General features: G+C 38.8%; 3 protein-coding genes across 3 annotated transcripts; all 3 read right to left on the reverse strand.

Moving 5' to 3' along the window:
- Positions 1–1,026: 1,026 nt before the first annotated feature.
- Positions 1,027–19,521, reverse strand: LOC120478408 (patched domain-containing protein 3). Its single transcript, XM_039670285.2, has 4 exons — positions 18,797–19,521; positions 6,303–6,430; positions 6,079–6,224; positions 1,027–5,679 (listed from the first exon to the last, which is right to left on the reverse strand). The coding sequence occupies exons 1-4, from the start codon at positions 19,481–19,483 to the stop codon at positions 4,076–4,078; spliced, it is 2,565 nt and encodes an 854-aa protein (XP_039526219.2). The 5' UTR covers positions 19,484–19,521; the 3' UTR covers positions 1,027–4,075.
- Positions 19,522–27,776: 8,255 nt separating this feature from the next.
- On the reverse strand, positions 27,777–52,668 carry ldlrad3 (low density lipoprotein receptor class A domain containing 3). Its single transcript, XM_039670274.2, has 6 exons — positions 52,487–52,668; positions 42,940–43,086; positions 34,133–34,258; positions 32,431–32,565; positions 31,010–31,331; positions 27,777–29,080 (listed from the first exon to the last, which is right to left on the reverse strand). Exons 1-6 carry the CDS (start codon positions 52,542–52,544, stop codon positions 28,969–28,971), a joined length of 900 nt encoding a protein of 299 aa, XP_039526208.2. The 5' UTR covers positions 52,545–52,668; the 3' UTR covers positions 27,777–28,968.
- A 4,538-nt stretch (positions 52,669–57,206) lies between these two features.
- trim44 (TRIM family member 44) lies at positions 57,207–69,164 on the reverse strand. The gene is made up of 6 exons (XM_039670256.2): positions 68,744–69,164; positions 65,421–65,919; positions 64,448–64,525; positions 63,892–64,206; positions 62,917–62,936; positions 57,207–58,355 (listed from the first exon to the last, which is right to left on the reverse strand). Exons 2-6 carry the CDS (start codon positions 65,865–65,867, stop codon positions 58,274–58,276), a joined length of 942 nt encoding a protein of 313 aa, XP_039526190.2. The 5' UTR covers positions 65,868–65,919; positions 68,744–69,164; the 3' UTR covers positions 57,207–58,273.
- Between the last annotated feature and the right edge of the window lie 52,952 nt (positions 69,165–122,116).

Consider the following 122,116-nt stretch of genomic DNA (forward strand, 5'->3'; position numbering starts at 1 on the left):
GTTTTTACAGTGTACTTTCCATACATATTGTGCTAAAAGCCGTGTTTTATCTGCTTTTACGGCTTCATGTGTCCTAAGGATTTCAACTTCCAACTTTCAATTTCATCCTGCCCGTGGTCCTTACTTTAATTTCTTTCCTCTTTCTTTAGCACTCTAAGAATGGCACTCAAGAGGCTTTGGAGTCACCCTAACACTTCAAAATCAATAACAATTTTTGTCCCTTATATGTTTAAAAATTCTTTAAATAACACCCCTCTATTCATATTACCTAACGGATCACCTCTTTCTAAGTCCTTGTTCAGGACTCATTTAACTACTGTCATCAAAAGCTGCAGTCTATCCCCCTCTCTCTATACCGGCCAATCCATCAGAATTGGGGCCGGTTCTATAGCAGCTGAAAGAGGAATCTCTTCGTCATCTATTAACCAACGCCAACGTGACACTAAGGTCAACAACCCATAGAACTCCACTGACTACAATTATTTCTCACATTGTGGATTATAGGCATTGCATCACACTCAAATAAACTTTTGGATTGTAAAACTCATATCATCTTCATCATTACTTCAATGACTGTAAAGTCGGGACATTCAAACGATAAGTTTAAGTCAATCTCATTGACTCATTTAACAGACAAGAACCACTGAGATTGCTTTCCAACTTGTTTAAAGACTTGATGTTATAAGCAGTGGTGGGGAAAATAAAACAGGGACAGTACAGTACATATATTATATACATGTTGAAATGTTGAACCACTCACAGAATTTTTTTTATGTTTCTTAACACCTTAAAAACATAAGGGCAGAACCATCCAAAGGTTCTGCCCTTATGTTTTTGAAGTTTGCTTCACCGATGTGAAGGGGGAGGAGAATTGATACGTTCGTCATATTTAGTCAATAAAACTCTTCCGCAAAGGATACACCCGTGTGTGTCCTCGCTTATGACTCCTCCAGAAAACTCCTCACTCCCCGATTGTTGCGTCCTCACGGTGCAATTCGAGAATTGAGACGTCTTTCAAGATGGCCGAGCTCGATCGGTTTCCGGCAACAAAGTACATTTACTTCAGTGTTTTTAGGGAGAAATTGTGCTTTAAGACTTCATCAAACACATTCCACACTCGGACTCGTAACAGGAAGATTTAAGAAGCATTGGAGGAAGTGGCCATGGACTTACAGTACTATCAAGTGAAACTAAATCTGCAAATGCATCATATCGTTTGCCAGCGATGAAGATCTTTATTAGTTGAACATCTTCGTATGTTGTCTGTGATTCAGGTAATACATTTTACAACCAAACAGATTATTATGCCACGATAGCACTACTACACAGTATGAAATTACCAGTTTTTTGGACATATAGCCTTAATTTATAGATTAAATAAGATAACATTGTTCACAGTTTATGAAATGAACACTCACCATCCCGCGGTAGTTTGTGTGTGTTGCGCAGTGGCGTGGGAACTCATCTGGGAAATTAATTCCTTTGGCTGCTTTGCACACAGTTAACCAGTTTAAACACACTTAAAAAATACATTTGATTACATTTTTGGAAGAAGATTCGTCGATTTGCATTTAATCGTTGTTTGTGTTCAGATTTTCAGTAGCGGTCATGAGCGCGAGCACGTCTGTAGAGTTTTAACTCTTTCTTCTGTGTGGAGGCTGCTGATTCCTTGACAGTAAGTATATACAGTAGTGTATACCAGGGTTTCCGTTGTCCGGTAATTACCGGACATTGGCCGGGAAAAAAATCAAATGTCCGACAAAATTAAATCTCTCCAGTCAAATTGTCCGATGAAAATTGCCTAATAATCCCGCCCCCTACCACAATCTGAATTAGAGAAAAAGCCTAAAATGTATTAAGCAAAAATACACCATCATTTGGCTATGTTATAAAGGAACAGGCTCTACCATTTGAATGTTATTAAAGACGGCACATGGCACACACTTAAAATCCGGAGCAAATGGATCAATTGGTTAATAACGCTCCACGTTATTAACTCGCGCTCGTGTACATCTTATGCCGCTCTGTCACACCGCCAGTTCAACCTCGTAATCAATAATAAAATCACTGTTCCCGGCGCTGCGTCACAGAATGTTCATAAAGCGCTCCCCATTCAGCGCTCAACGCAGTTTGCTTCGCGCTCCACTCAAATGCCCCCCCGCATGTAAAAATCTGCATGTATTTTTATCTCACTTTTAGGTTAGACAGCCTTATCTTGCAAAGAACTAAAGTCAAGACCAACAAAAACATTTTCCAAACAGAAATGTTTCATTTCAAATTACAAATTAGGACTAGCAAGAACAGGAATGTAGCATAGGTACACAAAACGTCCTGTAAAATTAAACGAATAAATGGGCCTAATAATATGAATAAAAATTATATAAACAAAAATGCACATAAAAGTTTTAAAAGTAAATTATAGGCCAGAATTTTGATAAACTTTTCCCCAACGCACATGATAAAAATGTAAATGGGCTTATAACCAGTGTACACACAAACTGCTGTAAAATTAAACGAATAAATGGGCCTAATAATAACTAAAATAAAAATATATACAAAAATGTAAAAAAAAAAATATATATATAAGCCTACATAAATGTTTAAAATTAGGCTAATTAATTATTAGGCCAGATTTTGATAAGCCTAACTGATTTTTGCGCAGCGCGCAATATTAAAATTTAAATTGGCTTATATCATCTGTACACAAAAAAAAAAAAAATGTAAAATTAAACAAATCAATGGGCCTATTTATATAAATAAAAATCACCACATCAAGGTGTTAAATTAAATACATTTCGGTAAATTAACTATTAGGCCACCAGACGCCGATATCTAACTGAATTTTTGCGCAGAGAGCACGTGGATGACAATTTAAATTGTCTCAAACTTTTAAAAAAAAGACAACAAAAAAAAGAAAGAATTGCTTTCCTTATCTAACCTACAGTTCTTGTGAGTTCACCTTCAAGAACACGAGTTTGGACAATGTCTGAGGCTTCAGACACATGCGGTGGTTTCTTGAAAGCAGGCCACGGCGGAGAAAACCCTTTCTGCGCTCGCAGACTCGCTCGGGGACGTGGAGTTTTCTCTTGGTGTGAGCGGAGCGGAGCGGGAAATAAGCCGACGCTCCGTCCTTTTAAAAATGTCGCTCTAGTCTGCACTCTGTCCAAGATCCGCTCACATGCTCTGCTGCGAATCAGCGAAAGTCCTCATATGCAATTTCAACTAAATGATAATCTATCCAGAGTGGACCAAGCTCGCCAAGTTAGCCAGTGTAGTCCCTGTCTCGAGTGTTCCTGCAGAGCCAGAGAGAGGGTTCTCACTGCAGAATCGGATCAAGATGAAAGTAGCGAAGTCGCCTTGCAAAGAACAAGGTTACGCGGCTTATGTGCATTGCAAGTTGTGGAGAGACACTGCGAAGTTTTGATTTTAAGTCGGCAGCTGCACATTTCAGCACTGCAAAACAGCGTAAAAGTAGCTTAAAATTACGCGAGACAATGTTATAGGTCTAGTCGTTTGTTTGTTCCAATTAATTTGACAAGGAATTTCACGGTGGCCAATTTAAATGTTACCAGCTAAATGAGACGCTACTAAGGGTGTATATAATTAAGGTTGCTTTAGTAAAAACTATATTCAGATATTGTATGTGGGGAAGGGGGATTGGTTTGTTAAACTAATGTGAAACCATAGCAAAAACAATTGGCGTTGATTGACGCCAATCGGACGTTCATGTTTTCATGGTTTCCGTCTATTTGAAAGTTATGCTAATAAACATGTTGCATTCTATACGGCCTGATTATGTCATTTTTTAAGTTACATGCCTGACTCCAGTTTTCCTCTTGACTAATTAAGAGGCGATATTTGACCGGCATATCATCAAAATGTCCGGTAAACTAAACCTCTGCCGGTCACTTTGACCGGCGCCATTTTTTTCTAGCGGAAACTCTGGTGTATACATAAGAATGATTATTATTTCAGGGTTTTCTGGCATGGTCAAATCAGAGTGCCATACAGCGCTAAGCTCCTACAAAAAGGTAAAAGTGAATCCATCTATTTTCTAAATCACTTGACACAGTGCCTATGGACAGTCAGGATCAGCACACCATACATTCTGAATCACGACTGCTATTACCGGCTGTTTGCTTGTGGGCTCTGGAAGATTTTGTTTGTTTTTACTACAAGTGCCGAGGAAAGTTAGGAACACCGGTATGAATACGATGCCATGGACGGCCCCAAACAGAATGACTAAGAACATGATTTTGAAGAAGGTCCTGAAGATGTAGCTTTTAGCAGCCGAGAGCACCACCACACCTGCGATAGTGGACACGGCACCCTGAACGATCGGATAGCCCAGTTTATTGATGGCATCCATGGCTTTCTCATTGGCTGAGGACTTTTCACTTGACACAAAAGCATAGGATATGTGAGCAGAGAAGTCGACAGAAAACCCGATACAAATAATAAGAATAATCATAGACACGGCGTCTAAACTAACATCCCATAATGCCATGAAACCGGCCACTCCCACAATGACAGACGCGATGGCAAAAGTCACCCAGAGAGAGCAAAGAGGGTTTGGGATCAACAGGAGTGAAATGACTAACATTGCACATGTAGAAACCACTATATTCTGGATTGTATTACTGACGATGACGGCATATTGGTCGAAATAGATGAATGCGGGGTGGTACACTATCAGATCAACGACACATTTTTCTGCGGTTTCCCTAAATGCATCCAGCATGTTCTTCTCATCGATTGCCATGCGGATGTTCACAGTCTGAATGAACATACGTGACGCGTGGATTTGATTGTTAGTAAAATTAACATCTTCACTAAAACCTGACTGATTAAGAAATGCGGTTAAATGGCTTTTGAATTGCATTTCATTGTCTAAATTTAAACTTGCCTTTTGTCCAAACTGCATGTATTCACTCAGCCAAGAAATAGGTGGAAAGCCTGAATCTGCCACTGTCAGATTTAGAAAATCTTCCAAACACAAGTCAAGACTTTTGCGAGCAGATGAGTTCCAGTACTGAAAGTCTTCATCCTTTATAACTAACATGACATTGGGACCAAAGTCAGAGAAGAATTCATCTTCTTTGTCATAGTAACTACCAACGTATGAGGCGTCTGTTGCTAAATTTTTCACATCTAAACCTTCCTGTAATTGTAAGCATCCATAGATACTGACTGCCAAATACCCGGCATAGATTAGACACACGGGTCCCTTAACCCACGGCCTTGTTAAGAAAGGGCCATAATATTTCATAAAGAATGAATTCATTGGCATTTCAAATTCCTTACGTGTGTTTTCATCATAAGCCCCACCAACACAACAGCCTCCACCATCACCAGTGGCTTCTGGGACTTTCATGCAGGTCAGCCAGTGTCTGTTGCCTTTCTCTCTCCCACCATTCAGTGCGAGACAGGCGCCAAAGAAGGTGATGTTGAAGACGTAGCAGAACAGAAGAGCTGTGCTGGTGTACATGCAGAAGGACTGAACTGAGCGGAAGGGCGTCATGAGACCGATGTAGAAAGCCAGCACGTCTGTCAGCGTGGTGATAGTGATGGACACGCCGGCCTCTTTATATGTTTCTGCTAAACGAAGATCAACGGCTTTATGAACTTCCGTCGTCTGCCAGCAGGAGATCAAAATGAACATGTCATCAACACCAACACCTGGAGGAAAGCAGACGGTGAGCCTCTGAACATCAGCTGTGAGACACCCAGATAGCAAACTGACATTGAATCAACGTGGAAATATGACATCGAAACAACGTTGATCTGACATTGTTTTGCTCATCGAATTAACGTTGAACCAACGTCAGACGCGTCATTCTTTCAAAACTAACGGAAAATCAACTTGAAATCAACGCATTGTTTCAACGTTATGAAAGCAAACCAATTTTCGATTTTCATTTAGCTTTGAAGAATGCCGCGTCTGACGTTGGTTCAACGTTAATTCGATGAGCAAAATCAACGTTGTTTCAATGTCATGAGAGACGTCGTTTCCACGTTGATTCAATGTCAGTTTGCTGTCTGGGACACCTACTAAGTGATGAAACAAATGGCATTTACCCAGAACCAGAAAGGGCGCAGTTTGCACGGTCATGGCAAACGGCATCCCACAGAACAGCAGCAGACCAAAGCTGGCCAACACGGCCAACCCTGCGGAGACCACACCGAACACGGCCATCCACACCTTCGTCCTGACACAGTCCAACCTGAGGAAAGAGACAAGGGATGCATTACATAGCTAGGCATAGAAATGTGCAAATGTAATTTTTAAATCTTTATAATACCTTAAACAAGACAGAATTGAAATGGTAATGACCAACACATATGTAATAGAGAAGAGGGGGATGACCGAGTCTGAATTGGTCTCCAACTCATTCTGTCTTGATATTGATGTAAAGTAAGACATATGGACCTGTAGAAATGAAACACAAAACACTGTTCAGTATAGTTACTCGAAACACGAATGTGTTGCACAGTGAAGAAATAATTATGACAAATTATGACCAAGCAATTGTATCCTGATCATTAAATATTTTGTTATTTGTGCTCTCAATTCGCCTGTAATTAGTCATTTGGTTACTGTATAGTGAAACAATTATAAAGGGCTGCCAGTGACATGCTGTTGTACACCTAAACGTTAAGCTTTTACCTGGCCGATTTAAACTTACCTTGTTATTGTAATGCATTGTTGCAGACTATTGTTCAAAAGTTTGGGGTTTGTAAGATTTTTAAATCCTTTTGCATTCATTTGATAAAAAAAATACAGTAATAACTTATTATTAAAATTTAACATAGGCTATCTTTTTTTTCTATGTGATAGTAACCTTGCATTTAGTCCTGAGATCAGAGCTGAGTTTTAAGCATCATTACTCCAGTCTTCAGTGTCACATGGTCCTTCACAAATCATTCTAAAATGCTGGATAAATGATTGTGGTGAAAAAAGTTTAATATTTTTGTGGAAACAATGATACATTTTATGCAGAATTATTTCATGAACAAAGTTGAAAAACCAGCATTTATATTAAATCTATTTTTTAACAGTCCAAAACATTTCGGTTACCTAATGTAACCTCAGTTCTCGCTAGAAGAGGGATCGAGTATTGCGTAAGTTAGCTTACACTACGGGAAAGGTTCATCTTTTTGAGATATTGAAGCCAAAAGATTATCCTTCATTTTGTATTCATTGTCAGCGCAGTGCAGCAGCTAGCAGACGTAGAGCAGGCTGTCTAGCGTTCTCATAGGCTGCCCTGCGGCAACTGCACAGCCTACCACTGAGCCCGCCATGACGTCACGTCCAATGAAGGGCGCTCCCGCCTTCACAGCGTCATAACCCGCCAGAATGGGCGTGGCTTAGCATATATAAGCAGGACTCGGAGGCTGTTTCTCTGGATTTCATCTCTTCAGCAAAGCTCTACACATTGCTGGATTTAGAGAGAAGCCACCGCCGTCAAGAAAGTGACAAGAAAGTGACTGGAAAGTAAGAAAGTGACGAGAAAGAAACTGGTTTTCACGACTGAAGCGAAAATCACTCGTGGTGCGAGCACGGCAGGTTACACAATACTTGTTCCCTCCTCTATGGAAAACGTCTCGGTTACGGATGTAACCCTCGTTCCCTGAGTAGGGAACGGAGACGTTACGTCAGAAGTGACGGAGAATGGGGGTTTCGCATGAAAGCCAATCCTCTTCGAGTATTTAACAACGAGCCAATGGCATGCAATGCCTTGGGGCTGCGGAAATGTGCATAGCGTACTCCGCCCTACTCCGTGAGTATAAAAGGAGGAAGTGAACGCAACCGCAGTATGTCTTCGCTGAGGAGCCAAGACTGAACTAGGCGTCTACCCAGCGGTACAGCAGAAGTGGCAGGGAGACGTAACGTCTCCGTTCCCTACTCAGGGAACGAGGGTTACATCCGTAACCGAGACGTTCCCTTTCGTAGTCACTTCGAGTTACGTCAGAAGTGACGGAGAATGGGGGTCTGTGCCATCACGCCATCTTCAAGCTGTCTTCCAGTGCCCTGCGAAAGTCTGGACCCCTGAACCTTACCCTTTCTTTTTTTTTTCCCCGGGATCCTACTTTGACACAGGATTACCAAGGTACACTGGGAAACATATCCCGGGAGGGACATGCTACCAGATGCCTACCGAAGGAGGACTTACAAATACACATATGGCCGTATAGGACGCATATGGAGATCACTGGAGCACCAACCGCAGGTGGCTACTAGAATTTAACTCCAGGGGTGGCAGATGGCTTGCCAAGGGAAGACACATGCTCATAGAGGCTTACAGTGGATAATACACATGAGACAGTTACCGTCGGGAACCGTGCACATGGAGGCACCTAGCCGGCATCCAGAGCAATAGCAGTGGTGCCCGCATCGTCGGTGCTGGAGGACTCAAGGCTTCAATGGAAGACACTGAGGAGATATCGCACTTATCCAGTCCAGGGAGAGGAATGGCGAGCAAGCGAAGACACCTAAGCGGGTCCAGTACCGGCGGAAACGAGTACGTGAGAGGACACCGGCTCAATTCACAGATTGTAGAATCTTGCGAAGGTGTTGGGTGTCGCCCAGCCTGCAGCTCTGCAGATGTCTGTTAGCGAGGCGCCGTGCGCTAAAGCCCAAGAGGAGGCCACACTCCGAGTGGAATGGGCCGTCACACCAAGGGGGCACGGACGGCCTTGCTGCTGGTAAGACAAAGCGATGGCGTCTACAATCCAGTGAGACAGCCGTTGCTTTGAGAGAGCCCTTCCCTTCTGGCTCCCCCATGACAGACAAAGAGCTGGTCTGAGGTCCTGAAACACCGCGTTCTGTCTACGTAGGTGCGGAGAGCACGTACTGGACAGAGCAGTGCCAAGGCTGGGTCTGCCTCCTCCAGGGGCAGCGCTTGCAGGTTCACCACCTGGTCCCGGAAGGGAGTGGTGGGAACCTTGGGCACGTAACCGGGCCGGGGTCTCAGGATCACGTGAGAGTAAGCCGGCCCGAACTCTAGGCACGCTTCGTTAACGGAGAATGCGTGCAGGTCCCCCACCCTCTTGATGGAGGCAAATGCAACCAGGAGTGCTGTCTTCATGGACAGAAACTTTAACTCTATCGATTGCAAAGGCTCAAAGGGATGCCTCTGCAGAGCATTTAAAACTACCTAGAGGTCCCAAGAGGGTACGAGGGGAGGACGAGGCGGATGTAGCCTCCTCGCTCCCCTCAGGAACCTGATGACCAGGTCGTGATTCCCTAAGGACTTTCCTTCTACTGCTTCATGAGAGGCGGCAATGGCCGCGACGTAAACCTTAAGGGTGGAGGGCGACAGCCTGCGCTCCAACCCCTCTTGCAGAAAGGAAAGCACGACACTGATCGGACATCTCCGGGTGTCTTCTTCGCGAGAAGAGCACCAGCTGACGAAGAGGTTCCACTTCAACGCGTAGAGGTGTCTCGTGGACGACGCTCTAGCGGAAGTGATGGTTGCCGCCACCGCAGGTGGCAGCGAACTCAAACCTGCCTCGTCCCGTCCAGGAGCCACACGTGCAGTCTCCAGAGCTCGGGACGAGGGTGCCACAGAGTGCCCCGTCTCTGAGTGAGTAGATCTTGTCTCAGAGGAATAGGCCAAGGAGGTGCTGTCGCGAGGAGCAAGAGTTCGGAGAACCACGTCTTGGTGGGCCAATAAGGGGCTACCAACAAGACCTGCTCCTCGTCCTCCTTGATCTTGCACAACACCCGTGCAAGAAGGCTCACTGGGGGAAACGCATACTTGCGTGGGCCCCGCGGCCAGCTGTGCGCCAGTGCATCTGTGCCGAGCGTACCGTCGGTCAGGGAATAAAACTGGGCGCAGTGGGACGAGTCCCGGGAGGCGAACAGGTCTATCTGTGCCACCCCGAACTGGTCCCAAATCAGCTGGACCGTCTGGGGATGGAGTCGCCATTCGCCGGAGATAGGGCGGACCCGTGACAGCTCGTCGGCTGCCAGGTTCCGGTATCCTGGAATGTACACTGCACGAAGGGACCTCAGGTGCTTCTGACTCCATAACAAGAGGTGGTGGGTGAGCTGCGACAACCGGCGTGAGCGTAGACCCCCCTGGTGGTTGATGTACGCTACTGCAGTCGTGTTGTCTGAGCGGACAAGTACGTGTTGACCCCTGAGCAACGCTCGAAAGCGGTGCAGGGCCAGATGTACTGCCAGCAGCTCGAGGCAATTGATGTGCATGAGGTGCTGGGGTCCTGTCCAGGAACCGGCGGCTGCATGCCCATTGCACATGGCACCCCAACCCGTGGTGGATGCATCCGTGGAGACAACGAGATGCCTGGAAACTCGCTGAAGGGGGACACCGGCCCGCAAAAAGCTGAGGTTCGACCACGGGAAGAAGGTTAGGCGGCACGCTGGAGTCACTGGAACTCGGAGCGAGCCGCGATGCCATGCCCACCTCGGGACTAGATCGCGAAGCCACAGCTGAAGCGGTCTCATATGAAGCAAACCGAGCGGCGTTGCCGCGGCTGCGGATGCCATATGCCCCAGGAGCCTCTGAAACAGTTTCAGTGGAACCGCACTCTTGCCCTCGAACTGTCGAAGACAAGTCAGCAGTGAGTGCGCGCGCTCGCTCGTGAGCTGCGCGGACATGGCGACCGAGTCTATCTCCATGCCGAGAAAAGAGATCCTCTGCACGGGGCAAAGTTTGCTCTTTTCCCGGTTGACCCGAAGGCCCAGACGGGCTAGGTGCCGGAGCACCAAGTCTCTGTGTTCGCAAAGCTGAGCTCGAGAGTGTGCTAGTATCAGCCAGTCGTCGAGATAGTTCAGGATGCGAACCCCGTGTTCGCGAAGGGGAACAAGGGCTGCCTCGACGATCTTCGTGAAGACGCGAGGGGACAGAGTTAACCCGAATGGGAGAACCGTGTACTGATATGCCTGGCCCTCGAAATCAAACCGAAGAAACGGTCTGTGTCGAGGCAAAATGGAGACATGAAAGTACGCGTCCTTCAGGTCGATCGCTGCAAACCAATCCTGAGGCCGAATGCATTCGAAAATGCGTTTGGCTGTGAGCATTTTGAACGGTAGTCGATGCAGAGTACGGTTCAAAATGCGCAGATCCAGGATCGGTCGTAACCCACCGGTCTTCTTGGGGACAATGAAGTAGGGGCTGTAAAACCCGGACCTCATCTCGGCTGGAGGGACCGTCTCGATTGCACCCTTCGCCAGCAGGGTGGCAATCTCCGCTCTCATGACCGGGGCATTGCCACCGACCATAGTGGAGCGAACTCCCCTGAAACGGGGAGTAGACCGTGCGAACTGAATCGCGTAGCCAAATCTGATCATTCTGATGACCCAGCGGGACAGCCCGGGAAGCTCTAGCCAAGCTTCCAGGAAGTGAACCAGCGGGGTCATGTGAACCACAGACGTCCCCCCGGAGGGGCAGCGAGGCGGGTCGACTGGCATGCGCGCAGGAGTTACCCTGCCCGGATGCACAGTGGAGGCCCGCTCCCCGACAGAAGAGACCAGGGAAGGACCAGCGTTCCACGGGGGTCTGTTCTGCCGGGGGTCTGGCGATAGAGGGGGAGGGGAGTGGCGTAGTCGAGGGACGACACACGCTCGCCTCCGCACCCTCAGAGACAGAGAGGAATGAGTGGGCTGACGCACTGGAACGTCGAGCGCACTCATTCCAGTCTGTGTGCTCAGTGATGATGTCAAGTCTTTCTTTAACAAACTCTGGGTGCTGCCCACCCGTGGGTGAGCAGCGGGTAGCTGAGAACAAAAGATTCTCCCCCGGCCCTCCACCGGGGGAAGGAGGGGGCCTGCTACCGCCTCCCGGGAAAAACTCGACTTCATCACTGAGCAGCCCCCGTCAGGAACATCGCTTAGCCTGGCGTTTAGCGGGGCATGCGGCCTGAGGGGGCTGTGACGCCTGCCTACGGCCTCCTCCGCGCCGCGGCCCGGGTGAAGGCTGCTGCTGGGGCCGCGTGGGAGGGAGGGGAGCCGCAGGGGGGCGTCCTCGGCGGCGAGCAGAGGAAGGCGTCTGTACCGACGGCTGGGTGGAGGCAGCAGCTGGCCGTCGGGGCAGAATATGTTTGATCGCCTCCGTCTGCTTCTGGGCAGTCGAGAACTGCTGGGCGAAGTCCTCGACTGCACCGCCGAAAAGGCCAACCTGAGATAACGGGGCGTCGAGCAGACGAGTCCGCTCGGCATCCCGTGTATCTGCGAGGTTCAGCCAGAGATGGCGCTCCTGGACCACACTAGTGGCCATCACCTGACCAACGGAGCGAGCCGCCACCTTCGTTGCCCGGAGAGCAAGGTCTGTGGCCGCTCGCAGTTCGTTGAAAGCCGATTGGTCAGTCCCGCCCTCGTGCATATCTCTGAGCAACTTGGCTTGGAAAACCTGCAAGGTGCTCATCGCATGCAAAGCGGTGGCCGCCTGTCCCGCCGCTCTATAGGAACGCGCCGCCATAGCAGACGAGAACCTACAGGCTTTGGATGGGTGCTTAGGAGGACCACGGGAGGAGGCGCTCTGTGGACACAGCTGCATCGCAACAGAGCGCTCCACCGGGGGCATCCCAGCGTACCCACAGGCGGCCCCACCATCGAGGGGGAGGAAAGGCGGGGGAGATCAGAGCGCGCTCTCGAGAGGACAAAGGAGCCTTCCAAGAGCGCGTCAGCTCCGCATGCAGCTCGGGGAAAAAAGGTATTGGGGTTGGCTGTGGCCTTGCGGCGGCAGCCTTGCCCAAAAACCAATTATCCATCCGTGAAAGATCGGGGCAGGGCGGAGGGTTTCACTCTAACCCGATACTCACGGCGGCCCGAGAAAGCATGGCCGTCAACTCGGGATCAGACACGGGCAACGCTGGCACTCCCGAGGGAGGCAACGCAGCCGCATCCTCATCTCCCGAAGAATCAAGCCCGCCTTGTGATGCCGCGATCGACATCGCATCATCATCTGGAGCGCCGAACGAAACAGACGGTACCTGCGAAGAGGTAGACGGCTGAATCGAAGCGGCGCTCGCTGGCTCTAACACTGGGGCGGGGGGTGTGGCCCGAGGAATCGTCGGGGCTTTATTCCACACCGTCACCGTCAAATCACCCTGTCCGCGGGTCGACGAGCTTCTCGTGGAAGAAGCTGATCGAGTAGCGGGGACGGGGACTCTCACTTTAGTCAGATCATTGAGTCTAGATCTCAGTGTAGAGATGGTCATGTTCCCACAGAAGGAACATGAGTCATCCACGAACGCTGCTGCTGCATGCTGAATGCCCAGGCATACAGAGCAGCGATCGTGACCATCAGAAGATGACATGAATCGACCGCACCCAGAAGAACACGGGCGAGACATCTTTAAAAAGACGTGCCACGTGCAGCTCTTTCAATGAGAGGAAATTCACTCTTTCAGCGCTGAGGCGACCAGGGAGAAGCGCAAAGTCTGGCAGACCACTGCTCAGATCGCAGGCGATGCAGAATCTCGCTGGATACCGCCGTCACACCAACACTGAAGAGGACGCTCGTCTCGAAGAGTCTTGAACAGTGAGAATGGCTTTAGGAGTGAAGAGTTCTCTTGGCTCCGAAGCGAAAACTTACTGCGGTTGCGTTCACTTCCTCCTTTTATACTCACGGAGTAGGGCGGAGTACGCTATGCAAATTTCCGCAGCCCCAAGGCATTGCATGCCATTGGCTCGTTGTTAAATACTCGAAGAGGATTGGCTTTCATGCGAAACCCCCATTCTCCGTCACTTCTGACGTAACTCGAAGTGACTACGAAAGGGAACTGAGGTTACGTACTGCGTAAGTTAGCTTATGCTATGCTTTCAGGTGACCAGGCATGTGCGCAGCTCTCAGCGAGCGCAGGTGATGCTGAGACCACGCGAGGAGGTGCTCTGTCAGATTACGGAGATTCCTGGACAGTTCACGTAGGACACCTCTGACATGTTGTCCGAGCGGACTAGGTCATGGTGGTCCTGAATAAACGGGAGTAAGCGCTTCAGTGCGTTCTCGACCGCTAACAGTTTTTTGTGAAGGAGCTTCTCCTGGTCTGACCACTGGTCAAAGACCGGTCTGTCCTCGAAGAAAGTGCCCCAACCTGAGTTGGACGCGTCTGTCGAGATGACTTTTCAATATAAAAAAGCTCCCATCATCGCACCCGTCGGCCACTAACCAAGTGTGAGTCACTCTGATTCGTTCGCAGCCAGAGGCCCAAGCTCAGCGAGACGCTCAAGCGTTCAGCCAGCGTTGAAGCGGGCGCATGAAACGTGAAGCGTGAGCTTACTAATAAGTGTTATTTAGTAAGCATGAGCGCTCGTGAGCGGGCACGGGACTTACAGTTATATGTGAAGCCGCGATCGCTTGGAATGGGCGGTGTCAGACACACACTAATTATTCATTATATACAAAGGTTTATGAAACTCACAACTAACATCCCAAATGAAGCGAACACCAGGGCTGAAACAATGTCATGTTACAGGGCTGAGAAGGAGATTTACGACCACATTCCTGTGCCACATACGAGAGACAGAGAGACAATGGGAAGACAGAATTTTTTTTTACTTTGCTGCATTAATCATAGACTAACTGATCTATAAATGAACATGCAACATAGCATTTTGTAAATGATTTACCGTCTTGTGTACGATTATGTATATACTATGGTGTGTATTTTATTATACAACCAGCTAACAGTCAATATAACCTCACCTGTACCATGCCTCCTGCCTTTAATCCTCATTTAATGACTCACACTTTGATGTACACCACCTTCTGTTAGAATGCAATGTCAATGGTTTGTGTCTATTTGAGCATAAATGAACAGTCTAAGCACGCTGGGGACAAAGACCATAAATCAACTAAGAGCCACTTTCCCTCTCAGACATCTTCCCTTTTCTTAATTGTCAGCCAACCCTTAGGGGTTTGATCTTTCTCAGGCTTTATTAGAGACAGTCCACACGTGACCTCCCTCTTGGTAGTTCCCCCTCCATCCAGTCGCAAACACTGTTTCTGGTGATACTGGGGAACCCCCTCCCCCTTCCATGGGGGCCCAGAGGGCTCCCAGCAGGCCTCGCATACAACCAGATACGGCCTCATGGAGGAGAGAGAAGACTCTCTTACAAAGAACCAAGGACATTCTCAGGAGTTTGGAACCAGCACGCAAACCAACATAGACTCCAATCACCCACTCTTCTGACTCCCTCACTTCTCCTGGGTGCTCGCGTGGCCTCAACAGCCCCCAGGGCCCCAGGCCAAACTAGCCATGGAGAAAGATGACTTTCTAACAACTTCCATGTGCCACTGCCGGAACCCTCAACGACGTCAATTTTCCACAACAATTTTTCCCACTACAAATGCAAGTATTCAATTCAAGGAAATGTGATGTGAAAATGAAATGCTGTTGATTTTTCTCATAGTTAGATGGATCTTGTCCATCGCTACATCATCCCATCTCTCACTCCTTTTTCCTACACATGTACTTTCTGTCTTTATGTATGTTTATTTAATGTTTGTTTAGTTTATTCATGTTTATGATTTAGTTCATTAAACTTGGGCACTGTATGTATTTGGTTGCTTGCAAGCAATGTCATTTTTACGATTCTGGTCTGGCTACTTGCTCAAAGTGCTGGACATGCTAAGAAATAATTACTCTTCCGTGGCCATGGAAGATACCCTTTTCTTAGAATAAATTAATAATCAAAAGAGTTTGATATAATTTTTTTTTGATATAAGCCTTAATGGCCGCGTGACAGAGCGGGCAGAAAGTAGGCGTGGGCATGGACTCATTTTCTTACGTTTAACACTCGAGCAGCTGTTTTATGCTTTACGGGAGTGAGCTCTGTAGGTGACACGGGAAGTGTTGTGGTTGTGTGTAGGGGTGAACACTCTCTAAATCCAGCAATGTGTAGAGCTTTGCTGAAGAGATGAAAACCAGAGAAACAGCCTCCGAGTCCTGCTTATTTATGCTAAGCCACGCCCATTCTGGCGGGTTATGACGCTGTGAAGGCGGGAGCGCCCTTCATTGGACGTGACGTCACGTCGGGCTCAGTGGTAGGCTGTGCAGTTGCCGCAGGGCAGCCTATGAGAACGCTAGACAGCCTGCTCTACGTCTGCTAGCTGCTGCACTGCGCTGACAATGAATACAAAATGAAGGATAATCTTTTGGCTTCAATATATTTAGAAAAGACAAATCTTTCCCGTAGTGTAAGCTAACTTACACAATACGAGAGAATCTCTCGAAAGAGAACCCAAAGACTGTCACTTTTGATCAATTTAATGCATCGATGCTGAAAAAAAAAGAAAAGTTAATTTCATTAAAAAAATTCTTACTGACATCAACATTTTGGAGCATGTGTACACTTGTAGTTTGTTTATTGTGAAATAACTCTGTCATCTACTAAGAGTTGTTCTTCGTTTGCCAAACGCACCGTGAGGCTGTGAGCGAACTTAGCGAAGGATCAGCAGCGAACACTCTGTTATTTATTGGTTTTCTCTTGTATTCAGATGACTAGGAGAAATAGTGCTATCCCACACAATTATTCGCTAACATTTGCTTAATTTTCCACTTATTTTACACACTGAATTTCATGCCAAATGAATAAAGTTACTGGTAAAAAATAAATAAATAAATAAAAAACGTTTGGTTAGATATTATTTATGTAATTCGATCCTTTTCGATACATCATCAGAATCAAATGTAGGGGAGCGCAGGGCACAACGTAATGCAGGGTTAAATGTAACAGACTTTTACATAGTTAGTCAGGGTCAAACCGGTTGTGTTTCCTCTTTTTTTCTCTCCCTGCCAGAAGACAGAGTCGCGCTGATTTGAGGAAATTTCGTGAAGATATGGACAAAGAGTGTTTTAACACAATGCAAGTATTTTTTTCATCATAGGTTATTTTCTGAGTTGTGTGTGTACGTCACCAAAACTAACTTAATATGACCTTAATCACTGTCTTGTTTGCTAAAAGACAGCAACATGTCAGCAACGGTTAGCTAGGCTTGAAATGCATCACACAGCAGGGTTAACCAAGCTGCCACGTGTACAACAATAATGAACTGAACACAGGGAGCCACAGAACTTTTCAGGTTTGAGTATTTATTTATATATTTAACTTTGTTGAACTCTCACAAACAATGTTGGAATTTGAAATGTTTAAAATTTAGTTTACTATGCATTTATCAGATTTTAAGCTCATTATTAGTACTGTTATTATTAGTAATAATAAAAATTTTACATGCAGCTGCCACACACAAACCTAATTCAATTGCAATTACAATATTTGATGATTTTATTTATTTATTTATTGCAAAACTGTGCAGCCCTTTCAACTATCATTACCCATGATATTGATCCATAATAGAGGGATGATTGGATGAGGGATGAATGTATGGATGTGCATTTATACAGAAGCACAAACAATATCTAACTATAAATAAAATAGTACTGAATTAAGTGTTACAACTAACTCCTCTGTCTGTTACAATTAACCGCGCATATGAAACATCGGTAACACTTTATTTTACGACTCGCAAACAACTGTGTAAGTACACCAAAATTACGCTGTACGTTTCTGTAATTATAGAGTACTTTTGTGTAAGTGTAAGGGAACAATATGTTAAGTTTGGGGTAAAAAGGGGGTAACAAGCACCACTTTAATTTACAGCCCGCAGGAGTTACACTTACCCTGTAACTACACAGAACAACGGGGGTAACAAACGCTACTTACTATGTAGCAATACGAAACAACACTATTTGCACTGTAATTACAGAGAAAGGTACAAAGAAAATAAAACAACAACAAAAAAGTTTTAATTACACACTATTTGCCCTGACATTTAAGTGTCATTGCAATCCAATGGCATAAGGTAAGTACTAATTACCACATGGTACGGTCTAAATTAAAATCATAGCACAATCAAATTATTTTGACTTTTCTAGTAATCTAGTAAGAAAAGCCAATGAATTAAATTTTTATCATAGCATATATATATATATATATATATATATATATATATATATATATATATATATATATATACATGTGTGTGTGTGTGTGTGTGTGTGTGTGTGTGTTTAATTTTCAACCCACAGATGTCAAAATTACCCTCAACATATTTTGCCAGAAATGTGATACATTTTATAAATGACAGACATACAATTTTTTGCCTGGAATATATTAACAGAATAGGTACCTGTTATTTTTTTAACTAATTAAATAATTTTCTTGTATATCTGCTTGTTACCCCTTTATTACCCCAAACTTAACATATTGTTCCCTTATACCTACACTGAAGTACATTATAATTACAGAAACGTACAGCGTAATTTCAGTGTACTTACAAAGTTATTTGCAGGGTGTATATCTGTTTGTTACCCCTTTATTACCCCAAACTTAACATATTGTTCCCTTATAATTACACGGAAGTACACTATAATTACAGAAACGTACACCGTAGTTTCGGTGCAATTACACAGTTGTTTGCGGGTCGTAAAATAAAGTGTTACCGAAACATCTGCTCTTCTGTCACTTTCAGTGCAACTGTAAGAAAATGGAAGAAAAAAAAACTGTAATTGTTCCTTTGTAGAAGAGATGTGTATGTTGCTTATGTAAAAAAAAGTGATTCTAAATTAATTGTTTGTTTGTTTTTTTAATAATTAAAAAAATATATATTATTAATAATAATAATTTTGGCCAAAACCAAAATGTGTTGGGTTATGCCTCGCTCTCCCCTACTACAGGATCGATCTGCCCACCTCTATACACAATAGTCATCAGGTATCTGTATACATGTAGATATAACTCATAACTCAACATATTTGTTTTACTTACCGTTGTCTGTTCTGTAGAGTTTGAGAGGAGTTTCAGAAAGCCATCAAGCCAGTCAACGGTTTCCTTTGTCTTCTTCTCGTCTAAGAAATAAAAAAGTCTGATCGCTTTGGCTTGGGTGATCTTTGAGCTATTCAGCTTTACACCACCAATACTTGTTCCCAAAAACATGTCATTGTTCCCTGGGTATGTCATGTTTAAAGAAACTATTTCAGTAGCATTGTTATTTATAATGTCTAAAATTGTGTTTGATATGCATCTTCCCTTTGTTTTGGCACAGAGGTTTTCAAAAGTGTTTCCTGCCATCATACTTTTCACTTGTCTGTCTAGCTCTATAATGTCATTAAAAGCTGCTTCAGTTAATATATTTCCTCTGTGCAAGTCTGTGATGATCAAAGACGCATAAGAGCCTTCAGATGTAAGCCGCAGCTGAGAAAACTCTTCTGATTGTGGAAAATGTTCGACCACAAATGCCCTCTCCAACTTGGCAGGTCCATTGACAGGCGTAAACTGGTCTTCAATATCATTTGCTTCCCTCTCATGAAGAAAGATGAAACCAGCTCCCAGGACAGTAGAAACATATAAAGGCAATAAAATAAACACACATGGATGTCTACCAACAACATGACCAAGCTTTTCAAAGGCCAGAGACAGAGGCCTTTCGATGCAGTCTGTTTTACACTTCGCCATCCTCCGTTCACAGTCCCAGAAACATCCAACTTCTACAATGACTCATGTCGTCAATGTACTTATAGGCTGAGCTGAACACTAAAAACTCATTTGTTACTTTTTCACAAAATAAAGTTACTCATTAACAAACTTCCTTATTGTCACCTGCCCTCTTCATCACTGCCGGAAGCTATTGGGCCATTTTCAATATTCAGGGACTGTAAACTAGGATGTGGAAAAACAATTAAACTCTAGTCTTAAGGAAATAATTGAGTACAACACCCCGGGAATCCCCCGTCCAGGAAAATATTTGATAGAACTCAAAACCTGCGTTAGCTAATGTAGATTCACTTCTACAATAGAGGGCAAAAGATGTGGGTCCAGAATAAAAATACAAACACTTTATTTTATGATAAAAAATTATGTCAAGAGAATAGAGCTCTACTCTGTTTAAACCGCCATATTGGCAGGCAAGGCGGTCAGGGACCGGGAAGTGAATGAATGACGGCAGCTTTAGTTTTAAAGTCCCCGTGAAATCAAAATTGAACCTATTTACTTTGTTAGCGCATATTACTAGTCTTGTGGTGAACAATTAATCCGTGCAAGTAAAAATATATTTAAAAAATGTTTTACCTTAGTAATCTTTAATCAAAATCTGAAAAGTTACTTCCGGTCTGGAACGGTTTCTTTTTCTGATGACGTAGGTTTCACAGTTTGGGTGGGGAAACGCGCAACCACTCCCCTCAAACCGTTAGTTTGCTATGAGCGAAAGATGGAGAGGAGGAGCGCTAGAGTCAAACCCTGCCCTCTGTTCAATATTCCGCTTCACTTGGAAATACGTCACAGCACTGGAGAAAAATCGTTTGCAACTTCCGCTTCACGGGGACTTTAAGGCAACAGAGTTCACAGCACACTTTAATTCAAAAATACATATAATCCATGTATAATCTATGTAGAACTATAATACCCCCGGGGTGCTTTTCATGTGTGACTTGATAGAGGAACTGATAGTTTTCCTGAAAGTAGGTTAATAGGAGGAAGAAGAGTCAGCCTCCAGAACATACAATATTTTTATTTATTTTATTTTTCGTGCGTTTATGAGGGGAAAAAAATGTAACGGACATGACGGTTCTCCATTATAGACCGATGTGAAAGTGACTTTAAAACTTTCACAGACAGAAAGCACCAGGGCGTAGAATTTAGTAGGGACGCTAGGGACGTGTCCCTACCAATATCCAGTGACACTGATATATCCCTAGCAATAATTTCGATCAAACCTTCAAATGTATTTATAAATTGATTAGGCCTAGGCAAAAACGATTCTCAACGGCCACGAATGTCTTTTTCTACATATTGAGGACTCGCGGTGCTACGTCAATTCTTTCTTGGCGAGCGCTCAGCGCAGCAGGCGTCGATACACACTCGCATTTAGGAGTCGGAACGTGACGGAATTCACTTGCACAGTCGGGCCAGCGTTGCATCGTAACGTATGATCGTAACTAACATTCATCATTTTCACAAAGTTTTACCAGTTTAAACATCCAAGCAATGTTAACCCTTTATGACCTGCCATAGAACAGTTCCACCAGAGTATATCTTGTGCTGTCATTCTTTAGAGCATTTTCATATGCCATACATCAAAATAATCCTTACTTTCTCTACTTGAAGGCTATGTTTGAACCTCAACATCAACCTCAAACTTGTCAATGAGAAAAATGTGCATAAAACAGTTTAAAACTATACAGAATTGATTTGAACTGTTTACATCAATTAGTTTTTAAGATACACTCATTTAAAAAAGGGGAGTAAAATGCCATATGTAAAATATTCAATTACATTTGTGGTCAAACAGATAACATTTTGCTTTTGAATATTGATTGAACATTGAATTGGTTAGAATAGAAATTAAATAGATCCTGTAAGAACAATTAATAATAACATAAATATAAAATAAATAAATAAAGGCGATGAGCAGAAGGAACTCGGTGCGTCCGTGTACTTTCATTTTGACACGTGTGTGTGTGTGTGTGTGTGAATGTGCTTGTATTTGCGAGTGTATAAACGAGAAAGAAATGATAGAATGAAGCAATGGTAAAAAGACAATAATGATAAGAAGGAACATATAGCAGATGGGAGTCAAGTGCGAGTCAAACCTATTATATATTCAGTCAAACGCATGGCCAAAAGACGCTGCTTCTGACGTCACTACATGCGACACAAGCTGGGGTCATAGTGCACAGGAAGTGATGTCGTGATCAGTCCATGGATCCGTCATCGGAAGACGCAACTATCAATTGCAGATCTACAGATCATGTGTGCAAAGACGTGCAATGCATTTTTGTGATTTTTTTGAGAAACGCATTTTGTACAGACTCATTAGAGGGTGAAAACAATGCAACATGCGCATGTTGGAGGCTTGATCTGACCATTTTACATCTTTGGTTTTGTATGCAAAAAGAATGATTGAGCTAGCCACTTGGTTTCAGTTTTTATTGAGAATGAGGAGTTGACGTCATTTTACAGTGCCCCTCCCATCTCCGTCATGTTGGTAGGTTTCCCACGGCAAGACAGTATTGATTACGTGTGTTTTTAGCTCGGTAGTAGAGGAGTTTCTCGCAATACCGCACTGTTTTACCATGCCTGGAAGTCACTGCTGCGGTAAGAACTCCTCCAGTAACTCACGCGATACATATGGAAAACATAGGAACAATGGAATTAAGTTTTTGGGGTTACCGAAATGGACACAGCAGGGAGAGTCTGACCTGACGAGGAGACGCCGGATTGCTGGGTTTGCTGATGCCTTTAGTATACAATTTTCACTGTTTGATGTGCCTTAACGAACATATGCAAAAGTGTTGTTTGAGTGCCTTGTTCATTACTTTTTTATTTCATTGAAATAAATGTTTGAAACAACTTGATATGGCTTAACAATATTTATTGAGAACTGAAATATATAGGCTATTTGGACAACATACGTTTCATGGACAACATAAGTAATAATAATAAAATAATAATACTGTTATTAGTGCAAAAGAACAAATATATTGATGCTGCTTCTCCAAATACAGCTGTTTTGCACTTCATGTGAGTTTGTTCTTGTAAGGTCCCTTTTCTTTCGCCTTATCTTTTAGCATTGCTTTACTCTCTTCCTTTTTTTCTCGTATTCTTAGATCCGTCTCTGTCCTGCCAAAATAATAAATGCGCGAAAATTAAAGAGCTCTGGAACGTTTAGTCGCGTCTATGGGTTCTAAAGGCATTGCCCCTGGTAACCGATAGCGTCTCCTACCATCATGGCCGACCGGCTCAGACCCCGCCCAAATGGCACGTGACTCCTCATTCTTAATAGGCTGTTTAACAGACACACGCAAACCAGAGCGCCGACGCTCCCGTCGGTCTTAAAGGGTTAATTAACCACTAGTAAACTTGTCCACTGTTCTTTTTTTTATAAATATAGTCAAGTCAAGTCACATTTATTTATATAGCGCTTTTCACAATACAGATTGTATCAAAGCAGCTTCACACTGATAACATGAAAGTAGTACAACACAGGATCAACAACATTGCTAAACACTAAATAACCCCAACTGAGCAAGCTCAAAGCAAGCCAAAAGCAAGGCGACAGGATTTGTATTACATCTATATTCATTATAGTTGAATCGAGAATCAAATCAGGAAACGAAATCGAAAATTGAACCGAGAATCGAAATCGAATCGATCTGAGAGCTTTCGAATCGAAATCGAATTGAAATTAAACATGTGAATCGATACCCAGCCCAAAAATTGTTGTCCCCGTCCCTACCAATTTTTTTAAAATCAAACCTACAAAAAAAAAAAAAAAATCGTTAAAGAAAACGTTTATGGAAAGTGTGTGAAACATGGAAAGTTTTATGGGATAATGATAATATCTTTACTGACACTATTGTACAATTATTCTTTTATATCTTTATGGTGGGATTAAATGGGTTAATCAACAGTTTAAACGTTCCCCGAAGTTATTTTGAAATTTTATGGCTTAAATTTGAAATAGACTTTAAATCATTCAACCGCTATATCACAGCCGCTCTGGCGCTCTCCTGATTTGCCTGCCAAAATGGCGGAGTTTAGATTGTGTGACGTCAGCTGCCGGAGCTCTATAGAACTTAAAAAAACAAAACAAATATATATATATATATATATATATATATATGAAGAGTTCAGATGCAAAAGCCTCTAAGTGCCATTTGAAATTTTCTTCTAGAATGATCATTTTTATCAAGCTTGTATATTTCAGTTCAGTGATTTCACTTAAATGGCAATGATAATTACCTATTAATTGTTATTTAAGTGAAATTACTGAACTGAAATATACAAGCTTGATAAAAATGATCATTCTAGAAGAAAATTTCAAATGGCACTTAGAGGCTTTTGCATCTGAACTCTTCATATATCTTACCTATTATTAACTCCGTCTCACCTCGTGGGTATTTAAGGAGGACGCTGGCAGCAAAACAGACATGTTTCTTCGCTGAGGAGCCAAGACTGAGGTCCGGCGGTCCAGCACAGCGGAAAGTGGAAATGAAGACGGAACAACATCCGTAACCGAGACGTTCCCTTTTGTTGTCACTCCGAGTTCCGTCGGATGAAGACGAATGGGTATACTAGTAGTCTAAAAGTCTAATACTATTCTAGTAGTCTAATAGTCTAATACTAGTAGTGCAAATCTGAGATCCCGGTCGTAATTAGCTTAGGAATACTAAGGTACACTGGGGAGCATGTACCAGAGTTTAGAGGAAATATGCAATTATTGGCAAATTACAGTGGAAATACACATGTGGGGGATGCTCAGGGGAGGGCCGGCAATAGACACTGGCACCAACGTCAGGGGTGCTGGAGGAACTCAGGGCTTATATGAGGCTCACCTGAGGAAATATCGCGCGCATCCAGTCCGTAGAGTGGAATGGTGAACAAGCAAAGACACCTGAGCGTGTCCGGTACTAGCTGGTTGAAGCGAATACATGAGAGGACACAGGCTACACTCGGAGATTATCGAATCTGGCGAATGTGATGGGTGTCGCCCAGCCTGCAGCTCTGCAGATGTGTGTTAGCGAGGCGCCATGCGCTAGAGCCCAAGAGGACGCCATGCTCCGGGTGAAGTGGGCAGTCACACCAAGGGGGCATGGTTGACCTTGCTGCTGGTATGCCAAAGCAATGGCGTCCACTACCCAGTGAGACAACCTCTGCTTGGAGAGAGCCTTTCCCTTTGTTGTGCCCCGTTCTGCCCTATATCTCAGTAATTTCTACATTTTTCTATTTGAATTAAAAAAAAAAATCTTTATTCAATTTAAAACTTGTTCTTTCACATCTAAATATTGTCATACAAACAATGTTCATATTGAAGGCTATGCAAACAAACATAGTGAATGTAACTGTGTAGCATTAAGCAAAAAGGGGTCAAATCACATAGGCCTAACATTGTAACTTTACAATATAAAAACAAAAATGATCCTTTTTAAAACAGAAGTTAAATTCACAAAACTAATAATGAAAATGAATAAAAACAAAAGCACAGACTGATTATTAGGCTTTTGATTAGGCTACCCTACAATAGCCTAGTCACTGTACTGCTATCATAAGAAACACACTTAGCCTACCTGAAGGTTTGAATTTCTACATATGGCACATTTATGTTCACCAACTGCAAATATTCAACAATAAATATTTTAACAAAATGTATTTTTTTAGTCAGAATTATTGCGCTCCGTCTGCTGGGTGCGGCGCTCGTTCATAGTTTGTGCTTGAGAAGGCTCGTCCACTCCTGACAGCAAAATGGACTTTCTAACATTTACAGATAACCTTACAAGTTAAGGTTAGAGAATGCATACAGTAGCAGTGCCTGCAGTGGACACCTGTGAGAACCAAGAAGGGGCGGTACTCCACAGAACGTGACTCGATGCTGATTGGACTATATATCCAGAGGCAGAGGAGTCCAGGGGTGCGTTTCCCGAAAGCATCGTTAGCCAACTGTGGTCGCAAGTTCCGTCGTTATCTGCATAGTTCAAAGAGTCGGTGTTTCCCGAAACCATCGTTCCAACGAACATTCGGAAACAGCATCGCAAAGTTGTGTGGTTTGAACGACGGCTCTCGGCCTGTGGTTAGTGGGATCGTTTCTATATTGCAGCACATTTGGACGTAATAAATCCTTATCTTGAGCAAAATAAGCAAACTGACATTCAGTACAACCGCTGCCTTTTATTTAGAATACATACAAATGGAATTTACGTCTTTTAGTTTGTCCAAAGATTTAAAAGTACCGTGTTTGAAGAGAGCGCGTGTGCGAATGTGCTCTACTATGTAAGAACGAGCCAAATATTGAGTCTGGTAATAAAGCAAAACAACTGAGAACGATTAGAAATAGTCCTCAGATGACATGTCTGTAATTTATATTAACAAATCTAGCGTTAATTGGATCTCAGTTTCATTCGCATTGTACTACGGTAGTGAAGCAGCGAGCAACATCATTGTATGGGAAACACACCCCTGGGCGTACAACGACGTAGTTCGCTGATTCACCACCATAGTACGATGGGTCGTTGGAAAAATCAACTAGCTAGTCACGACTGTTTCCCGAAACCCACTGTCGCAAAGCATCGTTCAACCACGTTGGTTTCACGCGTGGTGGAGTAATAACTACTTTTAATGAAACTGTTTGAGATCCAGTTACCGATGTCCACCTGTTCTTCTATAAAGCTTAGGTTTTGTTGGGGTGGTATAAGCGTGCTCCTGGTTACCTGGTTCTTGATTCTGGTCTTTGTTTTTCTATTTTGATCTTGGTATTTATTAAAATCTGGTTCTGTCTGTCACAGAAATCGTGTTGATTTTCGTTTTGTTCTATATTTATATATATATATATATATTAGGGGTGGCACGGTTCACGAAACCGACGGTTCGGTTTGTATCACGGTTTTAGTGTCACAGTTTTCGGTTCTGTACGGTTCTTGTTATTTTTTTTCTTTTAATCTTTAACACTCCAGAAATGTACTTCAGCATGTGATATATAGCTTAATTATCCACACTTTAGGATACAGTATAAAAAAAATTATATTCATGCAATCATGCACAAACTGAATTTGACTCTTTGACTTTAAGCACATTTTGGGACTATCTCAGAGGAAAGCTAGGTGAGATTTAGATACAGCAAGAGAGAAGAAATTGACATGCTTTTCATTTATTTTGAAAAAAAAGGAGAATGTGTATCACTATCTCTACAAGAACTTGAGCATTTTTATCACGCAAATCGTATTTACACAAAGAAATTAACTTGCATTTATCAACTGACAACTTTTGTAGCTCTTACAAAAATTCTATCTTTTAAAAGAAAAAAAGAGGAACTACACTGTCTTTTATGAATAAGTTAATATACATGAATACCTCATTGCCTATAATTAGGCTATAGAAATAGCAAAGGCCATAAACATAAAGTGAAACATAAGTTCAACCTCAACACAAAAAACAGTATAAACAATGCTTCTATTCCCAAAAAGTGAGGGTACCTTTTTTCACTTGAAATTAAAGTGCAGGATTTCGAAACATATGACTGGAGCTCTTATCTAAACATAAAGTGCCACTGTAACGTTATATTAAAATATCATGACATGAAATCCAAAATGTTCCCACACACCAGACTTATACCATAGACTTATAGGACGCTCGCGCTTCCTCCAACTCCCTCATCTCTCCCACTTGCCATTTCTCCGCGTGCCGTGACCTGCAGCGCTCCATACTCCACTTTTACTGGATTGTTTACTAACTTGAACCGGCATACAGAGCGATCGGTAATGACATCAAATACCGCGAAAGTGAGTGACGGAGCCGTCGTTCCCGCTCTAGTTTGATGTTATTCACCGGTCGCTCTGTGCAGCGCCGGTCCAAGTTGAACAAGCTTATGTCGTGCGAAAAGAAAACAAACATGCGGGCACGAGGCTACATTGCGCATGCGGCGAACCGTGAGACGCACACGCTCCGAACCGAGACGAGCGAACCGAACGGTTCGGGTGTTTTTTCATGTACCGTGCCACCCCTAATAGCTATATATATATATAAATAAATCTTTCGAAATGATCAGACCAATCCGATTGTGTCCTCCTTCATTTGCCACGGCTTAGATCCGGTCATGACACCGCGAATTCAGAAATCCTTCTTTAGTCACAAACTGTTTTTTATAGTAGGGAAGCGAGTGATTTCATGTGTGTGTGATGAGCAGGAGAATTATTCAGAGATGGGAAATCCACCTTTGTTGACCGCAGAAAAAGGTTCATCATGCCATTCTGTTGTGCCACATGTTAACAACTTATTTTTATTAAGATATGATAATCAGGATGTTTAGAAAGAGCTGCAGGTTCACTGGAAATCTGTCAGGATCTGAGACAGAAGAGAGCAGTCATCACATACTGTATAACAACTGTTCCCAGTGCTGTATGTTAAGAGCGTAACGCACAATCCCTGAAGTGCATGTTCATTAACATAAAGAAGGCCCTTTTCACAAAAACTACTCAATTTACATCAGACTCACAGGGAATGCAAACACTGAACTCTATGTACACGGGCAAATATTAAATAGTATAACAGCTGTCCTCACACTTGATGTAAACCTCACAGGAATGAGTGAGAGTCTCTTAGCATTACTCTGGTCTTTGCAGTAAAAAGCTGGCTGAGTAGCTTATTTGACTGCCAATGTCAGTGGTTATGAGAAGAGTAATGCAGTTCATTGGCCACCAGATGGTGTGCTTTGTGAATCCTGCAAACACGGCTGTCATCAGCGCTGGTCTGAACCATAGACAGTATAAGAAATGGACAGAGCGATGTCACTGGACCTCCATTGAGACGATTGAAGCCCGTTTTTGGTGATTTTTTAGCACTTCCGTCCCTGACGCGCGGACTCAAACAGAGCTTGACGGCGTAGATGTGACGTGAGCGACCCGTCTGTCTTCTAGTGCTGTGGCATGAGCAATCTGAATCATTCCCTTCTGAATCTCGCAGAGACGGAGAGTGTGAATAGGAGCTGTCCGTGAGCTAGGAGCAGGAGACACTTCTGCTAGGTATTCTGATTAATTATTTTGTCATTTTGCCTCCATGTTTCCCCGATTGCGCGCGAGCTTCTCCTCCTGTACATTCGGTAATCTCTCTACTGGGCGACAGAGAGTCGCGTGGTTATGACGCAATCGTTAGCCTACTTTCACTAAAACTGCTTCTACGGGGCCATAACATAAGCTACAAGGTAATGGAGCCTTTTATACATTGTCGTGTTTCTTAAGAAAGAAATAAAGGACAAATGGGGGTCTTCAAACGCCTCAGATGTAAAGTTATTCGCTGTCAAAGTGACGCCAAAATGAATGGGAGTCAATGGGAATGCTAACGCAAGTGAAGTTCTGCTACAAGATGGCGGCTCCCGCGAGGCTTCATCTTCCGGTGGATGGATATCCCCCTTGGTCTGAACACTCGGCACAGATCCCCGTCCCCGTCCTCTGGGTTTACTGAGTCCAGGTTAGAGACGCGTCTGCTGATTCATAGACCGGGGGTTCTCTCTCAGGCTCAGGCTCTGGAGGGTAAGGAGGAGGTGGGAGGTCAAACCATGACGGCCGGCTGGAGAGAGAAATAAAGACAGAGTGTTGAGCTTAAGAACAGGAGGTGGATGATTAAGGTCGAAGTCAAAGTTTATAACAGGTTGGGCTTCCCACTGATGCCGCAGTCACCGCGAAGATTCTGCTAGACAGGTAAAGTTTGTCATGCTATTGGAGAAATCCATTTAAAATCACTGCTAGTAAAAGTTAACGTAAGCTATGATTAGCGATGCTAGCCCTGGCACAAGTCATGCCCCGCGTAGACACGGTAAACGTAATAGGCGTTCCCTCTCGGGAGCAAATAGAGTGTTGCATGTGCATTTATTTAAAAATTGGAGAGGGCGAGTCTTCTCTAAAATTCGGAAAGATCCACCTTTAATGTGGGGTCAACATAGTGTAGATCAGGGGTCCCCAACTGGTGGACCGGGGTCCAGGTCCGGACCCCAATACCTTTTTATCTGGACCTCTAAACATTTTTGTTAAAAAGTTTCAGAAAAAAAAAAGAAAAAAAAAGAATTTTTACCAAAAGTAATTTTTGAACAGGCGAGCGCGCGGGCAGCTATGTCTGTGTCAGGTCCAAGAAGCAGGGGTCTGGAGAGATCACAAACTTTGGCTTGTACACACATTACTATGATATTGCAATCATTGCAATCATCAAACCAATTCGTACGAATTCGACGCATGATTAAAAAGTGGCTAATTCGTACTAATTCGTACGACCTCACTCGTACTAATTCGTACAATTTGTCTAAACCCACGTGATGGTTAGGTTTAGGGGCGGAGTAAGGGGTAGGTCATTCGTACGAATTCATACGAATTGGCCAATTCGTAAAATATGTACGATTTAGCAAAATCGTATTAATTCGTACGAGTGAGGTCGTATGAATTGTTACGAATTAGCCACTTTTTAATCATTTGTCGAATTCGTACGACTTGGTCGTGAGATTGGGTTGGATATTCGTGAATTGATTATTATGGCTTTGTCAAAAATTTGAAAAGTGGAATCTTTCGAGATCTTTCGAGATGAGTGGACTGAAGTGTACGCGTTCATTTTTGCCGTCATCGAGCTCTACGAGGCCCGTGTGTCTTATTTGTTCAGAGTCTGTTGCTGTTGTTATAAGTGGAAACATCAAGCGGCATTTCGAGACAAGACACACAACTTTCAATGAAAATTATCCACCAATAAAAATTATGCTTCCTGTTGCTGTTATTGATGTTGAAAGGTTTGACATTTGAATATTTGCACTAAAATTAAATAATACTTAAATGAATTTCAACAAAATCAGTTGAATACATTTAAAGATAAAGATTTTATTGTCAAAGATTTTGTCAATTTGTTTACAATTTAATAAAATAAAAGAACTGATTGTGCCGGGTGATTTTGCATGTCTGGACCCTCGTTTACTGGGCTCATCGGTTTAGTGGACCTCTTGCCAATTTAGTTGGGGACCCCTGGTGTAGATCAAATATATTATAAAATATTCCAAATATCCTGAAACTTGCATTTTCCAGGCATCACGTTTCAGTGGTTTCAGCCTATTTTTGCAATGTTCCACGGTGTGTCTGAAACGTTCAGGTATTATCGTAGCGGTTTCGTGTGCGCGTGAACGTATAACAAAGTACCTCACGTGGGAAACACAAACGCGTGTAACTAACGTAAATCAAGTAAGCTAGTGCGCATCCGGAGGCCACGAAGCGTTGGCGATATAACACATTAGTGGATTAGTCTGATATTCAATGTTGCCTATTCTAGTATGTGGCATTTAATTGTGGCCATCAGCTGATGTTGTGTTATCCTGTGATTAGTTATAGAAAGGCTATAACACTTTCTCACATAGCGCATACAGACACAGTTGGTCATTGGCCATTAAAAATCCCAATCGGTCAGCCACTGGTCGAATAACAGTTGAAAGCTCGCCATATTTAATTTGTAGTATTGATATTAGCATACCCGACGTCCAGCACAGCCTGCGAGTATGTTGGAGGACAGTCTACGGCAGCTCTGGGATACGGTGAAGGAGAGAGCAGCTGGAGACGGTGGACTGGCGGGGACGGACACTGGGGTGAAAGGTCACGGCCTCCTCTGTCCACTATGACGAGCCGGGACAGCAGGAGGGGTCGGTGTGTCAGCAGGACACTTCTCTTCCTCTGATGGTGGAGGGCGAGGGCCAGCAGGGCCACCACCAGCACAAAGATCACGGCGCTGCCCATCACGGCGTACGCGACACTGGGGTAATAGTGCAGGCGATAGTCCAGGGTCACAGCGTCGTATTCTAGGACGAATCAGGGGTCAGTTTAGATTATTTCAAAGTAGGGCTGTCAAACGATTAATCGCATCCAAAATAAAAGTTTGTGTTTACATGTATATGTGGGTGCACTGTGTATAATTATTTTGTATGTATATATATATAAATACACACACATGCTTGTATTTTAAAGAAAAAAATATTATTTATATATCAAATATTTATATTTATATTTAATATAAATTATATATAAATCTATAAACAGTATATACATGAAAATATTTCTTAGATATATACAAGCATGTGTGTGTATTTATTATATATATAAAATAATTATACACAGTACACCCACATATATTATGTAAACACAAACTTTTATTTTGGATCCGATTAATCGCGGTTAATCGTTTGATTGCCCTATTTTAAATATTATTTTACATTTTACAAATAAATAAATAAACTGGAACATACAATCAAACATACACAATCATACCATAGATATACACCCTGATCTAACAGATTACTGTGTTAATCAGTTGTTGTGTTTTTTTATATATATATTTGTGTATATTTCTTTAAAAAAAGGTAAAACTTTACAATAACATGGTATGAATAATCATGAGTTCATTGTGCAAGTAACTATTAATTCAGGAATGATTGTTCATGCCCTGTTATTGTAAAGTGTTCCTATGAGAAGTCTACATTTGCACAGTTTAACCTTTCTCTAATTACTGTAATTATTAAATTATTCATTCAGTGAACACATGACTTTTGGCAGACACTTGCATTCACATCAACTTAAAACATCGAAGTATTGCAGCGGTTCGTGTGTTCCCTGACCTATGACCCTGGGTTACAGTCAGGAACATCTACGCTAATGAAGATTTTACACTGGAATAATGGACACAACCAAACAAACTCATTAAAGAGAGAGAGGGTACTTTAGCCACAAAGCTAATTTCAAACATTTAAGCTTTAAAGCTCATTGAAAGATTCAGCATGGAGATGTGTTTGTGTCGTGTGTGTTTGTGTCGTGTGTGTGTGTGTGGTGTGTGTTTGTGTCGTGTGTGTTTGTGTACTGCAGATGTGTTTGTGTCGTGTGTGTGTGTGTTTGTGTGGTGTGTACCTGCTGTTGTAAGGCAGTTCTCTTCATCGCTGTTATCTTGACAGTTATCCTGTCCATTGCAGAGGAAACTGCGATCCACACAGCGGCCGTTGCGACAGTGGAAGCGAGCGGATGAACACACCAGAGGGTTAGCAGCTGTGGGACAGATGCACAGATTACCTTACTGAGTATTTCATACTTTTGTACATGCTCTCTTTCCTCTAGTATAATACAAAATATTTTATTGATTTTAATATTATATTGAATTTTACTTTGAATATATTTCTTAACCAAACAGTTGTTTAATAAGCAGAAGGTGAAGTAATCCTACTAACCTCACCCAAATCTAATTGAACATCCTTCCAATAAAGTGAGTAATAACTGAAGAATAACCCGTTAAACCGACCCACATAGCATAAAATTATTACACAATAATACATCATTAAAAAAATCATTAACAGCTCTTAATGAAGTAATATACAGGCCTAAACTAATCATTTAACCCTCAGGTGCTCTTCGTTTCGGAGTCACGCTTGTTTTCTTCCTGGTCAAAAGTGATCGGACACCTAAAAATGAAACTTTCTCCATCCCAGTAAAACCAATGCAATTTATTTTTGTTCTATAATATTTATTCTTTTTAATTTAGTATTTTGAGACAATTTGATGTAATTTATTAATATTTATGCAATATTTATGGTTTATTTTTGCCATGGAAAAATATATATATATTTCTATATATATATTATTTTTTTCAAAAAAATATTAACACAGTATTTTAGTTTAATATAGAGTCTAGGCCTTTAGAAAAAAAATATTTTTTGAAGAAAATTAGCACCATCTGGTTACAGTATAGAGAATAAGCGTAGAATCATGGTGTAACCACTAGATGGCATGTACAGCTCTCTATGGAGAGGCATGTGAATTCCTCAGCTGTTTATGAACACATTTTTTTTTTTTGTTGTTGGTGGATTTGTGTATATAGTTGAAACAATCTCAAAAACTATTTCTTATATAAAAAAATTGACAAAAAACAAAAATTCACAATTTTTTTTCTTTTTTTTACAATTTCCCATTCATTTCCTATGGGGGTCATTTTTGACCAAAGACCACAAGTGTGACTATTTTTTTTAAGACCACTTAGCATGCTCAGATCATGACTTTAATGTTTTGTGTGTTCACATACATAATGCCATAAAAGTCACTAAGTTTTGTAACATCGCGATGAAGCTGTGATTTTTAAAAATTCAAAACATACTTTTTGTAATGAAAATGTATTGGTGTGTATGTGTATAAAAGTGTGTTTGTATGTGTGTGTTGGTGGGTGTGTCTGTTTTGCACTCTAGATGTTGTAGAGTGTCACCCCTTTCCTGCGGTGTACTTTTTTTGTTTAGAATTGTGGCCGATTTGTAGATTGTACATACAAAAATTCAGAGAATTTTTTTTTTGTCAATTTCCCATTCATTTCCTATGGGTCAGTCATTTTTGACAGAAGAGCAAAAGTGTGACTGATTTTTTTTACGACCACTTAAATTGCTCGAATCATGACCTCAATTTTTTTCTTTGTTCACATACCCAATGCCATAAAAGTCACCAGGTTTCGTAACATTGCGATGAAGCTGTAATTTTTTAAATTTCAAAACAGAAAATTCTTCGAGCACCTGAGGGTTAAAGTGGTCTCGTTCCTTTACTCAAACCCAAGGTTGGCGGATCATTGGACACTCACTGCAGTTGTCTTCATCGCTGCCGTCAGGACAGTCCCTGAAGCCGTTACACTGGAAGCGGCCAATAATGCAGTGGACCCCGTTTGCACAAGCAAAGAATGTGGGCGCACACTTTGACTTCATCTTCACTGTGAGGAGGCGAGAGAGAGACATAATGTGATCTTGGTATTTGGCTGAGCAGTCATTTGGGTGACACACTATTGTATTAAGAGTTCTTCTAATCCACAAAATAAAGGCCCACAGACAGAACATGTGTCACAAACAATAGATACAACAGTATCTACCTTAATGTTATGAAGCTACGAGAATATATTTTGTAAAAGAAAAGAAAAATAACAACTTAATTCAACAATTTCTTCTTTTCCATGTCTTTTCCTTTGGCTTCACAGCAATACCACAACGCAAGCGTGTGCAGGTAATGCGCTCTGCCATCCGGGTTCTACGTCAGCGACCCCACACGCATGCGTCACGGTTCTCGTGAATGTGTCGAAGACTGACACAGGAGAGAAGAAATTGTTGGTATTGAAAAAGTTGGTATTTTTTCTTTGCACGCAAAAGGTATTCTTGTAACTTCATAAAATTCAGATTAAATCACCGTAGTCACATGGACTATTTTAACGATGCCTTTACTACCTTTCTGGGCCTTGAACGTGGTCAGTCTGTGGAGGGTCAGAAAGCTCTTGGATTTCATCATAAATATCTTAATTTTTGTTTCGAAGATGAACAAAGGTCTTACAGGTTTGGAACAAACACGAGGAAGAGTAATTAGTGACAGAATTTGCATGTTTTGGTGTTTTTGACCTTTGATTATATAAAACATGATCAAAAGAGTGATTTCCATTTAATGAGAGTAGAAGTTAAACTTCATGCTGATTTGTACCAAGATAAGCACAAACTAAGACGTAGCTTTACCAGGGTTTCCCCAGGTTTTTTTAAGACCACTTTAATGAAAATTAAGACCTACATCGCACCCATTATGTAGCCGTAAAACACCAGATCAAATCCCAATAATGACTATTACTGATGAATGTTTTAATTAAAAATACATTTATTATAAATACAATTCATAATGTCATTATCATTTATAATTATATATATTTTTTGTAAATTTGAAAAGGGTAGACTATTTAGTCAAGAGCAGTGAGTAATTTATTTGTCCTTGACAATTGGTATTTGGTTAACATGAAAACACAGTAGCAGGTTTATTAAAGTGCTGCCCCTTTAAGACCGAACGCACGGCCCTATTTGAACATGCTAGCTGCCTTCACTTGAGATGTAACTGACTTTTATTTACTAGGATACTCACCAAGACGGCTGTTTTTACATAATTTTGTCTGAATTTGTCCGTACAAGCGCAAGAGAATTTTCAGCAACGTTATTCACGCGCTGAGGCGCTGGTTTGCGCAGGCGCGCGCTTTGGATGTTTGCGTTCATGGAACTTCTTGACCTGCACACGTCCAGGAATAATGTAGGGAACCACTTGTTATACATAAATCATTTACTTACATATTATACGACTTAGTTTTCATCCAAATAACGTGCTGAGAGAACGATCAGGATTCAACAGAAGTGCTCGCGCGATCTCTCTCCCCCTCTCTCAGCAGTTAACGTTAATAATAAGCTAGATGATTCGTTTTAATTTTCTTTGCCATTGACATCCGACTGAACTACAAACATTCCACGGATGTCTGTTTGAAGGGATGTGCTCGACCAGCTCGCGCGTCTGTGCTGCTGCGTGCTCAATCCACTGCGCGTTTCAGTGCTCGCGCACCACAGCTAAGTTATGTTACTATACTGCGTTTAATATTCCACTAATAAGACACATTTACTTCATAGGCAGCCTTATTTTTTTGGGAAGAAAATGGAAACTCGTATATTAAGGCGTTGATGAAAAATTTACTACCAAGTCAAATTGCATTGCATTTCCAACATGACATCATGACTTTTGCGTAAACATACACGGCACTTTCGAGTCAGGTGGCGTGTTATCTCTACGCATTTTGAGCTATCCGCATGTATCCGCGTGTATGTCTACGCCATTAACATCCGCGTCATTCCGCGTGTCTGAACACGCAGTCAAATCTCCAGTCATAAATGCCATTAACCCCAGTGACGGTTACGTTTAGGGATGGGGTTGAGGTAAGTCATATATTTATATATACGCCTAACGTTAAGTCAACGGCGTTCATAAACACGTTGAAAGGCGATTATGCGTCTTGATAGCACGCAAAAATGGAAATACGAATTGGCGTGTCATACACGCGCTACTTCATGACATCAGTCTGGCATTTCCTACCTTTTCCTACCTTCCAAGGACCGTAATTTTGGTAGCCTAGATTCTATTTACTCCCGTGCGGAAACCCTGTTATAATATAGTATAATGAAATTAAGACCTTCGTTAAAAAAATTAAGACTTGGACAACAGAATTTAAGACTTTTTAAGGCCTTAATTTAGAAACATGAAATTTAAGACCTTTTTAAGACATTTAAGACCCCGCGGTTACCCTGAATACAAAAACTACATAAAGCACACTGACTCACGACCGCTCTCACTGATCACTAGGGGTGTAAATCGGACAGTTAATCACGATACGATACGATATCGATTCTCTCAGCCAGCGATACGATATTTGCCGATACCTCAAAAAATTCTACGATACGATACGACTTTGTTGCTGTCAGGCACCTTCTGCAATGTCACATGATTATGGCTCCAGTATGGATTAAAAACAAAGTACATCAGAGTATCCAGCGATCATAAAGATTACAACGATGCATTTGGGTATAAGTTCAATAAATATTATTCTTGTCAATATAAATATGATGTAAACCTATGAGAATATATGAATATTTCTCCAAATCTGCACATTGTTGAACTAAAAGCCCTGAGGGACGTTGTTTTGTCAAGCGTTGTCATGATGACACCACAGGAGGTTTTTTTTCCGAATGGGAGCGGCTGACTTACATGCAATACAGAGAGCTTTTCACTCACCACTAACTTGCCGTTTTAGCAAGATTCCTTGAAAAAGTTTCAACTTTTATTTTCCTTTTACAGCCCGAAGAAGATATCATGGGTTCATCAAGTGTGCTGAAATCCATCCTCGATCACTTTTAGTCAGCTTTGACGAAACTCCTCTCAGCTAGCGCGTCTTTTCAAAGCGACAAGCAGCCTTGTCACCTGACCTGAATACTGCGCACTGATTTGCTAAAACAGACTTTTCGGGGCTTGTCGTTTCTGCTGTAAAACAAACTTGCGATGCCTTAACAGCGGAAAATACCAGCTTTTGTGACAAAGGGTTCAGTCAATCTTGTCAGGCGTCTATTTCAGCGGAGAAAAGTTATGTCAAAATAAAGGTACCGTATATCGATATTTTGTGTGTGGTATCGATGCATCGTATCGTTAGACTTTTGATCGATGCATCGATCCATATCGATGTATTGTTACACCCCTACTGATCACCAGCCGACTCTGCGCCGAGCTAAGACTGAGATTCCCTGACGTGACGTAAAACGACGCGATGTTGCCAAAAAAAGCTGTTTTTACGAGCAGTCCAAGAGGCTCACTTTATCTACTAAATTAGTGCCCTTATGTATATCAAAACATTTTAAATCCAGCATTAACTTTTCATTTGGTATTTTCATACAATGTTAGATTTTTTTACCTGCAATATGCTCTTTAAGGGTAAAGTGAAATGCACTTCATTATAACCCATTGTGCCTATGGGTAAGCCAGTTTTCTAATATTCTTCTCTTGTTTATTTTCTTTTTACAGATGAACAAACTGATTAAGAAACACTCCTTCTGCTTGATAAAAAAATCACTTGAAGCATTGATACCAAAGATAGGCCGACATCTGAAATGTAAAAAGCACCTGAGAGAGCTGCTGGTTGTGAGTTCAGAAATGCACATTAAAGATGGGATGCATCTGCTTTAGGTGCAAACTGCTGTTGGGGCCAATGTTCATTTTAGCTTTCTCACCCGAGGGAAATGTATAATGTACCCAGTTCATCAAGTTATTTTGAGTGTGGCCAAGCCGGGTGGGTGTCACGGTATTCATTGCAGTAGATCGTTTCAGCGACAGCACCATGTAGAGGCTGAGACAGAAGAATCCAGCCAGTCAACACACTTCCCACAGACATGGACACTGAGGTCTGAAGGCATATTCTCACAGGCAGCCTTTGGAGGAGGAGGAGGGTAACGCTGTGGATGACATGAGTTGAGCTGAACTTTATTGTGACATGAGATGAGTTAGAGCAGAAAACTATCACAGAGTGGCCTTGCTTCTATAAAACCATATCTACTGTCAACTTGTAGTTCAGCAAACATCTAGTCTGGTCTATGATATTGTTGGTGCTTTACAAAGACGATCAATGGATTGGCCAAAGTGAGACTCCTGAAGGCCAACAGCTGAATCAGCAAGATTAACCTTTTCAATGCCTGGATATTGAACACAAGCAGATGAGATACTTTGCTCCAGCTGGGTACCTAGTTCAGCCTCGCCCCGGTGTGTCTTATACACCCAACAACGAGACTCACAGACAGGGACTGTAAAACAGGATACTTTCCAAAGGATTCTTTGACGTCCACTACTGAGGGATGATGGAGAAGATAATGGAGTGAGAAAAGAAGCTCAGTGACTCAAACAGTCTGGATGACACTGCTGTTTTCCCCACTGAGCCCTCTGTTCCTCTTCTGTTGTATAATGATGACTGTGAAATGGTTAATCCAAGAGGCTCCAGAAGCTCAATCTACAAGTGGGGATTCATCTATTTCACTCTTAAATGTCTTCCTCCAGAGTGCCTTTCAAGTCTGGACTCTGACTTTCTTTTGGCAGTGTATAGACACTGTCCTGAAGTCAGTTGTTGATGATATCAATGACTTGGAAACAAATGGAAGTAGACACGGTTCACGTCAAAGGCACATTAAAGGTTTGGGCTGCCCAAATTTGTGGAGATGATTTGGGTCTAAATTCAATCCTTGGCTATACAGAGAGCTTCTCTGGGAACAGTGTTTGTCGCTGGTGTCGTGTGAAGAAACAGCTTTAATGGAAGATCCTTCACTGCTTAGGAATAAGGATGGCAGATTCAGATCTGGTCTAAAAAGAGAGAAAACCTGAAACACTTCCATGTGACAGAAAATGTAGCACCAAATCTCATACATGATATCCTGAAGGAAAAGGTGCATGTGAAATTAAATTGGTATAAGGCTCTCTCATCTCCAAGAAGGTATTAACCTTAGACCAGGCGAATTACCGGATCACAAGTTGCAATCATGGCATTTGTGACAGTGCCAACAAGCCATCCACAATCCGACCTCAAGATCTAGAAGTGCCTGACGGTTCGATGGAAGAGAACATATCATGATAGAAGATCTCATTCCAGAGGGAAACCAGCATTGCTGCTTTTGTTGACCTGTATGGAAAATATATTTTTTCTCCAGCCTTTAACAGAAGATGCAGTTTTATTTCTCAGACCTCTCCTTGATGAGGACCACAGCCTTTTCCTAGAACTCATTCCTGATAGACGTCTAAAGCTAAAACATAATTTCATGCTGCATTATCAGAGACTGGGCCCTCTGGTGCACTACTGGTCCATGCACTTCGCGGCCAAGCATGGTTTTTTAAAAAGGCTTGCCCACGTCACATTCAACTTCAGAAATCTTTGCAAAACAATGGCCTTCAGGCATCACATGTTGCTGTGTTTCAGAAAGAACAAAGAACGTGTTCCTGGTTGCACTACTCCACTTGCTTCCATTGAGGGATTGATCAAGTCTGCCCCAGCTCTCCATCATTTACTGAAGTGTACTTACCCTCTCGGGACAGAATGTCGTCCATGAAGTGTCTCTCTACTGTCATTGACTCCACTGATGATTACCATCCTCTCCATGAAGTGAGGTCAGACAAGGAAGGGGACAGCAACCACCAAGCATCCACGTGCTACCGGTTGTTTTAAATTCACAATTTTGTGTTTTACCTTGCTTTGTGAAAGTATATGTTGAATATATTACTAATACTACACTACAAAAATGAAGCTAGCATTAAAGCACTATTATATGTAGAATAAATGTCCATCTGAAAAATGTCATAATGTAGTTTTATATTTGTTACAAGCAATCAAACCACATGTAGGTAACCATTTTTCCATACACTATTATAGGAACCACGACCAGAGCAGACCCAAAGTTCCTTACTCAAAGTCCTGAAAGGCTCTTTTAAGTGTCTGGTCTGAAACAGAGTTTGATTACAAACAAGCTGTTTTATAGATGCCTTTCCATGGTTGAAACAGTGATTGAGCAATTACACGATACGGATTTCAGTAAATCAAACTATATTTTTCACCTTCCGATGTAAATTCATAGATCTGAAGCCTGTGTGCACCACCCCAAAGCTGTTATTCTAGATGTGCTCGTCGTTGTACTGTTCTTCGAAACCTCAGGGAGGAAATAGGAGTAACTGTCCTTTAAACGAACAGGAAGTAGTGGCGAGAAGTAGTAATGCACCCAAAGCTCTGTCGTCCGTGCTGCAAACTCAGAAGTCATTGAACAGTGTTAGTGTTGCTTTCTAGTGTTTCTAGTTTTTGTGCTTTAAGTGTAAAGTAACATTTTCTTGATGTAAAAGTAATTTTAACAACATTTGTAATAAGAAGAAAGCTTTAACATAGTTTTGATATTAACTCTTTTGGTTCAAAATTGCTCATGCATCTTTGAAAGAGGAACCGCACACAAAGTTAGACAAAATGGCGCACACACCGCCACGTGAAATTGCCACATATGCCCCTGTTCATGCACAAAGGTCAAAGGTGTTTGTGGCCTCCGCTGTCACTGTGGCGGTAGAAACAACAAATAATCTTCTGCTTTGTGTGTTGTGCATTTTTACCTATACAAGGGCATTTTGTTCTAATATTAAATGTATGCATCTTTAATGTCAAATTATTACATTAAATCAATAAATCCAGGTAGAATAAGCTCCCACTTTTAAATATTGAAATATTAATTTTTAATTTAAATATTTTAAATGATTTATAATGAATTATGTCATTTAGTCTGCAAACTTTGGATGGACACTGCAGCGGTCATATAACATCACACTCTGCGGCACCATTTTAAAAAACATAATTCAACATATAATACATCCAAATATATGCAGTTATCTTCACTTCACTGCAATCAATTTCAAGTTTGAGTCCTTATTATTCATCTAAGAGCTTGCACAGTATTGATCACATTTGCAATTGCGCTGATGTTAGGGAAAAACAGCACTCTTGTTCATTTGATACTGCTTAACTCTATCATATCGAGATATAAGACATTGTAGAGGGGTATTTCTGCCACATATATTGAATTCTGGGGTCATTCTAGGCAAAAGCATTCAAGGCTTCAAGGGTTTACAGGAGTGGTTTACAGGAGTGTTCTAGCCAAATTCCCTCCATTGACCGTTACCAATCATGGCGGTAGAGGAGAGATCCCCTGATATGATTGTAAAATGCTTTGGGTGTACAGCAGTACATATGAAAGCACTATATAAATGCCTCATTCATTCATTCATACATCATGAAGTGAAAGCTAGCACTAAACAAGCTGATCAAGGTCTTCAGGATTACAGGTGAGATTGATCAAGGTTGGGGCTAATCTCTGCTGGACAGTGCAGGGCCTCTCGGAGTTCAGCAAACACTGTTGCTGAGTATTTTCTCCTTCAACTGCAGTGAACCAAAGAATCGCTGGTGTTTCTGACGTCACACACTGCCTTGTAACCAATCAGACCAACGTGTGATCGTCAACAACAGCAATGTTAATAATTCGGAAGCAAATTCAATGGGTTTCTTCACTGGATCTCCCAGGGCTGTGTAGTCACGGCTGAACTATTTTTGGTCCGAACTGATATACGGCCCATGAATCCACAAATGAGTAGCAAAGTTTCATTACGCTTTCATTTCATTTCATTTGATGTCAGGCAACGCTGTGGTCACACTAGCGCAACCTCGAACAAGGTTTTAGTCGCACCGGCAGGAAAAACGGTCGAAGTCTCGAGGGCTAGAATCCCACTGATCCGGTAAATCCGGCAACATGAATAACTGTGTGGTTAAAAATGCTTATGAAGTCTTGGAAGCTGAAGCTCGCAATATGGTTACATTTCCCACACATGACTGAGGTGTTTGGCCAATCACAACACACTGGGTCAGCCGGCCAATCAGAGCACTCTGAACTTTTCAGAAGGATGGAGTTTTGTAGAAAGCGTGTTTCAGACCGACTGGGAAAAGAGGAGCTGCAATAATGTACAGTATGTGGAAAATGTGTTTTTTGAACTTTAAAGCATGTTAATCTATTCTAGTACACCCAATCAAACTAAACATTAAAAATATGTGAGCAGATTTTGCAGGAAACCAATTCCTCACGTCAGGATGTTTACATACAGTCGTTCCTTGCATTGCTTCTTCTTCACTTGGTGCCACATATGAAAAAAGCCTATCTATTATCACACTATACAGAGCAAAGCTCTCTTAACAACATAAATATCACATTAATATTCAAACTTAAGTTTCTAATACATGGATTTATTTGCATTATATAATATTTGCCACAAATACAAACTGAAATTAGCATTTGCTTTGACACATATTTCAGAAGACTACTTGATTGTAATGTTAACTCTGCTACATCAGTTCATTCTTACAGCTAATGGAAATCTTTATCACAATTACTTATACACATCTCCCTTTGAGCTAACTGGTGCATAATCAATGATTTTGTGAGCCAAGACAGGCATAAATATTCATAATTGTGCATCTCCGTGTACAGTGAACGCGAGACTTACGGCAACCCTTCTCGTCACTCTTGTCGACGCAGTCTGGAAAGCCGTCACACTGCCAAACTCCAGGAACGCATTCGCCATCCCCGCACATAAAGTTTCCAGGAATGTTGCACTCCGTCGTAAAGTTATTTCCAGGAAGAAGCTGGCAATCTGAAGAAAAGAGACGACTGTATTTACAATCTTTATATTGAAGATTAAATGACTGGTGAGATTGAATTAAAATAGATGGCAGACACAGGCATCAGTTGTGTAATGCTAAATGAATGCAGTGTGCTGTAGCATAGTGGCAGGGTTCTCAAGTTTGAGCAAAAGCTTGGAGTGAGATCACACGCGGTTAGGGGAGGAGCCATAATGAAGCCCCGCCCCGCCCCACCCATCCCTTCCCCCAATTTTACCCATTGTTCATAATTAACCAGAACAAATTAAAATTATAACAATTAGTAAATCTGATAAATGACAGAGCAATTCATCACATCAAAAACTCTTTAATGCAGTATTACAAATATAGCTAACCAAAAATATAACAAATTGCTCCAAACAGTTTCAAACAAATCTTTAAAAATTGCATTTTGATTTTTGAATGCGTCTTCTAGACGAATGATTTATTGTGTGGTGGGACATTGAGAACAAATGGACAGATTAGAGTGCACCACCTCTTCCACTGTCTCCTCCTCTAATCTGGCAACCTTTTTAGGGGGCTTACCCTTTGGTGCCCAAAATGACAAAATATCTTTCTGCTTTTTTCCTGACATCTTTGAAAAATACAAATGCAACATTATGACAATGATTAAATATTACCCAAAGCAATCTGCTGTAATACATCCTTAATGTAACTAGAAAGACTATTAATATATTACAGTATAATATAATTTAAAATAAAATCAGTAAATCTTCATTCCTTTCCATACCCACTAACATTTCTCTTAGTTTCAGATAACGTAAGATAGCCAAACTGAGCCTGGTTGCAAAGTAGTTGTAGAGTTTTTGACTGCATCAATAATAATGTACGATGGGCTACATATTAAATGTTCTAGCCCAAAAATGTTAGACGAGCTTCTTCCAACTTACCTTCTTCTCCATCACGACACATGTGTTCGCGCGATGTTGTTGGTTACCTAGGATACCGAGGATGTTCCGTCCATTTCCGTGTGTTCGCGCTACTGAATGACATGTCATGTATAGATCAGTGGTGCACGCAGCGCGCATATATGTTGCCTAGTAATGAACGCAATCTGGCGGAGATACGCGCTGGCGGCAGGAAACTTCACTTTGTTTGCCTGCGCCTCGTATACAACGTTAGAAAGCTTTCAGCCAGGACAACTTGGTTGGCATTGCCTTTTCAGCGTGAGAAATACACAGTGTGGCGTGTGAGCGTGTGAACCGGTCGAAATGCGTGTGTCTCACGGCCAATGCGTGAGACTTGAGAACCCTGTAGTGGTGTGTGCAAAACGAAACAACCAAACGAACCACAAAGGTAAACTTATCACATGGGTCTTGCTTCTCTTAAAGGCCCAAAGGGAAGCAGGCAGCATGTGTCGTCGATGTAAGTCATACACAAATATTATTCACTTCAGTGATCTATTTATGTATTTCAGGTTGTTGTAATCTCATGGTACAGAAAAGGGTGAAGTGTTTAAATTTGAGGCGTTCTCTCTGATTCACTGTCTGGAACGGTATCGCTCTGTTCTGGGCTAGCTTGGATAAGAGCAGGGAGAGCAGTGATAGGGAACAGAACCAACATCAATGTATTGCAGGTCTCATTAATGTTAATATTTTAATGTACAACACAATTTGAGAAATAGGGGAATCAGAATGGCCAACCCTGCCAGCTGGGGAGGGAGGAGGGTAATGAGCCCTTGAGAAACGCCACATAATGCTGAGGAGCATGCAGGAGCAGATGTGCATGCCTGTTGGCTATCGTCTTGTGGTTAACCTTCATCCGTGCAAGATGTCTTCAACAATCTTTACTCTAAATATGAAGATGGCTTCCCGTCTTGAATGGTGTTCCTTCTCTGATGCGTCAGATGACCAATTTAACTGTTCCCCAGCAACAGGTGGAGATTTCCTCTTAATTTGGAAATACGTCATGATGATGTTGTGGTATCTTCCGCAGACTTAGAAACCAAGAAAATACAGGAAGGTTGTTGTTTTTTTTTTCACCAAATACCCCCAACACAACTGATGCTGATACAATGGTTAATACATCTTGATGTTAGCGGCTTATGTTGAGCACTACAGATCCAATCTAATGGGTGAAGCATCACTCCAACCTGGGAGCAAAATCTGATACAACAAGCATGTTGTATAAGCACAGACTAGCACTAAGGGTGTATTCACACCTGCCTTGTTTGGTTCGATTGAATCGAACTCTAGTTCGTTTGCCCCCTTGGTGCGGACCTTTTGGGCAGGTGTGAATACAGCAATCGAACTCGGGTGCAGTTCATAAAGCATTTGCAGTTCACCACCTTTTGGTGGTGGTTGACGAGTTTCCCCCTTAAAGCGAGTGCCGAGAAAAATTCTATATATAAATGTAATGAATTATTATTATTATTAATGTAAGGATAGTTAAAATACAAGGATGATGATGCGTTAATTTACGTTAAACTGGACAAACTTAATCGCAAGCGTTAACATTGACAGCACTTGTTAGTACACAATAAGAATCTCATTATTTGAATGAGTGAACAGCCCCTCTCTATGAATAAAAACTTTATACCTTCTCCGTCTTCTGTGCAGTGCCACTTGTAACGCAAAGTTGAGATGTTGCCCAGAGATAAAAAAAAACAAAAAAAAAAAAACAGAAGGTGGTCGAATGAAAAGAGTTGTGGTATTTCCCCGCGTTTATAGAGCCACTCAAACGTTACACTCGTCGTCTTCTCAAAATCCGAATTACAACTTCGTAGATGACATTGTATCATATGATACTCATTAGTTTCTTCATATTGCGTTTGTACAGAATTAACACAAAATTAGTAAAAGAACAAATATTGCAGTATGAAATATATGGAAATATCTCCATGCTGAGCCTTTTTTGCACTTCCTGATTTCCCTTGAGAATCCTTGTCCAATGAATGGACGACCTTAGCACACGTGTGGTTTGGTTTACAAATTTTGGTTCACTTGCAAAAAGAGCAGTGTGAAAGCGAACCGTACCAAAAAAAAAAAAAAAAAATTTATTTGGTCCGGACCAAAGCAAGTGAACTATCAGACTTTCCTGGTGTGAATACACCCTAAAACTAGCGTAGTCCAGTCGGGGAAGCACACACCCTGTAGCTCTGAGTCAGATGCAGTGTGCTTCCTCATTCATGAACATGATTTCTGCTCACCTCCTACTGACTCCACACTCGACTCCCATGATTCCACACTCCTTCACGGGATCCTCAAGCTATGACAGGACTCGAGTCAAGTCCCAAATTTGATGACTTGCGACTCGACTTTGGCAACAATGACTCGTGACTTTACTCGGGCTTGACCCCTGTGATTGGAAAGACTTGACCTACCTTCCAAAAGCACAGATCAGAGTTGCAATAATCACTGTAGTTTAGTACTGTCTCATTGACGCATGATCACACAGCGCTGATCACACACGTTCGGCACTGAGCCGGAGAGCGCTTGATAAAGTCAGTTGCTGTTGTCATTTATCAAGTACTAGCAAACCATTTATAATCTGAGACAGAAAAGAAACACACTGATGTAGGAAGCGAAAATAATCGGCTAAACCGTTCAAATATAATTTTAAAACGTTTTTTTTTTTTTCCTTAACAAACGCACATTTTAGCCTATAGGTCACTATAAAATCTTCTGCCTGTTCACCACATGACACTTCTTGGGGCTACGTGCCTGTCACTTACAAAACGTAAATCCATCCATTCAAACTAATTTATACTAATTGGCGATCATCCGGGAGCCGTTATCAATATGCGGGAGACTACCCGGACGTCTGCCGATAGCGAGGAGATTAATGAAGATGCCGAAGACAAAACGCTGCAAGGTTTGGCTGCATTTCACGTGTAAGAGTACGTGTCAGAACGATTGTCTGAAGCCCATATAAAATCACGATTCGCACCGCCTTGATGCTCACGTCGTCATATATTATATTGGCGCGCGCATCATCTGCTCCTCAGATTACTCTGCCTAAAAAAGAAGCTTGTCAGCAGCGCGAGATATTGGCAGCGAACGCAGCGTCTCGTTCCCTATTCAAAGAACATGGTTTACACAGAGACGTTCTCTTTCATATGTTTACTCAAACCTGCGTAGCTAAGACGCAGTGGGAACGAAATATCATACTGGCTAAGAGCTTAACTAGTAAATGACCAGATAACTTACATGACTAGTTCAAGCAGACAAAACATGGGAACCTTTAGCCATGTCTCTAGGAGTGACGGCGTAGCTACACCGTGGAGTTGACGCAGAAGCATGATGAGGCCACATGAGTAACGCACATTGCCAATATGATCGCATAAGCCGAGCACGAGCATTTTACTGAAAATGACTAGAAGCAACACGGATAAAACAAGTTTGTTGCCAAGAACCTTATAGCTTTAAAGGGCACCTATTATGCCCCCTTTTTACAAGATGTAATATTGGTCTCGGGTGTCCCCAGAATGTATTTGTGAAGTTTCAGCTCAAAATAGCCCACAGTTAATTTATTATACCCATTTGAAAATGTCATTTTGGGGCCTGTTTAAAAATGAGCTGTTTTGGTGTATACCACCTTAAATGCAAATGAGCTGCATATCCCCGCCCTGCCTTTGGATGAGGGCGTCACTTGATACCTGTGGCAGTCACTCTAAGCAGACGGGCTGAGAGAGTGTGAGACCCACTGTTTTGTCTGTCATTCAGCCGTACATGTTTGAATGGGAATATATAAATAGTCTCTGATCAGACCCAGATGACGAAGAGACTCCGGCAGAATAAACACAAATGAGAATGGACCAGGACGTCTCGGTATGGTTATTTGATACATTTATGCACTTATAGAGTTGTAATCGCATCCCCTTTGCAATTATGGATGTGCAACACACACACACAGACACACAAACACTAACGCTGGCGCAATTTTTTTAAACTACATACACATACTGTGATAAAGTTTGCTACGTACAAGCGAAATTACATTTATGCGAGGGACCTGTGGCGTCATGTTTACTTGTCATACACAGACTGATCTCATGAAGTAGCGCGTGTATGACACGCCAATTCGTATTTCCATTTTTGGCGTGCTATCAAGAAGCATAATCGCCTTTCAGCGTGTTTATGAACGCCGTTGACTTAACGTTATACACTCACCGGCCACTTTATTAGGTACACCTGTCCAACTGCTCGTTAACACTTAATTTTTAAGCAGCCAATCACATGGCGGCAACTCAGTGCATTTAGGCATGTAGACATGGTCAAGACAATCTCCTGCAGTTCAAACCGAGCATCAGTAAGGGGAAGAAAGGTGATTTGAGTGACTTTGAACGTGGCATGATTGTTGGTGCCAGAAGGGCTGGTCTGAGTATTTCAGAAACTGCTAATCTACTGGGATTTTCACGCACAACCATCTCTAGGGTTTACAGAGAATGGTCCGAAAAAGAAAAAACATCCAGTGAGCGGCAGTTCTGTGGGCGGAAATGCCTTGTTGATGCCAGAGGTCAGAGGAGAATGGCCAGACTGGTTCGAGCTGATAGAAGGGCAACAGTGACTCAAATAACCACCCGTTACAACCAAGGTGGGCAGAAGAGCATCTCTGAACGCACAGTACGTCGAACTTTGAGGCAGATGGGCTACAGCAGCAGAAGACCACACCGGGTGCCACTCCTTTCAGCTAAGAACAGGAAACTAAGGCTACAATTTGCACAAGCTCATCGAAATTGGACAATAGAAGATTGGAAAAACGTTGCCTGGTCTGATGAGTCTCGATTTCTGCTGCGACATTCGGATGGTAGGGTCAGAATTTGGCGTCTACAACATGAAAGCATGGATCCATCCTGCCTTGTATCAACGGTTCAGGCTGGTGGTGGTGGTGTCATGGTGTGGGGAATATTTTCTTGGCACTCTTTGGGCCCCTTGGTACCAATTGAGCATCGTTGCAACGCCACAGCCTACCTGAGTATTGTTGCTGACCATGTCCATCCCTTTATGACCACAATTTACCCAACTTCTGATGGCTACTTTCAGCAGGATAATGTGCCATGTCATAAAGCTGGAATCATCTCAGACTGGTTTCTTGAACATGACAATGAGTTCGCTGTACTCAAATGGCCTCCACAGTCACCAGATCTCAATCCAATAGAGCATCTTTGGGATGTGGTGGAACGGGAGATTCGCATCATGGATGTGCAGCTGACAAATCTGCGGCAACTGTGTGATGCCATCATGTCAATATGGACCAAACTCCCTGAGGAATGCTTCCAGCACCTTGTTGAATCTATGCCACGAAGAATTGAGGCAGTTCTGAAGGCAAAAGGGGGTCCAACCCGTTACTAGCATGGGGTACCTAATAAAGTGGCCGGTGAGTGTATAAATATATGACTTACCTCAACCCCGTCCCTAAACCTAACCGTCACTGGGGTTAATGGCATTAATGACTGGAGATTTGACGGCGTGTACAGACACGCGGAATGACGCGGACGTTAATGGCGTAGACATATACGCATACACGCGGATAGCTCAAAATGCGTAGAGATAACACGCCACCTGACTCGAAAGTGGCGTATATGTTTACGCAAAAGTCATGATGTCATGTTGTCATACAGATGCTTCTGTGGCCAATGTAAGGAGATGGCTAACTTACAGAACAACAACATATATGCAGTTTATAATACAATATCTTTACAAATATATATATTTATAAACGTGTGGTTACACAATATACAAACAAGGTTTAAATTTTATACACAGCCATCCTACGACGACAACAACTTTAGACGCATTTGTTGTTGAATTGGCTGACATCGACTGAAAAGAAAAAGCCACAACAACAGGATTAACGTTCATTGTTTTTGTTTTCAATAAAAAACATTTGCACAAAGCAAGTCGGTCCACTTTTCTATGTTGATAAGAGCATTAAAATTAGAAAAAATAATGGGACAAAAAGAAGTCAATGGACATTTAGAATAGATAAAAATATGCGATTAATTGTGATTAATCGCGAGTTAGCTATGACATTAATGCGATTAATCGCGATTAAATATTTTAATCGTTTGACAGCACTACTTTAGACCCAAGAAACGGCCTGGACAGAAATCTTTCAGTCAAACGGCTCTGCATAAATTGTTCAATTTCATGTCACCAACTCTGGCCAATTAACCGCGGAAGGTTTCACATTTTGCCACAACAACTGACATATGGTCCAGCAGAGCATCCGAGCCATCGCTCTCCTTGGTCATCGACGACACTCACTCGGACACTGCAAACATCCCCCATCCCAGATGAGCACACCGTGACATCATCGGCCAAGCTCTGAGAGATGCGCTGATGTCCTGGACAGGACCGACAGCAGGACTACAGATTCAGTGGAAGAGGCGTTTTACAGGGGTCATGAACTGCATGATTTAACTGTATCATGTTTCCTGAGGCGCACGCTGTAATGCTACTAGTATTATTACAACAAATACTGTCATAATTTAGAGCGGGCCATTTTCTACCATGACTTTATCTCTCTGATTTACGCGCTGATTAAAGGGGCGTGTCTCTTTAACACTTAAAGCAAATGCCAACTGCTATTTGCGAACATGCACACAAGGTATTACATGTGTAAGGTTTTTTACTTCATTTGAAATGTTTAACTATTAAAGATGCCGAGATTAACTAATTCTATAGAGTGTGGATTATAGCGTTTGATTATCCAGTTATACATTCGTCCCAAAGCCACATGACTTTTTTTGAAGTGCATCAAGGAATTCGGCAAATCTGTTTCCATTGTAGTTTATGCGATGTAGTAGTTTATCCAACTCAAACAAGTGCGTATGTTTTTTATGCACATTTTTAGAATTTATATGCATCCTGGCATTTCCATCCAGCAGTTATTCATGCAATATCCCGAAGTGCACATAAAAATAGGTGGATGAAACAGTTAATTTGAGGACCAAATGGATTTATGAGGTTTAGTCACATTGGTTAAATATTTGTAAAACCCATAGACAGAAATAAAGGGTTAACAATACAATGATTTAGGGGGGGGGGGGGGGGATGACGAAATATGTAAATACAATGTTTCTGACCAATATTTAAAATTGCGTTCATTTAGATAATTGTCTTACTGAGTTTTAGCATTAGAGTGAAATAATACAAAGAATAATATATTCTCCTCAATGTAATTGTCATAAGCATATGCCTATGCATAGAAACGGCACTGTGTACATGTATTTTTATGCATTTCTGTAATTTTATTTGCATTATTTACTTGCCCAGGGACTGCAGAAGGAAATTAAAAAAAAAGGAAATCTGCAGCAAAGCATCTCTTGTGAGATAATACTTATATGCATAGTCTCTGACAAATAAATGTGAAATAATTATAATAATTCCTCATACTTTATTGATTTAAAATCCATTTGGTTCATCTGAGTTATCTCAGTGGGCTTTAAAAGTCCTGCCACTTCCTGCTGATCGATTAATGAAATGTAACTGATACTGCATATCAGACGCATGTGAAGTGTGTTTAAGTGTGTTGTGAATTGAGAAATCATGCATGTAAAAGGTAATGTTTGCATATAAAGAGCCAGATCGGGTTGGAAAGCTTGCTTGTCTCAGAAATCTCTTTCATGCTACGGCCGTCCAGCTAAACACACAGCAACTTTGAGAAGAAAAGAGTACAAAGCCAAAATATTTTAAACATAAAACTGATCTAGATCTGTCAGACCATTAAAAGACTTCTGCCCCAATAAAACCATTCTAATTCATGTTGCTCGAGTTTAGGCACAAGAAGCTGGTGATGTTTGCACCTTAGCCCATTTAACCCAAATGCTGTTATGAAAATCTAAAAAAAGAAAATCTACTCTTGATTAGCCTAAATAGTCAGAAGGCTATTGTTTATCTGGCCAATGGTGTTCATCAGGTGACCTTCAGCAGACACAGACACACACTCGACACACACTAGATCTCATTACTGTTTTGAACATTATTCCCGCTACGTCATGATCGTGTGATGTTGATGAGTATGGTAGGATTGTCAATAAAGATATCCATAATGCCTATTTCATACAAATGAACACTAAAACGGTTTTATTTATAAATGTTTTAGCTGCAGCACGAGCTCATTACTCTGCGCATACCAACTCTTCCGTACACCCAGTAAATCACAAACTCTCTCTGGTTCACATAACGAACCGTTTTAAAGGAAAACAAGTCCCCGGGAGCGAGCAGCGCGTGCACATTCATGCCGGCTTCACTAACCCGTTACTTAAAGTTACAAAAGTTATAAGCTTCCACATAAAGTGCGTTTGTAGAAGAAATGCAACAGCTGCGATGACTGAGCACTGCTCAAACACTACAACAACTGCTGTAATGGCGCTACCGGAGGACACTCAGAGAAACAATGGATGAAGCCTGACGTGTAGCGACTCACCGACTGATCCCGAACCCGAGCCCGAGCCCGAACCGAGCAGAAAGTACCAAACCCACATCGTTCCCTGACGGACCGGCCCGCAGCGGGGCAGCAGCTCGCTGGATCTACCGCGCAAAGCCTTCAGTGTGTGTCCGTGTGTGTTTGTGGTCGGGACAGCCCTGAATCACTGTGGAGGAGGAGGAGGAGGAGGAGGAGGAGGACATGCTGGAGTCGAGCAGCAGAAAGGCGGAGACATGGCCGAGGAGGACCTCTACAAGCCGGACAAACTCATATACAGACATCAAACATCTACAGTATTATACTGACTTTTCTCTTTAAAAAAACATTACTGTGGACTCTAAAAGAAATATTAGAGAGATTCACACTTTATATTAGGTGCTTTCACTACTAGCATAGCCTAAAGAAAATAAATAAATAAATAAATAAGTTAAATGTACTTATTGTGTTGACGTAAATCAGGGTCTGCTGTTGAGGAGGATACGGTAATATTAGCACAGGTTTAGGACTCTCTTCTTCCTTCATTAATGAATAACTACACAGAAACAAATGAGTAACGCACTATTAACATTCTAGCCGCTATTAACTAACAAGAAACTCATGAAATTAGTAAGTAATAGCGCTCAGTTGATTATGGTAGTTCGTTCATGATTAACTAATCAGTTACTATACTTTTTCATACCTCACTGCATGAAAACTAAGAACTACATGCAGGTTCATAATTAATATAATACATAATATAAGGTAATGCTAACCCATTTGTAATGACTGACTCAAGTGTTGCTACATCCACTGACATGATCACATATTGTCTTCTGTTCTGTACACAGGGCTGACATGATTGTGAAATTGGTCTGACAATTAATTGTCTATTTTAGGGCTCAGTCATACGTTTTGTGTGTTTCTTTCATTGTAAAAAAATTGTCACAATTTGTTGTGATTAAATTAATAACTAAACTTGCACTATAAAACCACAGTTAACACCTTTAAATATAGAAGTAGTTGATACAAACACTCTCTCTCTCACACACACACACACACACACACACACACGCATAGAACTAAACTGAACAGTGAACTGAATTGAGCTGAATAATGCACTATTGTCTTCTGTAGAGCTGCGTCACAGCTTACATTTAATTTGTAACATTTGTTGAATCTGCTTGTTGTGAAGCTGCTTTGAATCAATCTGTATTGCATGGGCTATAGAAATACATGAGATTTGACTCAAATAATATCCATCTGCAGAGCTGCACGTCACATAATTAGAAAAATGACATGGAGTGAGGCTAGATAGATAAAAATTGTATTAAAAAAGATCACAAGGTGGCGCTATAACAAGCAAATTTATTTATTTATTTATTTTTTGCTAATAACCTTGCATATGCTAGACTTAACATTAACAACTGAGTAGTTGGAACTCATCGAATTGTAATGTAACACTCACTCATCTTCTATAGAGCCGATAGGAGTCATTTGGGGCAGCTGAGTTTGCACCTCTACTCCATGAAATAATTTTATTTATATAACAGCATCATTAAGGGTAATGGCAGCAGAAACGTGCTCTGTGGGGGCTCCGCTGGGCATTACTGGTGTAGCACCACCCCAGCACAGTACGTACAGTACGTCCAGTTGCACCGTAAACCAACTCAATCTCTTCCATCTCAGATAGGGGTATTACTTTATTTTATTTTTTTTATATTGATTGCATTTACTGAATGAGCACTGTGCCACTGTTCGTCCGACTGTACTATACACTGTATTTTATTTTTTATTATTATGATTTTTTTATTCTAAACTGTTTTAATTATTCTGACTTCTTTTGATTATTTTAATTTCTTTCATGTAAAGCACTTTGAATTGCCACTGTGTATGAAATGTGCTATATAAATAAACTTGCCTTGCCTTGCCTAACACATTTCATACACAATGCCACAGCTTTGATACCAATTTATGCAACAGCTTTGCCGTCACGCTGCACGCATTATGTCTATGTTCGGAAGCACCTGATGCGAGCTGATGTTCTCCATAATGAAGTTGACCAAGACATTCCACAGATCGCGCCTCAGTCACCAGCATCTGGTCTCGGTAATGAAAGTGGCCATAGCAAAGGACATTAACCCTAGAATAGATTGTTTCTAAGAAAATATGCAGTGTCTGCTAAGAGTAAAAAGAAAGAAAGAGCCTAATTTGCTTGGGTTTGTATGTGTCTTCAAGTTGTCTTTTAAAGGTAAGAGCTATTGAAAATTCACTTTTACATGGTGTTTGAACATAAATGTGTGTTGACAGTGTGTGAGCAAAACCATCCTAGAATGATAAAAATCCACCCAGTGTTTTTTTTTTTTTCAATCTCAATAAATCATCTGCACTGTCTCAGAACGAGCTGTTCTGAGATTCAGCGCTTTGTGACGTAGAATTGAGCGAGGGGTTTGATTGACAGTGTGGTTGTGGCATAGACCCCGCCCTCGGTGATCTGTATACACCATCCTCCACTGTTTAAACGACAGCCGGTAATGTCTCCTAGAATCATAAGTGTTCTGTTGTGGGATGGGATGTAATAATGACATACGTAGTAGTTTTCACTTATTTCCGACATCAGAGTCACTGCAAACACAGTGGCCCTCATTTATCAAAAGTGCGTACACCAAATTTCCAGCGTACACCTTGCGTACACCCAAAACCATGGTGACTTTGAGATTTATCAATATGGACGTTGGCGTACGGCACGCTCAAATCCTACACCAGCTCAGGAGGTGGTGTACGCAAGTTTAGCATATGAGCATATGCAGCTCATTTGCATTTAAGGTGGTATACACCAAAACAGCTCATTTTTAAACAGGCCCCAAAATGACATTTTCAAATGGTTATAATAAAGCGAGTGGTGCAGTCACCATCTTCCGGAGAGCTTGTTTCTTCATCCCTGGGTAGCCCGTCTCAGGGCCACTTGTGCTTGCGCTCGCCACCTGGCCTGGAAACAACTGAAAGGGGTTGGGCGGTCTGCCTGTGGCAGGCTTCAAGCTGAGGCCTGGGTGGAGGCGGCGGCAGGGGGAGTCCCCAGGCGACAAGTAGGCGGAGGATCTACCACCGGCGGACGGGTGGAGGCAGAAGTGGCCCGCCGGGGCAGGATGTCTTCTCTGTCGGCTTCTGGGCGGTGGAATATTGTTGAGCAAAGTTCTCCACCACAGAGCCCAACCTGGGAAATCCTCCCTTATGTCGGCCAGATTGAGCAAGAGATGGCGCTCCTGGACCACTAAGGTGGACATCGCCAGACCAAATGCGCGAGCAGCATCCTAAGAGCCCCGGAGGGCTCACACACTCAAGCTCACACACTCACGGTCTGGACTACCCTTGGGAGGAGACGGCTTGCCCACAGGCTCTGTAAAACTTGCCCATGTCATCTCCAGAGTCCAGCTGGTCTTCCGATGCAGCGTTCGACATCCTGTCCTCATGAGGAGCCCCGAACGAAACGACTGGTCGGTCCACTACAGAGGGACCAGCTTGTTCGATCAGAAGCACCACCAGCTGCGGCGTGACAGGGGGAGTGAGGGGCCACGGTGACTGGTTACCGGGTAGGGAAGTCCTCACAGTAATTCCCAGATCACCCATCCCACACGGCACAGTAGATCTCTTATGGGGTTGACCAGATGGGACGCTTAAGGGGGGAATAGGAATGGGGAATCCACCCTGACGAATGTTTGCGAGTCTTGACCTCAACGCCGAGATAGTCATGGTCCCACAGTGAGAACATGAACTATCCACAAAAGCTACTTCAGCGCGCTGAATGCCCAAGCACGTGATGCAGCAACTGTGACCATCAGCTGGGGCGAGGGAACGACCAGATTCAGAAACGCATGGGTGGAAATACATTTTGAAAAAGACGCAGACACACCCATCTTGCTAGTTCAGGAAATGTACTCCGTCTAGTGCCGGAGCACACAGTGGAAGGGCTGCAGCAACACTGACAGGAGACGGTGCCGCCGGTTACAGTGAAGGCTCTAACCAGCCTTCAAACAAACACAGCTCAAACGCTGTAAAAACACCAGCACCAGAGGAGACTTTCAGAAGAAGCACCGACACACTTGCTCATTGAAAACACTCAACGCTCTTCAGAGACATCGGCACCGATTGGCTCCGAATCGGAAGACAAATGGTGTGTGCATCCGCTTCAGTATTTATACCCTCGCTGCGGGGCGTGGATACAAATCTCGCACGCCAATGAGCATTGGCTCATTTTACCAATACTCATGTGATTCTAATCAGTACTGTACGTCCGACTCACGTTGAATGTGACCGAACTGGAAGGGACCTGAATCTTTCCACACTGCTTTTCTGAGTTTAACTCACATTCATGAACTCCATAAGTGTGAAATAGTTCAAATCACTTGTTAGCCAAACAGAGGTCACTGTAATACAGAGGTCACTGTGTTCCTAATATCAAAGACCATATGGGGGTTACGTAATCAGATTACTTCTTTTCAATTAACACATAACTTTCAATTAATTTACAACAAAATATGAGTTACTTTAACAAATAAGTAACACAAGTGTAACACAAATAAGTATTGACTGACAGCGCTCTCTTCCCCATGTTGAGAATCGTAAGTGCAGAGATGCATTAAATACTTTATATGCAATTCATTTCACTTTAACTAATGTCTTTGCTGCTGATCTTCGATGACCCAAATCAACAAAACGAATAAACAAAAATGACTTTAGATACACATCACACTTGAGTAAGTTTTATTGTTACCATGCTAAAGAGTAAGAGTGTTAAACTTTCTTCTCCTGCGTCCTGTTCTTCTGTGGTCCAGATTGGCAGAACGGCTGAGATGTTTGAGCGGCAGGGCTGTACAGCGGTGAATTTGTGTTTCCTTCAGTCTTATTCATTTTCCTTTTGATGTGAACGGGCCTTTACATTTGCTGCCAAAAATATAACTCTTTTTCTTACTAAAAACAAGCAAGCCAAAGTAAGAAAAGGTAATACAAAAGTGCATTCCTTTCCATAAAAGCATGAAAAAAAAAGTAACTAAAACTTTTAGGAAGTAAAGACAGTGTTCAGGAATTCATTACTTATAAATGTAACCTTCCCCAACACTGACCATTATCAAATATATAACCTCATGTTTTCCCAAACCAAAGCATTGTATAGTTATCAAAGAAAAACCTAAATATATATTTAAAACTGGTGAGGAAAATGTACACAAGGCTGATTCCAGACCCAACATACTAATATCCAAACACAAGAAATGGTTTTCCAGCAGGTTACGATCAGGGTTGAAATATATTTGGTATACTGGGAATCAGTGACCCAGGTAAATGTGCATTTCATTCTGATAAAGAAAAGGTAGCCAACAAATGGACTAAAACTAAAAGCATCAAACAATGAACAGCTAGACCAAATTTATAATCCTCTACGTTTAAAGTCAAATCTAAGTATAGCATGATGATGTGAAGGTAAGAGACCGGATTTCATTAATCAAACCAGTGTGGAATCTGAATAATTATAAATAAAAGGTTTTACAGCATTCTATCAAAGGAGTTTTTTTCTTTAAAAAAAATCAAATGACAAAATACAATATGTCTTGTAAAATGTTGTTTCCACTTTCTTCCTGCATTTCCATTTTTCAGACTTTAAAAAGAAAGTGGTTCAAGACAAAACTATTTTGAAATAAGTGGTTAAAACTAAAGAAATATGATCAGCACAGTTACATTCAGTGATAGTCATAGCTTAGCTTTTTATCCGGATAAGTTTGGAATGAAGGGAGAAAGCAAAAGATTTAGCCATTAGTTTTAGGGTGTATGTCCAATATATGGGTCTCCTCTCTCTTCATCTCCAGAAGGATCTTCCACATCCCTCCTATGATTGGCTGCTCTGTAAGAGGAAGATTAATGAATTATACATTTACATTCAAACATTTGCAAAATACAGAAACCTGCACAGGAATTTAAAACTTGGAGGTCAAAAATTCCCAATTAAATATACAGAAGTAATAGTGACACAGGGCACTGTTTTACATCCACGCTTTTACCAGATGCACACTTTTATAATCTAGATGTTGATTTCTGGGTGCCACATCCCTGCATGAAGCCGCTATCATACAAGTCAGGGATTCATGTGGAGAACCAGGACTGACTTATCGGATTGTCGATCCTGTGGACTCTGATGAGATAATAGTATGCAGTCTTATACACTGCCTGTGTCTCCTCTGTTGCCAAGACTGAGAGACTAAAATTTGGGACCTCAGTATTTCTAAAAGCCTCCATCCGGTCCCATCCACATCCACTGTAACCGTCGTCACTCCCTCCTCAGTTAGTATGCAACCAAATAATGTTCAGCTATTGGTATGTTGTCAACAAACCACGGCTATTTACAATCAGCATCAATGACCAGTTTATTATTTAAAATAGAAATGTATAAGAGGGCGGCGGGACCTGATGGTCTTCCCATAGATATATATAAAAATTGTAAAGATAAATTAGTAAGAGCTATATTAGACATGCTAGTAGAAGCCTTTGAGGAGAATAAACTTCCTGTGTCTTTGAATGAAGCTTATTGCCTAAACCAGGAAAACCCAACAAAAAATGTGAAAACTTTCGACCTATAAGTTTACTCAATTCGGACACTAAAATCCTGAGCAAAATACTGGCAAGAAGATTAGAAACTGTAGCGGCTTACGTCATAGGGATGGATCAGAACGGTTTTATGATAAATAGACAAGGATGTCATAATGTAAGAAGAGTGCTAAATATCCTGCATCAACAAAAAGGGGAAAAAGATACTGCATTACTAGCACTAGATGCAGAAAAGGCATTCGACAGGGTGGAATGGGATTTTCTGTTTGATGTTCTAATTCGGTTTGGATTTGGTGAAAAATACTGCAAATGGGTTAAATTGTTGTACCAGAATCCTTCGACAGAGGTCTTGACTAATAATTGTATATCAAAATCATTTAATATTTCTAGGGGATGTAGACAGGGATCGCCTCTTTCACCTCTCCTCTTTCTGATGGCTATTGAACCCTTGGCAATTGCTATCAGAAAAGAAAGGGATATAAAAGGTATAGAAATGTTTGGCAGTGAACATAAAATAGCGCTATTTGCTGACGACGTTATATTATTTTTCAAGAATTTAGATTCAACCATTCCGGCTTTAATTCAAATCATAGAGACATTTGGGGAAATCTCAGGGTATCGGATCAATAATTCAAAATCTTCAGTTATGTTGCTCAATGAAGAAGAAAGGAAAAGTTCTATCAGTAAGGTAGATATGTTTAATAATGTGGAAATATTTACATATTTGGGAATTACAATTACTCCAAAACTGGAAGATATAGTAACAAAAAATGATAATTCAATTTTTGAGAATACAGTGACGCTGGTCAGGGGCGGACTGGGACCAAAAAGTGGCCCTGGACTTTCTGGCCCACAGCAGCCCACCAACTGAAGCAAACATTTGCAAATAGAAAAAAAAAACACCTGCAAATTAAAAAAACATCATCATCAGTTTCACAACACGTGTGCTCCAAATACAGAAACGTGCTGCAAATAACACAGACCACAACGGAAATGTTTCCAGGTAAACCAAATAGGCCTAAGTGACGAAGCGCTAAAATATGTGTGCCTCAACTTTAAAACTTTGGACCCTACATTACCTAATATTTCTTATAAAACTTTTCTGTATGAAAAATTTAAACATAACAGGAAAAATTTTTACAGTGTAATGGATTAAATATAAATACCTTTCCTTCATTTTCTTCTTCTCTATCTTTATTTATTTAGTTAAGTTTTCAGCTCATTGTTCTTTTCTCATTTGTATTCTGATGACATATTGTTAATACATTTTGAATATTGTATACAAGTTGTATGTCATAAAAATGTAATCTCTGTACGTTTTGCAAAAATAAATAAATAAATACATAAAGTAGAATTTTAAGCTGTAAGTGTTAGTCACTTATTTGGTTCCCCTGGAAAGATTTCCATTGTGGTCTGTGTTAATTGCGCGTTTCTGTATTTGGGTGGTGTTGTGAGTATTTGGTGCACACGTGTGTTGTGAAATTGATGAAGATGTTTTCTTGCAGGTGTTTGCAGAATATTTTGAACACCACTTATAGCATAAAAATATAACACAATACAAAACTATATGCTATTTAAACATTTATTTTAAATAACACAACACTAGTCAGGGGGAGCTAACTTTCGCCTTCAGAGCGTACCTGTTGAACTGCTACTCTTCGCGCCAAATGTATAATCTGTTCATTTCACACATAAATTTCACAGCTACCTCTAGCTAACAGTTGGCTGTAGTTCTCTCGGTGTTCAAATGGAGCTTTTTTTCCCGCGACACATGTGACGACGCGAGGGAGTCGGCTTCCATCTGCGCGCCGCGGCTGTCTGTGTTGTGTTTTTCCAGGACGCAACGGAGCAGACCAAACTAATTATCAGGGAGGGACAGTCACATTCATTCACACGAAACGCACACCTTGTCGGCCGCGCGATCGATTCCCTTCTCCATTTGCGTAGAAATTAAATGTAATATTATGATTTCCGTCATTGTTTATATATTTTTGATACTTGATATTTGTACCGGGCCGGCCCACATTGGCCAGCGGCCCACCGGGAAAAGTCCCGGTGCTCCAGATGGCCAGTCCGCCCCTGACGCTGGTTGAAAGATGGGCTTCTTTAGCGTTGTCTTTAATAGGAAGAATTAATATTTTAAAAATGAATATTTTACCTAAATTTTTGTACCTATTTCAGAATATTCCGATCACACCTCCAAGTAATCTGTTTCCTAGACTTAAAAAGTAAATTATTAAATTCATATGGAACAATAGAAGATCCAGAATAAGATTATCTCTTTTATATTTACCATTTGGTAGGGAGGGGCTTCAATGCCCTAATTTTAAAGATTATTATACTGCTGCCCAGTTAAGATCTATTATGTTTTTCTTCTCAACATCTAATGAACAACCCGTATGGGTAGAAATGGAAAAAAAAACTCTATTCCGAATAAAATACCCTTGGAATCATATTTATATGATTTAGATTGTAAAATTCTACAGAAAATGAAGGGCAATGTTACGAATCCAATGGTTTTAAATATGGTGAGGGTATGGCATGAGACGCAGAGATATTTGATTATCTCCTATACAAGTGAGATATCTCGCTACTGTCCAATATGGGGAAATCCTAAGTTTAGTCCCGGAAAAGTAGATGTAGGCTTTAAGACGTGGGCAGAAAAAGGTATTAAAAGTATAAAAGATTTATATAAGGAAGATAATCTTATGTCATTTCAAGAATTGATTAATTCATTTGATATACCTAAAAGTCATTTTTTTAGGTACTTACAGATAAGAAGTTTCATTTTATCATTTCAAAAAAGTTCTGGAAGTATACCACCATTATCAGTTTTGGAAAGAGTAGTCACCAAAAATTGTTATGATAAAGGTCGGATTTCACTTCTGTATAATATGTTGGTAGAGGGCTCCCCTGAGTCTTCTAGCTCTCGTTTAGGAGCATGGAGTAAAGATCTTAGCGAGGAGATCACACTAGATGAATGGAGTGAGATTTGTCAAGATGCTCAAGTACAAACAGTTAATACTAGATTAAAGTTGCTGCAATATAAGTGGCTTATGCGTGTATACATAACTCCAGTATTATCAAACAAATTTAATGAAAATATACCAGATATATGTTCCAAGTGTAAGGTTTGTAAAGGTACCTATTTCCATTGTATATGGGAATGTGAAAAAATATCGAAAGTGCATAGTATGATTGGTAAAATTATAAATGTGAGTCTTCCTTTTGGACCAAGGATTTTTCTACTGCATTTGTATCCTAAGCTTAAGTCAAAGGAATGTATCTTGATTTCTATGTGTATCTTACAAGCTAAACGCCTCATTGCATTACATTGGAGGAATCTAGAACCAGTGGCTCAGGGAGATGGTACTGAATATGTCAATGGAGAAAATAACATATATTATTAAAGGAAAGGGTAAGACTTTTTGAGGATGTTTGGAATCCCTTTAGATCATTCATAGAGAAAGAGGATAGTGACCTGTTTAAAGAGACAATTGAAGATATGTGAGTTTATAGGATGTATTTGTATTAGGAGGCCTTAATAGTTTGTATGTGTTTTTTTTATGATTATTTTTTTTTTAATTTATTTATTTAATTTATTTATTTATTTTATTTTTATTTTTTTATTTTATGTTCATTAATCTTGAAAATGTGAGTCCTGTACCAATTGAGATATGCTAAGTTGTAATGATGCGAAAGACATCAATATGTGTCTATACTGTATTTTGTATTTTTGTTCTGGGTGTGTGTGTTTTATATGTTGGTAAAAAGTTAATAAATATATTGAAAGAAAAAAAAAGAAATGTATAAGAGTTCCTGGCAGTTACTGAAACAACAGATCATTTCAAACGCCTTACCTTAGTCTCAAATCAGGAATCTGAAAAACAGAGCAAGGAAAAGAAGTTATTCATTTGAAAACACTGTTCTTCTGCTTTATCATACACCACCAGTGGTTTCTGGAGAGACTGTTACCGTTGTTTGCTGGCTACACTTACATTTATCCATTCGGCAGATGCTTTTAAGAGAACTGACTTACAAACACAGGCAGATTGTGTTAGATTAAACTCTGCAGGAAACTACGTCAATAGCCGTATTTCCACTGGAATTACCATGAACAATTTGTCCCAGGAACTTTTCTCCCCAAGACCTGTTGCTTTCTGCATTTCCATCAAAGTCTAAAAGCACTGTGAAGATTAGGCAAATTAGTCCGGTTGTGTAGGACTGCGCCGCAACAGATTTTTAAAAATGGTGGTTGAAATGAAATGCTGTCATCTCATCAAAATGCGGCATGAACTCCACCAATCAGCATGTTCAGAGCTCAGGTCCCAACCCCGAAAGCTCCTGAACTTTGGTTCTCGCAAACAGGGACTTTCTGGGACGTGGCTAATGCAAAGGATGGTAGAAACAGAACGCTGAAATCGTCTATGCCTTTACCTAGTCCTCGATCTTAAGGACTTAGTAACTAAAACAACCACCAGTTGGACTGCAAAGCAAACCTCTTTGACCACCTCATCAAGCAATATGGGATGGACCTTATAGACAATTATTGCTTTCACCGTTTGATCAATATCCTTTAACATTACAATACATTTACTGTCAAATATGTCTGCTGTGATTCCATATCTGAAATGTGATTTGTTCTTGTGTTCCTGCAGATCATACCTTGAATGCATGGTAAGTTGCTTTGGATAAAAGCATATGCCAAATGTGTTTCAGTATTATAAACGTACTTATCTAAGTTAACCAGCCCAAACCTCTTCATGCATTATTACTGTTTTTTTCTTTCAGGGAAGCTTCTTCAAATAATGTGCGATATGAGAAGCTTGACTAACCAGTGGTCTGGGCTCCAGCAGAGCTTCAGGTGCCGGTGCCGGTGCGTTGGCCAACAGCGGGGCGAGGGACATCGGCGCGACCCCGTCCTGCTCCATCTGATCCAGGTCGCTCAGCTGCTGTGTGATGGAGTCCATTTCCTCCTGAAGCTTCTCCGTGTGGACACTGATCTCAGAGATCTTCTCGGCGGCCTGGGCAGTGAGGAAAGCCTCCTTCAGATCCACCAGGTGCAGGACACGCCACTCCTCCAGCCGGACCAGCCGGTGCAGCTCGTCAAACTGATCGTTCACAAACCGCTCCAGCTCGTCCGCACCCATCTACGGACAGCCAAGCAGTGGGGGTGTGCTATAGACTATATTGATTTTTATATTGTATGCTTATAATTGTATATTGCACACAACGGCAGTCCAGAGACATCTGAGTCTCTGAAATACTATTTTAATGATGGAGTTCATCTGGACTACAGAGATGCATAAATAAGTTGTATTTCATGACAACATCTATAATTTTGCAGCATGTGTGGAAGTTTAAGGCAATAATGGGGTTAGTGTGACTCACGTCTGGGCTGATCCACTTGTTCTTGATCCTGTCTGATATTTCCTGCGTGCGCTCCAGCAGGTCGATGCCTTCTCTGCTCTGAAACACAAACATGAACATGTCAACAGTGCTGTCCACCGTCTCTCTGATGATGTCACACTCATGAACATGTCAACAGTGCTGTCCACCGTCTCTCTGATGATGTCACACATACGAACATGTGAACACTACTGTCCACCGTCTCTCTGATGACATCACACACATGAACATGTCAACACTGCTGTCCACCGTCTCTCTGAGGGCATCTGGCTCCCTCTGCTGGTCTGTCCTCAACACTGACTCATTCCCTGCACACTTGTGCTCGGCTTCTCCAATAAACAGACCAGTCTTTAAAGTCCCTGTAAAGTCAAAATTAAGTATGTGTTCTGAGTTTGTCACACCACAGAAAAATGTGTTATTAGCAACCCAGCCAAATTTGAAAGATAAAAAAGCCGGCAAGTACATAAAATAAGCTGTCAAAATCTTGAAAAAATGAGCAGTTATCACTGAACTTTTCTGTAGAATTGCCTTTACAGGGACTTTAATTTGAGGATTGTTTTTTTGTTTCAATTTATTTTGCGTAAATACATGCATTTAAGCACAAAAGTCAGATTCGGATGGACAGTCTGAACGAAGCCAGAGTTTTGGAACAATATGTCCTAACCAGTGCTGTGTGTGTGTGATTTTTTGAGGACAGAAAGGTGTATAATGACATGTGTATTACACTGGTATTACAACGTGAACGTGATTTCTGAGAACATTTCCTGAGTCTTCGTATTCCAAATGGCTTTTAAAACATACTAAACAGTGTTTTATTAATACATAAAGCTTTCTGTGATGCGTAGGTTTAGGGGTAAGGGGACAGAATATACAGTTTGTACAGTATGAAAACCATTACGCCTATGAAATGACCTCACAAGTATGGAAAAAAAAATGTGTGTGTGTGTTGACGTACCTTCTGCCACAGGTAGGCCTCTCTGAGAGTGATAATCTCATGTTCTCTGTGCTCTCCCTGCACAGCACACACCACACAGATGACCCGCTGGTCTTGTTTACAGTAGAGCGAACCCTCCTGATCATGTTCTTTACATTTCAGCCTCTCCACTGTCACAGTCTCTCTTTTCCCGGCTCCGGAGTGGCTCTGGAGCTCATGCGGCGCGGCGGCTCCCTGTGCGGCGCGGTCGGGCTCCGGCTGAGGCTCGGGGGTGCCGTACGCCTGCAGGGGGTGACCCGTGCTCAGGGAGTGGCTGTCTGCATGGCTGCCGCAGAAGGCGAAGCGGCAGCGACTGCAAACCCACACCGCTGGCTGAGGCTCGTCCGGTTCACACGCATCGCATGTGCCGTCCATCTGCGGCAGGTCCTCCTCCTTCAGACAGATCCTGTTTCCTCCTGAGGCATCCATGACCGTCAGGGGGAGACGCTAACGCGATGAGAGGGAGTTTCAGGGTGGAAGCCTAAAAGTGGGCAGAGTTCAAATGATTGGCATTAATGCCGAGTTTCAGGTAGCATTCACACTGAACGATAGATCGCCGACAAGAGGCTTTACAGTAGGAAGAGATACGGAAATAAAGCAAGATCAAGCGTGTGTGAGACTGGAATAGTTATTATTAATGATAGCCTGCAAGAAACTTGCGATCCAATTTGCCTGTGTGCTGAAGAGGGTGGTGGGGGTGGTGATGGCGCAGTGGATAAGACGGGCAACAGTTTGGATTTGATGTCATTAGCAATCTTGACAGGAACCAGAATCAAGCGTCACGATAGTAAAGCTCGCATCAGTGACTGTCGGCTGATCCTCGTCTACTACAGGAATACAACTCTATCACTGTATACATATATAAGCTCCTTCAGTATTATCAGCAGCTGTGGGGTTTCTCAGGAGCAATTACCCTCCTCCCTCCCCAGCTCCTCCTGTCTCAGGCAGGGTTTGGCATTTGATTGCCCTTGAATCAGAATAAATTCTCTAATGATGTTGTACTTTAAAATCTTGAATGATTGATATCTGCATAAATTGATGTTGGTTGTGTAGTGTTTCACCTAAGGGGGGTTATCGCTGCTCGTATCTGTGCTCGGCTGACTGGATGCGCAGGGAGTTTTTTCTTTCTCGCCTCTGTCACCGTCCTTTGCACATATTTTTGGGTATGTGACAAAAAACTTTGACCTTTTTATGCTAATTAAGATCTGTCTACATACCCTTAATAAATCCTCATTCATTTTTATGAATATCAAAATATGAATTACTGATCTTTTTAATTAAAGCAGCATTCTGTTATTTTTTAATTGTGCTCTCGGGGTCCCCCTACAGTTGGGAAACAGTATTGTCTTCTATTATTGTTGTAAAATCTGTCATGGTTACACCAGGGAATACACGCGTGCATTTGTTGACAAGCGATCCCCGAACTCTGCAGAGGAAGGAGTTCTCGCATCTTGGGCCGACTCCAGTGTTGCGTGTGAAATATCTTCATCACAGGTACATTGGCATATATTTCAGCATATCATATGAATATAGTGTCATGGGCTTTATTTTTTTCAACCGTCAAAAGATCGCATAGCTCACGTTTACAAGCCAGCGTCTTTATAGTAACGTTAACCTATTGGCTACTATTTTACATAATGGATATGCTAATTCAATGTTTGTGTGGTAGATAATAGCCATGTCGTCAATATTATAATATCAAGCTATCATAGATGAATCTGCAAATTTGAAAAATCGTTTTGCATTTTAGCCAAGACACTTTCACCAGAAAAATAAATATAACTATCAGCCTGCAGACATAGGATAGTTATCCTGACCGATTATTTTGTCCGTCTAATCATGTATTATTTACTTGCAAGAACGTAGCCCCTTCCAAACTCGGTAATCAGTATACTTTCACGTCTCGAGCTGCCCGCCCCGGCTCTACGGGGATGCTTGAGTGTGTTAAGCACCCTCAAAAGAAAGCAATGCAGTCTACACTGGATACAGCGAGGTGCGAAGCTACTCAACACATTACCAACAGTAATCTGATCACGCGTGCGCTCTGTTTCTGACGCACTTCACGTTAGTTACGTTTTTGTGGAGTAGTATTACAAATTAATATTTTTAAAATAGTATTAGTATTAAAAAAACACTCGTTGCTCATTTTGCAGTACCTCAAAAATGTTTCCTTTAGGAGTGAGGACCTCTTGGATCGGTCAGGCACCCCTCCTCCTCCTTTGGCTCACGCCAGCGAGCGAACGCTGGACCAATATTGATCCTCGTCCAGCCTTTTATTTAGTCACTCTCCCTTTTCTCTTTCTACTGTCCTCCGACAAAACCTTTGGCTTCTTGGTTTTACTTGCAGCTTCAGCAATGACAACATACAGAGGGGAAAAAAAAACGCTCGTTGGGCTCTCGCGTCTGAATCTGAGGAAGTGGGGGAAGTGGCGTATGCTGTAAAGCAGTCGAATTTTGTAGTTCTTTTTGTGGTCGGGTTCCTACCCGCTCCCCAGAGCGCCAGTAAAAGCGATACAGGCTATGGCAGACCTGTCATTCACCCTATTGCAAGTCGATGTACCATCACAAGGGTTTTGGAAATATACTATAAACGTTGAAAAAGTTGCATACTGCTGCTTTAATTGAATTTGTATATTATTAATTATATTACTTATACTGTATAAAAATAAAATTTGTGTTGTTGTGCACCTATACAAATGACAAACAATTTAAATTCACTTGCATTGACTCTCTCATATTCAGATGTTTGGCTGTAAACATCACACTTTCATGAGCACATGTCGTTTCTAAAGCAATCATAAGCTCACTATCAAACCTTGAGTTGATATTGATCGTTCATAGCAAGTGTTGAGAGAATGCTGAATTGCAAGTTGCTTGGATCTGTTTGGTTTGGTCAACTCAGAACTAACCCTGTCAAACAGGCTTCAGAAAAACAGCAGGTTAGTTGTTAGCTGCAAGTTAGCCGTGTAGCATACAATACTACTCAAATATTTGCGGTCAGCAAGACTTTTATAAAGAAACTACTGATTTTATTCAGTATAATATCTATTAGGACTTTGTATTTTATTAGGCAAGGTAATAAAGTCCCAGTCCTAGCTGTAGGCAATTAGCAAAGCAACTTCTCATTCCTCTATATCAACCTGAGGACAGCAGAGTCTTGCTGAAACACACAATGAGGAAGTTCAGGAGTCAACCATTAACAACCTCACAGAGAATTACACAAAAGCTTCCCGCTCCTAACATGTAGCTTCAGCGGGCACAGCATGAGAAGGACAGCTATTGCCTTCTGTTTTCTTCAGTCTTACCTCTGTCTTTCTGAAGTGGACACTGTCTCCTTTGTGTCTGTGCTGCAGACGTACGACTCGCTGAGACACTGCTGATGATTTTCTCCCCTTTGTTTTGTTAATCTTACTTATATTCTTTCCGACTGCCCTGTTTTCACCAAGCTGTAACACAATACATGATCTCAGACTTCTGCTGCTGCTCACTGCCTGCACTTCCTTGTTTTGCTTTGTTTGTTTTGTTTTTTTTACTACTTCCTGTTTCTCTAAAACAGCTGAAAGACAGAGACCAACAACAGCAGACGGAGAGGGAGGACAAAAACCATGGAAGGATACTCGGCTCTCTAAATATTTGTTGTTATTTAGTTTATTTAATGTTGGATTTTTGTTGTTTTGATTACAAAATGGTTGCTTGGCTCTCTCTCTCTCTCTCTCTCTCTCTCTCTTTCTCTCTCTCTCTCTGTGACTGCTGGGAGTAGGCGGAGCATTGTGAGTGTGAGGCTCAGTGGCTTCAACTTCATGTTGTGCTCTCAAGTTACCATGAAATTAAAATGGTCAAGTCTAGATTTTTTTTTTTTTTTTTCATGGAATATTGCAGTATTTCTTAAAAATGTTGTTTCTGGTTGATTTGAATCAGAATCATTTATAAGGAATAACAGGGAAGGTATTTATTTTCACTATTAGGATAACCACTCTTGGGTGGAAGTCAACATTAGTACAACACTTAGTACAACACTCAATTTTTCAGGATTCCATTTGAATGGTTAAATGTTAGCAATCAAATAATTAAACTTATGCAATTCAACATAAATTTATTAAAAGCACCCGATAAAATTATGTTTTATTTTCCCAAATTCAGGGTGTTTTCTTTTTTCTTTTCCACAGGCTCTATGAAGTGTTTGCAGATAAAAATGAATATTTACAAAGGTGTTATGTCACAAACACAACTGGCATTCATTTGCGAATTGCTTTTTGAGCATTTGTTGATCTCCGCACACATTTGTATATTTTGAAACACATTTTTAGTGTCAGGAAGTACTGACAAATTTACAAATAAGTGGACTGCACCAACCGTAGCACAATCATAGCACTTTCTGCCTACAACCAATCACGTTTGGCTTTACACTTGGGGCGGTAGCAGATAAATTTAGTATGAAAAGCCAGGAAGCTCAAAATCAAGTGACTTTTAACACATAAACATGTGAACAGTGCGTCAAATATGTGCTGTTTGCATGACAATGCGCTCGCAGGCGTTCTGGCCACTTGTTCAGTTTGAATGGGTGAATGTGATGAATTCCCATTGGCTGCTGACCATTAACCATTTTTATAGGGGTTGCCTGCCCCTCATAGACTCTATATTAGGATGGCAGTTTTCTAATTAAATTATTTTAAATTTAACAGATAAAATACCCTCAAGGAATTAATAATTAAAAATAAATGAAATATGTGATATGTGAAAAATTGTATTTAAGATAGAAATACAGCATACTGCTTGTCTGATCGTCATATCAGCTATGCGTCCATCCACCTACAGTATTTGGATGCGCATTTTGGGATATCGTTTAGAAAAAATGCTGGTTGGAAATTCCAAGATGCTCATAAAATCTAAAAATGCACATAAAAAAGCATGTGCTCAACTGAGTCAGATACATTTTTTATCTGATAAGAAAACATGTGCATGACCTACGAATCATGCCGAATAAATTCCACGATACTCATCAAAAAAGACATGTGACTTTGCTATGGGACGCCGCAACCAGTGGACCGATTTCGTTACACCGCATCTGAAATGAACAAGATCTGACATGAACAAAATTGAACAACAAAATGTGGTTGTTCTGAAACACCTCATTCAAGTTTTGCGCACAAGTTATATTCGCAACATTGGATTGAGACTAACTATTGATGGCCTGTGAGATGAAGGGGCGATTCTAGGATTACAATATTAGGGTCTAATAAGGGTATGATTTAAAAAAAAAACCTTAATTTAATATATTCTTTGGATACAAGGGTAGGCATTAACAATACAGTAGATTCTAAACTACCCATCAAGTCAGTCCCTGAAAATTGAATTCATTTTTAATCATTTTAAATAACCAGCTAATTTTCATTAATTATATTTAGAATATAGACAAACCCTAAATTACTGCAAATGTCTTGGCAATATGTGATTAAAATATTTTTGGAAACCACATTTGAGCAGTAAAATTAACTTTAAAGAATGTCTACATTTCTCATTTTCATTCATGGAGATAACACAGGAAATGTGCCATGCTTTAGTTGAAGATTTCTGTCACCTGAACTCTTTTAACATGATAATGGCATGACATTACCACTATAGCCAGTAGATGGCAGCAGAGGACCACTCGTTAGCTCATTTGCCTTTATCACTTCCTTTTATAATGTTTTTTGCATGTTTTGGATTTATAATAAAATGCATATTATAGGTCTAATATAACACATTTTGGAAACAGAGTGAAGTATTCAGTTCTCTCACGAGAGGTTCTCTTGTATTTTTATTTTTTTAGTTTAGCGTAATAGCTTACACTATGGGAAAGAATAAAGAATCTCTATTTACATTTCTATACATTTTACACATTACATTTTACTTTATACATAATACAAACAGAAAGGCTAAAAGCCAAGTAGGCCTATAATTAAAACACATGGGTCTAAACTTATATTTTTGAAGAAGCACTTGTAGATGCATTTTACACAGCACTTACAATTTGCATAAATAATGGTGTGAGACTGATGGATCAAATATCAAATTTGGAATACAGAAATATGAAATATTGAAAAAATGAAAATGGTACTTCGTTCGATCGATTCGTTCAATCGATTCGTTCAAATCAGATGATTCATTTAGGAAAAAAGTAAGAAATGATTTTGAATGGTGGTCAGTGAATCGTTTACAAGCAAATTCAATTAATAAACACTGTGATGCTTTGTTTGAAACCATTTTCGTTAGCGAAATATTTTCTTTACGTTTGGCCATGCTGACCAAACATATAACGCTCTTAAAATGCGTGTGTGCGCGCGCGCACGTGCACGTCCTATTGACTGTGCTGCACAAAGTGTTCGACGATCAAAATGTAGCATATCTGACAATCTAAAGAATGAAATCTAATACTATGATTAGAAGTTACCTGCTGAAGCTGTTGTATCTTGTTTTAGTGATGGCTGGGGGTGTTTTACTTCCTTTTTTTGGGGGGGGGGGGGGGACTTCAATACCATCCATTTTACTCATTCATTACTAACTTACACATCATCAACAAACACCTGGCACCAAAATATTTAATTTCATTGGCTGGATCGTACAGACGCGTTGCTTCTCATCGATGGTTGGCCAGTTTACATGTCAGTCAGAAGCACTAGCCTGAATGGGCGGTTCTTGTCGGTTGTGAATGACAATGCGTATGTTGACGGACGCTACGATGCGAGAGTCCAGAAATATACATTTAATTAATTAAATTCTCTCAGTGATGGTGTGTACAATGCATGGAAATAAAAAACATTCGGGGCTTTACTGAAAACAGCCCCCTTAGCCCACCCCTATGCTGCGATATTCTTTAAAATGGAGTTTAATCGCCCTCCTGTGGTGAACTGTGTGAATTACACTGCTGTCATTTTACACATAAACATTTAAAGATTTGAGTCAGCGAAATAGATAAATCGACTCTGCAAGAATTCTGGTGTGTGTTCAAGTTCAAATGTATATTATTCTCTCCACGAGCCAAAGGTAACGTTAAGTTAGAGTATAATTTAATATTGAACCAAACATGTATGACGAGTCACGCAGGTCCTGTGCTCCTCCGCAGCGGTAAGACCAGAACCAGTACAAAATAGTCCGAATATAAACACTTATTATAGGTGTACCACAGTGATTCAGGATAAGACAAAGCACGATTTGGACAACTGATGCATGTACTCGCTCACTATATAACCTTTGAACATTTTGAACACAAAAAGTTAAGCACTAAAACTTTATAACAAGGCAACTTAGCCAGTCGCCCTCCTGTGGTGAATTGTGTGAATTACACTGCTGCAACTTATTCCTACAGCCGTGACTGCAGTCAGAGGAAAACTTTGAGTTACAATATTTTGTAATATTTAATAAATTGTTGGTTGCCATGTGACGCAGTAAAACATCTAGCAATTACCTTTCAAATTTTCTATAAATATATTTTACATCTGCGATCAGGGGCGGTTCTAGGGTGAGTGGACATCCGGGGCTTAGCCTAGAGAAATCCATGTATGGGTCACGATACAAGGAATAAACTTTAAATACAATTTTTATATTTTTTTATTTATTGTTTTTTTTGTTGTTGTTTTTTTTTAACAAGGTGGATCTTTCTTGCTAATTAAAATTAAAAATCACAATGTCACACATCCTCTTCTTTCCTTGCTGACTCATCTCAGACATGGTAAAATAGCAAGCTCAGCTCTATTATTATTTTAATAAATAGCATTCACTTAACAACATGATTTTTGTGAGAATATATAAAAAGAGGTGACTAAAGAATCTCTATAATAACAAAAAAAAAATCTTAACCCATTATCCAAGCACACGTTACATTTTACACATTACATTTTACTTTATACATAATACAAACAGAAAGGCTAAAAGCCAAGTAGGCCTATAATTAAAACACATGGGTCTACACTTATATTTTTGAAGGAGCACTTGTAGATGCATTTTACACAGCACTTACAATTTGCATAAATAATGGTGTGAGACTGATGGATCAAATATCAAATTTGGAATACAGAAATATGAAATATTGAAAAAATGAAAATGGTACTTCGTTCGATCGATTCGTTCAATCGATTCGTTCAAATCAGATGATTCATTTAGGAAAAAAGTAAGAAATGATTTTGAATGGCGGTCAGTGAATCGTTTACAAGCAAATTCAATTAATAAACACTGTGATGCTTTGTTTGAAACCATTTTCGTTAGCGAAATATTTTCTTTACGTTTGGCCATGCTGACCAAACATATAACGCTCTTAAAATGCGTGTGTGCGCGCGCGCACGTCCTATTGACTGTGCTGCACAAAGTGTTCGACGATCAAAATGTAGCATATCTGACAATCTAAAGAATGAAATCTAATACTATGATTAGAAGTTACCTGCTGAAGCTGTTGTATCTTGTTTTAGTGATGGCTGGGGGTGTTTTACTTCCTTTTTTTGGGGGGGGGAGGACTTCGATACCATCCATTTTACTCATTCATTACTAACTTACACATCATCAACAAACACCTGGCTCCAAAATATTTAATTTCATTGGCTGGATCGTACAGACGCGTTGCTTCTCATCGATGGTTGGCCAGTTTACATGTCAGTCAGAAGCACTAGCCTGAATGGGCGGTTCTTGTCGGTTGTGAATGACAATGCGTATGTTGACGGACGCTACGATGCGAGAGTCGAGAAATATACATTTAATTAATTAAATTCTCTCAGTGATGGTGTGTACAATGCATGGAAATAAAAATCATTCGGGGCTTTACTGAAAACAGCCCCCTTAGCCCACCCCTATGCTGCGATATTCTTTAAAATGGAGTTTAATCGCCCTCCTGTGGTGAACTGTGTGAATTACACTGCTGTCATTTTACACATAAACATTTAAAGATTTGAGTCAGCGAAATAGATAAATCGACTCTGCAAGAATTCTGGTGTGTGTTCAAGTTCAAATGAATATTATTCTCTCCACGAGCCAAAGGTAACGTTAAGTTAGAGTATAATTTAATATTGAACCAAACATGTATGACGAGTCACGCAGGTCCTGTGCTCCTCCGCAGCGGTAAGACCAGAACCAGTACAAAATAGTCCGAATATAAACACTTATTATAGGTGTACCACAGTGATTCAGGATAAGACAAAGCACGATTTGGACAACTGATGCATGTACTCGCTCACTATATAACCTTTGAACATTTTGAACACAAAAAGTTAAGCACTAAAACTTTATAACAAGGCAACTTAGCCAGTCGCCCTCCTGTGGTGAATTGTGTGAATTACACTGCTGCAACTTATTCCTACAGCCGTGACTGCAGTCAGAGGAAAACTTTGAGTTACAATATTTTGTAATATTTAATAAATTGTTGGTTGCCATGTGACGCAGTAAAACATCTAGCAATTACCTTTCAAATTTTCTATAAATATATTTTACATCTGCGATCAGGGGCGGTTCTAGGGTGAGTGGACATCCGGGGCTTAGCCTAGAGAAATCCATGTATGGGTCACGATACAAGGAATAAACTTTAAATAAAATTTTTATATTTTTTTATTTATTGTTTTTTTTGTTGTTGTTTTTTTTAACAAGGTGGATCTTTCTTGCTAATTAAAATTAAAAATCACAATGTCACACATCCTCTTCTTTCCTTGCTGACTCATCTCAGACATGGTAAAATAGCAAGCTCAGCTCTATTATTATTTTAATAAATAGCATTCACTTAACAACATGATTTTTGTGAGAATATATAAAAAGAGGTGACTAAAGAATCTCTATAATAACAAAAAAAATCTTAACCCATTCTCCAAGCACACGTTACATTTTACACATTACATTTTACTTTATACATAATACAAACAGAAAGGCTAAAAGCCAAGTAGGCCTATAATTAAAACACATGGGTCTACACTTATATTTTTGAAGGAGCACTTGTAGATGCATTTTACACAGCACTTACAATTTGCATAAATAATGGTGTGAGACTGATGGATCAAATATCAAATTTGGAATACAGAAATATGAAATATTGAAAAAATGAAAATGGTACTTCGTTCGATCGATTCGTTCAATCGATTCGTTCAAATCAGATGATTCATTTAGGAAAAAAGTAAGAAATGATTTTGAATGGTGGTCAGTGAATCGTTTACAAGCAAATTCAATTAATAAACACTGTGATGCTTTGTTTGAAACCATTTTCGTTAGCGAAATATTTTCTTTACGTTTGGCCATGCTGACCAAACATATAACGCTCTTAAAATGCGTGTGTGCGCGCGCGCACGTGCACGTCCTATTGACTGTGCTGCACAAAGTGTTCGACGATCAAAATGTAGCATATCTGACAATCTAAAGAATGAAATCTAATACTATGATTAGAAGTTACCTGCTGAAGCTGTTGTATCTTGTTTTAGTGATGGCTGGGGGTGTTTTACTTCCTTTTTTGGGGGGGGGGGGGGACTTCGATACCATCCATTTTACTCATTCATTACTAACTTACACATCATCAACAAACACCTGGCTCCAAAATATTTAATTTCATTGGCTGGATCGTACAGACGCGTTGCTTCTCATCGATGGTTGGCCAGTTTACATGTCAGTCAGAAGCACTAGCCTGAATGGGCGGTTCTTGTCGGTTGTGAATGACAATGCGTATGTTGACGGACGCTACGATGCGAGAGTCGAGAAATATACATTTAATTAATTAAATTCTCTCAGTGATGGTGTGTACAATGCATGGAAATAAAAAACATTCGGGGCTTTACTGAAAACAGCCCCCTTAGCCCACCCCTATGCTGCGATATTCTTTAAAATGGAGTTTAATCGCCCTCCTGTGGTGAACTGTGTGAATTACACTGCTGTCATTTTACACATAAACATTTAAAGATTTGAGTCAGCGAAATAGATAAATCGACTCTGCAAGAATTCTGGTGTGTGTTCAAGTTCAAATGAATATTATTCTCTCCACGAGCCAAAGGTAACGTTAAGTTAGAGTATAATTTAATATTGAACCAAACATGTATGACGAGTCACGCAGGTCCTGTGCTCCTCCGCAGCGGTAAGACCAGAACCAGTACAAAATAGTCCGAATATAAACACTTATTATAGGTGTACCACAGTGATTCAGGATAAGACAAAGCACGATTTGGACAACTGATGCATGTACTCGCTCACTATATAACCTTTGAACATTTTGAACACAAAAAGTTAAGCACTAAAACTTTATAACAAGACAACTTAGCCAGTCGCCCTCCTGTGGTGAATTGTGTGAATTACACTGCTGCAACTTATTCCTACAGCCGTGACTGCAGTCAGAGGAAAACTTTGAGTTACAATATTTTGTAATATTTAATAAATTGTTGGTTGCCATGTGACGCAGTAAAACATCTGGCAATTACCTTTCAAATTTTCTATAAATATATTTTACATCTGCGATCAGGGGCGGTTCTAGGGTGAGTGGACATCCGGGGCTTAGCCTAGAGAAATCCATGTATGTGTCACGATACAAGGAATAAACTTTAAATAAAATTTTTATATTTTTTTATTTATTGTTTTTTTTTTTTTTTTTTTTTTTTTAACAAGGTGGATCTTTCTTGCTAATTAAAATTAAAAATCACAATGTCACACATCCTCTTCTTTCCTTGCTGACTCATCTCAGACATGGTAAAATAGCAAGCTCAGCTCTATTATTATTTTAATAAATAGCATTCACTTAACAACATGATTTTTGTGAGAATATATAAAAAGAGGTGACTAAAGAATCTCTATAATAACAAAAAAAAATCTTAACCCATTCTCCAAGCACACGTTACATTTTACACATTACATTTTACTTTATACATAATACAAACAGAAAGGCTAAAAGCCAAGTAGGCCTATAATTAAAACACATGGGTCTACACTTATATTTTTGAAGGAGCACTTGTAGATGCATTTTACACAGCACTTACAATTTGCATAAATAATGGTGTGAGACTGATGGATCAAATATCAAATTTGGAATACAGAAATATGAAATATTGAAAAAATGAAAATGGTACTTCGTTCGATCGATTCGTTCAGACGATTCGTTCAAATCAGATGATTCATTTAGGAAAAAAGTAAGAAATGATTTTGAATGGCGGTCAGTGAATCGTTTACAAGCAAATTCAATTAATAAACACTGTGATGCTTTGTTTGAAACCATTTTCGTTAGCGAAATATTTTCTTTACGTTTGGCCATGCTGACCAAACATATAACGCTCTTAAAATGCGTGTGTGCGCGCGCGCACGTCCTATTGACTGTGCTGCACAAAGTGTTCGACGATCAAAATGTAGCATATTTGACAATCTAAAGAATGAAATCTAATACTATGATTAGAAGTTACCTGCTGAAGCTGTTGTATCTTGTTTTAGTGATGGCTGGGGGTGTTTTACTTCCTTTTTTTTGGGGGGGGGGGGGGGGGGACTTCGATACCATCCATTTTACTCATTCATTACTAACTTACACATCATCAACAAACACCTGGCTCCAAAATATTTAATTTCATTGGCTGGATCGTACAGACGCGTTGCTTCTCATCGATGGTTGGCCAGTTTACATGTCAGTCAGAAGCACTAGCCTGAATGGGCGGTTCTTGTCGGTTGTGAATGACAATGCGTATGTTGACGGACGCTACGATGCGAGAGTCGAGAAATATACATTTAATTAATTAAATTCTCTCAGTGATGGTGTGTACAATGCATGGAAATAAAAAACATTCGGGGCTTTACTGAAAACAGCCCCCTTAGCCCACCCCTATGCTGCGATATTCTTTAAAATGGAGTTTAATCGCCCTCCTGTGGTGAACTGTGTGAATTACACTGCTGTCATTTTACACATAAACATTTAAAGATTTGAGTCAGCGAAATAGATAAATCGACTCTGCAAGAATTCTGGTGTGTGTTCAAGTTCAAATGAATATTATTCTCTCCACGAGCCAAAGGTAACGTTAAGTTAGAGTATAATTTAATATTGAACCAAACATGTATGACGAGTCACGCAGGTCCTGTGCTCCTCCGCAGCGGTAAGACCAGAACCAGTACAAAATAGTCCGAATATAAACACTTATTATAGGTGTACCACAGTGATTCAGGATAAGACAAAGCACGATTTGGACAACTGATGCATGTACTCGCTCACTATATAACCTTTGAACATTTTGAACACAAAAAGTTAAGCACTAAAACTTTATAACAAGACAACTTAGCCAGTCGCCCTCCTGTGGTGAATTGTGTGAATTACACTGCTGCAACTTATTCCTACAGCCGTGACTGCAGTCAGAGGAAAACTTTGAGTTACAATATTTTGTAATATTTAATAAATTGTTGGTTGCCATGTGACGCAGTAAAACATCTGGCAATTACCTTTCAAATTTTCTATAAATATATTTTACATCTGCGATCAGGGGCGGTTCTAGGGTGAGTGGACATCCGGGGCTTAGCCTAGAGAAATCCATGTATGTGTCACGATACAAGGAATAAACTTTAAATAAAATTTTTATATTTTTTTATTTATTGTTTTTTTTTTTTTTTTTTTTTTTAACAAGGTGGATCTTTCTTGCTAATTAAAATTAAAAATCACAATGTCACACATCCTCTTCTTTCCTTGCTGACTCATCTCAGACATGGTAAAATAGCAAGCTCAGCTCTATTATTATTTTAATAAATAGCATTCACTTAACAACATGATTTTTGTGAGAATATATAAAAAAGAGGTGACTAAAGAATCTCTATAATAACAAAAAAAAATCTTAACCCATTCTCCAAGCACACGTTACATTTTACACATTACATTTTACTTTATACATAATACAAACAGAAAGGCTAAAAGCCAAGTAGGCCTATAATTAAAACACATGGGTCTACACTTATATTTTTGAAGGAGCACTTGTAGATGCATTTTACACAGCACTTACAATTTGCATAAATAATGGTGTGAGACTGATGGATCAAATATCAAATTTGGAATACAGAAATATGAAATATTGAAAAAATGAAAATGGTACTTCGTTCGATCGATTCGTTCAATCGATTCGTTCAAATCAGATGATTCATTTAGGAAAAAAGTAAGAAATGATTTTGAATGGCGGTCAGTGAATCGTTTACAAGCAAATTCAATTAATAAACACTGTGATGCTTTGTTTGAAACCATTTTCGTTAGCGAAATATTTTCTTTACGTTTGGCCATGCTGACCAAACATATAACGCTCTTAAAATGCGTGTGTGCGCGCGCGCACGTGCACGTCCTATTGACTGTGCTGCACAAAGTGTTCGACGATCAAAATGTAGCATATCTGACAATCTAAAGAATGAAATCTAATACTATGATTAGAAGTTACCTGCTGAAGCTGTTGTATCTTGTTTTAGTGATGGCTGGGGGTGTTTTACTTCTTTTTTTTTTTTGGGGGGGGGGGGGGGGGACTTAAATACCATCCATTTTACTCATTCATTACTAACTTACACATCATCAACAAACACCTGGCTCCAAAATATTTAATTTCATTGGCTGGATCGTACAGACGCGTTGCTTCTCATCGATGGTTGGCCAGTTTACATGTCAGTCAGAAGCACTAGCCTGAATGGGCGGTTCTTGTCGGTTGTGAATGACAATGCGTATGTTGACGGACGCTACGATGCGAGAGTCGAGAAATATACATTTAATTAATTAAATTCTCTCAGTGATGGTGTGTACAATGCATGGAAATAAAAAACATTCGGGGCTTTACTGAAAACAGCCCCCTTAGCCCACCCCTATGCTGCGATATTCTTTAAAATGGAGTTTAATCGCCCTCCTGTGGTGAACTGTGTGAATTACACTGCTGCACCGTATTCAGACTCAGAGCGCCAGAGGAAAACTCTGCACTAAACTCTGCACTTACTTTGCATTTATTTCACATTGTTTGATAAATTATTAATTTAAAGCGAAATAGTAAACATTTTTAGAAAAGTTCGCTTTTGTTTAGTGGAAATATATTCTTATATATGTAAAATCAATTTAAAGACTCGCGTTTAAACGCCCTCCTGTGGTAAAATGTATTAATTACACCACTGAAACATTTTTTCTACAGCAGTAATTCTAGAGGAAAACTAGTTTGATTAAGAATTGTTCTTTTAAAGCGCAAAAGAATAAATATGCAGCGAGAACATTTTAATGTTATTTATTTTAAGTTATTTTGTGTTGAATGTAACAAAATGTGGACTTTAATACACGATGTAGTATTTGTTGGCAAATGTAAAACCTAAAGATGAAGTGACTTTAGTTTGCTGTCACCCGGTGTCTTATTTAGGCTTATTTTAGAATGCTCTAAATTACAGTTTTCCCCCATTCATTTCTATGGGTGCCCATTTTTGACCCAAATACAAGATTAAAGAGGGTTTTTTTCACCCATTTAACATTGTAGAATTGAGTCAAAAAAATAGTGTGTGCTCAGGAGGCAAACTTAGGAAAAGCAGCCAAGTCTTGTACCGCTCAGATCAAGGGAAGTATTTTTTACAAATAAATCAAAACTAGTTTGTGCACTGTTAATTATTTTCCTGTTAAATAACAGGAAATTACTGGCAGCAGGGTTACCATTATTTTCCCGTCCTTTTTAACAGTTTATTCCTGTTAATGTTTTTTACAGTGTTTCCCATAATGTTTTTGAACAGTAATTTACTGTGAAACACAGAAAAAAACAGGAAACAACTGGCAGCAGAGTTACCATTATTTTCCTGTTAAATTTATTTTATTTAGTAATAAATTTGTTTTATTTTATTAATAAATTTAGCATTTATTTAGTTATATTAATTATTAATATAATTATAATAACATTTATTAATTATTCTTAGTGTGTACCACTGATTGTTAAAGAGATATTATAGCTTGAGTTAATACAATAATAGGCATAATTCATCAGATAACACTTAAGAGAAAGAAAACTAATAGTTTGGTCTAGAAATTAACTTTTTTATTGTAATACAAACACACAAAATGTAGGAATACATGGCTCAGACCAATCACAGAAATATACTGTATATAATATATATGTTCATTGCTGACATCTGTGGAAAATAACAACTGTGTCTTGTCTTAAGCTAGCAAAGACACTTGCGTTTGGCTTTGCGCTGCGTCAGTGCAAGATAGGGCCCTAAACCTCAACATTTAATGTTCCCTGAACTGCAAACATTTGGCTAAAAAACTCAAACCAAGGATATACACTGACTCCTGGTTACCTAAAAATGTAACACATAGGCTCAGATTATTCACAAACAAATCTCATTTTCTCAGCTTAAAAAGTAGCAAATACACTTACATTTTTAAACTCCAATACATTGTTCATTATAACAAAATACTGAACCTCAACACTTAAACCACTAAAATTCAACATGTATGAATACAATAAAACCAGTACTTAACACTTAATGGAACTCTTCATCTTCATTCTGAAAGTCTTGGGTCTGTATATGAGAGAGAGAGAGGGAGAGAGAGAGAGAGAGAGAGAGAGAGAGAGAGAGAGAGAGAGAGAGAGAGAGAGAGAGAGAGAGAGAGAGAGGGAGGTGAGTTCCATAATTTTAATAATTTTTTAATCCAAAATGATATCACATGGCTTGACCTAACAAAAGCTAATTTTAGAAACAGAGCACAAAAAATACAGGATGACATAAAATAATAGAAAGGGTGATGAGTACAATTTATTGAAAGGAAAAAAAAAATAATGGCAAAAGAGCATGGAAGAGGAGTTCAGTATTCTAACTTTGAAAGGCAGTTGAGAATGAACATTAGAATGAATTTACCCAGCCTCCTGAGTCATTGCTGTTTGAACATGTGTAATGCATATATATATATATTACTCACCATTTTCAAATGAAATCCCACTGAAAGTCCATGAGCTTGCGCAAGAGGCTGGCGACGTGTGAATTAACAGTTCTTCTTCTTTTTTCCCTTTGCAGTCTTTGTCCCTTTTTCTGGATTTATACCCACAAAGCGTCTGGAAAATTATACACAGGTTAAAAATCTAGTAATTCACACAGACTAACAGCACAACAAAGACAACAAATATAAATTAACTTTCCTCAACATGCACTATCTTCTTGCCTCTGGGAATGGTGTAAGTTGCACTAAAACTTTCTAAATCAAAGTTAATTGCTAAATCCCATCACCAGACCTATTGGGACCATGCTTGAGCCACAGCTAGGCCTGAAAAAATGCAGAAGTTAACAGACAATAGCTTACCTCTGGATGAATTCAAGCGTGCAGGCTGCCTCCTCTTGATGCTGTAGGTTAAAGTTGTAAAAACAGGAAAAAAGAGACGCCAGCCCTGTCACAAAGGTGGACTGGATCCCTTCGCAAATTATTTGGCCCTCAAAGCTGAGCATCCAGCGCTGGAAGCGGCTTCCCGTTTCTCCTGAAACAGAAAAGTTTTAACGGTCAAATTTCTGTTTTAGTTTTCATTTTGAATACAGTTTAGTTTGATACCACTCTACATACAACACTAAAGCCAACTGTCCTTTCTAAAACCAACTTACCAAGAAGAATCAGACGAGGAGTTGCGGGTATAGAGAGTGAACTCTCAAGGTCAGCTGCAGTGGCACATCCCTAGGACATAGAACAAATTAAACATATAATTAATTACATAAGGCTACCACTAAGTGAGATAGATAGAATGGAGAGACAGGAAGAGATGGATAAAGAGACAGTGGGGGATACACACATCCTGAAACACATTGTCAGTTTCTGTATGGGCATGAACTTGTTTGTACTGCTCAAATACAGACTGACTCTGAAAAAGAGAGTTGAGTGTTTGGCCTATTGGGACATAATGGGCAAAGCTGTCCTTGCCGGCTTCATTTTGTCCCAGGCATATTGGAACAGGTTCGACATATTTAAATTGACTCTTGAAAACAGTCTTTCTACGTAGATCTGTTTTTAATGCGCGTGTATTGTGAGTTCGGAAAAGATCTTCTGCTCTCGGATCATCAATTAGCCCTAATTGAATCATCTGACGTAACTTCTCATCCAATTTAGAAAATAACTGAGACTGGCTGAGATCATCTATTGACTGCATATCTTCAATGATTGTCTGAATGGTGGAGGCCGGAAGCAGTAACTTTGCCTGTAGCTTAAGATAAAACAGAGCAAGATTCCTCAAAAAAAGTGAATCTTCAATATTTTCTGGGCTAAACTCCAAATGGTCTGCATTATCAGCAGCATCAATCTCCACATCACACTGCAAATCACTGTCTCCATGACCATGAGGACCACTAGATCCACTTACACCAGCCAGACCAATAACAGAATCCGTTAAATTAACCTCTTCACTTCTTTTATGTTTTCGTGACAAATGAGATGTAAATGTAGAAATCACAGTAAATGTTTTATCACATTGCTTGAAGGGACAAACAATAGTTCGTCCTTCTTTGATGTGCAGTTTAAGATGAGAGTAAAACTCAGTCAAGGAGTCACATTTGGCACGGCAGGAGGAAACATGACATGTAAGATCCACTAGCATAATCGATCTTTGCTTAACAATACTATCCTGATGATGTCTGTAAATATGTCCCTTCAGACCAGCACATTTTTTAAATGTCCTTTGGCAATTAGGCATACAGCACTGCAGTACTAAATTGGGTATGTTGCTGTGAATGCTTATGTGCCTCACATAGGCCACAGAGGTGGCAGACTGTTGTCCACAAATTTGGCAAGAAAACATTATGAAAGCCAATTAGATTTTTAGAAAGATTAGCAGTTAATTGCTAGATTAAAGCAAGTAAGAAACCATTTCAATTTTCACCTGGTTCTGAGAAATACATCCTGGTATATCATCTTGAACAGCATTGTGATCAGCATTGACACCCTGCATTTGCATCTGTAATAAAAAACAATAAAACAACAAATTTAAACATCAATGTACAACTCAATGATAATCAAAACAGTTTTTAACAATAACAGGTTAATCATGTTGGAATTTGGGTGTAAATTAACAGAAACATTTAACAGTGCACATTTGTCCAGAATACGGTTTTAAGGTTAAGACGAACATTTGTTTTTATCTGGACGCCCTCCTGTGGTGAACTGTGTGAATTACACTGCTGTCATTTTACACATAAACATTTAAAGATTTGAGTCAGCGAAATAGATAAATCGACTCTGCAAGAATTCTGGTGTGTGTTCAAGTTCAAATGAATATTATTCTCTCCACGAGCCAAAAGTAACGTTAAGTTAGAGTATAATTTAATATTGAACCAAACATGTATGACGAGTCACGCAGGTCCTGTGCTCGTCCGCAGCTGTAAGACCAGAACCAGTACAAAATAGTCCGAATATAAACACTTATTATAGGTGTACCACAGTGATTCAGGATAAGACAAAGCACGATTTGGACAACTGATGCATGTACTCGCTCACTATATAACCTTTGAACATTTTGAACACAAAAAGTTAAGCACTAAAACTTTATAACAAGGCAACTTAGCCAGTCGCCCTCCTGTGGTGAATTGTGTGAATTACACTGCTGCAACTTATTCCTACAGCCGTGACTGCAGTCAGAGGAAAACTTTGAGTTACAATATTTTGTAATATTTAATAAATTGTTGGTTGCCATGTGACGCAGTAAAACATCTGGCAATTACCTTTCAAATTTTCTATAAATATATTTTACATCTGCGATCAGGGGCGGTTCTAGGGTGAGTGGACATCCGGGGCTTAGCCTAGAGAAATCCATGTATGGGTCACGATACAAGGAATAAACTTTAAATACAATTTTTATATTTTTTTATTTATTGTTTTTTTTTTTTTTTTTTTTTAACAAGGTGGATCTTTCTTGCTAATTAAAATTAAAAATCACAATGTCACACATCCTCTTCTTTCCTTGCTGACTCATCTCAGACATGGTAAAATAGCAAGCTCAGCTCTATTATTATTTTAATAAATAGCATTCACTTAACAACATGATTTTTGTGAGAATATATAAAAAGAGGTGACTAAAGAATCTCTATAATAACAAAAAAAAAATCTTAACCCATTCTCCAAGCACACGTTACATTTTACACATTACATTTTACTTTATACATAATACAAACAGAAAGGCTAAAAGCCAAGTAGGCCTATAATTAAAACACATGGGTCTACACTTATATTTTTGAAGGAGCACTTGTAGATGCATTTTACACAGCACTTACAATTTGCATAAATAATGGTGTGAGACTGATGGATCAAATATCAAATTTGGAATACAGAAATATGAAATATTGAAAAAATGAAAATGGTACTTCGTTCGATCGATTCGTTCAAATCAGATGATTCATTTAGGAAAAAAGTAAGAAATGATTTTGAATGGCGGTCAGTGAATCGTTTACAAGCAAATTCAATTAATAAACACTGTGATGCTTTGTTTGAAACCATTTTCGTTAGCGAAATATTTTCTTTACGTTTGGCCATGCTGACCAAACATATAACGCTCTTAAAATGCGTGTGTGCGCGCGCGCACGTGCACGTCCTATTGACTGTGCTGCACAAAGTGTTCGACGATCAAAATGTAGCATATCTGACAATCTAAAGAATGAAATCTAATACTATGATTAGAAGTTACCTGCTGAAGCTGTTGTATCTTGTTTTAGTGATGGCTGGGGGTGTTTTACTTCCTTTTTTTGGGGGGGGGGGGGGGGGGACTTCGATACCATCCATTTTTTTTTTTTTTTTTTTTAAATTTTTTTTTTTTTTTTTATTGCAACATAGAATATACAAAGAGATTTACATGACAATACAGCTCACAACAAATAGAAAGAAAAAAAAAGGAAGAAAAAAAAAAAAAAAAAAAAAAATCATGCCAGGGGTAAAGTTACAATAATTTAAAGTTACAAAATACTTCATAGGTCTTTCTTGCTTTTTTGTTCTTAATTTTATCTAATGAATTACCATATAGTTTAATCTCTTTCATGAAGTGTTCAAAGCTTGGCTTAGCTTTAGCCCATTTTTTCACATGAATGTGATATTTTCCAAGTAATATGAAAAGTTGTATAAGGAAACACATGGTACTTTTGGAGTCAATATTGTCCTGTACAAAAAAAAATACAATATCAAAAAGCTCAATTCGTAGACATGTTTCAAACAACTTAGAAATGAAATTTGAAACATCCAACCAAAACATTTTTGAATAAATACAATTAAAAAAAAGATGAGTTACAGATTCATTGGCATTGCCACAAAATTCGCACACGTTTTCAATATTCAAATGGAAACGTTCAGAAAGTAATTCCTTGACAGGGTAAATTCTGTGTACAATTTTATATGAAACCTCTCTAATTTTATTATTAATACAAAACTTACTAGTTATAGACCAAACTCTTTTCCAATTAATATTTTCAAATTTAGATGACCAAAAACCTGTTGAGCAAGGCAAAAAGTTTGTTTTTAAAGTATTTCTAATATATTTGTTACTGCATTTATCTATTACTATATTAATATCCCCAATAAATATTGTGTCAAAACAAGAACTGATTTGACGATCTATAGGGCATAATCCAGGATTTCGTAAAAGTGAAATTACTCTGCCAGGGATTGCATCTAAAACAATAGCATATTCTTTTGGCCTCACAGGAATCATGAATTTATTGAGAAATTCAGGATATGTTAAAAGTAAACCTTGTTCATTAAGCAACTGATTAACATTAAGAATTCCATTGTCGTACCATGTCTGATTAAAGATTGACTTTTTTTTGTACAAGATATCTTTGTTGTTCCATATGAAGTATCGATGCGGTGAAAAATTGTGTTTGTATATTAATTGCCAAGCCAGCAGTGCCTGCTTATGAAAGTTTGCCAATTTAACAGGGATTTTATCTACTGAGAAATTACACTTTAATAGAAAATTAATGCCACCTAAAGAGTTAAATATGTAATTTGGGAAAACATTCCATATACTATCTTTATTTTTAATAAATTCGATTATCCATTTTATTTTAAACACATTATTTAAATCTGTATAATTTAAAACTTCAAGACCACCAAAGTCTCTATTATTATTTAGAATTTCTTTCCGTAAATAGTGTATTTTCTTCCTCCAAATAAAGTCATAAAGGTTCTTATCTAATTCCTTGAGAACATTATTTGGAACATCTGCTGACATAGATATATAGACAGACCTTGAGATCCCTTCTGCTTTCGAAAGTAGAATACGTCCGTTTAGGGAAAGATCTCGCATAAGCCATAAATTGAATCTGTTTTTAATTTTCTCAATAATAGGTTCAAAATTTAGCCGGCTTCTTTGATTCAAATCTTTACATACCATTATCCCAAGGTATGTGGTATTATCTTTTATCGGTATCCCACAAATTTCTTTAAGTGCACAATCTTTAAGAGAGAATAAAGTAGATTTATTCTTATTCATCTTTAAACCAGAGACTCCAGAAAATGTTTCTATACAATTAATAACTTCATCTAATTCGTCACTGTTTTTGAGAAAAATTGTGGTATCATCCGCCAATTGGCTAAGTTTAATTTCTTTTCCAAACACTGATATTCCTTGAAAACTTGCTTGATACCATCCATTTTACTCATTCATTACTAACTTACACATCATCAACAAACACCTGGCTCCAAAATATTTAATTTCATTGGCTGGATCGTACAGACGCGTTGCTTCTCATCGATGGTTGGCCAGTTTACATGTCAGTCAGAAGCACTAGCCTGAATGGGCGGTTCTTGTTGGTTGTGAATGACAATGCGTATGTTGACGGACGCTACGATGCGAGAGTCGAGAAATATACATTTAATTAATTAAATTCTCTCAGTGATGGTGTGTACAATGCATGGAAATAAAAAAACATTCGGGGCTTTACTGAAAACAGCCCCCTTAGCCCACCCCTATGCTGCGATATTCTTTAAAATGGAGTTTAATCGCCCTCCTGTGGTGAACTGTGTGAATTACACTGCTGTCATTTTACACATAAACATTTAAAGATTTGAGTCAGCGAAATAGATAAATCGACTCTGCAAGAATTCTGGTGTGTGTTCAAGTTCAAATGAATATTATTCTCTCCACGAGCCAAAGGTAACGTTAAGTTAGAGTATAATTTAATATTGAACCAAACATGTATGACGAGTCACGCAGGTCCTGTGCTCCTCCGCAGCGGTAAGACCAGAACCAGTACAAAATAGTCCGAATATAAACACTTATTATAGGTGTACCACAGTGATTCAGGATAAGACAAAGCACGATTTGGACAACTGATGCATGTACTCGCTCACTATATAACCTTTGAACATTTTGAACACAAAAAGTTAAGCACTAAAACTTTATAACAAGGCAACTTAGCCAGTCGCCCTCCTGTGGTGAATTGTGTGAATTACACTGCTGCAACTTATTCCTACAGCCGTGACTGCAGTCAGAGGAAAACTTTGAGTTACAATATTTTGTAATATTTAATAAATTGTTGGTTGCCATGTGACGCAGTAAAACATCTAGCAATTAACTTTCAAATTTTCTATAAATATATTTTACATCTGCGATCAGGGGCGGTTCTAGGGTGAGTGGACATCCGGGGCTTAGCCTAGAGAAATCCATGTATGGGTCACGATACAAGGAATAAACTTTAAATAAAATTTTTATATTTTTTTATTTATTGTTTTTTTTTTGTTGTTTTTTTTTAACAAGGTGGATCTTTCTTGCTAATTAAAATTAAAAATCACAATGTCACACATCCTCTTCTTTCCTTGCTGACTCATCTCAGACATGGTAAAATAGCAAGCTCAGCTCTATTATTATTTTAATAAATAGCATTCACTTAACAACATGATTTTTGTGAGAATATATAAAAAGAGGTGACTAAAGAATCTCTATAATAACAAAAAAAATCTTAACCCATTATCCAAGCACACGTTACATTTTACACATTACATTTTACTTTATACATAATACAAACAGAAAGGCTAAAAGCCAAGTAGGCCTATAATTAAAACACATGGGTCTACACACTTATATTTTTGAAGGAGCACTTGTAGATGCATTTTACACAGCACTTACAATTTGCATAAATAATGGAGTGAGACTGATGGATCAAATATCAAATTTGGAATACAGAAATATGAAATATTGAAAAAATGAAAATGGTACTTCGTTCGATCGATTCGTTCAATCGATTCGTTCAAATCAGATGATTCATTTAGGAAAAAAGTAAGAAATGATTTTGAATGGTGGTCAGTGAATCGTTTACAAGCAAATTCAATTAATAAACACTGTGATGCTTTGTTTGAAACCATTTTCGTTAGCGAAATATTTTCTTTACGTTTGGCCATGCTGACCAAACATATAACGCTCTTAAAATGCGTGTGTGCGCGCGCGCACGTGCACGTCCTATTGACTGTGCTGCACAAAGTGTTCGACGATCAAAATGTAGCATATCTGACAATCTAAAGAATGAAATCTAATACTATGATTAGAAGTTACCTGCTGAAGCTGTTGTATCTTGTTTTAGTGATGGCTGGGGGTGTTTTACTTCTTTTTTTTTTTTTTGGAGTGGGGGGGGGGGGGGGGCTTAAATACCATCCATTTTACTCATTCATTACTAACTTACACATCATCAACAAACACCTGGCTCCAAAATATTTAATTTCATTGGCTGGATCGTACAGACGCGTTGCTTCTCATCGATGGTTGGCCAGTTTACATGTCAGTCAGAAGCACTAGCCTGAATGGGCGGTTCTTGTCGGTTGTGAATGACAATGCGTATGTTGACGGACGCTACGATGCGAGAGTCGAGAAATATACATTTAATTAATTAAATTCTCTCAGTGATGGTGTGTACAATGCATGGAAATAAAAAACATTCGGGGCTTTACTGAAAACAGCCCCCTTAGCCCACCCCTATGCTGCGATATTCTTTAAAATGGAGTTTAATCGCCCTCCTGTGGTGAACTGTGTGAATTACACTGCTGCACCGTATTCAGACTCAGAGCGCCAGAGGAAAACTCTGCACTAAACTCTGCACTTACTTTGCATTTATTTCACATTGTTTGATAAATTATTAATTTAAAGCGAAATAGTAAACATTTTTAGAAAAGTTCGCTTTTGTTTAGTGGAAATATATTCTTATATATGTAAAATCAATTTAAAGACTCGCGTTTAAACGCCCTCCTGTGGTAAAATGTATTAATTACACCACTGAAACATTTTTTCTACAGCAGTAATTCTAGAGGAAAACTAGTTTGATTAAGAATTGTTCTTTTAAAGCGCAAAAGAATAAATATGCAGCGAGAACATTTTAATGTTATTTATTTTAAGTTATTTTGTGTTGAATGTAACAAAATGTGGACTTTAATACACGATGTAGTATTTGTTGGCAAATGTAAAACCTAAAGATGAAGTGACTTTAGTTTGCTGTCACCCGGTGTCTTATTTAGGCTTATTTTAGAATGCTCTAAATTACAGTTTTCCCCCATTCATTTCTATGGGTGCCCATTTTTGACCCAAATACAAGATTAAAGAGGGTTTTTTTCACCCATTTAACATTGTAGAATTGAGTCAAAAAAATAGTGTGTGCTCAGGAGGCAAACTTAGGAAAAGCAGCCAAGTCTTGTACCGCTCAGATCAAGGGAAGTATTTTTTACAAATAAATCAAAACTAGTTTGTGCACTGTTAATTATTTTCCTGTTAAATAACAGGAAATTACTGGCAGCAGGGTTACCATTATTTTCCCGTCCTTTTTAACAGTTTATTCCTGTTAATGTTTTTTACAGTGTTTCCCATAATGTTTTTGAACAGTAATTTACTGTGAAACACAGAAAAAAACAGGAAACAACTGGCAGCAGAGTTACCATTATTTTCCTGTTAAATTTATTTTATTTAGTAATAAATTTGTTTTATTTTATTAATAAATTTAGCATTTATTTAGTTATATTAATTATTAATATAATTATAATAACATTTATTAATTATTCTTAGTGTGTACCACTGATTGTTAAAGAGATATTATAGCTTGAGTTAATACAATAATAGGCATAATTCATCAGATAACACTTAAGAGAAAGAAAACTAATAGTTTGGTCTAGAAATTAACTTTTTTATTGTAATACAAACACACAAAATGTAGGAATACATGGCTCAGACCAATCACAGAAATATACTGTATATAATATATATGTTCATTGCTGACATCTGTGGAAAATAACAACTGTGTCTTGTCTTAAGCTAGCAAAGACACTTGCGTTTGGCTTTGCGCTGCGTCAGTGCAAGATAGGGCCCTAAACCTCAACATTTAATGTTCCCTGAACTGCAAACATTTGGCTAAAAAACTCAAACCAAGGATATACACTGACTCCTGGTTACCTAAAAATGTAACACATAGGCTCAGATTATTCACAAACAAATCTCATTTTCTCAGCTTAAAAAGTAGCAAATACACTTACATTTTTAAACTCCAATACATTGTTCATTATAACAAAATACTGAACCTCAACACTTAAACCACTAAAATTCAACATGTATGAATACAATAAAACCAGTACTTAACACTTAATGGAACTCTTCATCTTCATTCTGAAAGTCTTGGGTCTGTATATGAGAGAGAGAGAGGGAGAGAGAGAGAGAGAGAGAGAGAGAGAGAGAGAGAGAGAGAGAGAGAGAGAGAGAGAGAGAGAGAGAGAGAGGGAGGTGAGTTCCATAATTTTAATAATTTTTTAATCCAAAATGATATCACATGGCTTGACCTAACAAAAGCTAATTTTAGAAACAGAGCACAAAAAATACAGGATGACATAAAATAATAGAAAGGGTGATGAGTACAATTTATTGAAAGGAAAAAAAAAATAATGGCAAAAGAGCATGGAAGAGGAGTTCAGTATTCTAACTTTGAAAGGCAGTTGAGAATGAACATTAGAATGAATTTACCCAGCCTCCTGAGTCATTGCTGTTTGAACATGTGTAATGCATATATATATATATATATTACTCACCATTTTCAAATGAAATCCCACTGAAAGTCCATGAGCTTGCGCAAGAGGCTGGCGACGTGTGAATTAACAGTTCTTCTTCTTTTTTCCCTTTGCAGTCTTTGTCCCTTTTTCTGGATTTATACCCACAAAGCGTCTGGAAAATTATACACAGGTTAAAAATCTAGTAATTCACACAGACTAACAGCACAACAAAGACAACAAATATAAATTAACTTTCCTCAACATGCACTATCTTCTTGCCTCTGGGAATGGTGTAAGTTGCACTAAAACTTTCTAAATCAAAGTTAATTGCTAAATCCCATCACCAGACCTATTGGGACCATGCTTGAGCCACAGCTAGGCCTGAAAAAATGCAGAAGTTAACAGACAATAGCTTACCTCTGGATGAATTCAAGCGTGCAGGCTGCCTCCTCTTGATGCTGTAGGTTAAAGTTGTAAAAACAGGAAAAAAGAGACGCCAGCCCTGTCACAAAGGTGGACTGGATCCCTTCGCAAATTATTTGGCCCTCAAAGCTGAGCATCCAGCGCTGGAAGCGGCTTCCCGTTTCTCCTGAAACAGAAAAGTTTTAACGGTCAAATTTCTGTTTTAGTTTTCATTTTGAATACAGTTTAGTTTGATACCACTCTACATACAACACTAAAGCCAACTGTCCTTTCTAAAACCAACTTACCAAGAAGAATCAGACGAGGAGTTGCGGGTATAGAGAGTGAACTCTCAAGGTCAGCTGCAGTGGCACATCCCTAGGACATAGAACAAATTAAACATATAATTAATTACATAAGGCTACCACTAAGTGAGATAGATAGAATGGAGAGACAGGAAGAGATGGATAAAGAGACAGTGGGGGATACACACATCCTGAAACACATTGTCAGTTTCTGTATGGGCATGAACTTGTTTGTACTGCTCAAATACAGACTGACTCTGAAAAAGAGAGTTGAGTGTTTGGCCTATTGGGACATAATGGGCAAAGCTGTCCTTGCCGGCTTCATTTTGTCCCAGGCATATTGGAACAGGTTCGACATATTTAAATTGACTCTTGAAAACAGTCTTTCTACGTAGATCTGTTTTTAATGCGTGTGTATTGTGAGTTCGGAAAAGATCTTCTGCTCTCGGATCATCAATTAGCCCTAATTGAATCATCTGACGTAACTTCTCATCCAATTTAGAAAATAACTGAGACTGGCTGAGATCATCTATTGACTGCATATCTTCAATGATTGTCTGAATGGTGGAGGCCGGAAGCAGTAACTTTGCCTGTAGCTTAAGATAAAACAGAGCAAGATTCCTCAAAAAAAGTGAATCTTCAATATTTTCTGGGCTAAACTCCAAATGGTCTGCATTATCAGCAGCATCAATCTCCACATCACACTGCAAATCACTGTCTCCATGACCATGAGGACCACTAGATCCACTTACACCAGCCAGACCAATAACAGAATCCGTTAAATTAACCTCTTCACTTCTTTTATGTTTTCGTGACAAATGAGATGTAAATGTAGAAATCACAGTAAATGTTTTATCACATTGCTTGAAGGGACAAACAATAGTTCGTCCTTCTTTGATGTGCACTTTAAGATGAGAGTAAAACTCAGTCAAGGAGTCACATTTGGCACGGCAGGAGGAAACATGACATGTAAGATCCACTAGCCTAATCGATCTTTGCTTAACAATACTATCCTGATGATGTCTGTAAATATGTCCCTTCAGACCAGCACATTTTTTAAATGTCCTTTGGCAATTAGGCATACAGCACTGCAGTACTAAATTGGGTATGTTGCTGTGAATGCTTATGTGCCTCACATAGGCCACAGAGGTGGCAGACTGTTGTCCACAAATTTGGCAAGAAAACATTATGAAAGCCAATTAGATTTTTAGAAAGATTAGCAGTTAATTGCTAGATTAAAGCAAGTAAGAAACCATTTCAATTTTCACCTGGTTCTGAGAAATACATCCTGGTATATCATCTTGAACAGCATTGTGATCAGCATTGACACCCTGCATTTGCATCTGTAATAAAAAACAATAAAACAACAAATTTAAACATCAATGTACAACTCAATGATAATCAAAACAGTTTTTAACAATAACAGGTTAATCATGTTGGAATTTGGGTGTAAATTAACAGAAACATTTAACAGTGCACATTTGTCCAGAATACGGTTTTAAGGTTAAGACGAACATTTGTTTTTATCTGGACGCCCTCCTGTGGTGAACTGTGTGAATTACACTGCTGTCATTTTACACATAAACATTTAAAGATTTGAGTCAGCGAAATAGATAAATCGACTCTGCAAGAATTCTGGTGTGTGTTCAAGTTCAAATGAATATTATTCTCTCCACGAGCCAAAAGTAACGTTAAGTTAGAGTATAATTTAATATTGAACCAAACATGTATGACGAGTCACGCAGGTCCTGTGCTCCTCCGCAGCTGTAAGACCAGAACCAGTACAAAATAGTCCGAATATAAACACTTATTATAGGTGTACCACAGTGATTCAGGATAAGACAAAGCACGATTTGGACAACTGATGCATGTACTCGCTCACTATATAACCTTTGAACATTTTGAACACAAAAAGTTAAGCACTAAAACTTTATAACAAGGCAACTTAGCCAGTCGCCCTCCTGTGGTGAATTGTGTGAATTACACTGCTGCAACTTATTCCTACAGCCGTGACTGCAGTCAGAGGAAAACTTTGAGTTACAATATTTTGTAATATTTAATAAATTGTTGGTTGCCATGTGACGCAGTAAAACATCTGGCAATTACCTTTCAAATTTTCTATAAATATATTTTACATCTGCGATCAGGGGCGGTTCTAGGGTGAGTGGACATCCGGGGCTTAGCCTAGAGAAATCCATGTATGGGTCACGATACAAGGAATAAACTTTAAATACAATTTTTATATTTTTTTATTTATTGTTTTTTTTTTTTTTTTTTTTTTAACAAGGTGGATCTTTCTTGCTAATTAAAATTAAAAATCACAATGTCACACATCCTCTTCTTTCCTTGCTGACTCATCTCAGACATGGTAAAATAGCAAGCTCAGCTCTATTATTATTTTAATAAATAGCATTCACTTAACAACATGATTTTTGTGAGAATATATAAAAAGAGGTGACTAAAGAATCTCTATAATAACAAAAAAAAAATCTTAACCCATTCTCCAAGCACACGTTACATTTTACACATTACATTTTACTTTATACATAATACAAACAGAAAGGCTAAAAGCCAAGTAGGCCTATAATTAAAACACATGGGTCTACACTTATATTTTTGAAGGAGCACTTGTAGATGCATTTTACACAGCACTTACAATTTGCATAAATAATGGTGTGAGACTGATGGATCAAATATCAAATTTGGAATACAGAAATATGAAATATTGAAAAAATGAAAATGGTACTTCGTTCGATCGATTCGTTCAAATCAGATGATTCATTTAGGAAAAAAGTAAGAAATGATTTTGAATGGCGGTCAGTGAATCGTTTACAAGCAAATTCAATTAATAAACACTGTGATGCTTTGTTTGAAACCATTTTCGTTAGCGAAATATTTTCTTTACGTTTGGCCATGCTGACCAAACATATAACGCTCTTAAAATGCGTGTGTGCGCGCGCGCACGTGCACGTCCTATTGACTGTGCTGCACAAAGTGTTCGACGATCAAAATGTAGCATATCTGACAATCTAAAGAATGAAATCTAATACTATGATTAGAAGTTACCTGCTGAAGCTGTTGTATCTTGTTTTAGTGATGGCTGGGGGTGTTTTACTTCCTTTTTTTGGGGGGGGGGGGGGGGGGGACTTCGATACCATCCATTTTTTTTTTTTTTTTTTTTAAATTTTTTTTTTTTTTTTATTGCAACATAGAATATACAAAGAGATTTACATGACAATACAGCTCACAACAAATAGAAAGAAAAAAAAAGGAAGAAAAAAAAAAAAAAAAAAAAAAATCATGCCAGGGGTAAAGTTACAATAATTTAAAGTTACAAAATACTTCATAGGTCTTTCTTGCTTTTTTGTTCTTAATTTTATCTAATGAATTACCATATAGTTTAATCTCTTTCATGAAGTGTTCAAAGCTTGGCTTAGCTTTAGCCCATTTTTTCACATGAATGTGATATTTTCCAAGTAATATGAAAAGTTGTATAAGGAAACACATGGTACTTTTGGAGTCAATATTGTCCTGTACAAAAAAAAATACAATATCAAAAAGCTCAATTCGTAGACATGTTTCAAACAACTTAGAAATGAAATTTGAAACATCCAACCAAAACATTTTTGAATAAATACAATTAAAAAAAAGATGAGTTACAGATTCATTGGCATTGCCACAAAATTCGCACACGTTTTCAATATTCAAATGGAAACGTTCAGAAAGTAATTCCTTGACAGGGTAAATTCTGTGTACAATTTTATATGAAACCTCTCTAATTTTATTATTAATACAAAACTTACTAGTTATAGACCAAACTCTTTTCCAATTAATATTTTCAAATTTAGATGACCAAAAACCTGTTGAGCAAGGCAAAAAGTTTGTTTTTAAAGTATTTCTAATATATTTGTTACTGCATTTATCTATTACTATATTAATATCCCCAATAAATATTGTGTCAAAACAAGAACTGATTTGACGATCTATAGGGCATAATCCAGGATTTCGTAAAAGTGAAATTACTCTGCCAGGGATTGCATCTAAAACAATAGCATATTCTTTTGGCCTCACAGGAATCATGAATTTATTGAGAAATTCAGGATATGTTAAAAGTAAACCTTGTTCATTAAGCAACTGATTAACATTAAGAATTCCATTGTCGTACCATGTCTGATTAAAGATTGACTTTTTTTTGTACAAGATATCTTTGTTGTTCCATATGAAGTATCGATGCGGTGAAAAATTGTGTTTGTATATTAATTGCCAAGCCAGCAGTGCCTGCTTATGAAAGTTTGCCAATTTAACAGGGATTTTATCTACTGAGAAATTACACTTTAATAGAAAATTAATGCCACCTAAAGAGTTAAATATGTAATTTGGGAAAACATTCCATATACTATCTTTATTTTTAATAAATTCGATTATCCATTTTATTTTAAACACATTATTTAAATCTGTATAATTTAAAACTTCAAGACCACCAAAGTCTCTATTATTATTTAGAATTTCTTTCCGTAAATAGTGTATTTTCTTCCTCCAAATAAAGTCATAAAGGTTCTTATCTAATTCCTTGAGAACATTATTTGGAACATCTGCTGACATAGATATATAGACAGACCTTGAGATCCCTTCTGCTTTCGAAAGTAGAATACGTCCGTTTAGGGAAAGATCTCGCATAAGCCATAAATTGAATCTGTTTTTAATTTTCTCAATAATAGGTTCAAAATTTAGCCGGCTTCTTTGATTCAAATCTTTACATACCATTATCCCAAGGTATGTGGTATTATCTTTTATCGGTATCCCACAAATTTCTTTAAGTGCACAATCTTTAAGAGAGAATAAAGTAGATTTATTCTTATTCATCTTTAAACCAGAGACTCCAGAAAATGTTTCTATACAATTAATAACTTCATCTAATTCGTCACTGTTTTTGAGAAAAATTGTGGTATCATCCGCCAATTGGCTAAGTTTAATTTCTTTTCCAAACACTGATATTCCTTGAAAACTTGCTTGATACCATCCATTTTACTCATTCATTACTAACTTACACATCATCAACAAACACCTGGCTCCAAAATATTTAATTTCATTGGCTGGATCGTACAGACGCGTTGCTTCTCATCGATGGTTGGCCAGTTTACATGTCAGTCAGAAGCACTAGCCTGAATGGGCGGTTCTTGTTGGTTGTGAATGACAATGCGTATGTTGACGGACGCTACGATGCGAGAGTCGAGAAATATACATTTAATTAATTAAATTCTCTCAGTGATGGTGTGTACAATGCATGGAAATAAAAAAACATTCGGGGCTTTACTGAAAACAGCCCCCTTAGCCCACCCCTATGCTGCGATATTCTTTAAAATGGAGTTTAATCGCCCTCCTGTGGTGAACTGTGTGAATTACACTGCTGTCATTTTACACATAAACATTTAAAGATTTGAGTCAGCGAAATAGATAAATCGACTCTGCAAGAATTCTGGTGTGTGTTCAAGTTCAAATGAATATTATTCTCTCCACGAGCCAAAGGTAACGTTAAGTTAGAGTATAATTTAATATTGAACCAAACATGTATGACGAGTCACGCAGGTCCTGTGCTCCTCCGCAGCGGTAAGACCAGAACCAGTACAAAATAGTCCGAATATAAACACTTATTATAGGTGTACCACAGTGATTCAGGATAAGACAAAGCACGATTTGGACAACTGATGCATGTACTCGCTCACTATATAACCTTTGAACATTTTGAACACAAAAAGTTAAGCACTAAAACTTTATAACAAGGCAACTTAGCCAGTCGCCCTCCTGTGGTGAATTGTGTGAATTACACTGCTGCAACTTATTCCTACAGCCGTGACTGCAGTCAGAGGAAAACTTTGAGTTACAATATTTTGTAATATTTAATAAATTGTTGGTTGCCATGTGACGCAGTAAAACATCTAGCAATTAACTTTCAAATTTTCTATAAATATATTTTACATCTGCGATCAGGGGCGGTTCTAGGGTGAGTGGACATCCGGGGCTTAGCCTAGAGAAATCCATGTATGGGTCACGATACAAGGAATAAACTTTAAATAAAATTTTTATATTTTTTTATTTATTGTTTTTTTGTTGTTGTTTTTTTTTAACAAGGTGGATCTTTCTTGCTAATTAAAATTAAAAATCACAATGTCACACATCCTCTTCTTTCCTTGCTGACTCATCTCAGACATGGTAAAATAGCAAGCTCAGCTCTATTATTATTTTAATAAATAGCATTCACTTAACAACATGATTTTTGTGAGAATATATAAAAAGAGGTGACTAAAGAATCTCTATAATAACAAAAAAAATCTTAACCCATTATCCAAGCACACGTTACATTTTACACATTACATTTTACTTTATACATAATACAAACAGAAAGGCTAAAAGCCAAGTAGGCCTATAATTAAAACACATGGGTCTACACACTTATATTTTTGAAGGAGCACTTGTAGATGCATTTTACACAGCACTTACAATTTGCATAAATAATGGAGTGAGACTGATGGATCAAATATCAAATTTGGAATACAGAAATATGAAATATTGAAAAAATGAAAATGGTACTTCGTTCGATCGATTCGTTCAATCGATTCGTTCAAATCAGATGATTCATTTAGGAAAAAAGTAAGAAATGATTTTGAATGGTGGTCAGTGAATCGTTTACAAGCAAATTCAATTAATAAACACTGTGATGCTTTGTTTGAAACCATTTTCGTTAGCGAAATATTTTCTTTACGTTTGGCCATGCTGACCAAACATATAACGCTCTTAAAATGCGTGTGTGCGCGCGCGCACGTGCACGTCCTATTGACTGTGCTGCACAAAGTGTTCGACGATCAAAATGTAGCATATCTGACAATCTAAAGAATGAAATCTAATACTATGATTAGAAGTTACCTGCTGAAGCTGTTGTATCTTGTTTTAGTGATGGCTGGGGGTGTTTTACTTCTTTTTTTTTTTTTTGGAGTGGGGGGGGGGGGGGGCTTAAATACCATCCATTTTACTCATTCATTACTAACTTACACATCATCAACAAACACCTGGCTCCAAAATATTTAATTTCATTGGCTGGATCGTACAGACGCGTTGCTTCTCATCGATGGTTGGCCAGTTTACATGTCAGTCAGAAGCACTAGCCTGAATGGGCGGTTCTTGTCGGTTGTGAATGACAATGCGTATGTTGACGGACGCTACGATGCGAGAGTCGAGAAATATACATTTAATTAATTAAATTCTCTCAGTGATGGTGTGTACAATGCATGGAAATAAAAAACATTCGGGGCTTTACTGAAAACAGCCCCCTTAGCCCACCCCTATGCTGCGATATTCTTTAAAATGGAGTTTAATCGCCCTCCTGTGGTGAACTGTGTGAATTACACTGCTGCACCGTATTCAGACTCAGAGCGCCAGAGGAAAACTCTGCACTAAACTCTGCACTTACTTTGCATTTATTTCACATTGTTTGATAAATTATTAATTTAAAGCGAAATAGTAAACATTTTTAGAAAAGTTCGCTTTTGTTTAGTGGAAATATATTCTTATATATGTAAAATCAATTTAAAGACTCGCGTTTAAACGCCCTCCTGTGGTAAAATGTATTAATTACACCACTGAAACATTTTTTCTACAGCAGTAATTCTAGAGGAAAACTAGTTTGATTAAGAATTGTTCTTTTAAAGCGCAAAAGAATAAATATGCAGCGAGAACATTTTAATGTTATTTATTTTAAGTTATTTTGTGTTGAATGTAACAAAATGTGGACTTTAATACACGATGTAGTATTTGTTGGCAAATGTAAAACCTAAAGATGAAGTGACTTTAGTTTGCTGTCACCCGGTGTCTTATTTAGGCTTATTTTAGAATGCTCTAAATTACAGTTTTCCCCCATTCATTTCTATGGGTGCCCATTTTTGACCCAAATACAAGATTAAAGAGGGTTTTTTTCACCCATTTAACATTGTAGAATTGAGTCAAAAAAATAGTGTGTGCTCAGGAGGCAAACTTAGGAAAAGCAGCCAAGTCTTGTACCGCTCAGATCAAGGGAAGTATTTTTTACAAATAAATCAAAACTAGTTTGTGCACTGTTAATTATTTTCCTGTTAAATAACAGGAAATTACTGGCAGCAGGGTTACCATTATTTTCCCGTCCTTTTTAACAGTTTATTCCTGTTAATGTTTTTTACAGTGTTTCCCATAATGTTTTTGAACAGTAATTTACTGTGAAACACAGAAAAAAACAGGAAACAACTGGCAGCAGAGTTACCATTATTTTCCTGTTAAATTTATTTTATTTAGTAATAAATTTGTTTTATTTTATTAATAAATTTAGCATTTATTTAGTTATATTAATTATTAATATAATTATAATAACATTTATTAATTATTCTTAGTGTGTACCACTGATTGTTAAAGAGATATTATAGCTTGAGTTAATACAATAATAGGCATAATTCATCAGATAACACTTAAGAGAAAGAAAACTAATAGTTTGGTCTAGAAATTAACTTTTTTATTGTAATACAAACACACAAAATGTAGGAATACATGGCTCAGACCAATCACAGAAATATACTGTATATAATATATATGTTCATTGCTGACATCTGTGGAAAATAACAACTGTGTCTTGTCTTAAGCTAGCAAAGACACTTGCGTTTGGCTTTGCGCTGCATCAGTGCAAGATAGGGCCCTAAACCTCAACATTTAATGTTCCCTGAACTGCAAACATTTGGCTAAAAAACTCAAACCAAGGATATACACTGACTCCTGGTTACCTAAAAATGTAACACATAGGCTCAGATTATTCACAAACAAATCTCATTTTCTCAGCTTAAAAAGTAGCAAATACACTTACATTTTTAAACTCCAATACATTGTTCATTATAACAAAATACTGAACCTCAACACTTAAACAACTAAAATTCAACATGTATGAATACAATAAAACCAGTACTTAACACTTAATGGAACTCTTCATCTTCATTCTGAAAGTCTTGGGTCTGTATATGAGAGAGAGAGAGGGAGAGAGAGAGAGAGAGAGAGAGAGAGAGAGAGAGAGAGAGAGAGAGAGAGAGAGAGAGAGAGAGAGAGAGGGAGGTGAGTTCCATAATTTTAATAATTTTTTAATCCAAAATGATATCACATGGCTTGACCTAACAAAAGCTAATTTTAGAAACAGAGCACAAAAAATACAGGATGACATAAAATAATAGAAAGGGTGATGAGTACAATTTATTGAAAGGAAAAAAAAAATAATGGCAAAAGAGCATGGAAGAGGAGTTCAGTATTCTAACTTTGAAAGGCAGTTGAGAATGAACATTAGAATGAATTTACCCAGCCTCCTGAGTCATTGCTGTTTGAACATGTGTAATGCATATATATATATATTACTCACCATTTTCAAATGAAATCCCACTGAAAGTCCATGAGCTTGCGCAAGAGGCTGGCGACGTGTGAATTAACAGTTCTTCTTCTTTTTTCCCTTTGCAGTCTTTGTCCCTTTTTCTGGATTTATACCCACAAAGCGTCTGGAAAATTATACACAGGTTAAAAATCTAGTAATTCACACAGACTAACAGCACAACAAAGACAACAAATATAAATTAACTTTCCTCAACATGCACTATCTTCTTGCCTCTGGGAATGGTGTAAGTTGCACTAAAACTTTCTAAATCAAAGTTAATTGCTAAATCCCATCACCAGACCTATTGGGACCATGCTTGAGCCACAGCTAGGCCTGAAAAAATGCAGAAGTTAACAGACAATAGCTTACCTCTGGATGAATTCAAGCGTGCAGGCTGCCTCCTCTTGATGCTGTAGGTTAAAGTTGTAAAAACAGGAAAAAAGAGACGCCAGCCCTGTCACAAAGGTGGACTGGATCCCTTCGCAAATTATTTGGCCCTCAAAGCTGAGCATCCAGCGCTGGAAGCGGCTTCCCGTTTCTCCTGAAACAGAAAAGTTTTAACGGTCAAATTTCTGTTTTAGTTTTCATTTTGAATACAGTTTAGTTTGATACCACTCTACATACAACACTAAAGCCAACTGTCCTTTCTAAAACCAACTTACCAAGAAGAATCAGACGAGGAGTTGCGGGTATAGAGAGTGAACTCTCAAGGTCAGCTGCAGTGGCACATCCCTAGGACATAGAACAAATTAAACATATAATTAATTACATAAGGCTACCACTAAGTGAGATAGATAGAATGGAGAGACAGGAAGAGATGGATAAAGAGACAGTGGGGGATACACACATCCTGAAACACATTGTCAGTTTCTGTATGGGCATGAACTTGTTTGTACTGCTCAAATACAGACTGACTCTGAAAAAGAGAGTTGAGTGTTTGGCCTATTGGGACATAATGGGCAAAGCTGTCCTTGCCGGCTTCATTTTGTCCCAGGCATATTGGAACAGGTTCGACATATTTAAATTGACTCTTGAAAACAGTCTTTCTACGTAGATCTGTTTTTAATGCGCGTGTATTGTGAGTTCGGAAAAGATCTTCTGCTCTCGGATCATCAATTAGCCCTAATTGAATCATCTGACGTAACTTCTCATCCAATTTAGAAAATAACTGAGACTGGCTGAGATCATCTATTGACTGCATATCTTCAATGATTGTCTGAATGGTGGAGGCCGGAAGCAGTAACTTTGCCTGTAGCTTAAGATAAAACAGAGCAAGATTCCTCAAAAAAAGTGAATCTTCAATATTTTCTGGGCTAAACTCCAAATGGTCTGCATTATCAGCAGCATCAATCTCCACATCACACTGCAAATCACTGTCTCCATGACCATGAGGACCACTAGATCCACTTACACCAGCCAGACCAATAACAGAATCCGTTAAATTAACCTCTTCACTTCTTTTATGTTTTCGTGACAAATGAGATGTAAATGTAGAAATCACAGTAAATGTTTTATCACATTGCTTGAAGGGACAAACAATAGTTCGTCCTTCTTTGATGTGCACTTTAAGATGAGAGTAAAACTCAGTCAAGGAGTCACATTTGGCACGGCAGGAGGAAACATGACATGTAAGATCCACTAGCCTAATCGATCTTTGCTTAACAATACTATCCTGATGATGTCTGTAAATATGTCCCTTCAGACCAGCACATTTTTTAAATGTCCTTTGGCAATTAGGCATACAGCACTGCAGTACTAAATTGGGTATGTTGCTGTGAATGCTTATGTGCCTCACATAGGCCACAGAGGTGGCAGACTGTTGTCCACAAATTTGGCAAGAAAACATTATGAAAGCCAATTAGATTTTTAGAAAGATTAGCAGTTAATTGCTAGATTAAAGCAAGTAAGAAACCATTTCAATTTTCACCTGGTTCTGAGAAATACATCCTGGTATATCATCTTGAACAGCATTGTGATCAGCATTGACACCCTGCATTTGCATCTGTAATAAAAAACAATAAAACAACAAATTTAAACATCAATGTACAACTCAATGATAATCAAAACAGTTTTTAACAATAACAGGTTAATCATGTTGGAATTTGGGTGTAAATTAACAGAAACATTTAACAGTGCACATTTGTCCAGAATACGGTTTTAAGGTTAAGACGAACATTTGTTTTTATCTGGACGCCCTCCTGTGGTGAACTGTGTGAATTACACTGCTGTCATTTTACACATAAACATTTAAAGATTTGAGTCAGCGAAATAGATAAATCGACTCTGCAAGAATTCTGGTGTGTGTTCAAGTTCAAATGAATATTATTCTCTCCACGAGCCAAAGGTAACGTTAAGTTAGAGTATAATTTAATATTGAACCAAACATGTATGACGAGTCACGCAGGTCCTGTGCTCCTCCGCAGCGGTAAGACCAGAACCAGTACAAAATAGTCCGAATATAAACACTTATTATAGGTGTACCACAGTGATTCAGGATAAGACAAAGCACGATTTGGACAACTGATGCATGTACTCGCTCACTATATAACCTTTGAACATTTTGAACACAAAAAGTTAAGCACTAAAACTTTATAACAAGGCAACTTAGCCAGTCGCCCTCCTGTGGTGAATTGTATGAATTACACTGCTGCAACTTATTCCTACAGCCGTGACTGCAGTCAGAGGAAAACTTTGAGTTACAATATTTTGTAATATTTAATAAATTGTTGGTTGCCATGTGACGCAGTAAAACATCTAGCAATTACCTTTCAAATTTTCTATAAATATATTTTACATCTGCGATCAGGGGCGGTTCTAGGGTGAGTGGACATCCGGGGCTTAGCCTAGAGAAATCCATGTATGGGTCACGATACAAGGAATAAACTTTAAATAAAATTTTTATATTTTTTTATTTATTGTTTTTTTTTAACAAGGTGGATCTTTCTTGCTAATTAAAATTAAAAATCACAATGTCACACATCCTCTTCTTTCCTTGCTGACTCATCTCAGACATGGTAAAATAGCAAGCTCAGCTCTATTATTATTTTAATAAATAGCATTCACTTAACAACATGATTTTTGTGAGAATATATAAAAAGAGGTGACTAAAGAATCTCTATAATAACAAAAAAAATCTTAACCCATTCTCCAAGCACACGTTACATTTTACACATTACATTTTACTTTATACATAATACAAACAGAAAGGCTAAAAGCCAAGTAGGCCTATAATTAAAACACATGGGTCTACACTTATATTTTTGAAGGAGCACTTGTAGATGCATTTTACACAGCACTTACAATTTGCATAAATAATGGTGTGAGACTGATGGATCAAATATCAAATTTGGAATACAGAAATATGAAATATTGAAAAAATGAAAATGGTACTTCGTTCGATCGATTCGTTCAGACGATTCGTTCAAATCAGATGATTCATTTAGGAAAAAAGTAAGAAATGATTTTGAATGGCGGTCAGTGAATCGTTTACAAGCAAATTCAATTAATAAACACTGTGATGCTTTGTTTGAAACCATTTTCGTTAGCGAAATATTTTCTTTACGTTTGGCCATGCTGACCAAACATATAACGCTCTTAAAATGCGTGTGTGCGCGCGCGCACGTCCTATTGACTGTGCTGCACAAAGTGTTCGACGATCAAAATGTAGCATATCTGACAATCTAAAGAATGAAATCTAATACTATGATTAGAAGTTACCTGCTGAAGCTGTTGTTTCTTGTTTTAGTGATGGCTGGGGGTGTTTTACTTCCTTTTTTTTGGGGGGGGGGGGACTTCGATACCATCCATTTTACTCATTCATTACTAACTTACACATCATCAACAAACACCTGGCTCCAAAATATTTAATTTCATTGGCTGGATCGTACAGACGCGTTGCTTCTCATCGATGGTTGGCCAGTTTACATGTCAGTCAGAAGCACTAGCCTGAATGGGCGGTTCTTGTCGGTTGTGAATGACAATGCGTATGTTGACGGACGCTACGATGCGAGAGTCGAGAAATATACATTTAATTAATTAAATTCTCTCAGTGATGGTGTGTACAATGCATGGAAATAAAAAACATTCGGGGCTTTACTGAAAACAGCCCCCTTAGCCCACCCCTATGCTGCGATATTCTTTAAAATGGAGTTTAATCGCCCTCCTGTGGTGAACTGTGTGAATTACACTGCTGTCATTTTACACATAAACATTTAAAGATTTGAGTCAGCGAAATAGATAAATCGACTCTGCAAGAATTCTGGTGTGTGTTCAAGTTCAAATGAATATTATTCTCTCCACGAGCCAAAGGTAACGTTAAGTTAGAGTATAATTTAATATTGAACCAAACATGTATGACGAGTCACGCAGGTCCTGTGCTCCTCCGCAGCGGTAAGACAGAACCAGTACAAAATAGTCCGAATATAAACACTTATTATAGGTGTACCACAGTGATTCAGGATAAGACAAAGCACGATTTGGACAACTGATGCATGTACTCGCTCACTATATAACCTTTGAACATTTTGAACACAAAAAGTTAAGCACTAAAACTTTATAACAAGGCAACTTAGCCAGTCGCCCTCCTGTGGTGAATTGTGTGAATTACACTGCTGCAACTTATTCCTACAGCCGTGACTGCAGTCAGAGGAAAACTTTGAGTTACAATATTTTGTAATATTTAATAAATTGTTGGTTGCCATGTGACGCAGTAAAACATCTAGCAATTACCTTTCAAATTTTCTATAAATATATTTTACATCTGCGATCAGGGGCGGTTCTAGGGTGAGTGGACATCCGGGGCTTAGCCTAGAGAAATCCATGTATGGGTCACGATACAAGGAATAAACTTTAAATAAAATTTTTATATTTTTTTATTTATTGTTTTTTTTTTTTTTTTTTTTTTTTAACAAGGTGGATCTTTCTTGCTAATTAAAATTAAAAATCACAATGTCACACATCCTCTTCTTTCCTTGCTGACTCATCTCAGACATGGTAAAATAGCAAGCTCAGCTCTATTATTATTTTAATAAATAGCATTCACTTAACAACATGATTTTTGTGAGAATATATAAAAAAGAGGTGACTAAAGAATCTCTATAATAACAAAAAAAAAATCTTAACCCATTCTCCAAGCACACGTTACATTTTACACATTACATTTTACTTTATACATAATACAAACAGAAAGGCTAAAAGCCAAGTAGGCCTATAATTAAAACACATGGGTCTACACTTATATTTTTGAAGGAGCACTTGTAGATGCATTTTACACAGCACTTACAATTTGCATAAATAATGGTGTGAGACTGATGGATCAAATATCAAATTTGGAATACAGAAATATGAAATATTGAAAAAATGAAAATGGTACTTCGTTCGATCGATTCGTTCAATCGATTCGTTCAAATCAGATGATTCATTTAGGAAAAAAGTAAGAAATGATTTTGAATGGCGGTCAGTGAATCGTTTACAAGCAAATTCAATTAATAAACACTGTGATGCTTTGTTTGAAACCATTTTCGTTAGCGAAATATTTTCTTTACGTTTGGCCATGCTGACCAAACATATAACGCTCTTAAAATGCGTGTGTGCGCGCGCGCACGTGCACGTCCTATTGACTGTGCTGCACAAAGTGTTCGACGATCAAAATGTAGCATATCTGACAATCTAAAGAATGAAATCTAATACTATGATTAGAAGTTACCTGCTGAAGCTGTTGTATCTTGTTTTAGTGATGGCTGGGGGTGTTTTACTTCCTTTTTTTTGGGGGGGGGGGACTTCGATACCATCCATTTTACTCATTCATTACTAACTTACACATCATCAACAAACACCTGGCTCCAAAATATTTAATTTCATTGGCTGGATCGTACAGACGCGTTGCTTCTCATCGATGGTTGGCCAGTTTACATGTCAGTCAGAAGCACTAGCCTGAATGGGCGGTTCTTGTTGGTTGTGAATGACAATGCGTATGTTGACGGACGCTACGATGCGAGAGTCGAGAAATATACATTTAATTAATTAAATTCTCTCAGTGATGGTGTGTACAATGCATGGAAATAAAAAAACATTCGGGGCTTTACTGAAAACAGCCCCCTTAGCCCACCCCTATGCTGCGATATTCTTTAAAATGGAGTTTAATCGCCCTCCTGTGGTGAACTGTGTGAATTACACTGCTGTCATTTTACACATAAACATTTAAAGATTTGAGTCAGCGAAATAGATAAATCGACTCTGCAAGAATTCTGGTGTGTGTTCAAGTTCAAATGAATATTATTCTCTCCACGAGCCAAAGGTAACGTTAAGTTAGAGTATAATTTAATATTGAACCAAACATGTATGACGAGTCACGCAGGTCCTGTGCTCCTCCGCAGCGGTAAGACCAGAACCAGTACAAAATAGTCCGAATATAAACACTTATTATAGGTGTACCACAGTGATTCAGGATAAGACAAAGCACGATTTGGACAACTGATGCATGTACTCGCTCACTATATAACCTTTGAACATTTTGAACACAAAAAGTTAAGCACTAAAACTTTATAACAAGGCAACTTAGCCAGTCGCCCTCCTGTGGTGAATTGTGTGAATTACACTGCTGCAACTTATTCCTACAGCCGTGACTGCAGTCAGAGGAAAACTTTGAGTTACAATATTTTGTAATATTTAATAAATTGTTGGTTGCCATGTGACGCAGTAAAACATCTAGCAATTACCTTTCAAATTTTCTATAAATATATTTTACATCTGCGATCAGGGGCGGTTCTAGGGTGAGTGGACATCCGGGGCTTAGCCTAGAGAAATCCATGTATGGGTCACGATACAAGGAATAAACTTTAAATAAAATTTTTATATTTTTTTATTTATTGTTTTTTTTTTTTTTTTTTTTTTTTTTTAACAAGGTGGATCTTTCTTGCTAATTAAAATTAAAAATCACAATGTCACACATCCTCTTCTTTCCTTGCTGACTCATCTCAGACATGGTAAAATAGCAAGCTCAGCTCTATTATTATTTTAATAAATAGCATTCACTTAACAACATGATTTTTGTGAGAATATATAAAAAAGAGGTGACTAAAGAATCTCTATAATAACAAAAAAAAAATCTTAACCCATTCTCCAAGCACACGTTACATTTTACACATTACATTTTACTTTATACATAATACAAACAGAAAGGCTAAAAGCCAAGTAGGCCTATAATTAAAACACATGGGTCTACACTTATATTTTTGAAGGAGCACTTGTAGATGCATTTTACACAGCACTTACAATTTGCATAAATAATGGTGTGAGACTGATGGATCAAATATCAAATTTGGAATACAGAAATATGAAATATTGAAAAAATGAAAATGGTACTTCGTTCGATCGATTCGTTCAATCGATTCGTTCAAATCAGATGATTCATTTAGGAAAAAAGTAAGAAATGATTTTGAATGGTGGTCAGTGAATCGTTTACAAGCAAATTCAATTAATAAACACTGTGATGCTTTGTTTGAAACCATTTTCGTTAGCGAAATATTTTCTTTACGTTTGGCCATGCTGACCAAACATATAACGCTCTTAAAATGCGTGTGTGCGCGCGCGCACGTGCACGTCCTATTGACTGTGCTGCACAAAGTGTTCGACGATCAAAATGTAGCATATCTGACAATCTAAAGAATGAAATCTAATACTATGATTAGAAGTTACCTGCTGAAGCTGTTGTATCTTGTTTTAGTGATGGCTGGGGGTGTTTTACTTCCTTTTTTTTGGGGGGGGGGGGGACTTCGATACCATCCATTTTACTCATTCATTACTAACTTACACATCATCAACAAACACCTGGCTCCAAAATATTTAATTTCATTGGCTGGATCGTACAGACGCGTTGCTTCTCATCGATGGTTGGCCAGTTTACATGTCAGTCAGAAGCACTAGCCTGAATGGGCGGTTCTTGTTGGTTGTGAATGACAATGCGTATGTTGACGGACGCTACGATGCGAGAGTCGAGAAATATACATTTAATTAATTAAATTCTCTCAGTGATGGTGTGTACAATGCATGGAAATAAAAAAACATTCGGGGCTTTACTGAAAACAGCCCCCTTAGCCCACCCCTATGCTGCGATATTCTTTAAAATGGAGTTTAATCGCCCTCCTGTGGTGAACTGTGTGAATTACACTGCTGTCATTTTACACATAAACATTTAAAGATTTGAGTCAGCGAAATAGATAAATCGACTCTGCAAGAATTCTGGTGTGTGTTCAAGTTCAAATGAATATTATTCTCTCCACGAGCCAAAGGTAACGTTAAGTTAGAGTATAATTTAATATTGAACCAAACATGTATGACGAGTCACGCAGGTCCTGTGCTCCTCCGCAGCGGTAAGACCAGAACCAGTACAAAATAGTCCGAATATAAACACTTATTATAGGTGTACCACAGTGATTCAGGATAAGACAAAGCACGATTTGGACAACTGATGCATGTACTCGCTCACTATATAACCTTTGAACATTTTGAACACAAAAAGTTAAGCACTAAAACTTTATAACAAGGCAACTTAGCCAGTCGCCCTCCTGTGGTGAATTGTATGAATTACACTGCTGCAACTTATTCCTACAGCCGTGACTGCAGTCAGAGGAAAACTTTGAGTTACAATATTTTGTAATATTTAATAAATTGTTGGTTGCCATGTGACGCAGTAAAACATCTAGCAATTAACTTTCAAATTTTCTATAAATATATTTTACATCTGCGATCAGGGGCGGTTCTAGGGTGAGTGGACATCCGGGGCTTAGCCTAGAGAAATCCATGTATGGGTCACGATACAAGGAATAAACTTTAAATAAAATTTTTATATTTTTTTATTTATTGTTTTTTTTTTTTTTTTTTTTTTTAACAAGGTGGATCTTTCTTGCTAATTAAAATTAAAAATCACAATGTCACACATCCTCTTCTTTCCTTGCTGACTCATCTCAGACATGGTAAAATAGCAAGCTCAGCTCTATTATTATTTTAATAAATAGCATTCACTTAACAACATGATTTTTGTGAGAATATATAAAAAAGAGGTGACTAAAGAATCTCTATAATAACAAAAAAAAAATCTTAACCCATTCTCCAAGCACACGTTACATTTTACACATTACATTTTACTTTATACATAATACAAACAGAAAGGCTAAAAGCCAAGTAGGCCTATAATTAAAACACATGGGTCTACACTTATATTTTTGAAGGAGCACTTGTAGATGCATTTTACACAGCACTTACAATTTGCATAAATAATGGTGTGAGACTGATGGATCAAATATCAAATTTGGAATACAGAAATATGAAATATTGAAAAAATGAAAATGGTACTTCGTTCGATCGATTCGTTCAATCGATTCGTTCAAATCAGATGATTCATTTAGGAAAAAAGTAAGAAATGATTTTGAATGGCGGTCAGTGAATCGTTTACAAGCAAATTCAATTAATAAACACTGTGATGCTTTGTTTGAAACCATTTTCGTTAGCGAAATATTTTCTTTACGTTTGGCCATGCTGACCAAACGTATAACGCTCTTAAAATGCGTGTGTGCGCGCGCGCACGTGCACGTCCTATTGACAGTGCTGCACAAAGTGTTCGACGATCAAAATGTAGCATATCTAAAGAATGAAATCTAATACTATGATTAGAAGTTACCTGCTGAAGCTGTTGTATCTTGTTTTAGTGATGGCTGGGGGTGTTTTACTTCTTTTTTTTTTTTTTGGAGTGGGGGGGGGGGCTTAAATACCATCCATTTTACTCATTCATTACTAACTTACACATCATCAACAAACACCTGGCTCCAAAATATTTAATTTCATTGGCTGGATCGTACAGACGCGTTGCTTCTCATCGATGGTTGGCCAGTTTACATGTCAGTCAGAAGCACTAGCCTGAATGGGCGGTTCTTGTCGGTTGTGAATGACAATGCGTATGTTGACGGACGCTACGATGCGAGAGTCGAGAAATATACATTTAATTAATTAAATTCTCTCAGTGATGGTGTGTACAATGCATGGAAATAAAAAACATTCGGGGCTTTACTGAAAACAGCCCCCTTAGCCCACCCCTATGCTGCGATATTCTTTAAAATGGAGTTTAATCGCCCTCCTGTGGTGAACTGTGTGAATTACACTGCTGCACCGTATTCAGACTCAGAGCGCCAGAGGAAAACTCTGCACTAAACTCTGCACTTACTTTGCATTTATTTCACATTGTTTGATAAATTATTAATTTAAAGCGAAATAGTAAACATTTTTAGAAAAGTTCGCTTTTGTTTAGTGGAAATATATTCTTATATATGTAAAATCAATTTAAAGACTCGCGTTTAAACGCCCTCCTGTGGTAAAATGTATTAATTACACCACTGAAACATTTTTTCTACAGCAGTAATTCTAGAGGAAAACTAGTTTGATTAAGAATTGTTCTTTTAAAGCGCAAAAGAATAAATATGCAGCGAGAACATTTTAATGTTATTTATTTTAAGTTATTTTGTGTTGAATGTAACAAAATGTGGACTTTAATACACGATGTAGTATTTGTTGGCAAATGTAAAACCTAAAGATGAAGTGACTTTAGTTTGCTGTCACCCGGTGTCTTATTTAGGCTTATTTTAGAATGCTCTAAATTACAGTTTTCCCCCATTCATTTCTATGGGTGCCCATTTTTGACCCAAATACAAGATTAAAGAGGGTTTTTTTCACCCATTTAACATTGTAGAATTGAGTCAAAAAAATAGTGTGTGCTCAGGAGGCAAACTTAGGAAAAGCAGCCAAGTCTTGTACCGCTCAGATCAAGGGAAGTATTTTTTACAAATAAATCAAAACTAGTTTGTGCACTGTTAATTATTTTCCTGTTAAATAACAGGAAATTACTGGCAGCAGGGTTACCATTATTTTCCCGTCCTTTTTAACAGTTTATTCCTGTTAATGTTTTTTACAGTGTTTCCCATAATGTTTTTGAACAGTAATTTACTGTGAAACACAGAAAAAAACAGGAAACAACTGGCAGCAGAGTTACCATTATTTTCCTGTTAAATTTATTTTATTTAGTAATAAATTTGTTTTATTTTATTAATAAATTTAGCATTTATTTAGTTATATTAATTATTAATATAATTATAATAACATTTATTAATTATTCTTAGTGTGTACCACTGATTGTTAAAGAGATATTATAGCTTGAGTTAATACAATAATAGGCATAATTCATCAGATAACACTTAAGAGAAAGAAAACTAATAGTTTGGTCTAGAAATTAACTTTTTTATTGTAATACAAACACACAAAATGTAGGAATACATGGCTCAGACCAATCACAGAAATATACTGTATATAATATATATGTTCATTGCTGACATCTGTGGAAAATAACAACTGTGTCTTGTCTTAAGCTAGCAAAGACACTTGCGTTTGGCTTTGCGCTGCGTCAGTGCAAGATAGGGCCCTAAACCTCAACATTTAATGTTCCCTGAACTGCAAACATTTGGCTAAAAAACTCAAACCAAGGATATACACTGACTCCTGGTTACCTAAAAATGTAACACATAGGCTCAGATTATTCACAAACAAATCTCATTTTCTCAGCTTAAAAAGTAGCAAATACACTTACATTTTTAAACTCCAATACATTGTTCATTATAACAAAATACTGAACCTCAACACTTAAACAACTAAAATTCAACATGTATGAATACAATAAAACCAGTACTTAACACTTAATGGAACTCTTCATCTTCATTCTGAAAGTCTTGGGTCTGTATATGAGAGAGAGAGAGGGAGAGAGAGAGAGAGAGAGAGAGAGAGAGAGAGAGAGAGAGAGAGAGAGAGAGAGAGAGAGAGAGAGAGAGAGGGAGGTGAGTTCCATAATTTTAATAATTTTTTAATCCAAAATGATATCACATGGCTTGACCTAACAAAAGCTAATTTTAGAAACAGAGCACAAAAAATACAGGATGACATAAAATAATAGAAAGGGTGATGAGTACAATTTATTGAAAGGAAAAAAAAAATAATGGCAAAAGAGCATGGAAGAGGAGTTCAGTATTCTAACTTTGAAAGGCAGTTGAGAATGAACATTAGAATGAATTTACCCAGCCTCCTGAGTCATTGCTGTTTGAACATGTGTAATGCATATATATATATATTACTCACCATTTTCAAATGAAATCCCACTGAAAGTCCATGAGCTTGCGCAAGAGGCTGGCGACGTGTGAATTAACAGTTCTTCTTCTTTTTTCCCTTTGCAGTCTTTGTCCCTTTTTCTGGATTTATACCCACAAAGCGTCTGGAAAATTATACACAGGTTAAAAATCTAGTAATTCACACAGACTAACAGCACAACAAAGACAACAAATATAAATTAACTTTCCTCAACATGCACTATCTTCTTGCCTCTGGGAATGGTGTAAGTTGCACTAAAACTTTCTAAATCAAAGTTAATTGCTAAATCCCATCACCAGACCTATTGGGACCATGCTTGAGCCACAGCTAGGCCTGAAAAAATGCAGAAGTTAACAGACAATAGCTTACCTCTGGATGAATTCAAGCGTGCAGGCTGCCTCCTCTTGATGCTGTAGGTTAAAGTTGTAAAAACAGGAAAAAAGAGACGCCAGCCCTGTCACAAAGGTGGACTGGATCCCTTCGCAAATTATTTGGCCCTCAAAGCTGAGCATCCAGCGCTGGAAGCGGCTTCCCGTTTCTCCTGAAACAGAAAAGTTTTAACGGTCAAATTTCTGTTTTAGTTTTCATTTTGAATACAGTTTAGTTTGATACCACTCTACATACAACACTAAAGCCAACTGTCCTTTCTAAAACCAACTTACCAAGAAGAATCAGACGAGGAGTTGCGGGTATAGAGAGTGAACTCTCAAGGTCAGCTGCAGTGGCACATCCCTAGGACATAGAACAAATTAAACATATAATTAATTACATAAGGCTACCACTAAGTGAGATAGATAGAATGGAGAGACAGGAAGAGATGGATAAAGAGACAGTGGGGGATACACACATCCTGAAACACATTGTCAGTTTCTGTATGGGCATGAACTTGTTTGTACTGCTCAAATACAGACTGACTCTGAAAAAGAGAGTTGAGTGTTTGGCCTATTGGGACATAATGGGCAAAGCTGTCCTTGCCGGCTTCATTTTGTCCCAGGCATATTGGAACAGGTTCGACATATTTAAATTGACTCTTGAAAACAGTCTTTCTACGTAGATCTGTTTTTAATGCGCGTGTATTGTGAGTTCGGAAAAGATCTTCTGCTCTCGGATCATCAATTAGCCCTAATTGAATCATCTGACGTAACTTCTCATCCAATTTAGAAAATAACTGAGACTGGCTGAGATCATCTATTGACTGCATATCTTCAATGATTGTCTGAATGGTGGAGGCCGGAAGCAGTAACTTTGCCTGTAGCTTAAGATAAAACAGAGCAAGATTCCTCAAAAAAAGTGAATCTTCAATATTTTCTGGGCTAAACTCCAAATGGTCTGCATTATCAGCAGCATCAATCTCCACATCACACTGCAAATCACTGTCTCCATGACCATGAGGACCACTAGATCCACTTACACCAGCCAGACCAATAACAGAATCCGTTAAATTAACCTCTTCACTTCTTTTATGTTTTCGTGACAAATGAGATGTAAATGTAGAAATCACAGTAAATGTTTTATCACATTGCTTGAAGGGACAAACAATAGTTCGTCCTTCTTTGATGTGCAGTTTAAGATGAGAGTAAAACTCAGTCAAGGAGTCACATTTGGCACGGCAGGAGGAAACATGACATGTAAGATCCACTAGCCTAATCGATCTTTGCTTAACAATACTATCCTGATGATGTCTGTAAATATGTCCCTTCAGACCAGCACATTTTTTAAATGTCCTTTGGCAATTAGGCATACAGCACTGCAGTACTAAATTGGGTATGTTGCTGTGAATGCTTATGTGCCTCACATAGGCCACAGAGGTGGCAGACTGTTGTCCACAAATTTGGCAAGAAAACATTATGAAAGCCAATTAGATTTTTAGAAAGATTAGCAGTTAATTGCTAGATTAAAGCAAGTAAGAAACCATTTCAATTTTCACCTGGTTCTGAGAAATACATCCTGGTATATCATCTTGAACAGCATTGTGATCAGCATTGACACCCTGCATTTGCATCTGTAATAAAAAACAATAAAACAACAAATTTAAACATCAATGTACAACTCAATGATAATCAAAACAGTTTTTAACAATAACAGGTTAATCATGTTGGAATTTGGGTGTAAATTAACAGAAACATTTAACAGTGCACATTTGTCCAGAATACGGTTTTAAGGTTAAGACGAACATTTGTTTTTATCTGGACGCCCTCCTGTGGTGAACTGTGTGAATTACACTGCTGTCATTTTACACATAAACATTTAAAGATTTGAGTCAGCGAAATAGATAAATCGACTCTGCAAGAATTCTGGTGTGTGTTCAAGTTCAAATGAATATTATTCTCTCCACGAGCCAAAAGTAACGTTAAGTTAGAGTATAATTTAATATTGAACCAAACATGTATGACGAGTCACGCAGGTCCTGTGCTCCTCCGCAGCTGTAAGACCAGAACCAGTACAAAATAGTCCGAATATAAACACTTATTATAGGTGTACCACAGTGATTCAGGATAAGACAAAGCACGATTTGGACAACTGATGCATGTACTCGCTCACTATATAACCTTTGAACATTTTGAACACAAAAAGTTAAGCACTAAAACTTTATAACAAGGCAACTTAGCCAGTCGCCCTCCTGTGGTGAATTGTGTGAATTACACTGCTGCAACTTATTCCTACAGCCGTGACTGCAGTCAGAGGAAAACTTTGAGTTACAATATTTTGTAATATTTAATAAATTGTTGGTTGCCATGTGACGCAGTAAAACATCTGGCAATTACCTTTCAAATTTTCTATAAATATATTTTACATCTGCGATCAGGGGCGGTTCTAGGGTGAGTGGACATCCGGGGCTTAGCCTAGAGAAATCCATGTATGGGTCACGATACAAGGAATAAACTTTAAATACAATTTTTATATTTTTTTATTTATTGTTTTTTTTTTTTTTTTTTTTTTTAACAAGGTGGATCTTTCTTGCTAATTAAAATTAAAAATCACAATGTCACACATCCTCTTCTTTCCTTGCTGACTCATCTCAGACATGGTAAAATAGCAAGCTCAGCTCTATTATTATTTTAATAAATAGCATTCACTTAACAACATGATTTTTGTGAGAATATATAAAAAGAGGTGACTAAAGAATCTCTATAATAACAAAAAAAAAATCTTAACCCATTCTCCAAGCACACGTTACATTTTACACATTACATTTTACTTTATACATAATACAAACAGAAAGGCTAAAAGCCAAGTAGGCCTATAATTAAAACACATGGGTCTACACTTATATTTTTGAAGGAGCACTTGTAGATGCATTTTACACAGCACTTACAATTTGCATAAATAATGGTGTGAGACTGATGGATCAAATATCAAATTTGGAATACAGAAATATGAAATATTGAAAAAATGAAAATGGTACTTCGTTCGATCGATTCGTTCAAATCAGATGATTCATTTAGGAAAAAAGTAAGAAATGATTTTGAATGGCGGTCAGTGAATCGTTTACAAGCAAATTCAATTATTAAACACTGTGATGCTTTGTTTGAAACCATTTTCGTTAGCGAAATATTTTCTTTACGTTTGGCCATGCTGACCAAACATATAACGCTCTTAAAATGCGTGTGTGCGCGCGCGCACGTGCACGTCCTATTGACTGTGCTGCACAAAGTGTTCGACGATCAAAATGTAGCATATCTGACAATCTAAAGAATGAAATCTAATACTATGATTAGAAGTTACCTGCTGAAGCTGTTGTATCTTGTTTTAGTGATGGCTGGGGGTGTTTTACTTCCTTTTTTTGGGGGGGGGGGGGACTTCGATACCATCCATTTTACTCATTCATTACTAACTTACACATCATCAACAAACACCTGGCTCCAAAATATTTAATTTCATTGGCTGGATCGTACAGACGCGTTGCTTCTCATCGATGGTTGGCCAGTTTACATGTCAGTCAGAAGCACTAGCCTGAATGGGCGGTTCTTGTTGGTTGTGAATGACAATGCGTATGTTGACGGACGCTACGATGCGAGAGTCGAGAAATATACATTTAATTAATTAAATTCTCTCAGTGATGGTGTGTACAATGCATGGAAATAAAAAAACATTCGGGGCTTTACTGAAAACAGCCCCCTTAGCCCACCCCTATGCTGCGATATTCTTTAAAATGGAGTTTAATCGCCCTCCTGTGGTGAACTGTGTGAATTACACTGCTGTCATTTTACACATAAACATTTAAAGATTTGAGTCAGCGAAATAGATAAATCGACTCTGCAAGAATTCTGGTGTGTGTTCAAGTTCAAATGAATATTATTCTCTCCACGAGCCAAAGGTAACGTTAAGTTAGAGTATAATTTAATATTGAACCAAACATGTATGACGAGTCACGCAGGTCCTGTGCTCCTCCGCAGCGGTAAGACCAGAACCAGTACAAAATAGTCCGAATATAAACACTTATTATAGGTGTACCACAGTGATTCAGGATAAGACAAAGCACGATTTGGACAACTGATGCATGTACTCGCTCACTATATAACCTTTGAACATTTTGAACACAAAAAGTTAAGCACTAAAACTTTATAACAAGGCAACTTAGCCAGTCGCCCTCCTGTGGTGAATTGTATGAATTACACTGCTGCAACTTATTCCTACAGCCGTGACTGCAGTCAGAGGAAAACTTTGAGTTACAATATTTTGTAATATTTAATAAATTGTTGGTTGCCATGTGACGCAGTAAAACATCTAGCAATTAACTTTCAAATTTTCTATAAATATATTTTACATCTGCGATCAGGGGCGGTTCTAGGGTGAGTGGACATCCGGGGCTTAGCCTAGAGAAATCCATGTATGGGTCACGATACAAGGAATAAACTTTAAATAAAATTTTTATATTTTTTTATTTATTGTTTTTTTTTTTTTTTTTTTTTTTAACAAGGTGGATCTTTCTTGCTAATTAAAATTAAAAATCACAATGTCACACATCCTCTTCTTTCCTTGCTGACTCATCTCAGACATGGTAAAATAGCAAGCTCAGCTCTATTATTATTTTAATAAATAGCATTCACTTAACAACATGATTTTTGTGAGAATATATAAAAAAGAGGTGACTAAAGAATCTCTATAATAACAAAAAAAAAATCTTAACCCATTCTCCAAGCACACGTTACATTTTACACATTACATTTTACTTTATACATAATACAAACAGAAAGGCTAAAAGCCAAGTAGGCCTATAATTAAAACACATGGGTCTACACTTATATTTTTGAAGGAGCACTTGTAGATGCATTTTACACAGCACTTACAATTTGCATAAATAATGGTGTGAGACTGATGGATCAAATATCAAATTTGGAATACAGAAATATGAAATATTGAAAAAATGAAAATGGTACTTCGTTCGATCGATTCGTTCAATCGATTCGTTCAAATCAGATGATTCATTTAGGAAAAAAGTAAGAAATGATTTTGAATGGCGGTCAGTGAATCGTTTACAAGCAAATTCAATTAATAAACACTGTGATGCTTTGTTTGAAACCATTTTCGTTAGCGAAATATTTTCTTTACGTTTGGCCATGCTGACCAAACGTATAACGCTCTTAAAATGCGTGTGTGCGCGCGCGCACGTGCACGTCCTATTGACAGTGCTGCACAAAGTGTTCGACGATCAAAATGTAGCATATCTAAAGAATGAAATCTAATACTATGATTAGAAGTTACCTGCTGAAGCTGTTGTATCTTGTTTTAGTGATGGCTGGGGGTGTTTTACTTCTTTTTTTTTTTTTTGGAGTGGGGGGGGGGGGCTTAAATACCATCCATTTTACTCATTCATTACTAACTTACACATCATCAACAAACACCTGGCTCCAAAATATTTAATTTCATTGGCTGGATCGTACAGACGCGTTGCTTCTCATCGATGGTTGGCCAGTTTACATGTCAGTCAGAAGCACTAGCCTGAATGGGCGGTTCTTGTCGGTTGTGAATGACAATGCGTATGTTGACGGACGCTACGATGCGAGAGTCGAGAAATATACATTTAATTAATTAAATTCTCTCAGTGATGGTGTGTACAATGCATGGAAATAAAAAACATTCGGGGCTTTACTGAAAACAGCCCCCTTAGCCCACCCCTATGCTGCGATATTCTTTAAAATGGAGTTTAATCGCCCTCCTGTGGTGAACTGTGTGAATTACACTGCTGCACCGTATTCAGACTCAGAGCGCCAGAGGAAAACTCTGCACTAAACTCTGCACTTACTTTGCATTTATTTCACATTGTTTGATAAATTATTAATTTAAAGCGAAATAGTAAACATTTTTAGAAAAGTTCGCTTTTGTTTAGTGGAAATATATTCTTATATATGTAAAATCAATTTAAAGACTCGCGTTTAAACGCCCTCCTGTGGTAAAATGTATTAATTACACCACTGAAACATTTTTTCTACAGCAGTAATTCTAGAGGAAAACTAGTTTGATTAAGAATTGTTCTTTTAAAGCGCAAAAGAATAAATATGCAGCGAGAACATTTTAATGTTATTTATTTTAAGTTATTTTGTGTTGAATGTAACAAAATGTGGACTTTAATACACGATGTAGTATTTGTTGGCAAATGTAAAACCTAAAGATGAAGTGACTTTAGTTTGCTGTCACCCGGTGTCTTATTTAGGCTTATTTTAGAATGCTCTAAATTACAGTTTTCCCCCATTCATTTCTATGGGTGCCCATTTTTGACCCAAATACAAGATTAAAGAGGGTTTTTTTCACCCATTTAACATTGTAGAATTGAGTCAAAAAAATAGTGTGTGCTCAGGAGGCAAACTTAGGAAAAGCAGCCAAGTCTTGTACCGCTCAGATCAAGGGAAGTATTTTTTACAAATAAATCAAAACTAGTTTGTGCACTGTTAATTATTTTCCTGTTAAATAACAGGAAATTACTGGCAGCAGGGTTACCATTATTTTCCCGTCCTTTTTAACAGTTTATTCCTGTTAATGTTTTTTACAGTGTTTCCCATAATGTTTTTGAACAGTAATTTACTGTGAAACACAGAAAAAAACAGGAAACAACTGGCAGCAGAGTTACCATTATTTTCCTGTTAAATTTATTTTATTTAGTAATAAATTTGTTTTATTTTATTAATAAATTTAGCATTTATTTAGTTATATTAATTATTAATATAATTATAATAACATTTATTAATTATTCTTAGTGTGTACCACTGATTGTTAAAGAGATATTATAGCTTGAGTTAATACAATAATAGGCATAATTCATCAGATAACACTTAAGAGAAAGAAAACTAATAGTTTGGTCTAGAAATTAACTTTTTTATTGTAATACAAACACACAAAATGTAGGAATACATGGCTCAGACCAATCACAGAAATATACTGTATATAATATATATGTTCATTGCTGACATCTGTGGAAAATAACAACTGTGTCTTGTCTTAAGCTAGC

Source organism: Pimephales promelas, chromosome 25, assembly GCF_988280905.1.
Source record: "Pimephales promelas chromosome 25, fPimPro1.hap1.1, whole genome shotgun sequence".
Classification (NCBI taxonomy): domain Eukaryota; kingdom Metazoa; phylum Chordata; class Actinopteri; order Cypriniformes; family Leuciscidae; genus Pimephales; species Pimephales promelas.

What these genes read in the sequence shown, in the direction of transcription:
- LOC120478408 (XM_039670285.2), bottom strand. Translation starts at nt 19,483, where the DNA reads ATGGCGAAGTGTAAAACAGACTGCATCGAAAGGCCTCTGTCTCTGGCC. An exon ending in TCAATTCTGTCTTGTTTAAG is followed by an intron (nt 6,225 to 6,302) that starts GTATTATAAAGA and finishes CTCTTTCCTCAG; the next exon opens with GTTGGACTGTGTCAGGACGA. An exon ending in TGCGCCCTTTCTGGTTCTGG is followed by an intron (nt 5,680 to 6,078) that starts GTAAATGCCATT and finishes GCTTTCCTCCAG; the next exon opens with GTGTTGGTGTTGATGACATG.
- ldlrad3 (XM_039670274.2), bottom strand. Translation starts at nt 52,544, where the DNA reads ATGTGGGTTTGGTACTTTCTGCTCGGTTCGGGCTCGGGCTCGGGTTCG. An exon ending in CTCGGGTTCGGGATCAGTCG is followed by an intron (nt 43,087 to 52,486) that starts GTGAGTCGCTAC and finishes TCTTTTCTTCAG; the next exon opens with ATTGCCAGCTTCTTCCTGGA. An exon ending in GAACTGCCTTACAACAGCAG is followed by an intron (nt 31,332 to 32,430) that starts GTACACACCACA and finishes GATTCGTCCTAG; the next exon opens with AATACGACGCTGTGACCCTG.
- trim44 (XM_039670256.2), bottom strand. Translation starts at nt 65,867, where the DNA reads ATGGATGCCTCAGGAGGAAACAGGATCTGTCTGAAGGAGGAGGACCTG. An exon ending in AGGCCTACCTGTGGCAGAAG is followed by an intron (nt 64,526 to 65,420) that starts GTACGTCAACAC and finishes TTTGTGTTTCAG; the next exon opens with AGCAGAGAAGGCATCGACCT. An exon ending in ACAAGTGGATCAGCCCAGAC is followed by an intron (nt 64,207 to 64,447) that starts GTGAGTCACACT and finishes GGCTGTCCGTAG; the next exon opens with ATGGGTGCGGACGAGCTGGA.